The sequence below is a fragment of the Pyrus communis genome, chromosome 10 (genome assembly GCF_963583255.1).
Source record: "Pyrus communis chromosome 10, drPyrComm1.1, whole genome shotgun sequence".
Lineage (NCBI taxonomy): Eukaryota > Viridiplantae > Streptophyta > Magnoliopsida > Rosales > Rosaceae > Pyrus > Pyrus communis.
This window is the reverse complement of record NC_084812.1, coordinates 6,648,023-6,754,071: the sequence shown is the minus strand read 5'-3', so window position 1 is coordinate 6,754,071 and position 106,049 is coordinate 6,648,023. Positions and strand designations below refer to the sequence as shown.

At 37.1% G+C, this 106,049-nt stretch overlaps 15 protein-coding genes and 1 pseudogene across 16 annotated transcripts; 11 read left to right on the top strand and 5 right to left on the bottom strand.

The window, feature by feature from the left end:
* Positions 1–9,535: 9,535 nt before the first annotated feature.
* Positions 9,536–11,495, bottom strand: LOC137747760 (protein RKD5-like). The gene is made up of 5 exons (XM_068487912.1): positions 11,450–11,495; positions 11,159–11,195; positions 10,633–10,877; positions 10,057–10,271; positions 9,536–9,761 (listed from the first exon to the last, which is right to left on the bottom strand). The coding sequence occupies exons 1-5, from the start codon at positions 11,493–11,495 to the stop codon at positions 9,549–9,551; spliced, it is 756 nt and encodes a 251-aa protein (XP_068344013.1). The 3' UTR covers positions 9,536–9,548.
* Positions 11,496–14,048: 2,553 nt separating this feature from the next.
* Positions 14,049–18,695, bottom strand: LOC137748214 (rab escort protein 1-like). The gene is made up of 10 exons (XM_068488326.1): positions 18,623–18,695; positions 17,349–18,188; positions 16,787–16,909; positions 16,210–16,309; positions 15,676–15,714; positions 15,322–15,565; positions 15,149–15,233; positions 14,717–14,918; positions 14,526–14,606; positions 14,049–14,406 (listed from the first exon to the last, which is right to left on the bottom strand). Exons 2-10 carry the CDS (start codon positions 18,065–18,067, stop codon positions 14,299–14,301), a joined length of 1,701 nt encoding a protein of 566 aa, XP_068344427.1. The 5' UTR covers positions 18,068–18,188; positions 18,623–18,695; the 3' UTR covers positions 14,049–14,298.
* Positions 18,696–20,099: 1,404 nt separating this feature from the next.
* LOC137747759 (AUGMIN subunit 5-like) lies at positions 20,100–23,401 on the bottom strand. Its single transcript, XM_068487910.1, has 5 exons — positions 23,375–23,401; positions 21,255–21,451; positions 20,582–20,896; positions 20,174–20,177; positions 20,100–20,132 (listed from the first exon to the last, which is right to left on the bottom strand). The coding sequence occupies exons 1-5, from the start codon at positions 23,399–23,401 to the stop codon at positions 20,100–20,102; spliced, it is 576 nt and encodes a 191-aa protein (XP_068344011.1).
* LOC137747468 (uncharacterized) lies at positions 23,244–25,085 on the bottom strand. 2 transcript variants are annotated; one of them, XM_068487580.1, is made up of 2 exons: positions 24,942–25,085; positions 23,244–24,182 (listed from the first exon to the last, which is right to left on the bottom strand). In XM_068487580.1, exons 1-2 carry the CDS (start codon positions 24,956–24,958, stop codon positions 23,411–23,413), a joined length of 789 nt encoding a protein of 262 aa, XP_068343681.1. In that variant the 5' UTR covers positions 24,959–25,085; the 3' UTR covers positions 23,244–23,410. The 2 variants fall into 2 exon arrangements, with proteins under 2 accessions (XP_068343681.1, XP_068343682.1); XM_068487581.1 differs by having other exon boundaries at positions 23,244–24,099; positions 24,942–25,073.
* Positions 25,086–34,706: 9,621 nt separating this feature from the next.
* On the top strand, positions 34,707–38,039 carry LOC137746621 (protein ACCELERATED CELL DEATH 6-like). The gene is made up of 2 exons (XM_068486629.1): positions 34,707–35,240; positions 37,224–38,039. Exons 1-2 carry the CDS (start codon positions 34,707–34,709, stop codon positions 37,905–37,907), a joined length of 1,218 nt encoding a protein of 405 aa, XP_068342730.1. The 3' UTR covers positions 37,908–38,039.
* A 1,019-nt stretch (positions 38,040–39,058) lies between these two features.
* LOC137747758 (uncharacterized) lies at positions 39,059–41,421 on the top strand. The gene is made up of 3 exons (XM_068487909.1): positions 39,059–39,479; positions 39,870–40,150; positions 40,498–41,421. Exons 1-3 carry the CDS (start codon positions 39,059–39,061, stop codon positions 41,419–41,421), a joined length of 1,626 nt encoding a protein of 541 aa, XP_068344010.1.
* Positions 41,422–50,276: 8,855 nt separating this feature from the next.
* LOC137747757 (ankyrin repeat-containing protein NPR4-like) lies at positions 50,277–55,479 on the top strand. Its single transcript, XM_068487908.1, has 3 exons — positions 50,277–51,096; positions 52,316–52,851; positions 54,835–55,479. Exons 1-3 carry the CDS (start codon positions 50,319–50,321, stop codon positions 55,477–55,479), a joined length of 1,959 nt encoding a protein of 652 aa, XP_068344009.1. The 5' UTR covers positions 50,277–50,318.
* Positions 55,480–56,150: 671 nt separating this feature from the next.
* LOC137747756 (ankyrin repeat-containing protein At5g02620-like) lies at positions 56,151–58,546 on the top strand (annotated as a pseudogene).
* Positions 58,547–65,765: 7,219 nt separating this feature from the next.
* Positions 65,766–69,392, top strand: LOC137747755 (ankyrin repeat-containing protein At5g02620-like). Its single transcript, XM_068487907.1, has 4 exons — positions 65,766–65,973; positions 66,005–66,485; positions 67,739–68,260; positions 68,659–69,392. Exons 1-4 carry the CDS (start codon positions 65,830–65,832, stop codon positions 69,390–69,392), a joined length of 1,881 nt encoding a protein of 626 aa, XP_068344008.1. The 5' UTR covers positions 65,766–65,829.
* Positions 69,393–69,954: 562 nt separating this feature from the next.
* On the bottom strand, positions 69,955–72,219 carry LOC137748351 (protein GET1). Its single transcript, XM_068488497.1, has 7 exons — positions 72,001–72,219; positions 71,774–71,853; positions 71,520–71,590; positions 70,864–70,934; positions 70,676–70,757; positions 70,514–70,563; positions 69,955–70,166 (listed from the first exon to the last, which is right to left on the bottom strand). The coding sequence occupies exons 1-7, from the start codon at positions 72,115–72,117 to the stop codon at positions 70,095–70,097; spliced, it is 543 nt and encodes a 180-aa protein (XP_068344598.1). The 5' UTR covers positions 72,118–72,219; the 3' UTR covers positions 69,955–70,094.
* A 1,749-nt stretch (positions 72,220–73,968) lies between these two features.
* Positions 73,969–75,662, top strand: LOC137747211 (high mobility group B protein 3-like). The gene is made up of 8 exons (XM_068487278.1): positions 73,969–74,121; positions 74,323–74,378; positions 74,501–74,590; positions 74,711–74,768; positions 74,885–74,929; positions 75,033–75,113; positions 75,200–75,292; positions 75,392–75,662. Exons 2-8 carry the CDS (start codon positions 74,335–74,337, stop codon positions 75,410–75,412), a joined length of 432 nt encoding a protein of 143 aa, XP_068343379.1. The 5' UTR covers positions 73,969–74,121; positions 74,323–74,334; the 3' UTR covers positions 75,413–75,662.
* A 2,691-nt stretch (positions 75,663–78,353) lies between these two features.
* Positions 78,354–79,994, top strand: LOC137747036 (high mobility group B protein 3-like). The gene is made up of 8 exons (XM_068487035.1): positions 78,354–78,467; positions 78,579–78,626; positions 78,785–78,886; positions 79,007–79,064; positions 79,209–79,253; positions 79,347–79,427; positions 79,520–79,612; positions 79,716–79,994. The coding sequence occupies exons 2-8, from the start codon at positions 78,586–78,588 to the stop codon at positions 79,734–79,736; spliced, it is 441 nt and encodes a 146-aa protein (XP_068343136.1). The 5' UTR covers positions 78,354–78,467; positions 78,579–78,585; the 3' UTR covers positions 79,737–79,994.
* A 1,237-nt stretch (positions 79,995–81,231) lies between these two features.
* Positions 81,232–87,892, top strand: LOC137748412 (disease resistance protein RPV1-like). The gene is made up of 9 exons (XM_068488556.1): positions 81,232–81,402; positions 81,501–82,347; positions 82,567–83,674; positions 83,803–84,099; positions 84,213–85,070; positions 85,148–87,335; positions 87,524–87,581; positions 87,726–87,770; positions 87,863–87,892. Exons 2-6 carry the CDS (start codon positions 81,854–81,856, stop codon positions 85,682–85,684), a joined length of 3,294 nt encoding a protein of 1,097 aa, XP_068344657.1. The 5' UTR covers positions 81,232–81,402; positions 81,501–81,853; the 3' UTR covers positions 85,685–87,335; positions 87,524–87,581; positions 87,726–87,770; positions 87,863–87,892.
* On the top strand, positions 87,227–88,252 carry LOC137747754 (high mobility group B protein 3-like). Its single transcript, XM_068487906.1, has 6 exons — positions 87,227–87,354; positions 87,524–87,581; positions 87,726–87,770; positions 87,863–87,943; positions 88,036–88,128; positions 88,232–88,252. Exons 1-6 carry the CDS (start codon positions 87,227–87,229, stop codon positions 88,250–88,252), a joined length of 426 nt encoding a protein of 141 aa, XP_068344007.1.
* Positions 88,253–90,028: 1,776 nt separating this feature from the next.
* On the top strand, positions 90,029–94,845 carry LOC137748410 (TMV resistance protein N-like). The gene is made up of 6 exons (XM_068488554.1): positions 90,029–90,141; positions 90,237–91,081; positions 91,300–92,407; positions 92,545–92,841; positions 92,981–93,826; positions 93,942–94,845. Exons 2-6 carry the CDS (start codon positions 90,585–90,587, stop codon positions 94,332–94,334), a joined length of 3,141 nt encoding a protein of 1,046 aa, XP_068344655.1. The 5' UTR covers positions 90,029–90,141; positions 90,237–90,584; the 3' UTR covers positions 94,335–94,845.
* A 142-nt stretch (positions 94,846–94,987) lies between these two features.
* Positions 94,988–97,760, top strand: LOC137747753 (disease resistance protein RPV1-like). Its single transcript, XM_068487904.1, has 2 exons — positions 94,988–96,744; positions 96,962–97,760. Exons 1-2 carry the CDS (start codon positions 96,248–96,250, stop codon positions 97,758–97,760), a joined length of 1,296 nt encoding a protein of 431 aa, XP_068344005.1. The 5' UTR covers positions 94,988–96,247.
* The last annotated feature ends 8,289 nt before the right edge of the window (positions 97,761–106,049 follow it).

The following is a 106,049-nucleotide window of genomic DNA, read 5'->3' as shown; positions in this document are numbered from 1 at the left end:
TTTACAAATTTTATTTATAAATTTAGTCTTACTAGCATTACTCAATTCATAACTAGCATGTTTTCTTACTCAAAATGAAAAGTCGTGAATTCAGAAAGTCATGAATCTGGAAAAGGAGAATAATGAGATAAACTACTTCCCACAATTAATCTAAGGGTAACGCTAGGAATGCTAAATATGTAGACAAAATTTTGTAAACTATATGACATGAAAGTTGATTATTAAACTATTACTGAAGTATTGATTAACGTTCTTATTTCTTATCGGCGACACATAATTTAATTTACAAATCTAATCTATAAATTTAGCCTACTAGCATTAGTCTTAATTTAATTCCCGGTTTTTTAGGTATTGTAGATCAAACAATTAAAGGACGTATATTCATACATTGTGTGCGGTTCCTTCTCATCACCCAATTCGGCAGTAAAAGAAATCATAACTTTGAAATATTTATTTTTAAAGTTAAAATAATTTAAAAAAATTACAGAGAAGATCATCTACGAATTTTTATACCGTACATTTTAAAATTGACTTTAAAACTTTCGTAAAAATGTTCCCCCATAAAAAAATACAAACGAGTACCCCCGTTGCTATTTTTATTAGAATACAATGAATACCTTAAAATTTGAAACTTGGAATGCTAAAACCTACAAATACAACATAAGTTCTTAACAACGTATTTACTTATTTATATATTATCTCCTTGATTAGAGCAATGTCATGATCCCTCATTTCATGAAAGTAGTGCAACCCACACATTTATTTTTACTTCTCGCACACTTCTCTTAATTTTTGATCGTCAGATCGAATAAATTGAAGAAGACCAATTATAAAAAATTAACATCGATGTGTGAGAGATAAAAAAAATAGGTGTGTAAATAGCACTATCCTTTCGTAATTGTGCGTCTCTCATCATGGAGTCAAAGCAAAAATAAGAGAATAAAAAATAAACTTTGCACATATTTTGCCAAAACAAAATAATTGGAGAGTTGATTAAGCATCATTAGTCACTAAGCTTTATTAGGAAAGTATATAAATAGAGTTGTATTTTCCTTATTCATTAAGAAAGAAATAATACAAGGCTTATTCCTTATATGGTATCAGAGCCTCTCTGCTTCACCGCCTCTCGATCCTTCTTCTCTCTACGATTTCTTCGTCGATCAGTGTGATTTCTTCTCGATTTTTCTTCGATCTCTAATCTTCGATCATGGCATCTTCAACTTCGTCTCCGGTGCAGCCTGAAGTTGTTGCTCCAAATCCTGCAATTCCTTCCCCCAATTTTGCAGCGATAAACCCTAATTCCTCGATCTCGTCAATTTCTTCCATCACTGTTCAGAATATCAGTTGTATGGTTCCTACGAAGCTTAAGCGTGATAATTACCTCGTCTGGAAAGCTCTCTTCGCTCCAATTTTCCGACGATACAAACTTACCGGAATTATTGATGGCTCCGACGCTTGCCCGCCGCCTTATGTTCTTGATCAATCTGGTCAAAACTCTGGAATTCCAAATCCTGATTTCGACATTTGGTATGAAAAAGATCAGAATATACTGATTTGGTTGAATTCTACTCTGAGGAGATCATTCCGTTCACCGTTGGTGTTACATCGTCTCGCGAACTCTGGTTAAATCTCGAGCAACGATTTGGTGGCATCTCTGCTGCTCACATTCATCAGTTTCGCTCTCGTCTTCACTCAGTTCACAAAGGCGATCTTTCTATCTCAGATTACTTGCAAAGAATTAAAAGTATTTCTGATTCTCTCATGGCTGCTGGAGCTCTTGTCTCTGATCGTGATTTGATTGCTGTCACATTAAACGGCTTACCTGATGAGTATAAGTCGTTCATTGACTCCATCATGCTCAGGCTTTCCACCACAACACTAGATGAACTTCATGGTTTGTTGCTCAACAAGGAAATCTTCCTGAATCGCAAAAAGAAAAGTGTAGCCTCATCTGGTTCTAAGCCTTTTCAAGCTTTTGCTGCGTAGTCTCAACCTCCTCTTTTCCCTACACCGCCACAATACTATAGTTCTCCTTAAGCTTATGCCGCTCAATAGTTTAATTCCAATGCTCCACCAAAGTTTCACAAGAACAATCGTGGCCGAGGATCTTTTCAACGCAATAATCGTGGCTATTTTCCTGGGAACTTCAACAATCCTCGAGGTAACTTTCACAATTTTGGTGGCAATCATGGCAACTATAGAAATAATTCTGGCATTCCTCACAATTTTGGTGGAAATCGCTTTAATTCTGGTGGAAGAACTCCCTGTCAAATATGTCATTCCTTTGATCATGAAACTATTGACTGTTATGAGAGAATGAATCATGCTTTTGCTGGAAAAATCCCTCCTGCAAAACTTGATGCTATGTGTGCTCACACTAGCTCTCAGCAATCTCATCCCATATTACTAATGACATATCTGCCATTCAATCTCTATGTCCATACTCTGGAGAAGACAAAGTGTACATTGGTGTTGGACAAGGTATGGCTATCCATCACATTGGTACTTCTTTCATACCAACTCCACATGCTACTTTCCGATTGAATAATGTTCTTCATGTTCCACTGATGAAACTCAATTTACTCTATGCCTATCAATTCTTGAAAGATAATCATTGTTCTTTGACCCTTGATTCTGATGGTTCTGAAATCAAGGATCGTTCTTCGGGGAGGATGCTTTTTCGCGAACCAGTTAAAACAGGGTTCTATCCATTTCAAGGTTTCTCCAATGTACCTCCTTTACATTCTGCTATGTTCAACACTAAACCATTTTTGAAGACTTGGCATGACAGGCTCGGTCATCCTTCTTCTGCTATGTTTCGAAAAGTATTAAATAAGCACAGTCTTGTTCACAATGGTGCCAAGTTTGTATCTTTCTTTTGCACGGATTGTGCTATAGGCAAAAATCATAAGCTGCCTTTTTTCTTCCAGTACTAGTTATGTGTCCACTAGTTTAGAGTTACTACATTGTGATGTTTGGGGTCCATCTTCAGTCCCTTTTGTCAGTGGCTACAAGTTTTACTTGTTGATTGTGGATGAGTTCACCAAATATACTTGGTTGTTTCCCATGAAAACTAAATATGAAGTTTTCTCTATATTTGTATCTTTCAAGGCTTATTTAGAGAACATGATTGGCAATAAAATAAAAATCTTGAGATCTGATTCAGGGGGTGAGTTCACCAGCTCTATGTTTAACTCTTTTCTATCAAACAATGGCATTTCTAATCAATATAGATGTCCTCACACTCCAGAACAAAATGGATGTGTTGAGAGAAAGCATATGCATCTTACAGAGACTGCACGGATCCTATTGGTTTCTTCTCTAGTACCACACAAATTTGGGTTGAAGCCTTCTTGACTGCTCTTTATCTCATCAACAGACTACCAATTTCAAGGCTGGACAAATCGCCATGGGAACTCCTCTTTCAGAAACCCCCAGATTATTCCAAATTAAAGGTGTTTGGCTGTAGCTACTACCCGTGGCTCAAACCATATGTTTCCTCAAAACTAGAAGGCAAAAGCAAACATTGTGTCTTTCTTGGTTATAGTCTTCAGCACAAAGGATATCGGTGCTTAGATCTTCAATCTTAGAGACTCTACATTTCAAGATATGTTTTGTTCAATGAGGGGCATTTTCCCTTCCATGATCTCCAACAGTCTTCCATCTCATCAACACCACAGTCTCCAACAAATGCTTCTTCCATAGACTTTAATCTCTCATTTCCTATATCTACATATGTTTCACCAGCTTCCCCAGTCCTTGCATCCCAGTCTGCAGCTTATCCATCAATTGCCCCATCTCAGTCATCTCTACCTGTCTCATCAACCTCTCCCCTATCATCTCTGCAGCCAGATTCTTCATCCATTCCCAAATTACTTCCTACAAACTCTCACCCCATGATTGCAAGGTCCAAAACAGGTATCTTTAAACCAAACGCTCTCTTTGCCACCAAACACCCAATTGATATTGATACTTTTGTGCCTACTACTTATCTCCAAACATCTAAGCATGCTCACTGGACTCAAGCCATGCTCGAAGAGTTTCAAGCTCTTCAAAACACAGGTACTTGGACATTAATACCTCCCTCTTCACATCAAAACATTGTAGGCTATAAATGGGTGTTCCGGATTAAATGCAAACCTGATGGTACAGTTGACAAATACAAGGCTCATCTTGTAGCCAAAGGATTTCACCAACAAGTAGGCATTGACTTCAAAGACACCTTCAATCCAGTTGCCAAACCAGTGACCATTCACATTCTATTAACTCTTGTTGTTCAACATGATTGGTTTCTAAATCAGTTGGACATTAGTAATGTCTTTCTTCATGGTACACTCAAAGAAGATGTGTTTATGCAACAACCTCCTGGTTTTATTGATGCCTCTCAATCTTCATTTGTTTGCAAGCTCAATCGATCTAAGCAAACCTCTCAGGCCTGGTTTGATAAGCTTGGTCATACATTATTGTCTCTTGGTTTTACTCATTCTCAATCAGATTGATCCTTATTTATGCATACATGTCATTCTCTTGTGATTGTCTTGGTCTACGTTGATGACATCTTAGTCACTGGTCCAAATGTATCTGATTGTCAGGCTTTCATTCACAAGCTCAATTCTTTGTTTCCTGTCAAAGACTTGGGGCCTCTCCACTACTTCCTTGGCCTTGAAGTTCATAGATCCCCTGAATGTATTTTCTTATCCCAAGGCAAATAAATCATGGATCTTCTTGTCAAAACCAAAATGGAAGGTTGTAAACCTTGTGCCACTCATCTCGGCACTGATAAATTGGATCACATTGGAACCTTGTTGTCTGATCCAAAGGAGTATCGATCCATTGTTGGTGCTCTTCAATACCTAACATGGACACGGCCGGATATTTCTTTTGTTGTGAACTAAGTGTGTCAATTTCTTCATTGTCCTCGAGATACTCACTTTCAGGCAATGAAACGCATTCTTCGATTTCTCAAAGGTTCCGTTGACCAAGGACTCTGGTTTAAAAAGGGTTCTTTACAACTCATAGCTTTTTCGGATGCTGATTGGGCTGGTTGTGTGTTTGATAGAAGATTTACCTCTGGATATTGTGTCTACTTGGGTTCAAATCTTATCAGTTGGAGTGCAAAAAAGCAGCCAACTGTTGCACGATCGTCAACTGAAGCCGAGTATCGCTTTCTTGCTCTCACGGTTGCAGAACTTACATGGATTTGCAAGATTTTCAAGGACATCACCTTTCCACTTTCTCATGCTCCTACATTGTGGTGTGACAATGTTTCTGCCATATCTTTAGCTTCAAATCCTGTGTTCCATGCTCGTACAAAGCATGTCGAAGTTGATTATCATTACATCAGGGAGCTTGTTCTTGCAAATCTCATCAAAGTTTTGTATGTTCCCTCTGAACATCAGATTGCTGACATTCATACTAAGTCCTTGTCCAAGGCACAATTCAAGTATCTTCAATCCAAGCTTTCTTTGGCTTCCCCTCCGATTAGCTTGAGGGGGTGTAAAGGGATAACTCATAGTTAGCAGTTTTGTACAACTGTATTTTACAGTTATAGTTTCATTTGTAACAGTTTCTGTAACTATCTCTGTAATTAGAGAGTTGATTAAGCATCATTAGTCACTAAGCTTTATTAGGAAAGTATATAAATAGAGTTGTATTTTCCTTATTCATTAAGAAAGAAATAATACAAGGCTTATTTCTTATACAGTGGACCCTCAAACTTAACTCAATTGGAACTTTGGTTCGTGAACTATAAGTTCATGAGTATTAGTCCTTGAATTTGTAATAATGTGGAGCAATGATCTTTTTTACTAAATCTGTTAGAACTTTCATGCATTTTGTGCCCCCTTAAACCCTTATTTTGGACGGAATTACTAACGGAGTTGGTGTAAAAACTCATTGCTCCACATTATAACAAACTCGAAGGCCAATATTCATAAATTTTTAATTCAAGAACCAAAGCTCCAATTAAGCCAAAAATTCAAATACCATTGCATCAATTTTCAAAGACAAAAGTACCTTTGCTTCCATGGCCACTCAACTTATAAAGGTGGTTTACAAGACAACAGTCTTACTCCGCGGGGGACACACGGACCTCACTTTATACAATCGATTAATCATAGCTTTAGTGCTGATTGGGAACTCGAAGGCATTCGAGCTCGTAAGTCTTTGTGTTACAAGTGTTTTTATTGTAGAAATTTTTCTACCAAACATAGTTTAAACACTTTAAGTGATTAGAAAACACTTTTAGCCTATCGCAAAGCAATCTTAGCCATGCATTTAACATCAATGTGCGCATAGCACAATTTTTACGTGATTTGAGCGATGAAGGTAAAATTTGGTAGATTTAAACGAATTTAGATAAATGTTCCATGGGATTTGTAAGTTCACTCCGCCTAAGCAAAAATGAGTAGTAGTTCTCCTAGGGTCGAATGCTTGTTGAAATTATTATTTTGAGACAAATCAGAAGTTGCAAAATCTCACTCTTAATTTATTGTGTAAGTGTCTCTATTGACCCATTGTGGCAACTGTGCATTAATCGTTTGTGGTTGTAGTTAAAAAGAGACCTTATATTTTAGAAATTATCAATTGTAGATGTATTAGAGAATATCAACGATAACACAAAAGTTATTTCAACCTTTTTAACCATTTAAGTTATACAAAGAGGAAAGGATTGTAACATGCAATATGTCCATTTTTGGAAGAAAAATAACAGGTGATCATTGTCCTTTTGAGTTTTGAGTTTCCAAAAACGTATAAAATTGGGACTACTGGCCTTGGGACTCACTTTTGCACATCAAAAGAAAAGCGACAGAACCTCCTCCGCCCGAGTGAATCAAACCGAGTCGCCAATAAAGCAAAATCAGAAAAAAAAAACATAAGCTGCCGCCATTGGCACGTTTTACACAACTTAACGTAACAGGGCATGGCACGTGGGAAAACCACACGCTAGCACACAATGCCCGGCCAAAACCTTAGGCATCTCTAACCGAAATAGCTAAATATAACTCCGTCCAAAATTATAGCCCTTCAAAAAATTATTTTCAAATAAATAGTGTCAAGCCATATTCATTATCATCTTTAACCGAAAAGGCTAAACACAGAGCCGCTCAATGATTTATTAGTCTGAAGTCTAAACTTTAATTTGATTGATTAACTTAATTAAACTACTGTTTGATGTTTTCAAATCTAACCTTTGAATTTGAATAAATTATTACAAATAAAGAACTGAACCCTTAAAAGGGAGCTAAGAGATGGGCTGTATTTGAGATGGCCTTAGAGGCCCAAAATCAAATGTCTAAAGCACGAACTAAAACATGCATTTTCTATGGTGCTTCGGAATATAGAGTACTAAGAACTTTTTAACTTATAGATTAGGTAAAGAAAAATGAAGATCTAACGGTTATAAAAATCCGAAGTGTTTAAGTCAAGAAGTGTCCTATGTTCTGGAACACCAACCAAAACAGGACGATATGATTTCTTTGCAAGTTTGCAGGAAAGGTGTTGTGTAGGAAATGATTGAAGGAACTTGAAGTTCCACCATAAAATCATTTGGCAAGATTTCACCAATTATTTATAAGCAGATGCAACGTTTTCCCTCTTGTCAACGCTTGGAAGAGATTCTTAGCAAAAGTAAACCCACATGCTTGACCGGTTGGCCAGAAGTTGACTTACGTATAGGACAACAAAAGTTTCAGGTATGAATTCGTGTCGGCCGCCTTTTCCGTTTTGAAATTTAGGGCAAGAGACAAAGCAAAACGTGCACAGATGTTTAAGATGCCCAAGGGGGATGCAGGCATGTTTCCTGCTTGGGCCAGTTGGGTGACAGAAAGCTGAGATTTTATAGCGTTTACATGGAAGCATATATGGACAAGGATTGTCTGCCTTCCTAGTTTCGGTGCCCTCTCATACCCTTTTGTTTGTGTGATCACGGTTAACCCACATCAATATTTTATATTACTATTCATTTTTGTCTTATTATCTCTATAAAAAAAAAAAATATAAAATGTTGATGTGGCCGCTTAACCGTGACCACACAAAACAGAAGGGTACAGGAGGGCACCGAAACTAGGAGGGCAGACAATCCTTGTCCAGCATATATACATAAATCAGTCTGACTGGAAGTTGAATGGAAAGTCATAACTATCATGTTTACTTGCTCAAAATAAAAGGTCTTGAATTAGAAAAATCATGAATTTAGAAAGAAGAAAAATGAGACAAACTACATATCATAATTAATCTAATTTCTGGTTTTGGTATGGAATTATTATGAACTATCGTTAGGGGTGATGAAGGAAGGCTAAGTGTTCACATGGAAGCACGCTTGAAGCTATTGTGGAGCAAAAAATAATTTAAAAAATCATAAAGGCGATACATAGATTTTTGGGTTAAAAAGACAAGATTATCCTCTAGACACATCGAAATTCTCACACGCACGCAACGGGCAATAACAGCTCAATAAAAAAAGTGTCAAAGGTGATCAATATGGTATTTATTCAAATTTCTCTCATCACTCCTCATCAATCCCTTAGCGATTGATTTTGTTCAAAAGGTAACTTCCAAAACTTTATATTTAACTTAGGAATAAGTGGCATGTTAATTGCAAGATATGATTTCACATAATATATTACAATTATTCTCCAATTACTACCATATATGGCCAACCACTCTCCACCCAAAGGGCCGGCCACCCTCCTATAATAAATATCCATCTACTCCCACTAAATGCTAAGCCATTTGCTACCCACAAACTCCTAAATACATTCTTTTTAGAATTCTAACTTCGATATCGGAGATTCTTCGGCCAAAGCCCCCATTCATCATGACCGCGTGAGGCTTTTTGCCTTAATTTTAGGTGGTATTATTTTGCATATGCATTTTCGTCAAGGGAGAAGATGGCGGGAATTTGCATCCACAACTATGGCTTGTAAAGCAAGAAAAATTTGACTGGAAGATGTAAGGAGCTCCAACCTCAAATGGAAATCGACTAACTAACAAGTTTGTTTACATAGAAGAGAAGTCGTGAATCGGGAAAGCCAAAGTAGGTGAGAGCAAGATATTTCAGGGATTGGATTGCGGTTTATAATTTAGGATGTGCTATCCACACATCCCATTTTACTTCTCACACACCCTTGATAATTTATGTCCGTTGATCTTCTTTAATTCATCTGATCCGACGGTCAAAAATTAAAAAGGTGTGTGAGAAGTAAAATGAAATGTGTTAATATCACACCCTTATAATTTATGAGCCACATAGGAAGTCAGGAATCGATATTTCCAATACCCGTGTGCTACGAGAAGTTAAAAATTAGAATAACTCCAAGATTCATTCTATCTCGTTTCAACTTTAGTGAACATGTCATAAACTGTCATCGAACACCAAAAGCAATACCAGAACTAGGGATAAAATTTATTGATTTACCAAAAGTAATATCAGAAACTAAAGGGGGGAGCTTTGAGCCATGAACCCCAATGCAAGAAATGCAGAATTTCGAAGTTCTGATAATTTTGAAATGGGTTCAAAAGCTCTCCTAATACTTTATACAGATGCTTTAATTGGAAGAGGTTGATAGGCCCTGGCTTCTAAGAGCTCTAGCTCTGTGCCTTCTCTTGAAAACATCTTGCCGGAATCTTTTGGTCTCGGTCTTCATCTCCAAGAAGGGTCGCCTCTCTATACTTTCTCTTTCCCTCTCCAGCATCCTTTGCCTCTTTAAAACTGCCAAGGCTGCGGCTTTGTTCTCCTTTTGTTGGATCTCTGTCTCTTCCTGCACATTCATATATATATATATATAAACAGCTGAACATGTAATATACGTGCCAATATATGTGACTGTGTGCAAATACGTCGGTACATGCATACGTCATATTCAAGTCTTCATTCCTTACACTTATCTTTCATCTGCTTTACGTGAACTTATTGGTGCTCATTTTCTGCCCATTTCCAGTTAGCAAAGTAACAATATCTTTGAGTTTGGGAGATATTCCATTTAGTACAATCATGTCAATGTTCACTAAAATGGAAAGTGAGTGAACATATCAGGATGGGGAAATAGGACAGACCTGAAGATCACGAATGAGACTGTCAAGCGATTTAATCTTCCTATGTGGCCACCGTGGAATGCCAAATTCTCTGCATTTCTTTTTAAGTACGGTGAGTCCAACATTCAGATTTCTCGAAGCTTCCACAATTGGTAGATCAAAATACTTTGCCAGATCTGATAAAGCGATATTTGCTATGCGTCCACTTGTCGCCCTTTTCTTCTTCTCTGTAATACCTGCAACCTTGCACCTAACCTATGAGATATCAAATTCAAATAATGCAGAAGTATTTTAATTGGGGGACAAACATTGAAGAAAAAAGATTTTACTCCCGCATACATTAACAAATGATAGTCAGAATTACAAGATACGCGTCACTTTTACGTAGCAGCATTCTTAAGTAAGCTGCTGCTAAGAGAAACTCTAGCCTCAGTTCCATATACTCCAATGCCATTGATAAAAAAATAAAATAAAAACCCAAAGGATGCATACCGCATAGAAATTTGAACATTTCTACCCTGGCAACAACTACAAAAATGAATCTGAAGAACAGAAAGCAATGTGTGGCAACAATAATTGAAAGCCATGGCATCTAACCTGGTGAACTTCTTCCACCTTCTTGATCCTCGGATGATTCAGACATTGTGATGGGGCTAGGAAGAGAGTTCAGATCCAGATCAAGTATCGGCGACCTCCTTGATTTGTGGTGACTGTCATTACTCACTTGGCTTGTTTCCTGCCGTGACCTTTGCAATGATTTTTTGTCATCCGTTTTGCAGCTCAACTCAAAAATTATCTGAAGATCATTAGACAATCTTGGAATTGTCTTCAACTTCGGATTTCTGAAAGATTTGGAGAAAATATTGTTAGAATTAGGATTAGGATTGCATCTTCAGCAAAGATCAATTGTTTTGTTGGGAAACGTGAAAAAAAAAAGTGGAAAACGGAGATATTTACCAAATATGTTTTCATATCCTATGGTAACGGATAAGTTATTCTGTCAAAATCAGTTTTGACACACATATCAATCAATAGAGAAACGGAGGAAGAGATCACTCGATGAACTCTAAGACTCTCTTGGATAAATTTCAATTAGAGAATTTTCATATTGAACTGCTAATACCTCAGGGGATGCACATCAAATTCTACAGTAGACCCTCCTGATTAAGTTTGAAAGAGCATAGACGTTACAAGCATATTTCAACACTAATGAAGTTTCCCACTTGACTATCATTCAATCTCTTCAAGCCAAGCTGGACGAATTCTAACATAAAACAAGTAACATGACCAGTGCGTTACGCTTCTCATAATAACTGATCACGTGACCAACACGCGCAAATTTGAAAGGGGCGTTCCACGCACCCCTTCTAAAGCACGCAAGGGGCAAATGCGATAGGGGCGTTTCACACACTGCCTCCTGTAAGAATTTCTCGGGCACTAAAACCCGATAAGATGTACATCTTTACTCATTTGTCAGTACCTAGTTAACTAGGATTGGCAATGCCTGAAAAAGGAATATAAAGCTGCACAAAAACAAAGAGTTTCAACAAACCACCAACTCTTCCAACGGCGAAATGAGGAGACTACCACCATGAATTTCTTATCTAACCAATCTCCTCTACATTTACAGGCTTAAACATCAAGTTAATCATTCTAACGACATGTTAGAAATCCGTAATCGGTTAATACTGCAATTATTGCATCTCAAACACAAACACAAACAATGACAACCCCAACCAAAAGAACAAGAGCATGAAAAACATCAAAAACAGAGAAACAACGTAAGACTAAATTCAATAGACTGAAAGGGTACCTGGAGACTGAAAGTATAGAGGGAATGCATGTAAAATCAGGAGGTGAATTTTCATGAAATGCTAAAATGCAGGCCCAACAGCCATTGACATGCCCTTGGAGCACTTGGGAAGCTGGAAATTTCATCAATCTCAGAAGCGGCTCAGCTGGCACCTCCGCATACAACCCATTTTCCCCGAACACAAACTCCCTCTCCACCTCATTTCTCTTCCCCTCATCCAATCCGTACACATGCAAGCTCCTGATCAACTCTGCCAAACGAAAAAAAAAATTAAAAAAAAATGAAAAAACAAACAAAACCCAACAAGCAGAAGGCAGAAAGATTCAATCTACGGAAAGAAAAAGGAAAAACTAGAAAATGGGGATGGTGGGTTTTGATAAACTCACCGTGGTTGATTGTGTTCTTGAAGACGAGGAGCGATCTCAGCAAATGGGGGTCACAATCACAGTCACAGGAATCCATAACAAGGGAGAGAAGAAGATCATAGTGCTCTGGGGGTGGTAAAAGTAGGGAAGAAGGACTAGTGCATTGCTGCTAGAGTAGTGACAGCTCAAAGCGGTGAGCAAAGAGAGAGGGAATGGAATGAACGAATACAAAAACCCAGGCTTTGAATTTTGGAACAAGTTCTTAAATTTGTAATTTTCTTCTCCTACTTTCTTTTTTTGTTGCCTTTTTCTATAATTCCAGGTTTTTTTCTCCCTGAAATTTGTAATAAAATTAAAATGGCCTCGCTCAAACATGGTACGACTGACTGCAAAAGTTAATGTTCTCAAATCTAGAAACCTTATGAATTAAATACAAAGTTTTAAATTGCGTTAAATGTAATACTTGTCTTATCAATATTAGAAACGATCCAAAAGTTTCCTCATCCGCTAATTAAACAGCAAACTTATAATTTTTTTAATAGTTTTACGGTAATAATTATTAACGTAACTTAAGCATTTAAAAATTAATGCTTTTTAAAAAAAAAAAATTAATTATAATAACGTTTTTCCGATTTAATATTTTCTTCAAACATAATCCATACGCTTAATATTTGTACAAAATTTTTATTTAGCAAAATATATAATTTTTCATGTGAATGGTTTTTTTAGTTACAACAATATTTTCACATTAAAAGAGAGAAAAAATTAGGCTAAATTGTACAATAAATTGATTTATTTTTTATATAAAAAATTAGAGAATATAATGTTTTGTCATGTAGCTACTTAATACACGCGGACTGCCACGCCAACCTCTGTTCTCTTCTTCACCAAACCTCTGTTCTCTTCTTCACCAAACCTCTGTTCTCTTCTGACCTGGAAAATGTCAATAAATTGCATCATTCATCCCTCAAAGTACCTCTTTGTGCCATCAAAAGCTCGCACTTACCAATTAAAATATCGGCATCGGTTAAAATACATACATGTCGATATCGGTTTTTCTTGGACATTTAAAATGAAATTTTAGAACAAGCGGTTGTTAATCAGATGGAAAGAAGTTAAGTTCTTGTACGATGGTATGAGTTCGAATTTTGTTAGTGACTAATTTAATATTTAATTTAACAAAATTTATCGTTTAATAAAAAAAATGAAATTTAGAGAATGTTATATAAAGTTCGTCGATATTAAATCGTATGTCGAAAATATCAACCAAATTTGTAGATTATCTTAAAGTTAAGAATTTCTCTGATATCTTGTGAAGTTTAGACTTCATCTCCGTTTTCATATCTTTCTGATTTTTCCTATATTTTTACGAAAGAGAAATGCTAAGGGAACTTTCTATAAAGTGGGATTATTTATTAACTCTCTATATTTTTGATATAATATTTTATAATATTAACACGGTAATTGACGTTAAACTATAAAATGCTAAAAAATCCACGAAATATTTCACTTTTGTGAGAGTTCTCTTCCCTTTTCTTCCACGAAAGTGTATACCATATAGAAAAAACTTCAGACACTGGACATAATCAAATAGTTGGAAAAAGTGACAGGGACATCCTGGTCAAAGTAAAATAAAACTGGGTCACGAAATCCTTAGCAACTACTTCTGTGCTTCTTTTTTTGCAAGTCCTTTCCATTTCTCTAAATTGCAAATTCTACTTAGATCAGACCGCCTGATCAAATAACTGATCCGACCAATATATTTGTTGAAACTTACACATACCATATGAACAGCCAGCTTGACGAAAGATCTTTCCTGAGCCAGAAATTTCCTATATACGTTTTCATTTTCAATATCTTCTTGTCACCAAAATTGAAAGCCAAAATGTAATCTTGACAAACAATGTAAGTAGGGAATTGCAAGAATCTTGGAAGAAAAAAGGGGCATTATTTTCTTGCTTATAGAGTACAAGATGCTACAAGTCCTATTTCCACAGCTGCAAATTCATGTGGCAATGAGTTGAGGGGATGATTTACTGACCCCCAGTCTGCAGTATACACTGACTTGAGTCCGATAAACCGCCATTAGTCATCTAGATTAAGCTCGGTATCATCCTCCGGATTCTCAGGCTCCTCCGGCGAGGAGGGTGTCTCCGCAAAGAATGCCTCATCGGGATACATCTTCTGGAAAAGCTGTCGACAACCAGCATCAACACCAAGATTCACAAGGGTTAAAATTAGGTGTGAAAGGTAACGTGTAATTAAGCATAAAGAGCTATGAAGCAAAAATAGTCCGTTAAAAGAATATGTACCGCCACAGTTGAATCTACGAGATCATTGTAGTTAAGATTTCCATCTGGCACGGGAGTGAAGAAGATATTTTCATGTTCACCCTGAAATCAATGTAAACCATAGCTCGATAAGAAACAGCACCAAGAACAAAACAGCATCAAACAAGTGCAAGACAGAATTTAAGGTGAAATAAACTTTAGTCCATACGTACATTGTGCACCATTGTGAGCTCCTGAATGTATAACGTACTCCAAAGTAGTGTGGGTTTTACTTCTGCATCTTCACTTTGAACTGCGGAACCACTTTCGGGATTTGCAGAAATAGGAAGAGTGAGAAGTGCGTTCGTGGCCGCATGTAGTAACCTTTTCCCATGCTCAGCATCATCGCATAAACCAGAGAAATATAATACAAACCTGAAGTAGAGAAGGCAAACAAAGTCAAACTTAACGGATTCCTCAAAAGTTTGAGGGCGGGTTAAATTTTTTCGCCATTTAAATCTAATCCATACGATCACTAACAAAGAAAGAGTGATAACTGTTAATAACTCCTTTTAGCTCCCTAAATTCAGAAACATCTAGGCAGTAGAACCAAGTAATTAGACAGTTTCATATTGTAACTACAGGAAACCAGAGCATAAACATACATGCCTGACGGACAAACAGCCAATTTGTCCGAACCGCCACCTATCTGGATAACCCGGATTGAAGTATCCTGCTCAGGAAACAAAGCTGGGGGGGGGGGAATTGAGACAAGCAATTTTAGTTCTAGTACTCGTTTTCAAAGAAGTAAAATAACATAACCAGAGTTAAGTCTTACATCTAGGAGGATATACAAGCAATAAATTTGATACATCTGGCTTCAAGGAACAGGTCGTAATACATATTCCCCTGGCCACCTTTCGTTTATCATCCTTCAGATTTAAAACTTGAAGAGTTTCTTTCAAATCTGGTGAAGATGAAGCGGGGGGCAATCGGACCGTCAAGGTTGGATCCAAAACCAGCTGATGACTAAGCATTTCCTCGCCTGAAGCTAATCTAACACCCTTATATTGCTCATTTTCCTGCAAAAGCTCGAGTGATGATACAAATCAACTATTTGTAACTTTCTGGTAAAAATAGTTTATTTCAGTAAATATGTTATAGTATGAACAATCACTAGTACACCCATTACCATGTCCATAAGCAGGGCAGTCACTGGCATTCGCAGAACCTGGATGAAAGATGTTTCAGCTACAGATAAGAAATGCAGCGGTATAGATGTATGTTTGTGCATATATACTTCCAGTGAATGTCGTGCTTTGACTCATTTTAGCAGGAATTAATGCGCATGAACATAATAAGTCCATCCCATTTTAAAGTGAGTCAATAGAGCTATAACATCAAGCAACTTAATGTTCTTTCTAAAAGTAATATAATTTACAAATTTGCAAAATACAGTTAGTGACAAACCGAAAATTTTCAAGAAAGTAAAAATATATTGAAAAAAAGTTAATTAAGAGAGCACATGTAGGCGCAACAATAAATAAAGAATTAAGACAGATAGATACGAAGAAGTACGGACAGGGCAATAACAGTTTAGGATACTTTGAAATCTTTTTTACATAAACAAAAAAAAAAAAAAAAATTCTGATTATGGATTGTAAAGCAATATAAAGTATACAGATAAATCCTTGAAATTAGGTACAATACTTCAACTTGAACTTACTTGGATGCAACCTTTAACAGCAGCACGACGGGAAAAGCCTTGTGACATCTCACCATGACCATAAAGCGGATATAGCAAAGCCCCAGGCACATTTGGAAACCTAAGAAGAAAGAACGATAAAGAAACCACCTGTAGCATACAGATTTAAATATCTTCTTTGGTATATATTTGAAGCTCGTAATTTTGAGTCAAGGGATACACTGAAATCATTAGGTTCATATAAGAAAAACACTACCTTTGAGCAGTCCCTATTCTTACATATAAGTTTCGATGACATCATCAGGATACTACCCATTTCTACTCCTTGTTTCCCCTTCTACACAGATGGACTTATTTTCTATAATCATAAACCATGGCTGTCAAAGACTGTACTGTTTCTTCAATTTTTTTTTATTACTGAAAAACATAACTCTTAGCAATCTTCAAATTGTCGCTAGATAATAAACAAATCAAACACGTTTGGTACATAATATCAATACCATATAGGTACTAGGTCAAGCATCATTACAAAAGTACTTCATACAGAAACTAAAACATCATGGAGTAAATGTTTAAGAAACAAAATGAGACAACTAACCTTCCAACCGATTTTTGGTAGAGATCTAAACGATGCATCCCTTCTCTTGTCTTAAGTACAGTTTTACAAACTTCCAAGTTGTCCTGATCTTCATCTGCCAGGGAAATGGCATACAGAATAATCCTATATGGAAGAAAATGACACAAGTTATCAATATAATGAAAACAAGAACCATCCAAGGCAGTGAAGGAACAGTTTCCAGGATATGAAGAGCAATAATAGAAACAATTTTCAGGATAACAAAGAGCCAGCTGCTTTCTTGATGTAGTCTACTAAAAAGACTACTTGTGCTTAGTTTGTTGCGAAAACAACATATTAAAAAATAAAAACTCAATTATATTTTTCTTTTTTACATAAAAACAATATAACAAGTATACTAATGGGGTATCCTATAAATGGTTCAATAGCCAGTTACAGTAACAGCCTGCTGGAAGAGAGAGAAAGGCAATGTAGAGTAATCTGTACGATTACTCTATAAACACAGCAAAGTAGAGTAATCTCAACAAGGCAATGGAACAAAGTACTGTCACTAACAGAAAGAGAAAGGCAATGTGATCTGTACGATTTAATCTTGGGTGGCAATCGCATCCTCTTTAAGAAGTCAGCAAAGGGACTCTCCAAATCCTCCTCAGAAATCTTTGAACTTTCACTCCCTCCATCATTGCCAGCGGAAGCTGCCAAATGCTGCTGAACAAGCTTGAAGAATCTCATCAACTGGTTCTTCTCTATAAGACTCAGGCTCTTGTCTTTAAATATTGCTGATCGAGAGTCTGGCACATTGGATAATCCCCCACTCTCATCACAAATGAAGCTCACATCAATGCTCTTGAAGGTCAAATACGAGTCCACACCTGATTTAACTATAAGGTCAACGGCTTTGTCAGCACAAAACAAAACCCTAGGCCCGCCCAGGTCAATAAGGAACTTTGAGGACTGATCTGCAAGGATTTCTGGGGCATAGTTGGCAGTCTCAATGCTGGAGTATACTGATCGGAGGGTGACATCTAAGGCAGTGTAATCATGGCTACTACTTGTAGAGGTGGTATCGATGATGGTGGAGGGCGGAGTAGCATGGGAATTTATGAAGGAGGTGAGCTCATCAAGGTGAAGAGAGGCAAACTGGCTGCCATAAAAATGGTTCGCGTCAAGGTGGAGGACAGTTTTTCCGGCAGCACAGGCTGCAGCGGCAATTACTGTTGCAGGGAGGCCTGTCCCAACAACAATAAGGTCAAAGGTGGTGGTTTCGAGTTCAATTGGATCGTACAAAGATGAGTCACTCATGGCACTGGGTCGATATAGTTGCAAATATCAGTTAAAGACCCTGCCTTTGCAAGGTCAGAGCCTATAAATTTACTTAAAACTAACAGACCCGGCACGCCAATACGCACAATCCAAACCAAACCTATAAGATAACAAAGCAAGTAAACAAGAAACTCAATGTTAATACAATACTTATATAAAACTAAGCTCAGATATCTAACTTTCGAAGAAAAATAAGTTGTGGGTATTGAATATTATAGCAGATTATCCATTTCACTTCATGCCCAAAAGAGTAGAAGATCTCAAATTCTCAGTGAAACAAACATGGGTTTATTAAAAGCACGTCAACTGCTTAGCTACTTAAATTAAAGATTCGATCTTTATATTTTCTAAATTATCAAATGAGATTTGTAAGTGCAATGTAAGCAGTAACCAATCGGAAGATAAGAAATACAGATTACAAAGCAAATGGGCAGCTGAGATCAATGAAATTCGAGAAGCCGGAACCGAAAAATGGAAAAATAAAAGCAAATCGGTTTTAAGGAAGACGGCGGATTGAAGGTCGTTAAAACTTACTGGGGAATCCGGAAGGAGGACGAAGAGTCGCAGCGAAATAGCTCGCAGAATTCTAATGCGAGATTGCAGGTGATTTTTTAAAAAGAAAAGGGCTTGGAAATTTGGGTTTTAGCGAAAATGGTAAAAATAGGTTGTAGGGGGATAATATCAAAATTTGTTTTTTAAAAGAAAAATATGATTTTTCTTTAAAGTAAACAGTATCGGTTTCGTTAAAGTTCTTTTTAAAAAATGATAAGGTTTTTAGTCAAAATTATATGCGCAGCCAACATGCCGATCTGCATACCACTATTTAAAAAAGATAAGGTTTTAAAAAGGTTTACGAAAGTAGCATAATTTTTTATTTTGATTTCTGATATTTGAAATCAATACAAGTGATTTTTAATTTTTTTTCACCATCAATCATTTGGTCATTCCATGAATTTTTTTTGTTAATGACGGAGAAAATGACAAAACTTAATTTAGTAGACAATGAATCCAAATGATTTGACAAAATTAAGAATATTTTTGTCATTTTCTCCTTATGTAAGGAAGGTTTTTCATGAAATGATCAAAGTGATTGGTGCCACTAATTTGGTGGTGGACAAACTCAGGGATCAATTCTATCAATTTCAAATCATAGGGACCAAAGTTATGAGTTATTCAAATCTCACGAATCATTGTGGTTAAAAAGCTTAAATGTTGGGACTTTTGAAGTTGAATTTTGTATAAATTCTCTGTCACCTCATAATTTAAGGTTAATTCTCATTTCATTATTATAAAACATTGTGCCAAAATTTGAGGTGACAAAATTCTACTTTTGAGATAAGTCTCCTTAACATTTCTCTTGCCACTATTTATACAAGTGGGTGGGTCGAATACCAACGGAACTGAGGATTAATAAACCGAATGTCACCCCTTTTCACACGGGTGGGCGGATTATGACCAAATCAAATTTGAAACATAAAACCGAACACAACTAGTTTTGCGTGGGTTGGTCGGGTAACCCGTGAGAATGCCCACCCATAACTCCGGGTGAAGAAATAACTTGCTCGGCAACAAGTCGTTTCTCATTTTGGGTACCAGTGGGCTACAAATTGTGTGGTGTTGCATACAAAACAAAAACACCAATAAAAATACTAGCGCAAAGCTTAACATAGTCAAACAAAGTTTTGTTGGCTAAAACTAGGGCTGGGCACGGGCCGGGCCGGGCCCAATTTTGAAGGGACCGGACCGGACCTAGGTTCAAAGGGAACGGGGCGGGCCGGGCCGGGGATTACATTTTTTAATATAAGAACCGGACATTACCCGGCCCGGTTGAAACGGGCCGGTTCGGGCCGGGTCCACGGGTCCTTTTTTTTTTTTTTTTTTTTGGTTGTTAAAAAAAATTTGTACAGAATACAGATTGCAAACTGCACAGATTGCAATCTGCACAAAAAACTGCACAGATTGCAATCTGCACAAAACTGCACAGATTGCAAACTGCACATTATTTTTTAAATCAAGCAGCTGGATGTTGTAGACTTTTAAACACCTAAAAATAGAGATTCAAAAGACCCAAATTAAGTTACTCACAAGCCTGCAAATCAATAATAGTATAGATATGCAAGCATGAGACTGTATCCACAAGGATTACTTTAAAACCAATTTACCAGTTAATTACGCCACACTTAATTTAAGAACGAAAGTTGATTGATTTGAAAGAATAGATTAAAGAAAACTTCTTTTAATTGAATATCCTTGCAAAGACTAAGGATAAATGTTATAAAAACATGACAAATAATGGACCTATCACTGCAAGTATTAACAAAAAGAGGGGGGAGGGCAGGGAGATCATATTAACACCAATCTTTGGCTCAGTGACTATTAAAAAAATACAACGAAGGTATCTTGTAGTTGAACAGCCTTGTCTGTAGAAGCTAAGGCAAGGAGAAAAGTGAATAAATTCCTCATATCCAACAGGACTGACAAGGAAGTGTTTACCTTAAAGAACTGCGAATTTTTTCAATCATATGTGCTGCAAGAGATTCACAGGCCTTTCGGATGTTTCTTTCCCGAGTGGTTTCGATAAGAAGCACATCATCTGCTGCTTTACTGCCCTTAAGAGTTGAATAAACAACTTCCTTTTCACTGTTTGAACCAAAGCTGTTAACCAATTCAAGAGATGAATCAACACCTGACCTTTGAGCATCCCTTGCTTGATTAACATAATAACGAAGACGTTTATGATACTCTGCAAATATCTTTTCCGCTTCATCACACTGTTGATAGTAAGCCTCCAACATTACTTGCTTATGCCTGCATCAAGATCAAGGATATATCAACATAGCCCGCAATCCGCATTGAATAACTTGAAATACTATCCTGTGGCTGTGAATATCATTTGAATTTACACGGCCTTCCAAAAAAGGGGTTATTTTTTTTGTTGTGTGGATCAATGAACTAAACACAAATTTTCAAACAACAAGACTATTCTCAAATAAACCTTGCAAAGAGGAATAGCACCGTGTTTCCTCTCTAAATAATCTACATAGCTCATTTCATTCTTAAATATGATGATAATGACATACCATGATAAATTTAACGTTACAAAACAAGTTTTCAACCCAACCAAATCATGTACTGGAGTATGCAAATGTTTAAAAAAAGCTCAAACCTTTTTTTAGAGCGTTCATCAAGCATCCTCTTCCGTTCAGCCTCAGCCCCCGAAACCTCCAACATTCTGGCCTTCAAATCCTTCCTCTGTCTCTTCACAATGTTCCTCAATTTCTCCACCTCCTTTACCGCCAAGTCCCTCTCTTGCAGCGCGGCCTCCCTGGTCTCTGCCGCACTCGCAGCCTCAATTGGCTTTGACTTACATGCATTAAGATTTCAGCTTCAATTACCAATTTTAGTTCAAAAATTGTAACAATTCGAAAATTTTCTGCAAATTTAAATACCAAAGTATTTAACCAAACAACTTAAAATCTACAAACAACTTAAATTTCTGCAAATTTAACCAAACAACTTAAAATCTACAATCTATAAGCAGATCCATAAAATTCAAAACCAATAAACAAGTTTCTACTAGTAATCAAATCGCAGCAGTCCATATAATCAATCGAAAAGCTTATGCAATCATAGCCCCAAAAACCCTAAATTCCCAAATCAGAAACCCTAATTCATAAATTACCTAGGAATTTGCAGGATGATGGTTGTGTTCTCGACGGCGAGGTTGGTGTCGACCGTGTGGTGGTGGTCGGAACTCGCGATTGGGGAGGATTGATGTAATGTCGACAGACACAGTCGAGGTCGACAATCACTGACTCACTATGAGTCTCAAGGAGTCGAGTCGAGTCGAGTCAGTAGGGGTGGAGAATCGATGGAAAAAGATGGGAGCGATCGAGGTCTGACTCTGAGACGAGAGAGTAGAGAGGAGAGGAGATTTGGGGAGTGGGGGAAGGGAACTGTCGAGTGTCGACTGTGGGAGTCTCTGACTGTCTGAGACTGAGAGTCTGATCTGAGAGACTCTTGAGTGCGATCGTGCGATTGTGGTTTTAATCAACGGATCAGATTAAATCTTAAATTTTTGGAAGGTGGAAACGGTTCGGGTCGGGGACCCGTTTCCTTAGCAATTACGACCCGTCCCGCCCCGCAAATAACATGGATCCGCCCCGCCCCGCCCCGTTTCAGATTTTAAAAAATAGGACCCGCCCCGTACCCGCCCCGATCCACTTGGACCCGCCCCTAACCGCGGGTCCAGGGCCCGTTTGCCCAGCCCTAGCTAAAACATCTTCAAAACACGTTACAGTGTTCTAAACATATTACATGTATTTTAAGACGTTTATGATGTGGCATAAATTTCAGCAGAATATGTTATATGATGGTTATTGTAAAATTTGCATAACCAATTAAAACTCATAACTTCTTCTTTTTTTTCTTTTTTCTTTTTTTTTTATATGAAAAGGCGAGATTTGTGGAGTTTATGCGAAAGAATTATTTGCATGACAAGCATAATTTTATAAGTTATTTAGAAGCGGTCTTACAAATGACTGATTCACATATAATAGAAATTTTTTTTCAATGAATTTTTAAGCTTGAAAACAAAACATTAATAAGAATTATAGGGGGGCCTAGAACATTGCTAGAATGAAATTCTTTTTGTCCATTACATTTACATAATACTCTTCTTGATGTGCATGGTTAGTGAGTTCTGTGAAAAATGAGATTATTGAAATTTCAAAAGACTTTGCATGTGCGATTAGAAATATATTATCATTCAGAAGCAGTCTTTCAATTTATGAAGTAAAAAAAGAGTATCGCTTTTATCAAATTTAATTTTTGAGTTTGAAAACATACAAATTGTAACATTCCACATCGTCCAGGAAAGTGGATTATGTAAGCCTTATATGTGACCTACTGGAAAATTCTCGTGTGAGTTCTCAGAAACAAAACCGAAAAATTCTCGTGTGACACAAATTAATAACACCTTTGCAATATTCCATGAAAATAGATTTTATGACGGTTTATAGATTTTCGCAAGGCGAGTTCTTTCTGAAAAATGTGACTGCTGAGTTTTCGCGAAACCGACGGTTTGATAACCAAGCACAAAAACACTAAGTAGGGGAAAAAAAAAAAAACATAACCCAACAATTGTGGGAGGAGATGCTACGAAATAAAACGTCATCTTCCTTTTGTCCGCACAAGGACTTCAACTTAACCAACAATTATTGTTCGTTTATAAAACTAAAGAGAAAAATGTTTTAGCCCAAGCCACACAATGGAAATATCACATACAGATCTAAACCTTAAATCCGCGACCATAGCGCTTAATCACTGCCTTGATCGGGATTCAGCCCGTCTAGCTTCATCTGGTGTCGATGGAAAAAGCTCCACGTACCTCGAACCAATTGTCATCTTGTCCTTGCACATTGCCCTTTTCGCCTCTTCTGCAGAGACAAACTCCACATATGCCTCTCCGGTAGCTTTTCCATCCGGGCGGCAGGCAATATGCACCCTATCTTCTACAACCTTGAATTCTCCAAAAAACTCAAGAATTTCAGATTTTTCTGCTGAGAAGGGGAGGCCGCGCATCTTCAATATTTCAGTGTACTCCATTTTCTCCTTGTCGCTGAACCTCTTTGATTTGGTTGGAGGAGGGCTTGCTTGATAGTCATTATCATAAATTCCTTCATAGTTTACCTCCGCTGCAACAGCCTTGTAGTACTCCTGCCTCTTGCAAGTGAAAACTTCAACATACCTACGTCCCATGTTCTGCCGATCTCTCTGTAGAGCAAGCTCAACCTGCATTGGTCCAGCAAAAACAACAAAGGCCTCTCCTGAGAACCGTCCACCCTTGTTGACCAGCAACACATCAACAATATCCAGTCCAGCAAAGAACTTGAAGATGTCAATATCCGTGCAGTTGAATGGAAGTCCCCTGAGACGGGCCACTGGAAAAACCGGGGGCTGAAAATTCCCACCATAGCCATAAGGATGAAAGCCACTTACGCCGCTGCTCACTGCGAAGTAGGGATCCATCATTCTTGGTCTCTTTGAGCCGACCTCGTACCCGTCCGAAACCCCCCCGCCTCCCAACATTGCCCTTAAATACCCAAAAAAGAGATAATCCCCCACTCAACCTGTTAATAAAACCGAACCCAACCCACACACTTCCCTGTCACCTAATGTCTAAAACCCTAGATTTGATATTCCAACATAAATAATAATCATATCCACCAACCACATATCAAACATATATATCTAGAAATAAACCCCGATGCATGGTAAGGCAAAGAAAAAAGAAAACCCCTTTTTTCATATAAACAAGATATCAATCTACTTATGCTAACAGATGCAAGCAATCACATGGGATTTCACAAAGAGAAATATCGCACTCTCATTCACGCAATCAAATCTCTCATACATACTCTGCGGCTTTAATAATTCACGCCACCGCCTAATATATGAACTATTTGCACACGTCACATATTGCTCATGAAAATCATAAACTCAGCAACGTTTTCCCTAACCTACATTTCCAGTCCTCGAAAGACGGTTCAAGTTTCAAATTCGGCCTACTTATTCGATGAAGTACACATACAGGTCAATAACTAGCCAAGGTCTAGGTGTTCTACTTTGATTTCGAAAAAATCCCAATTATGTTACCTATTTGATTGAATTTTCTTGATCAATTTTATCTATTTGATTGAGTTTCCTAATCCAAAAATCATCAAAACCCTACTTAAAAACATTAATTATGTTCAAAGACAAACAGCCACAGATTTCACAGATACAAACGCAACAAAAAATCAATGCTATCGCAAGAAACATACAGATGCATACAAAATCGAACTATGCTTACCCTCTCGATCCGTACATGGTTGCAGCGGTTTGAATTCCAAGGCAGCTTCGAGTCTCTGAAGGAGAACGAAAGACTGAAACCTTGGGGATTTGAGTGTGATCCAGAAAACCCTAATTGCGATTGTTCGAAAGGGAAAACCAGATTATCTAGCTTTGATATATATGAGTCTCCGTTGACCCAGCCCGGTTATTGGGTCCGTGACTCACCAGTCTCTTGGGCTTTGAACCGACCCATTGATCTAATCTTTTAAATTTGAGGACGAGCTTAGGCTCAATGTTTTGGGCTTGAGGCTAAGCCCATTGGACTCGAGCCCGCTTTATATATCCGCTGAATCAACCCTTGGCTTTCTTTCTTGGCAATCAAGAAAGTAGAAACCATCTCACCTGCCACAAAGTTATATTAAGGTTAAAATAAGACCAAAATTGCTACGGCACCTATATTTGGAGTCAACACTCAACTGGATTTGGATAATACTTTGTTATGTATCGAAAATCTCACATCGAGAGTTTGACAATATAAATTATAAAATATGATAATTGTTCCACAGTCAGTGACCACAGTAAAGCTTTTTACGATTAAACTTCACTAATGTTGGGTTAGCAGATTATACGGTGGGAACAATATCAATTTTAGACTATTTACATGTCCTTATAGTATTTGATAAAATCCTCTTCTTCGGTACATACATGAAATCAAACGACTTGTTGATTTTCAACTTTTGATAGGACAGTAATTGTGGATTTTTTTAGATTTGCACATCCGTGCAAATTGGCACATCCAATAATGCTGGTAGGTAGCAATGACAACTAAACATCCGTGCAAATTGGCACATCCAATAATATTGAAGAAAAGTAAGGAAAAGGGACATCCGCGGCCCTACCTGCTGATTTTCCATCCTTCCACTGCTTTTTCCACCGCTTTTCTTCTCAATATGTGAATGACAACTAAAAAAGTAGTGTGAACGAAAGACTTCAAAATGACAACTAAAAAAGCAGTGTGAACCAAGATTTCGAAATTACAACTAAAAAACAATATGAACAAAGATTTCCAAAAATGATTAAAATTTATTACTTACTTTGGACTTTGGTTCTATTAATGTATTTAAAAGATACTTTTGAAATTAGAAGAACTACAACAAAACATTAAGATCGCGAATTTGATAAATTAAAATTACAATAAATCAATTACAATTTACTTATCTTTGGAATACGTAAGACGGATAACAAAGGAGTCTTCTACTTTTAACAAACGTAAGTGTTCTAACAACAATAGAGCTTGCTCATAATGGAACGTGTGTTTTGTGAAAGTAGGGACACCCTTAATATAGCTATTAGGGTTCCTCCAATCCCGCCTATTATAGTAATTAGAGTAATATACCAAATCACCATTTAATATTAATGTTGTCCCACCAAGCATTCTTGCTAACCAATATTGAATCACGTTAACAATCAAATATCTTGAAGATCAATTTATTTGCCTTTTAAGTAATTCGATTCATAATAAGTAACAACTCAACATGAGTCTTAAAGTATTAAAATAACCCTTATGATGGGTTTGTTATGTCCTAACTTTTGCCTGTAAGTACATTATTGTCAATTTATTTTAACAAACATAAAACAAAGACCTTCAATCCCTAAGGAATAATTACACATACATCCAAATTATAAGACTATATTTTGGTATAATTTGGAGAGTGACTAAATTTTTTATTTATTTTAAAGAATGACAAAACTTATCTATGTGGTATGTGATGTCATGGTTTATTATAATTACTTTTGCATTTACAATTTTACCGCTTCATGTTGAAAGGTGAGTCATCTCCTTACTATTCTTTATCTCTCTATTTTCTTCTTCATCATTTCCTCTCTTTCTCCTTGCTACCCCATGTCTCTCTCTTTCTCCATCTCCTCATCCATTTGTCGTCCTTCTCTCTCTTTCTCTCTCCTCCTCCTTATTCGCCATTTTTTATTTTAATTTTAAAAGTTTATAGTTCAATCTTACAGCTTATTCTGATTCAGATTGGGCTGTGGATATTAACAGTCGAAGGTCAGTTACTGGTTTTGTGATTTACTTGGGATGTAATCCTATCTCATGGCAATCTAAAAAGCAACCTACAGTTTCTAGAAGTTTCAGAGGTTTAGTATAAAGCCTTAGCACACTTTGCTGCTGATTTGTTCTAGATTAGATCTCTGTTTAAAGACATGAATCAGGTACTTCCAGTTCCTCCATTGTTACACTGACAATTTGAGTGCCTTAGCTTTAAGCTCCAATCCAGTTTTTCACTCTAAGATCAAACACCTTGATACTGACTATCATTTTGTCCGAGAGAAAGTGCAAAGAGATCTTGTTGTTCAATATATACCTACTGAAAATCAAATTGCAGATGTGTTTACAAAAGGGCTACATAGTTCGACATTCTTGAAGCATCGCAAACATCTTGGCCTTGTCATTTCGAACAACTTCAGAAGCGTGGTTGATTCAAACTTCACTTGGTTGCTCCAAGCTCAGTTTGAGGGGGGAGTAATAACTGATAAAACTATAATGACACTTGGCATTATTCTAGTGAAATAGTTTGTTAATATAGTTGTGGTTGTTAGAAGGGTATTGTAGTAATTGTGACATGTAAGGCTGTAATACGTTCAATTGAAAGAAACAGTTGCTCTCTCTTCCTTCTCTCATTTTTTTGCTCTCAAGCCTTATCTTCAACAGTCAATACCTCCACCAGATTGCTGCTTGAACTAGTCAACAGAACTGGCCTTGTTGTAATTTTGCCTTTCTCCCCCCCCTGCATCACTCTTCACCCCCTCAACATGGATACCTCCATTACGGCTGATCCGTCAGAGAGTCCTATTACTCCGTTAGCATCAACCGATGCCGGTGACCAGATCGAGCAAGCAGATCAGAGTCATCAGACCGACATTCAAGAAGCTACAAAATTAGAAGGCAACAATAGTACAGTTTTAATAAGTAGCATGGATCGTGATGTTTTCAATGCTGCAAAACGTGGCAATTTCAAGATCCTTAAGGAACATGGCGGGAATCTGAACAAAAAATTGACTGCAACCAAGAACACAATCCTTCATATCTATACAGCATGCTATAGTTACCCAACGAACAATGAATCTGAGGATGAGATACTCAAGTCAACAAACACTGTGAAAGGTATCCTTGGAATGTGTCCAGCACTACTATGGCTGCAAAACGAGAGTGGTGATACTGCCCTGCACATTGCGGCAAGATATGGGCGTGCTGGTATAGTTAGAGCTCTCCTCGCAGCTACAGAAACTTCCGACGTTGAGCAAGGCCGTGAGATCTCATCAGAAAATGCCGCCTTGTCGAAGCAAAAACTCATCAGGAAAACCAACAAGAAGAAGGACACAGCGCTGTTGGAAATTCAAATCAAGCTAGCTATTGTTGAAAATCAATGTCAAAGTTAGGCATGGAAAGTTAGGCAATGTTAGGTATGGTTGAATAAAAATTATTAGGTGCAATTAATGTGTTTTGTGTGGTAATAAATAATCTTAGTTTAATCATTTGGTTTGCTATAAATACCCAAGCTCTCAAGCATTGTAAATCATCCCATCCAAATCCCACTTCCAATTGTGAAGAAGCTTGTAAGCTTTCTTATTCCAATAGTTTGTAAACCTTTTCATATATCAAAGTCCAAGTGTTTTGCCAAAGCTTGTTGCTTCCCTCCTTTCTCTATTTCTTTCTTTGTCCAATTTTATTTGAGAGTGCAAAGTGCAAGAGGTGTGATAGAGTTTGTAAACTTATCACCCACATATTTTGGTATTGAGTTAGTAAACTGTCAAATACCAACAATTGGTATCAGAGCCAGAATACCACTCTGGCAGGTGCAGCAGTTATGGCGTCCAACTTAGTGCAACTCCAAGTTCCCACGTTGAAGAAAGAAAATTATGAAAGATGGTGCATCCAATTCAAAGCATTGTTTGGATCACAGGAGCTATGGGAAGTTGTCAGTAGTGGGTATGTTGTACCCACTGCCGAGCAAGAAGCCGTATATACTGCGGATCAAAGGAACACTCTCAAGGACTTACGAAAGAAGGACCAAAAGGCGTTGTATCTTCTATACCAGGGTTTGGAAGATTCAACGTTCGAGAAGGTTGCAGAAGCAACAACGAGCAAGCAAGTATGGGATACACTCAGTACAATCTACAAAGGAGTAGATCGAGTCAAGAAAGTGAGGTTACAATCACTTCGAGCAGATTTTGAAACTGCTCATATGAATGAAGGGGAGAGCATCTCCGACTATCACTCAAGGCTCATTGTGATAGTAAATCAGATGAGGAGAAATGGCGAGAGACTCGATGAAGTACGAGTTGTGGAGAAGATACTCCGGTCACTCACATCTAAGTTTGAGCATGTGGTGACTGCCATTGAGGAATCCAAGGATTTGGAGGTGATGAGCGCAGAAGAGCTACTAGGATCCCTCCTAGTTCACGAGCAACGCATTCAGAAGAATGCAAGCCCCACAACGCTAGAGCAAGCTTTGGAGTCAAAGTTGAATATTGACAAACCAAATAAAGGTCGTGGGCAGTGGAACTCACGTCGTGGGAGCTCATCCAACCGTAGCCGAGGACGAGCCCGAGGAAGAGGTCGAGGCTATGCACAAAATCAAGGTCAGTCTCAGGAGTGGAGATCTACTCGAGGAAAGGCGCATATCCAGTGTCACAACTGTAAGCAATATGGACATTATGCCAATGAATGTTCACATAAAAATGGTGAGCATGTCAACATGGCAGAATCAAGTGGAAATACTGATGAAGAACTTACAGTCTTACTAGCACACCATGATTCCAGTAGCCAACAAGATGTTTGGTATTTGGACTCTGGTGCAAGCAATCACATGTGTGGAAAGAAGGAGTTTTTTGCCGAACTCAAAAAAGGGGCCTATGGATCTGTAAGTCTTGGTGACTCCTCAAAGTTGCCAGTTGAAGGCAAAGGGAAGATCAAGATCATCCAGAAGGATGGAAGAGAAGAATACATCTCCGATACCTACTACATACCAGGTATGAAGAGCAACATTCTGAGCATTGGTCAACTGCTCCAGAAAGGGTACATTATACATATGGAGAACATGCTTCTCACTCTCAGGAATGCAAGGAGAAAGCTTATTGCACGTGTTCGAATGTCAAAGAACCGGATGTTTCCGTTGAATTTGAACACAAAGATTGGAAGCTGCAACATCGGTGTAATGGAAGATGAGTCATGGAAATGGCATCTTCGATTTGGCCATCTTAATTTCAATGGCCTAAAGTTGCTGTCAAGTGGAGGAATGGTTCGTGGTCTACCCCAGATTGAAGCCACACGCCAAGTATGTGAAGGTTGTGTGCTTGGCAAGCAAGCACGACTATCGTTCCCTGTTGGTGATACATGGAGAGCAAAGGCACCACTGCAGTTGGTGCACACAGATATATGTGGTCCATTGGATCCCATGTCTTATGGAGGTAATAGGTATTTTATTACCTTTATTGATGATTTCAGTAGAAAGACTTGGGTCTATTTTCTCAAGGAGAAGTCAGCTGCCCTAAAAATTTTCAAGGAGTTCAAGGCACTCACAGAGGCAGAAAGTAACCACAAGCTTGTGGCTGTGAGATCAGATAGAGGTGGAGAGTACACCTCCAATGCTTTCCAAGCATACTGCAAGGAGCAAGGAATTAGGCATCAACTTACTGCTGCCTATACCCCACAGCAAAATGGGATAGCCGAAAGAAAGAATCAAACCATCCTTGACATGACAAGGTTCATGCTTAAGGAGAAGAATTTGCCAAAAGAGTTATGGGCAGAAGCTGTAGCTTGTTCGATTTATTTGTTGAATCGATGTCCAACAAAGAGTGTCAAGAGGATGACACCACAAGAGGCTTGGAGTGGATACAAGCCGAATGTTACACACCTAAGAATTTTTGGGTGTGTTGCATATGCTCAAGTTCCAGAAGCCAAGAGGAGGAAACTTGATGATAGAGGTGAGAAGTGTGTGTTTGTGGGCTATAATGAAGAGTCCAAGGCATACAAGTTCTACAACCCACTAACTGGCAAACTAGTGGTTAGTAGAGATGTCATCTTCAGTGAGGAAGAGACATGGACGTGGAACAACAAAGAAGTCAGTAAAGAGAAGATCGTCTCCACTGATTTTGAAGAACCAGAAGTTGTACCACCGATTGAGCAACAGCCTGCTCAAACAATCACAACAACTCCAGTGCACCGAATTGCAAGGAGTGGTCCTACATCTAGTGAGGAAAGCAGCTCCTCAACTCCAGTGAGGTTAAGGAGTCTCACAGAGATTTATGGACAAGAAGAAGAAGAAGAAACCAACCTTTTCTGCTTGTATGCAGACCACGAGCCTTTCTCATTCAATGAAGCTGTGGAAGAAGATTGTTGGAAGAAAGCCATGGAAGAAGAGATCCATGCCATCGAGAAGAATGACACTTGGGAGCTGACAAAGCTCCCACCAAATCAGAAGGCTATTGGTGTCAAGTGGGTTTACAAGATCAAACGCACTGCAGATGGGAGTGTGGATCGATACAAATCAAGGCTTGTAGCAAAGGGCTACAAACAGAAGTATGGAGTGGACTATGATGAAGTCTATGCTCCAGTTGCGAGACTTGACACGGTAAGATTGCTAATCTCTCTTGCCGCACATCATAAATGGAAAATTTATCAACTAGATGTCAAGTCAGCCTTCCTTAATGGAGTACTTGAGGAAGAAGTGTACGTGGAACAACCGGAAGGCTTCCAAGTACAAGGAGAAGAAGATAAGGTGTATCGTTTGAAGAAGGCTTTGTACGGCCTCAAGCAAGCACCACGAGCTTGGAACTCAAGGATCGACAACTACCTTCACCAAAATGGATTTCAGAAATGTCCATACGAGCATTCAGTTTACATGAAGAATGGTGAAAAGGGGGAGTTCTTAATTATTTGTCTCTATGTAGATGATTTATTGTTTACAGGAAACAATGAGGCAATGTTCCATGAGTTCAAGCAATCCATGTTCAGTGAATTCGAGATGACTGACAATGGATTAATGTCATACTTTCTTGGCATAGAAGTGAAGCAAGAAAGTGATGGTATCTACATCTCTCAACAAAGGTACATGAGAGACATATTGAAGAAGTTCAATATGGACAAGTGCAACACTGTCAATACCCCAGTCGCAACTGGATTGAAGCTGTCCAAAGGAGGAGAGGGTGAGTTTGTAAACTCAACAGTGTACAAAAGCCTCGTTGGAAGCCTAAGGTACCTTACAATCACAAGACCTGATATAGTTTATGGTGTTGGACTCGTGAGTCGATACATGGAAACACCAAGGGAGTCTCATTGGCTGGCCGCCAAGAGAATTTTGAGGTACATAAGAGGTACTCTAAACTATGGTCTATTTTATAATTTTGGTGAAGATGCAAAATTATTTGGTTATTCAGATAGTGATTGGGGAGGTGACCAAGATGAAAGGAAAAGCACAACTGGCTATGTGTTTTTTCTAGGATCAACAGCTTTCTCATGGACTTCAAAGAAGCAATCAATTGTTGCTTTGTCATCATGTGAAGCCGAGTATGTTGCTGTAGCCTCAACCGTGTGTGAGGCAATTTGGTTAAGAAATCTGTTGAAGTCAGTGTGTCATCCACAAGTGGAATCGACTGTGATTCACGTAGATAACGTGTCTGCAATCAAACTTGCAAAGAATCCTGTTCAACATGGAAGGAGCAAGCACATTGATACCAGGTTCCATTTTCTAAGGGACCATGTGAAGCAAAAGACAATTGAACTTGTCTACTGTCACACCAAGGAACAAGTGGCAGACATCTTCACAAAGCCATTGCCAATTGAAACATTCCGACTACTGCGTGAAATGCTAGGAATGAAGGCGTTTTGATTTGAGGAGGTGTGTTGGAAATTCAAATCAAGCTAGCTATTGTTGAAAATCAATGTCAAAGTTAGGCATGGAAAGTTAGGCAATGTTAGGTATGGTTGAATAAAAATTATTAGGTGCAATTAATGTGTTTTGTGTGGTAATAAATAATCTTAGTTTAATCATTTGGTTTGCTATAAATACCCAAGCTCTCAAGCATTGTAAATCATCCCATCCAAATCCCACTTCCAATTGTGAAGAAGCTTGTAAGCTTTCTTATTCCAATAGTTTGTAAACCTTTTCATATATCAAAGTCCAAGTGTTTTGCCAAAGCTTGTTGCTTCCCTCCTTTCTCTATTTCTTTCTTTGTCCAATTTTATTTGAGAGTGCAAAGTGCAAGAGGTGTGATAGAGTTTGTAAACTTATCACCCACATATTTTGGTATTGAGTTAGTAAACTGTCAAATACCAACAAGCGCTGCACGAAGCTGCCCGTTTTGATTACTTTGAGGTGGGGAAGATATTAACTGAAGCAGACCCTAAGTTTTCCTACTCTGTTAATGATGCCGGCGAGGCTCCTCTTTACCTAGCTGTCGAGAGGGGAAACACTCATTATTGTCTTCAAATACTTGAAGGTTGCAAAAATCCAACTTACGAAGGCCCAAATGGTAGAACGGCGTTGCACGCTGCTGTTATCCGCAACGACGAAGGTAAATGTATACAGACAATAGTTATAAAAAAAATGAAAAATTAGTCATTGACTAATAACCAGACTAATTTTTTAGATTTCAATCGAAGTTAGTAGTATTAATGTAATAATAAATTTACATGTCTAGTTACATAATTTTTTAAAATAAAAATTAGTAATTGATTTACACCTTTATTAAACTCATAATTAATTTTTAATTCAAAACAATTCTAAGATTTAAAAAAAAAAAAAATAGAATAAGTTTGTACCTATTAGTTTTTTATAAAAAAATAAATTTGTTGTAGGCTTAATTTACTGAATAATATAAAGGGAAGAGAGGGGGTGCGGTGCAAAGAAAAAAAGAGAGGTGTAATTATGTGTGTTATTACACTTCATCGTGTCTTTATTTATAATAGTAGGAGGGTAAATTCCTTATCTCAATATGATTACAACTCTAATAGAATAATATCTAGTCTAAAGATATAATAGAATCTCACAGATATACCAGGTATGATACGATTTACATGATCAAATTCCTAATCTAATAGGACTGTAACGAATTTCAATTTAATTATAATTGTACTCATATAAGTTTTCAATTTTTAAATCTTAAATGGACTCATTCTTAAATATACCAATTTTTATATCTAAAATGTACTATTTTAATATAAGTACCCATTTTTCTTTATATATAATCCATTCAATTTTTTTTCTTATCCATTTTAAAACTTATATGGTTATGGATACATTTGTTTTTCGTTGATTTGAGAATGTATGTATCCATGTCTTGATAGAAGAAATTTATTAATGTTATTAAACCTAATATCTTTTTTTTTTTTTTTTTTTTTTTTGTGTTTTTAAGAATGTAACCATTTATATATACACAATATATCAAGAGTATAATTTATAGTTTAATATTATTAATCCCACAAATTATGGGTTTTATTTAAACTCTCATTAATATTAAACTACCAATTTCAAATGTTAATTTAAAAATATAGTAACTTACATAAAAATACATTACTACATTAATATGAAGGACTTCGATCTAAAACTGAAAACCAACGAGGTTTCAGTCAAAGAACATTAAAGATAGGGAGTGCATCCAAAGTCTCCCTTAGAAAATTCCTTTTATTTTTCATTTCATGATTCATTAATACATATGTTTCTTGCAGTATATATTTATGTTTTCTTTTTCTTTTTATGCTTAAGTAATGACGAGAGAATTACTAAATCCGGATAGAACTCTGGCAAAAGCAGCAGACGAACGAGGAATCATTCCGCTTCACATGGCTGCAAAATTTGGTTACCTTTCAATGGTTAAGCAACTATTGGAATGTGATAAATCTACCGCCTACGTTGCTGACAATGATGGGTGCACAGCTCTTCACTTTGCAGCGTCCAAAGGTCATCTAGATATAATGAAAGAGCTTCTTACTTGTTGCCCTGATTGTTGTGAACTGGTCAACAACGAATGTCAGAATGTGCTTCACTATGCCATAAAGAGAGATCAACATCACGTAGTTGATTTTGTGTTAACGGATCTGTGGCTTAGCAACATCCTCTTAAATGGCAAGGATGTTAATGGCAATGCACCTCTCCATTACCTTGCTAATTATGCCACCTTCGGGATGGCAGCTTTACCACTTGATGCTAAAGTTGATATAATGTCATTCAACAAGGAAAACTTAAACGCTATGGACATCATTCGAGCTAATGAGGACAACATAAACGACGCACTTGAGCTGGTACGTATCACTTCTAATTTTCTTTTGTGTTATTATCCAATTTTTCTTCAACGGTCTGAGACTACTTAGTAATCCTAAAATTAATGTTGAAGATTGACGTTAAGAAATCGAATGGTGAAAATTGTTTAAAAAGTTGAACTGCTCGATAGATTGGACAACATAAGAAAAACCTGTTATTATGTTACCCACTAAAAATACCTTTCCAGCTCCGTTCATGAAGAAAGTACTTGTGCTCAATCATTTGCCCTACACAGAGGAGGTTCTCATTAAGTCCAGGCACAAGCATTACCTCTATGATGTACCTCTTTTAATTTTTGGTGTCAATCACTAGTGTCTACCAACTGAATCAAGTAGGTTTCCATTTCCCATCTTCATTCTACCTCTGTAAGATGTATCTATGTCAATGAGTAGTGACTCATGTGCAGTCATGTGGTTACTGCAGCCACTATCAATGTACCAAATAATGCTATTCTTTTTCATTGTTGCCATTCTACACTGAGCAAAGAACACATTTGCTTCCTCAACTTGATTTGCAACTTGCTGATTTCCTTTTGGATTGCAGTCCTTCTACTAATGCCCAAATCTGTTGTATTATGAGCACTTGGGTTTTCCCTTAAACCAGCAAGCTCCAAAATGCAACTTATCACAGATTTTTTGCAGGGGTTTTTGAAGCCTCATTTCCTGCATTTGGTTTCTGCACAGCACTAGACTTTCCATCCCATTTCTTGTTTTTACCCTTCCATTTTTCTTGCCTCTAAAATTTTGGTTTCCATGGGCCTGTCCATTGGAATAGCTATTTCTGTTTCCAATTTTAAGACCTTGAAAAGCATTCGCAGTTGAATTCTCTGAGTGCCTATCAAGTCTTTGGTGACAAGCTTTAAGAGATGCTACAACCCCTTGAGTCCCTAAAGTGTCAGGATCTTTGGTTTCTTCAATAATATTCACAATGTTTTCATACTTCCTAGTTAGGCTAATAAGTATTTTCTGCACAACTCTAGCATTAGGAAGTTCTTCTCCATAGGTTTTCAACTGATTAACAAGCTCAAATAACCTACTAATCATTCAAGCATTCACTTTCTTTCATTCTAGCATACTCAAAATCATTCCTAAGAGTTTGGAGTTTGACCTTTCTAACCTTCATGTCACCTCTGAACTCATGCTGGAGTTTGTCCCAAGTTCCCTTTGATGTTTCTTCAAGAGCTATTCTGGGGAAGATTTGATCCGAGACTGAGTTTTGAATGATTCCCAAAGCCTTTGCATCTTTGGTCATGTTCTCCTTCTCCTTGATTTCCTTTTACTTGGTTTCCTCGTCACCTTCTCCTCCTGCCTTGGAAGACACACAATCTTCCTGCATCAAATCCCAAAGATCATGGGGTTTGAAGATGGTTTTCATCTTGATACTCCAAAAATCGTAGTTTTCTCCAGTAAAGACTGGCGCTTTAACTTCTCCATTGTTGTTCACAGACATTTTGAGAAGAGGGGTATGATTTTTGAATTATGAGAAGGTTTCAGTGTTTTGAACTTGAGCTTTCTGAGCTTTAAAGATTTCTGGGGTTTCGAACACTGAAATCTCCCCTTAAATCACAACTATGCCCAGCTAATGATAGTGAATTGGCTCTGAGGCCACGTTAGAATTTGGATATTTTTGAGAGAGGAATGATGCAAGAAAATATCAAGAAGTACTACAGTCTGCAAATCATTGCTGCAAGACTGCCATATTCATTCAACATTTCTTTCAACATTTTCTTACATTCTTATATGCAAGAATTGCAGATAGTACACGTCCTTGAATTGGACAGCTGGTTGTGTAAATCTCAGCCTTTCATTGTTCTTAATCCTAGCCCTACAACTACTCTTAGGAACTAGGATCCTATGCCTTTCTTCTTTCACAAACTAGCCGTTGGACTCTTGAGTCCTTTAGGTCCTGCCTTCAATTCTCCAAGTCTGCAACATGGCTTACATTTCAACATTCTCTGGCTGCAGGAACATTTAAAAAGCATATTGCATTCAAGGGGTGCTAGAAAAGGTCGTAGAATTAAAAACCCAAAAGGCAGTGGTGATAAGGTGGAGGACGATCAGAGAACCAAGAAAAATATTGGAGAAAGTTTACAGAAAGCAAAAGAAACTCATCTGCTAGTTGCTGCATTGATAGCAACTGTAACCTTTGCAGCAGGTTTTACCATGCCCGGTGGTTACCAAAGTGAGATAGGACCGGACCAGGGATCCGCAGTTTTGTCAAGAAGTGCAGCATTCAAAGCATTTGTTATAACAGATACACTAGCCTTGGCCATGTCTAGTTGTTCTGTCCTAGTGCTCCTTTATTCCTCAATTCACACAAAGTGGAATTACATGGACCAGAAATCTGAGACGTTTCACATGGTAGTGTCTTTGACAATGTGGGCTTTGATGGCAATGGTGGTTGCATTCATTACTGGCACATATGCGGTACTGGGTGGCCATTCTCCAGGACTTGCCGTTGCAGCTTGTGTGCTTGGCTGCATTATCTTCTTTGTCTTTGCACGTTCTCTTCTTTCTACTGAAAGAAAAATACTAAAGGCGCCACATATCCTGGAAGACATGGTTGGCGGCTATATTTTGATGATGGGTAACTTGTTAATTGCTATCATTAAGAGGTTGGGTAACATGTTTAGGAGGTTGGGTCTCTGAGAAATAAAAGGAGATGGTGAGTCTCTTTGTAAATAAGTTTGTACGCAGGATATAAGATATTTCACTTGCTTTTAATTTTGTGATGTTGCCCTTTAATTAAACTTGTTGGTTTTAAGTTAGTTAATAAAAATTTCGGAGATTCTAGAATTATAAATAATCAAATAAATGCAACATATATATACTGGCTATGAAGCATGATAGCATACTGATAATAGCGATACGATACCACACGGCAATTCGAAAGATCTCTAAAAATTAAGATACGGTACATTATAGATATGACAAATATTACAACACACAACTCAGTAAACAAATCACTAGCACTCAACTAGAATCGGTCAATGTCGATGATCAGCTCGAGCTAGCAGGCCATACCAACGAAGATTCTACAAACCAAGGCAATAATACTACAGTTTTTATAAGTGGCATGGATCTTGATGTGTTCAACGCTGCGAAAAAAGGTGACCTTGATGCCCTTAGGGAACATGCAGAACAACTTGACAGAAAGTGATTGCAACAAATAACACAGTCCATATTTATATAGCAAGCTCGAGCGGCCGGACATCGGAACAGAAGGAAGTGGAGTCAACCAGGATTGTGGAGGATATCCTTGAAATGTGTCCAACACTACTATTGCTGCAAAATAAGAGTGGCAAAACTGCGTCACACATTGCAACGAGACACAGGCGGGCAGGTATAGTCAGAGTTCTTACTGATCAGGCTGCAAAAGCTCATTATTGTGGCGACCTTGAGCAAGGCCTAGCCAGCTCACCAGAAGAAGAAATTAATCTGCTTGCAGAAGCATATTGGAAGAATAAGCCGTCAAGCCGTCCTACAGCCGTCCTACCTTGTCCTACCTACACACTAGCCGTCCTACAGCCGTCAAGCCGTCCTCCCTTGTCCTACCTACACACTAGGACGGCTACCTTGTCCCCTACAGCCGTCCTACCTTGTCCTACCTACACACTAGGACGGCTACCTTGTCCTACCTACACACTTGTATCATGTATATATATCCTTGTAATCTTGTAGAGAAACATAATGAGAAAAAGCATTCTCTTCCATATTTTCCACATGGTATCAGAGCCGGAACCTTAGCCGGCCTGACTCCATTGTTGTCCCTTCTCTTCTTCTGCACATTCGTTTCGATAATGGCAGAAGATAATCTTTTTGACTCAGAAGCTGAAAGCTTCACAGCTCCTCGCCCTAGTTTTCCAGAAGCTGAAGTCAACCCAAACCAACGTTTGTGTTCTGTGTTGTTAAATGAGTTTAACTATCTTCCATGGTCCAGATCAATATCTCTTGCCCTTGGAGGAAGATCCAAACTTGGATTCGTCAATGAAAGTATTGAAGCACCTGACGTCGCATCGCCGGAGTATGAAGCATGGCTGTGCAAAGACCAGCTGGTCATGTCGTGGCTCCTCAACTCCATGGATCCTAAGCTGTCTGAAATTTTCAGTTTTTCAGAATCCTCTAGTGCTCTTTGGAAGGCAGTCAAGGACATGTATGGAAATCAAAACAATGCTGCTCGAGTGTTCCAGCTTAAGAGGAATCTTGCAAGTCTTCAACAAGGTGATAAATCCTTTGTTCATCATCTCGGTTGCATGAAAAACATGTGGAACGAACTAGAAATGTATCGACCACACACTATCGATTTTGCCGTACTGTTAAAAAGGTCCGAGGAAGACAAAATCTTTCATTTGCTTGCAAGTTTGGGTTCTGAATATGAAGATCTTAGAAGCCATATTCTAATGAATCCCGAACTTCCATCATTTGCAAGTGTTTGCACTACTATCCAGTGAGAAGAAGTACGCAGAAAAGTCATGAATGTTGACGTAAAACCTAGTGTGTCTGAGGCTAGAGCTTTTGTGACAAATCACAAGTCATTTGGAGATAAAGTATACAAGGGAAAAAGGCCAGATCTGAAGTGTCTACATTGTAATAATGTTGGACATCTAATAGATCGATGCTGGATATTGCACCCTGAGTTGAAGCCAAGGTTTGAGAACAAGCCTTTAAGAGATCATAAGGGCTCACACGCCAGACCACATACAAACAAGTACCATGCTGCTGCTACATCCATCGGTGGGTCGATGAACTTTACAGCCAATCCGGCTGACTTGTTGAATGAGTTCTCAACCTACCTTCAAACCAGAAAAGGAAGCACAGGTGAAACGTCGACTGGGGAAAGTCAAACTGCTCTTCTTGGACAGTTTGCAGGGTTCTTAGCTGAATCTGGTCATGTACCTCAATGAGACATTCCAGGTATCATGTGTGCTCTTTCAACTGCTCTAAATGTTAGTCACTCTCATGATTTTTGGATTATAGACTCAGGTGCCACAGATCACATAACAAATCAATATTCTAAGCTATACGATTTTGAAAGCCACACTAAACCATCACTAGTTTCTGTAGCAAATGGTAGAGGTGTGCCAGTTCTAGGTAGAGGGAAAGTTAAACTGATCTCAGAAACTGTTGAGTCCACAGCGTTATATGTTCCATCTTTTCCTTTTCAATTATTGTCCGTAGGAATGATTACAAACTCTCTAAACTGTCGTGCAATTTTTCCCCCCACAATGTTGTTTTTCAGGATCTAGCCACCAAGAAGCTGATTGGTGAAGGTCATTACCTAAATGGGCTGTACTATTTTTCAGAGGACCTCAATGTTCCAAAGGGGTTCCAAGTCAGCTCAAACCTAGAACATTGGTTGTGGCATCAACGCCTAGCACATCCCTCAGAATCTGTGTTGTCTACGTTGTTCCCTAGTTTATGCAAATCCTCCCTTGTATGTGAAATTTGTCATTTGTCAAAATCTACTAGACTCTCATTCAATTCTTCCATGTCTAGGACTAGCAAGTTGTTTGAGATGGTGCACTCCGATGTTTGGGGACCTGCACCTCTAGAGTCTTTTGATGGTTATAGGTACTACGTTATCTTTGTTGATGATTTCTCAAGAGCCACTTGGTTGTACCTCCTAAAATTCAAAAGTGAAGTTATGGATGCTTTCAAGGACTTTCATAATCTTGTCATGAACCATTTTTCGTCCCAAATCCACATACTAAGGTCTGATAATGGCACTGAATATACATCCAAAAATATGACTAACTATTTGAGCACCCATGGAATTATACATCAAACAAGTTGTGTAGGTACTCCTCAGCAAAATGGAATTGCCGAAAGGAAGAATTGGGACCTACTTGAAAAAACCAGGGCGCTAATGTTGCAAATGAATGTGCCTAAGAGGTTTTGGTCTCAAGGAGTTCTTGCAGCCACCTATCTTATCAACAGACTGCCTAGTCGTGTTCTGGATACAAAATCACCATCTGAGGTTATGCAAAACAAAAAAGGTAATCTTTCCCATCTGAGAATCTTTGGATGTACCTGTTATGTTCATATTCAATCCCATCACCGAGACAAGCTTGATCCCAAAGCTGTCAAGTGTGTTTTCATGGGATACTCCTCCACCCAAAAAGGGTACAAATTAGACCTGGCAATTTCTGACACGACCCGATAACCCGACACGACACGACACGAAATTAACAGGTGTTTGGGTCGACACGATAACGAATCGGGTCTTATCGGGTAACCCGATAAGCACCTGTTAAGATAACGGGTTGGGTCGGGTATACACGTGGGTAAACACGATACACGATAAGCAGAATATTATTTTTATAATTTTATAACCCTCAAAAAATACTGTAATAATTATATACATTAATTTTACAATTTTATACCCCTAAAAATTATAATAAATATATATATATATATATATATATTAAATTAACTATAAAATTTATAATAATTATAATAATTATATATACTATAATAATTATACCCCCAAAATATTAAGTCTATCTATACTAATTATATATATATATATATTAAATTTTATAAAAACTATAATAATTATTAATTAATAATTTAATATGCATGATCATGCATTGCATATTTGCATGATTTTGCATCCATTGAAATTTGATGCGTCAGGACTCATATGTGATTTGTTTCCATTCTCAAATTTCAATAATCAATTTTTTGCCATTGCCATTTGCCAACTTGCCGCCCTTTTTGAAAAAAAAAATGGAGGGAAAATGAAAATGTTAAGAAAAGTTGAAAATAAAACAAAAAAGTGAGGGAATTCAATTAGGGAAAGATGTTGGAGGGAAAAGTGAAAATGATAAGAAAAAGTTGAAAAGGAAACAAAAAAGAGAGGGAAAAATGAAAATTAATAGAAGTGGTGAATCTAAGTATAAATAAACTCTAAGTGTTAGTCAATCTATCGTTTTACGAATTCTCCAAAACTAATTTCAACGATCCAAACCGTCAAAATTGTTTGTAAATGCTTGGAGATCACATCAGCAAAAAATCACAAAAAAAAAACATTCAGAGATCAAGTAACGGGACAAAGCTTTTCAACGGTTATAAACGAAAAATCACGATTTAACGGTTATTTTAACTCCGATTTTGATGATTTTTTATAACTACACTCCTTGACCCTATATGAATACAATGAATGAATTCGATCTTCAATTTAAAATATTTACACAAGTGGATACCACAAAATCTTATGTTATACTTAATAAAAGTATAAATAAACTCTAAGCGTTAGTCAATCTATCGTTTTACGAATTCTCCAAAACTAATTTCAACGATCCAAACCGTCAAAATTGTTTGTATATGCTTGGAGATCACATCAGCAAAAAATCACAAAAAAAAAACATTCAGAGATCAAGTAACGGGACAAAGCTTTTCAACGGTTATAAATGAAAAATCACGATTTAACGGTTATTTTAACTCCGATTTTGATGATTTTTTATAACTACACTCCTTGACCCTATATGAATACAATGAATGAATTCGATCTTCAATTTAAAATATTTACACAAGTGGATACCACAAAATCTTATGTTATACTTAATAAAAGTATAAATAAACTCTAAGTGTTAGTCAATCTATCGTTTTACGAATTCTCCAAAACTAATTTCAACGATCCAAACGGTCAAAATTGTTTGTATATGCTTGGAGATCACATCAGCAAAAAATCACAAAAAAAAAACATTCAGAGATCAAGTAACGGGACAAAGCTTTTCAACGGTTATAAACGAAAAATCACGATTTAACGGTTATTTTAACTCCGATTTTGATGATTTTTTATAACTACACTCCTTGACCCTATATGAATACAATGAATGAATTCGATCTTCAATTTAAAATATTTACACAAGTGGATACCACAAAATCTTATGTTATACTTAATAAAAGTATAAATAAACCCTAAGCGTTAGTCAATCTATCGTTTTACGAATTCTCCAAAACTAATTTCAACGATCCAAACCGTCAAAATTGTTTGTATATGCTTGGAGATCACATCAGCAAAAAATCACAAAAAAAAAACATTCAGAGATCAAGTAACGGGACAAAGCTTTTCAACGGTTATAAATGAAAAATCACGATTTAACGGTTATTTTAACTCCGATTTTGATGATTTTTTATAACTACACTCCTTGACCCTATATGAATACAATGAATGAATTCGATCTTCAATTTAAAATATTTACACAAGTGGATACCACAAAATCTTATGTTATACTTAATAAAAGTATAAATAAACTCTAAGTGTTAGTCAATCTATCGTTTTACGAATTCTCCAAAACTAATTTCAACGATCCAAACCGTCAAAATTGTTTGTATATACTTGGAGATCACATCAACAAAAAATCACAAAAAAAAAACATTCAGAGATCAAGTAACGAGACAAAGCTTTTCAACGGTTATAAACGAAAAATCACGATTTAACGGTTATTTTAACTCCGATTTTGATGATTTTTTATAACTACACTCCTTGACCCTATATGAATACAATGAATGAATTCGATCTTCAATTTAAAATATTTACACAAGTGGATACCACAAAATCTTATGTTATACTTAATAAAAGTATAAATAAACTCTAAGCGTTAGTCAATCTATCGTTTTACGAATTCTCCAAAACTAATTTCAACGATCCAAACCGTCAAAATTGTTTGTATATGCTTGGAGATCACATCAGCAAAAAAAAAAAAAAAAAAACATTCAGAGATCAAGTAACGGGACAAAGCTTTTCAACGGTTATAAATGAAAAATCACGATTTAACGGTTATTTTAACTCCGATTTTGATGATTTTTTATAACTACACTCCTTGACCCTATATGAATACAATGAATGAATTCGATCTTCAATTTAAAATATTTACACAAGTGGATACCACAAAATCTTATGTTATACTTAATAAAAGTATAAATAAACTCTAAGTGTTAGTCAATCTATCGTTTTACGAATTCTCCAAAACTAATTTCAACGATCCAAACGGTCAAAATTGTTTGTATATGCTTGGAGATCACATCAGCAAAAAATCACAAAAAAAAAAAAACATTCAGAGATCAAGTAACGGGACAAAGCTTTTCAACGGTTATAAACGAAAAATCACGATTTAACGGTTATTTTAACTCCGATTTTGATGATTTTTTATAACTACACTCCTTGACCCTATATGAATACAATGAATGAATTCGATCTTCAATTTAAAATATTTACACAAGTGGATACCACAAAATCTTATGTTATACTTAATAAAAGTATAAATAAATTCTAAGTGTTAGTCAATCTTAAAAACAAAAACTCTTTATCCTTGCACATTTAATATTTGTAATAGATTAGTAGTGTATGTATTATTTTTTTTATTAGGCTTTCATTTTCGAGTGTAGATATAGTACTTGAACAAGAAATGTTTTAATGTTTTCAAGTAATATTTATGTCGCAATGTGTGGTATGTGCAAATTTTTAAAAAAATATATTTTTTTCTTAACGGGTCATAACGGGTCGGGTCACTTTACCCGTTGGGTAAAGTGACACGACCTGTTAAGGACCCGTTAAGATAACGGGTGTGACACGACACGACCCGTTAAGATAACAGGTGTTACACGAAAACGACACGAACACGACAGACACGACCCGTTTGCCAGGTCTAGTACAAATGCTACAATCCGTGCTCCAGGAAGATGTTTGTCTCAAGAGATGTACGGTTTGATGAAAACCAACCATATTTCAACAAATCATCAAATCAAAATCGTCAGGGGGAGCATTTCCTAGATCTCTTCCCATTGCCAAATCCAGTCGAACCAAGTGACTGTGTCCATTCACTACCTCACAACCGGGACTCTCATGCAACTCTTAATGACAACCTGCTTATTGGAGACGACACTGAAGCCTCAAAAGCACAAGTAGTTCCCCATGACCATAACACAACATCTATACAAGAGAGTGGAGCTGAACCTATTGTGATCCCAGCTCAACCCCGCAGGAATCCGACTCGAGATCGACATCCACCATCAAGGCTGCAAGACTATGAAACTTACCATGCCAGGTACCCTATTCACAAGTTTGTAAATTACTCCAAAGTCTCTCACTCTCATGCAGTCTTCCTCAGTAAACTGTCCTATGAAAGTGAACCAAGGAACTTTCAAGAAGCCAATCGTCAAGTTGTGTGGAGGCTAGCCATGGAAGAAGAACTCAAAGCCTTGAATGAAAATAAAACCTGGAGTGTAGTTCAACTTCCCAAAGGCAAGAAGGTGGTAGGCAGTCGATGGGTCTATAAAATCAAGTTTAATTATGATGGCTCAATTGAACGACACAAGGCAAGATTGGTGGCTCGCGGTTTTACTCAAACTTTTGGAGTGGACTATAAGGAGACATTTGCTCCCGTGGCTAAGATGAGCACAATAAGGGTTTTGTTATCTGTTGCAGTGAACCATGAATGGCCATTGTACCAAATGGATGTAAAAAATGCTTTTTTACATGGAGACCTCGAAGAGAAAGTCTACATGCAACTACCCCCGGGTCATCCACAAGCACAGAATTCAGGTATGGCTAGCAAGCTTCATAAGTCAATCTATGGCTTGAAACAATCTCTTCGTGCCTGGTATGCCAAACTGAGCTCGGTACTTGAAAATTTTGGGTTCAAGAGTAGTCATGCTGATTCCTCCCTGTTTGTTCGAATAGGATCAATTGGCAAATTAGTTGTACTAATCTATGTTGATGATATCATCATCACAGGTGATAACATTGATGAGATTCACACTCTTAAACATTCTCTTCATCAACAATTTGCCATTAAAGACTTAGGAGTTTTAAAATACTTCCTTGGGATTGAACTGGCCACTTCCCCCAAGGGACTTTTTTTTAGTCAAAGGAAATATGTGATTGACTTACTTCAAGAAGTGAAGATGATGGATTGCAAACCAACTCGTACTCCTCTTGATAGCAAATTGAAGTTGGACTTGACAGGAGAACCTCTCAGTGATATCAGTTACTACCAACGATTGGTGGGTAAGCTTATATATCTCACCATCACCATACCGGATATAACTTACGCCGTCAGTCTTGTAAGCCAATTCATGCATGCACCCACTGAAGCTCATTTAAATGTTGTTAAAAGAATTCTCAGATACCTCAAAGGCTCCATTGGTCGGGGAATCGTCATGAAAAACAATGGTCATACTCAAATCATTGCCTACACCGATGCTGATTGGGCAGGGAATGCTATTGATAGAAAATCCACTACTGGCTACTGCACGTTGGTTGGAGGAAACCTCGTGACATGGAAGAGCAAAAAACAAAATGTAATTGCTCGCTCAAGTGCCGAAGCTGAGTATAGAGCCATGGCCTCCACTGCATGTGAACTCATTTGGCTCAAGGGCCTTCTCTCGGACTTGGGGTTCTCAATCAACACACCTATGTCTCTTTTCTGTGACAATCAAGCAGTTATGCATATTGCCTCCAATCCGGTGTTCCATGAACGCACCAAACACATTGAAGTTGACTGTCACTACGTTCGGGAACAAGTCCAGTCCAAGGTAATTCAAACCACATTCACTCGAAGCCAAGATCAACTTGCTGATATTTTCACGAAGTCTCTTGCTTCTCCTCAATTTCAAAGTCTGCTCTCCAAGCTTGGATCAATTAACCTTCTTGATCCAGCTTGAGGGGGAGTATTGGAAGAATAAGCCGTCCTACAGCCGTCCTACCTTGTCCTACCTACACACTAGCCGTCCTACAGCCGTCAAGCCGTCCTACAGCCGTCCTACCTTGTCCTACCTACACACTAGGACGGCTACCTTGTCCCCTACAGCTGTCCTACCTTGTCCTACCTACACACTAGGACGGCTACCTTGTCCTACCTACACACTTGTATCATGTATATATATCCTTGTAATCTTGTAGAGAAACATAATGAGAAAAAGCATTCTCTTCCATATTTTCCACAAAGCAGATACTCATCAGGAAACCAACAACAACAAGGACAAAACGTTGCACGAAGCAGTGCCCTTTAACCACCTTCTTGTGTTGGAGATGTTGACTAGAAAAGACCCCGAGTTTTTCTGCGCTGCTAAGAACCTGGCAAGATTCCACTTTACCTTGCTGTTGAGAGGGAATATCGTCACTTGGTATTTGGAATACTTAACACTTGCAAATATTCAGGTTAACAAGGCCCCAATGGTATAATCACTTTGCACGTTGCAGTGATCCGCAATGATGATGGTATGTATGTATTATGTATACAAGAGAACTACTAAAAACGGATAGTACTTTGACAGAAGTAGCAGACGAACAAGGATGTACTCCACTTCACCTTGCTGCACGTTTGGGAGAAATTTCAATCGCTAAGAAAGTACTGGAACACGATAGATCTACTGCATACGTAGCTGACATACATAGCAAGGCAGCTCCACCTTGCAGCCTTGAGATGCCATCTAGATGTAATGAAAGAGTTTATTTCTCAACGCCCTGATTGTTGTGAACTGGTCGACAATGAGCATCGGAATGCGCTTCACTATGCCTTTAGGAATCATCATTATCAGATAGCTAATTTTGTTTTAACAAATCTATGGCTTAGCAACACCTGTTAGATGGCAAGAATGTTATCAGGGACACGCCCCTCCATCAGCTTGCTTATTCTCCACCTTCGGGTTGAGGATAGTTTTGTAGGTGATGCTAAAGTTGATAGAATGGCGTTCAACAAGGAAAACTTCAACGTCTTTGATATCATTCTAGCTAATGAGGACAAGATAAGCATGTCATAAGAGCAGGTACATACTCGGATGAAGTCATCACCTTCTACTGCTTGTGTCCGAAAATTTTGAGTTATGTTTTCCGGCACATTGTCATACTTTTCTGTCTTGTAGGAAAATCATAAAGTGCAATAGCAAAAGCGGGGTGGTAGACCAGGTCACAGAATCAACAGCCACAAAGATGGTCTTATATATGTACTTCTAAAACCCCTAAGCTTATCACATAAGCTAACATAAAAGCTATGCTGATGTGGCAATTGCTGACAGGTCACCTATACTCAATAGCAATTAGGTGGAAGAAAATCAAGGTGTCAAGGAAATCGGAAAAAGTTGGAATAAAGCAAAAGAAACACATCTGCTAGCGGCTACCTTGATAGCACCTGTAACATTCGCAGCCGGTTTTACCATGCCTGGTGGTTACCAAAATGAGAAAGGACTTGACCAGGGTGCCATAGTTCTATCAAGAAGGGCAGCGTTCAAAGCATTCGTGATAATAGATACAATAGCCGTGGCCGTATCTAGTTGTTCCGTCCTGGTGCTCCTTTATTCCTCCGTTTACACAAATCCAAATTATGAGAATGAGATATCTGACACGTTTTTCATGGTAGTGTCTTTGATTTTGTGGGCTTTGATTGCGATGGTGGTTTCGTTCATTACCGGCACATATGCAGTACTTGATGGCCGGCCCTTCTCCCGGACTTGCCATAGCGGCTTTTGTGTTTGGCTGCTTTTTCTTCTTTGTCTTGGCAAATTCCCTTCTTTCTAATGAAAGAAAAGTACTCAAGGGGCCACATTTCCTGAATCATATGTTTAGTGGCCTTGTGATGCTGATAGCTAAGTTCATGTTTACAGCATGTAGCAAAATACGCCAGATAGCAAAGTTGTTTAAATCAAAGAGGTATGGGTCCAAAGAAAATTAGAAATGGAAACTCTTTTTGAGAGAAAATCAGTTAAGGTGGTTTGTACATGTGAACCAAGAGCCAACCGATGCTCCGGTTAGATGATGCAATTATGAGAGCAAGGCTCAGGGCAAATGGGTAGAGAAAGACCTAGGAAGACTTGGAAAGAGACTTTAAGAAAAGACATGGAATACTTGGAGCTAACGGAAGACTTGGTGCAAAACCAAGCGCAGGGGAGTTCTAGGATTCATACAGTTGACCTCTTAGTGGAATAAAGCCCTATTGTTGTTTTTGAAACTCTTTAGTTGAATGTAGTTTCTCTAATTATCTTTGATGCACTTGCTTTTTAATCTAAAGTCGTTCATTGTCAATGATCGTTTGGTGGCACCTTGTTGCTCCACTTTGATAGTAGAGGCCATGAGTTCAAATCGTACAGATGACATATCCAAGGTTCCTTCCATGCATACAAAATGAGAAGGCATCCACCCTATTTGAATCAACCAAGAGAAGTAATCAACCAAGACAAGAACCAAAAAAAGAAGCAAGCAAAGAAACAAAAAAATAAACAAGCAAAGAACCCAAAAAAGAAAAAAGGAAGGAGCAAAGCAAAGAACCAAAGAAAGAAGCAAGCAAAGAACCAAGAAGTGGGTTCCACTTTAAGAAGTAAGAGTTGTGTTGTTAGCGAGTAGTCTTTGTGAGGAGTGCGAGTGATCTAGAATTTGCTGTGTTATAGCTTCTAAAATTGTGTTTTTGAGAGTTGTGTGTTGTAATATTTGTGAGTATAATACAAGTAATTTGTTTAGTGATTTTGTCTCTCCAACATTTATATTAGAGTTATGTGAAAATAAGAGTACAAAAATTGCTTTCCCATTTACTAACCCTCGTAAATAATATCAACCAGCTGATCTCCAGTCTGCATCCCTCGTCAACTATAGATTAAGAAATGCCAACTTGCTTACCATTTAATAATACACACACTTTAGGCAATATACCATCTTTAACAAACAAATTTGCTAGCCCTTTAAAAGGTTAGTGCGTGTTTAGGGAATCCAAGAATTAAAATAACAAAAAAAAAAAAAAAGTAGAAATCATGCACCTAACCTCGCATGCTACGAAATTGTATAGGAACATATAATAGGGTAATGCTAGGGAGATCAAAATTTTAAATCAAATTTGTAAACCAAATGATGTGTCACAAATAAAAAATAAGCACGTTAATCAACGTTTAAGTGATAATTCAATAATCAACAACTACATCATTTGGTTTGCAAATAATTTAAAATTTTGGTCACAGAGACATAGTCACAAAACCTCCACCAGATTGCTGCTTGAACTAATCAACAAAAAAGGCCTTCTTGTAAGTTTGCCCTTCTCCCCCTCCTGCATCACTCTTCACCCCCTCAACATGGATACCTCCAATATGGCTGATCAGTCAGAGAGTCCTATTACTCCGTTAGAATCAACCGATGTCGGTGACCAGATCGAGCAAGCAGATCAGAGTCAGCAGACCGACATTCAAGAAGCTACAAATTTAGAAGGCAACAATAGTACAGTTTTGATAAGACGCATGGATCGTGATGTTTTCAATGCTGCAAAACAAGGCAATCTCGATATCCTTAAGGAACATGGCGAGAATCTGGACAAAATATTGACTGCAACCAAGAACACAATCCTTCATATCTATACAGCATGCTATAGTCGCCCAACGAACAATGAATCTGAGGATGAGATACTCAAGTCAACAAACACTGTGGAAGATATCCTTAAAATGTGTCCAGCACTACTATGGCTGCAAAACGAGAGTGGTGATACTGCCCTGCACATTGCGGCAAGATATGGGCGTGCTGGTATAGTTAGAGCTCTCCTCGCAGCTACAGAAACTTCCGACGTTGAGCAAGGCTCTGAGAAGCAAAAACTCATCAGGAAAACCAACAAGAAGAAGGACACAGCGCTGCACGAAGCTGCCCGTTTTAATTACTTTGGGGTGGGGAAGATATTAACTGAAGCAGACCCTGAGTTTTCCTACTCTGCTAATGATGCCGGCGAGGCTCCTCTTTACCTTGCTGTCGAGAGGGGAAACACTCATTATTGTCTTCAAATACTTGAAGGTTGCAAAAATCCAACTTACGAAGGCCCAAATGGTAGAACGGCGTTGCACGCTGCTGTTCTCCGCAACGATGAAGGTAAATGTATACAGACAATAGTTATAAAAAAAATGAAAAATTAGTCATTGACTAATAACCAGACTAATTTTTTAGATTTCAATCGAAGTTAGTAGTATTAATGTAATAATAAATTTACATGTCTAGTTACATAATTTTTTAAAATAAAAATTAGTAATTGATTTACTGTTTTAATACTCACACCTTTATTAAACTCATAATTAATTTTTAATTCAAAACAATTCTAAGATTAAAAAAAAAAAATAGAATAAGTTTGTACCTATTAGTTTTTTATAAAAATAAAAAAAAAAAAAATTTGTTGTAGGCTTAATTTACTGAATAATATAAAGGGAAGAGAGGGGGTGCGGTGCAAAGAAAAAAAGAGAGGTGTAATTATGTGTGTTATTACACTTCATCGTGTCTTTATTTATAATAGTAGGAAGGTAAATTCCTTATCTCAATATGATTACAACTCTAATAGGATAATATCTAGTCTAAAGATATGATAGAATCTCACGGATATACCAGGTATGATACGATTTACATGATCAAATTCCTAATCTAATAGGACTGTAACGAATTTCAATTTTTAATTATAATTGTACTCATATAATTTTTCAATTTTGTAAATCTTAAATGGACTCATTCTTAAATTACCAATTTTTATATCTAAAATGTACTATTTTAATATAAGTACCCATTTTTCTTTATATATAATCCATTCAATTTTTTTTCTTATCCATTTTAAAACTTATATGGTTATGGATACATTTGTTTTTCGTTGATTTGAGAATGTATGTATCCATGTCTTGATAGAAGAAATTTATTAATGTTATTAAGCCTAATATCATCTTTTTTTTTTTTCTTTTTTTTTTTTTGGTGTTTGTAAGAATGTAACCATTTATATATATACAATATATCAAGAGTATAATTTATAGTTTAATATTATTAATCCCACAAATTATGGGTTTTATTTAAACTCTCATTAATATTAAACTACCAATTTCAAATGTTAATTTAAAAATATAGTAACTTACATAAAAATACATTACTACATTAATATGAAGGACTTCGATCTAAAACTGAAAACCAACAAGGTTTCAGTCAAAGAACATTAAAGATACGGAGTGCATCCAAAGTCTCCCTTAGAAAATTCCTTTTATTTTTCATTTCATGATTCATTAATACATATGTTTCTTGAAGTATATATTTATGTTTTCTTTTTCTTTTTATGCTTAAGTAATGACGAGAGAATTACTAAAATCGGGTAGAACTCTGGCAAAAGCAGCAGACGAACGAGGAATCATTCCGCTTCACATGGCTGCAAAATTTGGTTACCTTTCAATGGTTAAGCAACTATGGGAATGTGATAAATCTACCGCCTACGTTGCTGACAATGATGGGTGCACAGCTCTTCACTTTGCAGCGTCCAAAGGTCATCTAGATATAATGAAAGAGCTTCTTACTTGTTGCCCTGATTGTTGTGAACTGGTCAACAACGAATGTCAGAATGTGCTTCACTATGCCATAAAGAGAGATCAAAATCACGTAGTTCATTTTGTGTTAACGGATCTGTGGCTTAGCAATATCCTCTTAAATGGCAAGGATGTTAATGGCAATGCACCTCTCCATTACCTTGCTAATTATCCCACCTACAAAATGGATGCTTTACTACTTGATCCTAAAGTTGATATAATGTCATTCAACAAGGAAAACTTAAACGCTTTGGACGTCATTCAAGCTAATGAGGACAAAATAAGCAAGGCACTTGAGCTGGTACGTATCACTTCTAATTTTCTTTTATGTTATTATCCAATTTTTCTTCAACGGTCTGAGACTACTTAGTAATCCTAAAATTAATGTTGAAGATTGACGTTAAGAAATCGAATGGTGAAAATTGTTTAAAAAGTTGAACTGCTTGATAGACTGGACTACGTAAGAAAAACCTGTTATTATGTTACCCACTAAAAATACCTTTCCAGCTCCGTCCATGAAGAAAGTACTTGTGCTCAATCATTTGCCCTACACAGAGGAGGTTCTCATTAAGTCCAGGCACAAGCATTACCTCAATGATGTACCGCTTTTCATTTTTGGTGTCAATCACTAGTGTCTACCAACTGAATCAAAGTAGGTTTCCATTTCCCATCTTCATTCTACCTCTGTAAGATGCATCTATGTCAATGAGTAGTGACTCATGCGCAGTCAGGTGGTTACTGCAGCCACTATCAATGCACCAAATAATGCTTTCCTTTTTCATTGTTGCCATTCTACACTGAGCAAAGAACACATTTGCTTCCTCAACTTGATTTGCAACTCGCTGATTTCCTTTTGGATTGCAGTCCTTCAACAAATGCCCAAATCTGTTGCATTATGAGCACTTGGGTTTCCCTTAAACCAGCAAGCTCCAAAATGCAACTTATCACAGATTTTTTGCGGGGGTTTTTGAAGCCTCATTTCCTGCATTTGGTTTCTGCACAGGACTAGACTTTCCATCCCATTTCTTGTTTTTACCCTTTTATTTTTCTTGCCTCTAAAATTTTGGTTTCCGTGGGCCTGTCCATTGGAATAGCTATTTCTGTTTCCAATTTTAAGACCTTGAAAAGCATTCGCAGTTGAATTCTCTGAATGCCTATCAAGTCTTTGCTGACAAGCTTTAAGAGATGCTACAACCCCTTGAGTCCCTAAAGTGTCAGGATCTTTGGTTTCTTCAATAATATTCACAATGTTTTCATACTTCCTAGTTAGGCTAATAAGTATTTTCTGCACAACTCTAGCATTAGGAAGTTCTTCTCCATAGGTTTTCAACTGATTAACAAGCTCAAATAACCTACTAATCATTCAAGCATTCACTTTCTTTCATTCTAGCATACTCAAAATCATTCCTAAGAGTTTGGAGTTTGACCTTTCTAACCTTCATGTCACCTCTGAACTCATGCTGGAGTTTGTCCCAAGCTCCCTTTGATGTTTCTTCGAGGGCTATTCTGGGGAAGATTTGATCCGAGACTGAGTTTTGAATGATTCCCAAAGCCTTTGCATCTTTGGTCAGGTTCTCCTTCTCCTTGATTTCCTTTTACTTGGTTTCCTTGTCACCTTCTCCTCCTGCCTTGGAAGACACACAATCTTCCTGCATCAAATCCCAAAGATCATGGGGTTTGAAGATGGTTTTCATCTTGAAACTCCAAAAATCGTAGTTTTCTCCAGTAAAGACTGGCGCTTTAATTTCTCCATTGTTGTTCACAGACATTTTGAGAAGAGGGGTATGATTTTTGAATTATGAGAAGGTTTGGGTGTTTTGAACTTGAGCTTTCTGAGCTTTAAAGATTTCTGGGGTTTCGAACACTGAAATCTCCCCTTAAATCAGAACTATGCCCAGCTAATGATCGTAAATTGGCTCTGAGGCCACGTTAGAATTTGGATATTTTTGAGAGAGGAATGATGCAAGAAAATATCAAGAAGTACTACAGTCTGAAATCATTTCTGCAAGACTGCCATATTCATTCAACATTTCTTTCAACATTTTCTTACATTCTTATATGCAAGAATTGCAGATAGTACATGTCCTTGAATTGGACAGCTGGTTGTGTAAATCTCAGCCTTTCATTGTTCTTAATCCTAGCCCTACAACTACTCTTAGGAACTAGGATCCTATGCCTTTCTTCTTTCACAAACTAGCCGTTGGACTCTTGAGTCCTTTAGGTCCTGCCTTCAATTCTCCAAGTCTGCAACATAGCTTACATTTCAACATTCTTTGGCTTGCAGGAAGAATTAAAAAGAATCTTGCATTCAAGGGGTGCTAGAAAAGGTCATAGAATTAAAAACCCGGTGGAGGAAGATCAGAGAACCAAGAAAAATATTGGAGAAAGTTTACAGAAAGCAAAAGAAACTCATCTGGTAGTTGCTGCATTGATAGCAACTGTAACCTTTGCAGCAGGTTTTACCATGCCCGGTGGTTACCAAAGTGAGATAGGACCGGACCAGGGATCCGCAGTTCTGTCAAGAAGTGCAGCATTCAAAGCATTTGTTATAACAGATACACTAGCCATGGCCATGTCTAGTTGTTCTGTCCTAGTGCTCCTTTATTCCTCAATTCACACAAAGTGGAATCACATGGACCAGGAATCTGTTACGTTTCACATGGTAGTATCTTTGACAATGTGGGCTTTGATGGCAATGGTGGTTGCATTCATTACTGGCACATATGCGGTACTGGGTGGCCATTCTCCAGGACTTGCCGTTGCAGCTTGTGTGCTTGGCTGCATTATCTTCTTTGTCTTTGCACATTCTCTTCTTTCTACTGAAAGAAAAATACTAAAGGCGCCACATTTCCTGATTGACATGGTTGGCGGCTATGGGTTGATGATGGTTAACTTGTTAATTGCTATCATTAAGAGGTTGGGACGCTGAGAAATAAAAGGAGATGGTGAGTCTCTTTGTAAATAAGTTTGTACGCAGGATATAAGATATTTCACTTGCTTTTAATTTTGTGATGTTGCCCTTTAAGTAAACTTGTTGGTTTTAAGTTGGTTAATAAAAATTTCGGAGATTCTAGAATTATAAATAATCAAATATATGCAACATATATATACTCGCTATGAAGCATGATAGGATACTGATAATAGCGATACGATACCACACGGCAATTCGAAAGATTTCTAATAATTAAGATACGGTACATTATAGATATGACAAATAAAATATATATAAAGCAATAAATATATACAATTTAAACATAATTGATCATTCAAATTCAAGTAAATTTGCGAAGTTGGAGAAGAAAAGTTGAAAATCCAATCCTCTTTAAATACAGTAGAAATGTGAGAGTAGTATTCGTGGTTTTAATTAGAGGAAAAGCTCTTTGTATTCATCAACTTTCAATTATAGATGCCTCCTATTAATTTTCTCCTCAATATCTTTTCTTGTAAAAATGTAAAATGTATCTTAAAAGCTGGATACGTTTATCCTAAATGTGAAAGATGCATATCCATTAAGTCAAAACCGTGTTCATTGACCATAGTACGTGTCCGACGAATATCTGAGAGGATCGGAGAAATATCGTACCCAATTAAGTATCAGATATGGAATACGCGACCAACCACAAGTATCCATGCATGAGTGCATCATAGTATACTGGACATTTAAATAAAGACGAATATTTAAGCCACTCAAATCTCATCCAGTTAGTGATCCTAAACTCATACATCCATACGGTTGTTCCTTCCGGGTAATATTCCCATCACATGATCCGCTCAAATCTCATCTGCCCATCTCTGTTCTTCGTCCATTCCTTTTTTTGTCCCTTCATATTGTAAATTTCTGATACCTGCATTGGCCAAAAGGCTCACTTTGGTTACCATAAACGGATAATAATTCGACTGAGATCACTAGCACTCAACTAGAATCGGTCAATGTCGATGATCAGCTCGAGCTAGCAGACCATACCAACGAAGATTCTACAAACCAAGGCAATAATACTACAGTTTTTATAAGTGGCATGGATCTTGATGTGTTCAACGCTGCGAAAAAAGGTGACCTTGATGCCCTTAGGGAACATGCAGAACAACTTGACAGAAAGTGACTGCAACAAATAACACAGTCCATATTTATATAGCATGCTCGAGCGGCCCGACATCGGAACAGAAGGAAGTGGAGTCAACCAGGATTGTGGAGGATATCCTTGAAATGTGTCCAACACTACTATTGCTGCAAAATAAGGGTGGCAAAACTGCGTCACACATTGCAGCGAGACACAGGCGGGCAGGTATAGTCAGAGTTCTTACTGATCAGGCTGCAAAAGCTCATTATCGTGGCGACCTTGAGCAAGGCCTAGCCAGCTCACCAGAAGAAGAAATTAATCTGCTTGCAGAAGCAGATACTCATCAGGGAACCAAGAGCAATAAGGACACAACGTTGCACGAAGCAGTGCGCTTTAACCACCTTCTTGTGTTGGAGATGTTGACTAGAAAAGACCCCGAGTTTTTCTGCGCTGCTAAGAACCTGGCAAGACTCCACTTTACCTTGCTGTCGAGAGGGAATATCGTCACTTGGTATTTGGAATACTTAACACTTGCAAATATTCAGGTTAACAAGGCCCCAATGGTATAATGACTTTGCACGTTGCAGTGATCCGCAATGATGATGGTATGTATGTATTATGTATACAAGAGAACTACTAAAAACGGATAGTACTTTGACAGAAGTAGCAGACGAACAAGGATGTACTCGACTTCACCTTGCTGCACGTTTGGGAGAAATTTCAATCACTAAGAAACTACTGGAACACGATAGATCTACTGCATACGTAGCTGACATACATGGAAGGACAGCTCTTCACCTTGCAGCCTCGAGATGCCGTCTAGATGTAATGAAAGAGCTTATTTCTCAATGCCCTGATTTTTGTGAACTGTCGACAATGAGTGTTGGAATGCGCTTCACTATGCCTTTAGGAATCATCATTATCAGGTAACTAATTTTGTTTTGACAAATCTATGGCTTAGCAACACCTGTTAGATGGCAAGGATGTTATCGGGGACACGCCCCTCCATCAGCTTGCTCATTCTCCACCTTGGGGTTGAGGATAGTTTTGTAGGTGATGCTAAAGTTGATAGAATGGCGTTCAACAAGGAAAACTTCAACGCCTTTGATATCATTCTAGCTAATGAGGACAAGATAAGCATGTCATCAGAGCAGGTACATACTCAGAAGTCATCACCTTCTACTGCTTGTGTCTGAAAATTTTGAGTTATGTTTTCCGACACATTGTCATACTTTTCTGTCTTGCAGGAAAATCATAAAGTGCAATTGCAAAAGCGGGGTGGTAGACGAGGTCACAGAATCAACAGCCACAAAGATGGTCGCGATAAAGTGGAAGAAAATCAAGGTTTCAAGGAAATCGGAAAAAGTTGGAATAAAGCAAAAGAAACACATCTGCTGGTGGCTACCTTGATAGCACCTGTAACATTCGCAGCCGGTTTTACCATGCCTGGTGGTTACCAAAATGAGAAAGGACTTGACCAGGGTGCCATAGTTCTATCAAGAAGGGCAGCGTTCAAAGCATTCGTGATAATAGATACAATAGCCGTGGCCGCATCTAGTTGTTCCGTCCTGGTGCTCCTTTATTCCTCCGTTTACACAAATCCAAATTATGAGAATGAGATATCTGACACGTTTTTCATGGTAGTGTCTTTGATTTTGTGGGCTTTGATTGCGATGGTGGTTTCGTTCATTACCGGCACATATGCAGTACTTGATGGCCGGCCCTTCTCCCGGACTTGCCATAGCGGCTTTCGTGTTTGGCTGCTTTTTCTTCTTTGTCTTGGCAAATTCCCTTCTTTCTAATGAAAGAAAAGTACTCAAGGGGCCACATTTCCTGAATCACATGTTTAGTGGCCTTGTGATGCTGATAGCTAAGTTCATGTTTACAGCATGTAGCAAAATACGCCAGATAGCAAAGTTGTTTACATCAAAGAGGTAAGGGTGTTGGAATTTAAGTAAATTAACAGAAACTCTAATCACAATTCACAATACATATATATTTATATATCCATCGTTAGTCTCAAATTTACAAATGATCGTTAGTCTCAAACCTAAAGAAGCCATGGATGCCAAGTAGTTTCTTCTACCCACTAAGAGACCTTATGTTCAGATGGTGATAGAGCCAAGAACGCTGAACCTATATCTCTGTGAGCAGGGAACTCTTGCACTTATAGAAGCAATGGCAGCCAACTCCCATCTATCATGGAGGGTTGGTTATTTTCCCTTTGCTTCAAATCCCGATCGTGTAGAGGTGGTTGTGATTAGTGCTTCCTTTCAAATGCACGATGAAAGTATACCCCTCAATTATATGATGTAGCTTTCCACGTATCCAAACTCTTATTAATTTGTATTACCAACATATTATTTCTCCTTTATCTATAAGTAGTTGAGTCCACATAGAATTCTTACATTCTCCCACATGGACGTTAACTAGTTATAGTTTGAAATAATATGTCCATGACAAATTATTCCTTAGTGATCACCTTTGAGTTTATCGCAGCTATCATCATATACACATCTATCAATATTCGTTTGAGACTTGAACCCTAGAAAGCAATGCATGTACTAATACTGCACGCACCCTAGAATCACAATCCTCAAAACCATATTATATGATGCAATTGATATACCTGTATATATACATTTCATACAAGTAATTTACTACTCATATCACAACCAAACCCTCCCACATTCTACCCAGTATACCTTCATAATTCCGGTTTCAAGGCTTCATTCTTAACCACTGGACATTAGCCTCTCATATTCCTGCATAACAAACTAAATCAATATGTTCTTTGGAAAAATGATCAGTTATTTAATTGCATGTAACAAATTAAACCCACATGACATTGTCAATTCTTAAGTTTGAAGGAAAATTAACTAAAGTCTTGTAAAGGAAGATACAATAAAACATGTAGTGGCTTCCTTTACTCCCACATTTCAGCATATTAGTAACCATTATGCACACCCATATTTGAAAAATGGTCTTTAAAACTCCCACAGCCAGTGGGTTTGTCAATGGGTCAGCTAGAATCAGTCTTGTGTCGATGTCATCTGTCGACACGTCTCATTTCCCCACATGAAAACACCATCAAAACATGATAAACAAGATGATTAATGCATTTTGTAATATGTTTCCAATGAAAACAATCATCTTTTGTCCATTATCAAACTCAGTGGAGTTTGCTTTAATGCTTCCAATGAAGCCTCGATTCGTCTTGCATATAAACTAATTATTCAATGAATAACCATGTCATGAAGTAGAAAATAAAGATGTACTTTATGTGTCTGCAAACATCTTCATTTTATGATCCTCTTCATCAGTTTCCAACGAAATTCTTCAATGCTTCAAATGAAGCTAACCCTAGCTGCAAGTACTGACCCTAGCTGCAAGTACTGCTAATAATCGTACATACATGAGCACTCTCAAAATGCAACTAAATAAAAGCTTTAGTCTCACAAAATTGTTTCAAGAATCAAACACTCATGAATAAATACGAATGATAAAATCACAACAGTATCACAATTAATCTTTCATGCATAATATTCCTTTAACACTCATTTAAACATGAATGATGGATACACAAAGCCAGACCAAAGAAAATCAAACGGTACAAATCAATTAGAAATTAGTCGAACCGATATTTAACAGTTGTTCTTAATGCCCTCAAACTCTTTATAATGACCAACATGTAACCATCCAATGAAACCATATGAATGAGACAAGGAAGATAGACAATGCACATATACATCATTTATACATTATATATATTCATGCAATTTAATCATGTTGTATCTTAAAAGATCGTGATTTAACTCCAAATCTTCAGCAACCAGTTTCAAAAATATTAAACATTTCATCAGAAAAGGAAAATTTAACTTTAGTTCATTCTTTCAACTTGATTGTGACAATACAAGAACAATTCCCATTTCCCACAATCTTTTAGAGCTCAATATCTGTAGAAAAGGTTAATGAGCATGAAGCCCAAAATTTCTTATACTTATTCTCCCACATGGGCAAAACAATCATTAATTTATTATTTCACGAAAACTACGAATGATAGTTGCTTAAAATTTTAAACACCATGATTAGAAGTCCAAAACTAGACTCCAGGAGTTGGTCCCAATTACGTTAGGATTTACTATAATTGATTTTACTTTTCCAAACAAACAAACAAGAATTCTTGTGCAATTCAGAGTGTGAATGGGAGAAAGGAATCAGCATCCTCATACAAAATACTTAAAAGAAATAGTCTTCAACTCTTTTCATAGGATAAGAAAAGAACCATCGAACCAAAGCCATATAAGAAAAGAACGGTCAAACCAAAGGCAAACAGGTTTCAAGGAAACTAAAACTGGTCATCAAGTTCCAATAACTGAAAAAAGCAACCAACACGGAGATAAATTTAACTTCTGGTGGAGATGGGCAAAGGAAAATGCAGTTTATTGAAACATATTATTCCAACAAGTTTCGGTTCACATACCAATTGAAAATTTTCAAATTAGTTTGACTAAGTATGAAAAGTATGCACAACATCACCCAATAGTTACTCAACCAAGAGTCCTGCCTATAAATATGGTTTCACACTTTGACCCACCAATCTCTGTATTATTCAAGGCCAATACTGAAGTAAAAGTCAAGATTTGTTCTACTTAAAACAATTATACTGCAGCGGATCTTTCAAAGACTAAATATTGCACACCCACGAGTACCCAATGTCATTGGAGTAAAACATAAAGTTGTCTCGGAATTTCATGAAATACCGTACACTCTACCACGGTTTGAACCATTCATTATGTCTTTCTTTGGAAAGATTAGTCTTATGTAATAAACTGTTGGTTACAATTTCATTTAAGAAACTCCTTGAACAAAATTTCCTAATAATTCCCACTTTGGTGGAAAATTATATAAACATTTGTTCAAGAATGATTTATCATTGTTGTTGCTCCTACAAAAACTATTAGCTTCACTAACCTTTGAGCTGAGTTATCTTTATCCTCATGCCTTTCAACCTGCATCCAAGGAACTTTACACACATGAATAGTGATCAATATTCAAGACTACAAATCCAGGATCAATTTAAGAAAACAACTTTACAAAGGGCACGATAATTCATTTAAGAGACAACAGACTATCAGTATCCAAAGAAATTCAAAGTTCATAAATGCATGTTCGTGCCAAACCTTTGGGCAAGAAAGACAAACTGCCATTTATTGTTTATGTATTTGTGTTTTCTTTCCTTACAACCAAAACTAATACTGAAAAGACAGAACCAAACTTTGAGGCAAACAGTAAAAAAATTTAAAACAAATTATGGCATAATTATCATATTGCAACATTTATATCGAGCTTAGTAGCATAAGCTTACAACCTAAGTAGGAGAATCTTAAGACATCACTTTGACTACATTCAGGGGACGAGTGCCTTCATATTAGTTGTGCCAATCCTGATTAGGGCCATCTAGACCATCTAGACTAGTTGATGCTTAGGCACTTAAAAGGAGAAACCAAGCTATTTTTGGAACCTCTACTACAAATCATTGATTACTATCCTTAACGAGTGCCATATGAATTATTAATTTCCCCATATAAATAAAAATAGACTTTTCAGACCAATGGAACATGAGGGCTTGCATTGTATAGCGGCATACCACTCAAACAATATTAGGAAGTTACCCAAGTCAAACCAGTGAAATCTTGCTCCTTGTGTCCATGTAACATGAAATTCGAATAAAGTAAGCATGTAAAGAGTTATCACAGGAGGCATTAAACTGATAAGAGAAACCCAATATTTCCCCTCACTCCAACTTATAAAGTTCCAGTGAAGTGGAAAGTGTGATGCTTACGGATGGATGAGCGAAACTAAAGTTTCAATCATCACATGTGATGGTACCTGCCTTTGCACCCAAAACACAAATTTTATTCTCAAAAAATTGGACAACAGCCGGACGAGATAAAACAGAATGAATAAAGAACAAAATACCCCGAGAATAAAGAACAAAATAAAAATATCCCGAGAATAAAGAACAAAATACCCCAAGATCAACTCTCAGATCATTGATATTGAAGGGATCAAAATTCAAAACAGCCAGTGCTCAATTCATTTTGGGCAAAGCCAAAACCTACTTTCGACCTAATCGAGCTAGTTATACCCAGAAGCATAAACATTTCATTCCAGCTAAAAACAGACTTTGGTAATTGAAACAGAAAACCAGAAAGCCTCATATTGCCTCAGGCATGTTTGATGAAACCTTAATCTTTAGCATGAACCTTAGATAACAATGATACAAATAGAGCTAGAAGACATACCTGACGAAGACAAGCTAACATTGTCAGTGGTTGTAAATGCATGTTTATATCACACCTTTGAGCAAGAGATATAAACTGCCATTGCCCTTTATTGTACAGCCATCACTACATGATCTTATCATGCAATTATATCATGTCTTTGGGCAAGAATGTAGCCTGATCAATATGATGCTATACACTGATTAAAAACACCTGACAACTTATACATTCTCCTCTTTGGAAAAGAATGTGAACATTTCATGGGTTTTGAATCACAATGAAAGTAAATAGGAAATTAGTTATTCCTTTTGAGTAAACCTTCATCTTTCTGAAGAAGTAGCGATTAGTACAGATAAACAAAAAACCCAACTTTCAATTTTCGAGAAGCAATAAATATAGAACCAGTTCTAACTGACTTGTTTCAATTCCAGGTGCAAAAGAGTCAGGGTTTTTAAAATAATGTTCGAAGGATTAGAGCCTGTTAATTTGGCTCTGATACCAAATGTTGGAATTTAAGTAAATTAACAGAAACTCTAATCACAATTCACAATACATATATATTTATATATCCATCGTTAGTCTCAAATTTACAAATGATCGTTAGTCTCAAACCTAAAGAAGCCATGGATGCCAAGTAGTTTCTTCTACCCACTAAGAGACCTTATGTTCAGATGGTGATAGAGCCAAGAACGCTGAACCTATATCTCTGTGAGCAGGGAACTCTTGCACTTATAGAAGCAATGGCAGCCAACTCCCATCTATCATGGAGGGTTGGTTATTTTCCCTTTGCTTCAAATCCCGATCGTGTAGAGGTGGTTGTGATTAGTGCTTCCTTTCAAATGCACGATGAAAGTATACCCCTCAATTATATGATGTAGCTTTCCACGTATCCAAACTCTTATTAATTTGTATTACCAACATATTATTTCTCCTTTATCTATAAGTAGTTGAGTCCACATAGAATTCTTACAAAGGGTCCAAAGAAAATTAGAAATGGAAACTCTTTTGATGAGAGAAAATCAGTTAAGGTGGTTGTACATGTGAACCAAGAGCCAACCGATGCTCTGGTTAGAAAATGCAATTATAAGAGTAAGGCTCAGGGCAAATGGGTAGAGAAAGACTTAGGAAGACTTAGAAATAAACTTTAAGAAAAGACATGGAATACTTGGAGCTAACGGAAGACTTGGTGCAAAACCAAGTGCAGTGAAATTCTAGGATTCATACAATTGACCTCACTTAATGGAATAAAGCTCCATTGTTGTTGTTGTTGAAACTCTTTAATTGAATGTAGTTTCTCTAATTATCTTTGATGCACTTGATTTTTAATCTAAAGTCGTTCATTGTCAGTGATCGTACGATGGCACCTTGTTGCTCCACTTTGATAGGAGAGGCCATGAATTCAAATTGTACATATGACATATCCAAGATTCCATCCATGCCTACAAAAGAAGAAGGTATCCACCACATTTGAATCAACGAAGAGAAGCAATCAACCAAGACAAGAAACAAAAAAAAAAAAAAAAAAAAAAAGAAGGGTGCATTTTTGCTCACCCACATTAACTTTGGTGTATGCTCACCATACAACTTATTAGCTGCTATGTGTCCATTCTTCTAACCCTAGTTACTTGTTAATTAAATGTATGATTTTCAATTTTTAAAACTAATTATAAACATTAAACTATAAATAAATAACTCAAACCCTGCCCAAGCCCAGCAGTGTTTCGTTCCCCACCCACGCCAACCATTCAATTGATTCTTCAAAGTTCCACCACGAAGGCTACGCCTTTGCAGCCATGAAATTCGATAGCAACCTCACCTAAAGAATCAACCCTTTCTGTTTCTTGCGAGGATATTTCTATGCATGTACAGATTTGATTTTCCAATTTAGGATTATTTTCTTGGCGAGGACAATTGTTGGGTTTCTTTATAAACTAAAATCAAATTAGAGTGTGTAAGAAGGAGAACGGAGACATGGTGATTCACCATGGCACGAAGAAGATTGGCTGGGTGGGGGTAGACTTTGAAGAATCAATTGAAGGGGTGGCGTGGGTGGGTAGTTGTTTCTGGTGTTTGGCTGGGTGGGGAACTTGAAGGGTTTGAGTTTTAATTTTTAATTTTTAATTTTAATGTTTAAAATTAGTTTTAAAAATTGAAAATGATATATTTAATTAGCAAGTAGCTAAGGTTAGAAGGATGGACACATGGCACCTAATAAGGTGTAAGGTGAGCATACCCTAAAGTTAATGTGGGTGAGCAAAAATGCACCCCAAACAAAAAAAGAAACAACCAAAAAAAGAAGCAAGCAAAGAACAAAAAAAAAAGAAAAAAAAAAAAGAAAAAGGAAAGCAAAGCAAAGCAAAGCAAAGCAAAGAACCAAGAAGTGGGTACCCCTTAAGTAAGAGTGGTGTTGTTAGCGAGTAGTTTTTGTGAGGAGTGTGAGTGATTAGAGTTTGCCTCTGAAAAATAAAAGTGTCATAACTTCTAAAATTGTGTATTTAAGAATTGTATGTTGTAGTATTTATAAGTGTAATACAAGTAATTTGTTTACTGATTTTGTCTCTCCAACATTTATATTAGAGTTGTGTTCTCTAATTTTCTCAACACAACCTCCAACAGGTTGCAGCTTGAACTAGTCAACAGAACTGGCCGTCTTGTAATTTTACCTTCCCTCCAGCATCACTCTTCACACCACCCACACCACCCACGCCCACCACACCACACACCCCACCCAACACCAACCCCCACCCCCCCCCCCCCCCCCCCCCCCAACCAACCCAGCATGGATGCCTCCAATATGGCTAATCAGCCAGAGAGTCCTATTACTCCGTTAGCATCAACCGATGTCGGTGACCAGATCGAGAGCTAGCAGATCAGACCAACGTCCAAGAAGCTGCAAAATTAGAAGGCAACAATAGTACAGTTTTGATAAGTAGCATGGATCCTGACGTTTTCAACGCTGCAAAACAAGGCAATCTCGATGTCCTTAAGGAACAAGGCAAGAATCTGGACAAAATATTGACTGCAACCAAGAACACAGTCCTTCATATCTATACAGCATGCTATAGGCACCCAACGCGCGTACATAGAATCTAAGGATGAGATACTCAAGTCAACGAACACTGTGGACGGTATCCTTAAAACGTGTCCAGCACTACTATGGCAGCAGAACGAGAGTGGTGATACTGCCCTGCACATTGCGGCAAGATATGGGCGTGCTGATATAGTTAAAGCTCTCCTCCTAGCTACACAAACTTATTATCAAGGCGACCTTGAGCAAGGTTGTGCGATCTCATCAGAAGATGCCCTCTTGCAGGAGCAAAAGCTCATAAAAAAAACCAACAAGAAGAAGGACACAGCACTGCACGAAGCTGTCCGCTTTAATTACTTTAGGGTGGTGGGGATATTAATCAAAGCAGACCCTGAGTTTTCTTACTCTGCTAACGATGCCGGCGAGACTCCTCTTTACCTAGCTGTCGAGAGGGGATGCAGTGCTTGTTGTGTTGCAATACTTGAAGGTTGCAAAAATCCAACTTATGAAGGCCCAAATGGTAGAACGGCTTTGCACGCTGCTGTTATCCGCAATGATGAAGGTAAAGGTACATAGAAAAAAGTTTTTTTTTTTTTTTAAATTAAAAAAAAAGGTTAGTATCCAGTTTATAGTTATTAATATTCATTGATTAATATCTTGTTAGTTTTCAGATTTCAATCGAAGTCTAGTATTAATGTAATAATATATTTACATGTCTAGTTACATAATTTTTTTAAATAAAAATCAGTAATTGATTTAGTGTTTTAATACTCACACCTTTATTAAACTCATAATTAAGTTTTAATTTAAAACAATTACAAGATAAAAAAAATTAGAATAAGTTTGTACCTATTAGTTTTTTATAAAAAGATTTTTGTTGTAGGCCTAATTTACTGAATAATATAAAGGGAAGAGAGGGGTGCAGTGGCACAAAGAGAAAAAGAGAGATGTGTAATTATGAGGTGTGTGTTATTTCACCTCATTATGAATTTATTTATAATAATAGGGAAGATAAATTCCTTACCCAAATAGAATTACAACTCTAATATAATATATAGTCTAAGAGATACGATAGAATCTCATGGATATCATAGGTATGAAGGGATTAACACGATCAAATTCCTAATCTAATAGAACTGCAACGAATTTTATTTTTAATCATAAATGTACTCATTCATATAATTTTTCAATTTTCTAAATCTTAAATTGACTCATTCTTAAATATACCAATTTTTATATGTAAAATATACTATTTTTAATATAAAATGTACCTATTTTTCTTTATATAAAATCCATTCAATTACTTTCTAATCCATTTTAAAACTTATATGGGTACATTTTTTTTCGTTGATTTGAGATGTATGTATCCTTGTCAAGTTCAATTGAAGAAATTTGTTAATGTTATTAAGCCTAATATCTTTTTTTTTTTTTCTTTTTTTTTTTTTTTTTTGTGTTTTTAAGAATGTAACCAGGTTTATATATACAATATATCAAGAGTACAACTTCTATTTTAATATTATTAATCCCATAAATTTTGGGTTTTATTTAAAATCTCATTAATATAAACAACTACTAATTTCAAATATTAATTTAAAAAAATATAGTAACCTACATAAAAATACATTACTACATTAATATCAGGATTTCGATTTAAAACTGAAAACCAACAAAGTTTCAGTCAAAGAACATTAAAATATAGGGAACGCATCCAAAGTCTCCCTTAGAAAATTCCTTTTATCTTTCATTTCATGATTCATTAATAAATATGTTTCTTGAAGTTAATATTTATGTTTTCTTTTTCTTTTTATACTTAAGTAATGACGAGGGCATTACTAAAATCGGATAGAACTCTGGCAAAAGCAGCAGACGAACCAGGATGTATTCCGCTTCACATGGCTGCACATTTTGGTCACTTTACAATGGTTAGGCAATTATTGGAATGTGATAATTCTACGGCCTACGTTGCTGACAATAATGGGCGCACAGCTCTTCACTTTGCTGCGTCCGGAGGCCATCTAGATATAATGAAAAAGCTTCTTACTCATTGCCCTGATTGTTGTGAACTGGTCGACAACAAATGTCAGAATGTGCTTCACTATGCCATAAAGAGCGGTCAATATCACGTAGTTGATTTTGTGTCAAAAGATCTGTGGCTTAGCAACATCCTCTTAAATGCCAAGGATGGAAATGGCAATGCACCTATCCATTACGTTGCTCTTAATCCCAGGCTCATGATGACTAATCTTGCACTTGATGATAAAGTTGATATAATGTCGTTCAACAGGGAAAATTTAAACGCTTTCGACATCATTCGAGCTAATAAGGACAACATAAGCAGTGCACTTCCGCTGGTATGTATCATCTCTAATTTTTCTTTATATTATTTTTTAATTTTTCTTCAACCGTTTAGGATTACTGAGTACTCCTAAATTAACCATTCAGCTGGTATGTATCATTTCTAATTTTCTTTTATGTTCTTCTCCAATTTTTCTTCAACCGTTTAGGATTACTGAGTACTCCTACATTAAACGATAAAGATTGACATTAAGAAATTGTTTAAAAAGTCGATTATTCGATAGACTGAACTACAAAAAACAAACCTTTTATTATGTTACCAACTAAAAATACCTTTCCGGCTCCGTCCATAAAGAAAATCCAAAGCTGTCTAAATAAGGATCACTTATTCGTACAATTACATGACCAATAATAAGGATGTTACTAAACTTCATCCTTAGATTTGTCCTTAAAGATAACATTAATCTTCTATGTCCTGCAGGAAAATATAAAAAAAATTTTGCGAGGCAGGTATGGTAGACCAGGTCACAGAGTCAAAAGCCACAACGATGATGGCAATGAAGTGGAGGAGGAAAACCAAGGTAGCAGAGACACTGGAGAAAGCTTAATGAAGGCAAAAGAAACCCAACTGGTGGTGGCTACACTTATAGCAACGGTAACCTTCGCCGCGGGTTTTACCATGCCCGGTGGTTACCATAGCGAAAGCGGATTGGACCAGGGTTCCCCGATTCTATCAAGAAACACAGCGTTCAAAGCATTTGTTATAACAAATACACTAGCCATGGCCATGTCTAGTTGTTCTGTCCTGGTGCTCTTGTATTCCTCCATTTACACAAAACGAAAGTACATGATCCAAACCTCTGTTACGTTTTACATGGTAGTAACTTTGACAATGTTGGCTTTGATTGCAATGGTGATTGCATTCGTTGCTGGCACATACGCAGTACTTGGCGGTCATTCTCCAGGATTAGCCCTTGCAGCTCTTGTGCTTGGCTGCTTTTTCTTCTATTTCTTTGCACATTCCATTCTTTCTTTAGAAGGCAAAATACTTAAGGCCCCGCATTTCCTGCACCATTTGTATATAGGCATGGCATTGCTGATAAGTTACTCACTTTTTGCGCTGCTTAGATCGATACGCTTGAAGCTACATAACAGGCTCCAGCCGACCAAGTAGCTGTTTGAGCCCAAATCGTTTCTAGTGCAGATGCAGCAAGAAGTTTACTTTTGTTTGGTTTTTATTTTTATTATTTTTAATAAATTTAACGGCTTTCTAGTTTTAAAGCTGTGGTAATCAAGTGACAAATGTACTGTCCAGATTAAATTTGCAAATGGAGTCGGTTAATTGTTTGTCTTCTAGCTCCATTGTAGATAAGTTTGTGAGTTGGTAATGTACCAAAATTTGTAACATTTATATAATATATAAATACATATGTATTGTGATGTATGAGCTGCTGCATATGCACAACTTTTAGCCGTCACCGTTCTGACAATTCCTTGTTCCATCCCTTGTAATTCACAGCTCCAAGAACAAGAATCATTTAAACACAAAATTCATAAACATTATCATGACCTCCGAGCCCAGAACTGATCATTGAGACATTTTTCCACGATCTGAACCCGTTCGTATTTACTGGAATTTCCTTATGCTGCATAAATTCAAAGAATCGTATCTTCACAAGAGGTAAGCTTTCTGCATACTACAACGATAAACTCGATTTCACGGACAACAGAAAGAGTAATGCACACTACGGGTTCAAATTAAATGAGTAGGTAACAATCTTAAGTTCATGACTAGACATTGTGGAGTAAATGTCAGAACAAAATCATGTTTCCGTTGGTACAATAAAAACTTGACAGAACACGAATAATTTAAACTCTAGAACTTGGCAAGTTGACATACGAACTTGCTAACCCTGGTAGATAATATCAACCAAGGAATAATTCCTACCTGCAAAAACAAATCAAGAAGAATCAGAAGCAATACTCAAAACCGTGCTTAAGAATTCGCTATATCGCATACTAAGCAATGCACATCTCTTTTCTTTCTGACCCGAGATACGTAATATGCAAGCATTGGCAGTCTAAACACGAAAGTGACAGTACATAGTATTGACGAGACATTAGAGTGCCAGCAAATATAGATACTCTTACAGAAGTGATAAGAGACTGGCATTTTTTAGATCATTTATTTAACGCACCTTTAATATATGACACATAACGATCAAAAGTAATTCCAACTTTATTTACCATAATATATGACAAGTAACGATCAAAAGTAATTCCAACTTTATTTACCATAACATTTTCGTTTACAATTCCTCCGGCCCTCCATGATATCAGCTTCCCTGCAGGGCAACAAGAGATAGTAATCAGTAACTTCTATCAATTGTTATAGATGTACCGTCTCAATAGGAAAGAGAGGGCTTGAAAAGTAAATTTGGATCGAGAAAACGCTACCAAAGGGTTGCACAAGTTGTTGCGATATGGAGGCAACAGGAACACTCCAAAACCAGCAAACCAGCACAATATATGTCAAGACCTAAATGGACAACCAAGTGTATCTATTAAGAACCCTAGCTCAGGCAATTCCCTGTTATCGAAGAAAGCTAATAAATATTTCAAAAGTCCAAAATACTGAGAACTACCTTTAAGATGAACAAAATTCTCAGATACAAATCATATGAAAGTTTTATCTCCTTGCCGTGTAATTCTTGATCTGGAAGGCACGTAATATGTTAGAATCAACTCATAATAACTATACAAAATTGTAATGATCGAAATAAATTAAAATGTTTGAGACAAAGTGATTATAGTACATACATTAAGGAAAGAGAATTGCAAGTACCTACGGAAAATTTGAAAGGTAAAGTGGGGAAAAAGAGGGTGTAGAAACATTAAGGCATATGTGGTACAACAGAAGGGAGGGACGTGACAGAGGACTGAAGAAAGATGGGAAATTAAATTTCAAAGTCATTGATTCACCTTATCGGCAGTGAAACAAGACTAAACTTATACTAAACTCATCTCTCAGTATGAAATTTTTGTATCGGGACGCCTAGATGCTAACGATATTGAACAACAACCTAAACTGTATTAGCCATTCAATACTTTGCTTAACAACATCATACTCATAAAATGCGTGGACGCTATATACAAACACAACTTTGAGCACAAGGATGTCATATATAGTTACTCTCTGCAATCATATATACGTAGCATACGTGTTTTAGGAATGCCTGTATATAATTATACATATGATCAACATAAACCAATAATCCAAGGGCTGGAGTTGCAAACTAACAATTTGCAAGTTCTTTCTCCTTAGCAGCTGCCATCCTCCGAAGTTTCGCAGCTTGCGCAAATGTCGACGGCCTGGATTCAGGCAAAAACAAAGATCATGCAACTGCAAATAATCCAAACTAACGCCTGATACTATAAAGCTAAGAAATTTGAAGCTGCAATCATCAAAACAATGCTGAAAATCCAAAAAAATAACAAAATCCATTTGATAAATTGGAGAACATATATGATTAAATAATAAAAAAAATCACTCACTGGGACATGGAGCTTGCCTCCTTCAAGAGGTCTTTAATTTCTCCACGCAATCGGCTTGCCGTGGCATTCTTAACTCCTCCCTGCCAACAAAACGAATCACCCAAATTCAAATTTTAATTTCAGAATAAATGCAATTAAAGCATAAATAAAAGATTAAGAGCTTAATTTCGTACAGAAATTAGGATTAAATTGTTTGAATGCAAGTGAAAAATGGTCGAGGAAATTACCTTCTTTAACTGTTCCAGCCACCTAGAGAGGAATTGGAAAGCGACGACGACGATGAATACAATTGGAGCTGCGAAGGAGCTACGGTGCGCCGGTAGGGTTTCTATTACCTCTCCCATGTCTGATTGCTTCCTTGCTCGATCCGTACGAGACACCACCTCCTTCGTTTCGGATTTTCTATGCTTCTCTGCAACAGGGTCAGTTCCTATAGACCGAAGTCTAAAACTCCACTGGGCAACCCCGATTTAATTGGGCCTAAGTTGTTTGACAATGGTCCAATTGAACAAGCCCAAGTTAGCCCAAATCTCATAAATAACGAGTTTTTAGTTATTGTATATTCTCAAAGAGATTTGTGATATGCACATTTGCACGCCCCTAAGACGAGGTAGAATTCCCTTCTCCTGAACTTTTTTCACAAAAAGCCATTCAAAAAAATTCTCTACAGTTCAAGATATATTTTGTCGTGAATTGATTTTAAAGATTTTAAAACAATTTAGTACGATGGTCTACTGATTTTTTATTTTATTTATAAGTAAGAGATTTTAAATTCGTATATCAAAAATGATGAATTCTTAACTATTTTATTTTCTCATCCATTAGTCTAAATATATGATTACTGAAAAAATGGATTTCAAAGGAATTAGAAATATTTTATTATTAGATTTTAAGCTTCCACAATCTCACAACTCAAGTATAGAGGGATTTTAATCACACTTAACATAAAATATCCAGAAACGAATACAAACTTCATCAAATTACATAAAGTCATAAATCTATCAAAATTCCTAAAATTGAATACGCTTCCATATCAAGTTTGATGTAATAGAAAATACACGACATAAAAATAAAATAAAATAAAGGAATGAAAATGTAACGATGTAATGATTTTACCGAGAAATATTTTAGTTCGTCGATAAAATGACCCGATACACCAAGTATCCTAATACAATTGATTAAAATTTAATTTTGAAATTCCTACAAAATTGTATTATTACAATTGTTGTTTAGTGCCTTAATTCTGAAGCATTGAGGGCTAGCTTGAGACTGTGGTGCTTAAAAAAAAAGAGCTAAAATATAATCTGGAACATCAAATGTGTTTAGTATACAAAAAAGAAAAAAAAAAAAACTTTAAAAAAAACTACTGTTTATTTTTTTCAAAGCATAATAATCATGCTCTTTTAATGAAATTTTCAAATGATAGGTATACCCTCACATATTTCACAAAATTACAATCATTGCCCTCATATTTCTTTTTGACAATTATTATATTACATTAAATTCTATATTTCTTTTTGACAATTATTATATTACATTAAATTCTATACATTTTTTTAGTCATTTAATATATTCACAATAATTTATACAAAAGTTTACTAAATATTCATACACTATTTTTTTTGTTAAAAGCCAAAAAAAAAAAAAAAAAAAAAAAAAACCAAACACTCATTTTACAGCTATTTATTCGTACGTCAAAACATAATCAATTTTTTTTAAAAACATAACAATACCAAACTAGTCATGAAACTGTCTAGTTTCTAAAAAAAATATCAAGCAAACCAATTGACATATTTACCCACAAAGCAATAATATCCCGTAAATAAATACAGGAGTTGCGTGCTCCAAATTTAATTTGGTGAATCGATCACCCTCCCACAAACATCTAGAAGCACCCTAACCCCAAACTTGTAATTTCACCAAGAACTACGCACGTGCCTTCCATGTCCCACGCACACATCGTCCACGTGTCCCCCTATTTCCACCGATTTCCAGTGTCCCGGCAGCGGAAATAGAACAAAGAAACACAAGGAAGCACAAACGGGATCCCAAGCGAACTTCCCAACCAATCGACCCCCATCACCCGGATCGCCATCGTGGCACCAATATTTTGAAATCCCGCCCAAACCCGGACTTCAATCCTTTCAATAAATCAAAATTTAATTGTCCGCCATTTTTATTTTTTATTTTTGCGCCACGGCCTTCCCTTCTTGTCCCTTCACACAACCAAGGGCAAATTTTACACACGCACACCGCACCAAAACAAAGCAAACGACCCAAAGGCATATCTCTCTCATTATTCTCCATCTGTCTCTGCGTCGTCGCCTTATCCTCTCCCTTCACCAAAGGTAAACTCGCCCGCCGACTCGGGCCGAGTCGCTTCGTTTTCCGCCGTTTCCGAACGATTCTCGTCGTTTTTCGCCGTGTCCGAGCGATTCTCGCTCGTTTTGGAGGCGTTCTCGTCGTTTTCCGCCGTTTCCGAATGGTTTTTATTGATATTGTGCCGTTTCTGAACGATTCTCATCGTTTAATCACTGTTCTCTGTGCAGGTTTAGCTGAATATGGGGAAATCAAGAGCTGCTGCTCCCAAAAAAGCCGATGCGAAGTGAGCTTCCGGTTTTGTTTTCCGTTTTGCTGTGAATTTTCTTCGATTTTATCGTTTCTATTCGAGATCTATATATGAAACGGTGATTTTGAATTTATGTTTAATTTTTTGAATTTTGATAGATTGAAGACCAAAAGCGCTGGCGCGAGCAAGAAAGCTGCGAAGGATCCGAACAAGCCTAAGAGGCCTGCAAGCGCCTTCTTCGTTTTCATGTACGGTCAACGCTCTCTTTCTCTTTTTCTCTCTCTCCTTTTTGTGCAGATCGAACGATTTTATTATCGTCTGTTTTGTAATTATATTTTTGTATGAATTTTTGGTTCAATTTTATACAGGGAGGATTTCAGAGTGAAATACAAGAAGGATCATCCTAATAACAAATCCGTCGCCGCTGTAAGTGAATCTCATATTCTCAGATCTGCGCTTTTAATTTTATTTTATTGAATATTTTATGTTTAATTTTGCAAAATTAAATTGTATTTATTCTTATTTTCGAATAATTTGAATAGGTCGGTAAAGCTGGTGGTGATAAATGGAAATCGCTTTCAGAGGCTGTGAGTATTTAGGCCAATCAATTTTGTTAATCGATTTGTTAATTACATGAATATTCTGTAACCTTTTTATTAATTTGTTGGTTAATTTAATTAAATTATTCAGGAGAAAGCTCCCTACATTGCCAAAGCAGAGAAAAGGAAGACCGAGTACACCAAGACCATGAATGCGTACAACAAACGCATAGTGAGTGCTCTCTTTTTTATTTACGTTTTTTCGGTTGAATTGATTTGTGTGGTGTTGTGATAATTGTTGCATCATTGCAAAATTAGGCTGAGGGAGGCAATGGAGCGGAGGACGAAGAGTCCGATAAGTCCAAGTCCGAGGTGCAAAACGAAGATGAAGATGATGACGAGAGCGGAGAGGTTTTTTCGAATTGGCTCTTGTTATTGTGTTGATCATGTTTTCTCTGCGTAGTTCTGTGATTGGTGTGATTGAACTGTGTTGGTTTTGTTTAATTGTAGGAAGAAGATGATGACGAGTAGAGAAGGAAAGCCGGAAATCGAATGAAGGAGAGGAGCAATTCGTGGTTAGGGTTATTGGTTAGAACATATCGAATGACCTGCATTTTCTGATTAAAGCTCTGTCTGATGATAAGATAGCTACATTTTTAGGATTAGGTAAGGAAAAGGAAAAACACAAGGGGTTATGTTTCGGGACTCATCCACCTGATTCCCCATATCGTTTCTGTACTTAATGATCGTTTTTATGCTCAAATGACTTCTGTTTTGCTCTGATTTGTATCCCTTTTATTATATGCTTGGGATTGATTTGCTTTGTGCATTTTCTTATGGTTGTGGCATTTGACTTCGTATAACATTGGTGTCATGGTGTCGGTATTCCAAATGAATTGCAATGCGCATTGCAACGTATGATAACTTTTTTTACAAGAGTTTGTGATTCGCTTGGAATACCGGCAACTAGCCATCTTCAAGTGAGGATGTGTTTTGTCTGCAGTTCGGTTTGAGATTTTGCATCATTGTTCTCTATTCACCATCTTGTTTTATGTGATGGTGGTTGTTTGGCTTCAAGCTGCGTCTCTCTCTTTTGACTTTCTGCCATTGGTTCCTTTGGATTGCTTTGGGGATTCTTCGTTGGTTAACAACACCAATTGGATGACAACCTGTGAAGTGTTTTTTTAGCATGGCATGAATGTCAACTCTTCCAGTATGCTCGAGTATTTTAGGGATTGTTTGAAAAGTGCTTTTAAATTATCCAAAGTGTTTTTAAAAAAAAAAAATTTTGGATTTCAAAAGTATTTGAAATGCCTCATGCTAAAAGCACTTGTTATGTGCTTCATACTAGAAGCATTTTAAGTGTTTTTTTAGAATCAATTTGCATTTTTATTAGTTTTGATTTCAAAATTTTTATTTAAAAGGGCTTTCAGTTGTTTAAAAGCAACGTTTGCATGAGCACTTATATATGAGACTTTCGATTCCTAAATTCTAGGTTAAGGAGTCGAGATCTAACGGCCAAATTTCTCAAGTGCATAGGCGCCCCGGGGGGGGTGGGGGTGTAGTATAATTTTCGTTTTTTAAGATTTAACTAGATTTTGCTTCATTTTTGGGACCTGGTGTTGAATACCTGCCGGTACTTTTGATTTGGCGGCCTTGCTTCAGTATTTGTGATGTTATCAGAAGTTTTCAATAAAAAATAGGTGTGCTATTTATATATATTTTTTTACTTTTCACACTTTTTTAATTTGTGACTGTCGGATCGAATGAATCAAACAAAATCAATGGATGAAAATTAACAAATGATGTGTGAGAAGTAAAAAAAAGGTGTAGATAACACTCTCTTTATTATTCAACTAGTTAATTGAAGCCTCCAAATCACGTTTAACCTACAACGACAAGAATATTGTCTCCATTGCGGGTTTCTACTACCCCTCCCTCCATATCGAAAGATTTTTAGGGCAGCGCGTGCAAAGCGATGAAATACAAAGGCCTGTTCGAATTGCTTTTGGAAGAGCTAAAAGCATAATTCGTATTTTGTAAGGTGTTCCCACTATCAAGTGATACAACAAGTATTAAGGGCGTGTTCTAGACTGATTATAAAAGGGCCGAAAGGTATTGTCAGAGAGATTAAATTAGACAAAATTTGTAAATTAAATGATGTGTCATCAATAACATTATGCACGTTTATGAATGCTTATGTAATAATCCAATCATTAACTTTCATGTCATTTAATTAACAAAATTTTATCTATAAATTTAATCTTCCTAGCATTATTTATTAGAAAAATACATATAAAAAATTATTTCTTAGTTTTGTGTTTTGTTTCAAGTTATCACTATGCTAATCTATACTAAATCCAGGGGGTGACGTTATTAGGAATGTAGTGGGTTGAATATTAATGCTTATCTATAGAGATAAAGAGGAGCGACAAAGGTAAAAAAAAAAGAGAGAACGGGGAAATCACTTCCCATTGTACATTATCTAAAACTACATTAATGAAATTTTCCTTGTCAATCAAAAGAAGATAAAAAAACATATTTATCTTCCATCACAACAAAAAAATTCAAGGATAATAACATAATTTCACAAGGCAAAAATTTGCTATTTTTTTAAATCTCACCAACATGTCGTTTCTAGCTAAAAAAAAAAAAAATGAAGAAACAACCTCTCTCCCTCTCTCCTTGCTTCCATGTTCTCTCTCACTCCCTTCCCCTCTCCTTCAATTTGAACAACAAAAGTAAAAAAATTCACAGAATTTTTGTGTGGGTATATACTAGATTGTTTTTGAACATACTCCACTTGTTGTGAGGTTCTTGTGTAAGGTCACTGGATATTGTGCGAGGGGTAGTGGTACACAAATTGGGTCGGGTGAACCGAATCCTGAACCGTAGGGATACGTGGTTCGGTCCGAACAGGGAAGAATTCTCCCTACCTGTGACCTTTTCTATCCGTACCAAGTGCAACGGGGTTCAGTAACTTCAGTTTAACCAAGTTTTTGCTTCTCTACAACCCAACAGCCCACTTAAAAATATCTCCAACGTTTCCGCTCCGTCAAAACCCTAACTCAAAAAATAATCCGAAAATCCCGAAAAATCAAGCCACCACATTTACTTATTTACCCCCGCTTCAATAATATCCCACGCCAATACAGCTGTTGCGTACTACACCTTTTATTCTATCGATTCGATCGCTCTCAACCACCAGACCCCCACCCACAAAATCAAACCCCAAATCCGTCATTTCACCCCTACCCCCTATCACGTGCATCCCCACGTGCCCTCCTCGCTAGCGAAGAAGCACACAAGGAAGCACATAAGGGAGAGCCCAGCAGCAAATGAAGGCGTAGCGCACGGATAGCTGACGCGGCAAAACATTTTCGAAATCCCGCCGAAAACCCAAAACTTCAATTTTTTGGGTTAGTCGAAATTCGGTTTTGCCCCTTCTTAATTCCTTCTTATTCCCCCCTTCGGCCCTTTCGCCAATTTCACACCCACGCATCGCAACAACAAAAACAAGGGCGTAGTTTACTCTCTCTCTCTCTCTCTCTCTCTCGCGTCTTCGTCTTGTTCTCGAAAACCCTAGGTAACCTCGCGCCTCCGCCGCTATGACTCGGTCCGAATCGAGCAGTTTGACCGTTTCCGAACGATTCTCGCCGATTCTCACAGAATTTTGACTTTTTTTGTGTGTTCGCAGGTTCGCCATGGGTAAAGCCAGAGCTGCTGCTCCCAAACGCGATACGAAGTGAGTTTTGTGCTCTATTTTGCTTTGATTACAATCCGATTGCATCGGTTCGATCGGAGAACTGTGATTTGTTCTCTCGTGCTTTGATTTCTGCCGTGCTTTGTGTGTTTGAATTTTTGCTGAATTTTTTTTTTTTTTTTTTTTTTGAATTTTGAAAGGTTGAAGAGCAAGAGTGCCGGAGCGAGCAAGAAGCCGGCGAAGAAAGCCGGAAAGGATCCGAACAAGCCGAAGAGGCCTGCGAGTGCCTTCTTCGTTTTCATGTACGGTCAACTCTCTTTCTCTCTCTCCGGTTCCAGTTTTAGATCTGACTTTTCTGCATCTTTTTATTTTTTAGATATTTTTCCTTTACCGAATTGAAGTTTGCTTTCGTCGTTTTACAGGGAGGACTTCAGAGAGAAGTACAAGAAGGAGCATCCAAACAACAAGTCGGTTGCTGCCGTAAGTCAAAATCTCATCCTCTCGGATCTACCAACTTGTTCTTCGATTTTACTCTCTAATTAGTTGTTTTGGTTAATTAATTAATTAGTTAGATCAAACATTAATGCAAATTAATCTTGATTTTGTTCAATTGTAATCAAACAGGTCGGTAAAGCTGGTGGCGATAAATGGAAATCGTTGTCAGATGCCGTGAGTGTTCAATTATCGTTTTAATTTCGTTGATTAGTGAATAATGTGAAATTATTTTGCTGAATTTTGATGGCTTGTGCTTGAATTAATCAGGAGAAAGCTCCCTATCAAGCCAAGGCAGACAAGAGGAAGGTAGAATATAACAAGAACATTCAGGCATACAACAAGCAATTAGTAAGCGCTCTTGCTCCGGCTTTCATGTAATTCGCTTAGTTATCAGGTTGAGGATATTTGTGAGATTTTGTTGGTTTATTTACGTGAATTAGGCTGAAGGAAATAACGAAGCTGATGAAGAAGAGTCTGATAAGTCCAAGTCTGAGGTAAATGATGATGATGAAGACGAGGATGAGAGCGGTGAGGTCAGTTGTAATTAATCAAGCTCACATTGTGTTTGTTTCCGCTGTTTCGCATGTTCAATTAGTTGAGTTGGTTACTTAATTGTTTGTTTTGGTTGTGTTGTAGGAGGAAGACGATGACGAGTAGAGAGTAGGGGAATCGAAATGGAGGGGGAGAGGCAATATGTGTAGGGTTGCTTAGAGGACAATTGAAAGGCCTGCCTGCACTTTGTCTTCACTATGGATAAGTTGCTGGCTCTCTACTTTTGTTTTTAGGGATTAGATTTAGGAGAAACACAAACAAAAATCGGATTAAGTTTGAAGATTGTCTGCTCCCCTTGATTCCCATATCGTTGTTTTTGTGCTTAATGATCCTCCTTATGTTCAATGAATTTCAGTTTGCTTTCGGTAGTTTCTTATTATGCAAGTTAGTGTTGTCATATGTGATGTGATGATATTGGTGTTCGACAACACTCTGGTACTAGTATTCGACCTTACCCTGGGGATGGTGATTGATTTTACCTCTGGACGTTAGAATAATTTGCGTTGAGAGATTCTCCCAGGATTAAGTCTTAGGACGAGAATCTGGGAAGTTAATGTGGCGGTATTTTGCTTAATTTAAACTATTCAAGCAACGTATTGGCATGGGATTATATGTAGTGTACTCATGCCATAGAACGAGAGAGCGACTTATGTTGGGGAATCGGAAATTGATAGTTGTAGATAAAACCTGGCAGTGAAATAGTTGACACTACCTTTGCTTGAGTAAGAATGAGCATGTTTATCAATGTTAAAAACGCTTTTAAATGAGTTAAAATAACTTTGGACAATGCTTAATTCAATGATGCACGTGACGATACAAGTCCTGGTTTCAGGTAGGGGGTTTGCCTGATTCACTAGTCTTACCTTACCTCCAGACTCATTGCTTGGGTGATGCTAAACTATCTTCCAAGGGTCAATACTAGTACATGGGCTTGAGTTTCCTATGCTTTTGAACGGGTATTTTTCGATGGTTAACTCAACTATTTCAACCATTTTCAAACACCTCATAGCATCTTCAGGACATTCGAGGGTGGACAAAAAGTTGGAAAAGTGCTTCTATTGAAAGTGCTTAGAAACACAAGTGTGGTTAAAGTACGCACTGGCGCTTGAAATTTGGATGTGAGGTATTTCATATAAGTACTTTTTCGTTAAGGTTAATTGCATAGAGAGTTGCAAAATAACTTAATTTTCTTAGACAAAGATCTAATTTTTAACCAACGGAAGAGAAGTAGTATTATAGGAAAATAGATAAACATTTATAATTACGATCTGTTGCAAATCATCCGCGACTGACAAAAATATGTTTAGATTCTTTGTTTTCGTTTTTTTTTAATTACTGAGAATTTTCTATTTTATAATGACGATTTTCAAAAGTGTTTTTGAAACATAAATAACAGATCTCGTGCCTTGCTAACAAAATTAAAGAGCATAAAAGAAATGAAATGCTTTAATCCTCCAGATTATTGACAGTGTTGGCCTTGTTTTAATATCAAATTATTACAGTTACTATGGGATTAAAAATTAAAATTACCACACAGAAGGTCAAGTTTTTTGGGCTGATATGGGCGGGTCGGGCCTAATATCCAACATGCCCAGCCCAAAGCAGTGAAGATAACAACCGCGTGCCATCTCTTCCACAATGATTTGTGGATTCTGTTAGTCGTGTTGGCTGATCGAGCGGGGGTAAAAACGAACGACAGTGGAAGAGGGAGGCGGAGGAGAAGCGAGAAATGGCCGGTCCCGGAAAGTGCTTGCTGGTGACTGGACCTCCGGTAAGCTATTCAACTTCCAGTCACTCTTAACTCTTGATTTCACATTTGTAGTTATTCAATGCTTTTCTAAAAAGTACTTTTGGTTGATGCTGCTGCAGCTGATTTCGGGTGCAGGGTGTCGGCAAAGGCACTGCTGCTGAAATCAAGTTTCCGCGAAAGTTCTTGTCCAGATTGAAAGATAGTAGGTAGGAAAATGCTTGGTAGAAATCACTTTTGGAAAAAAATTGCCACGAAACTTCCTGTCAACATTGAAAGGTAGTAGGTAGGAAAATGCTTGGTAGAAATCACTTTTGGAAGGAAGTAGCCACGAAACTTCAACTTGACCAGATTAGGTAGGAAGAAAATTAGGAGGACTGATACAACAAGAGAGAGTCCGTTGTCCATACCGTACTGCATATTCCAATTCTTTTGAGAGGCTCCTTTCTTTAGTTTATCTGGCTTTAGTTCTCCTATGGCCAATCAACTTGTCTCTTCTTCTTCCTTCAGCAGTACTCCTTCATGGAAATACGATATCTTTTTGAGCTTTAGAGGGGAGGATACATGCACCAGTTTTACAGATCACTTATACAAGGGTTTGGTCGATAAAGGATTCCACACCTTCATCGATCGCCAACTTCCAAGAGGAGAAGAAATATCTCCGGCTCTTTTCAAAGCAATTGAAGAGTCGAGAATTTCTCTTGTCATATTCTCTAAAAGCTATGCATCCTCAAGGTGGTGCATGGACGAGCTCGTCAAGATCCTTCAATGTAGAGAATCAAAGAAACAAATAGTTTTGCCAGTTTTTTACAAGGTGGATCCGTCCCATGTGCGAAATCAGAAGAGGAGTTTCGGTGACGCATTTACAGACCACGAGAGCAAATTCAGAGACAAGAAGGAGGTCTTGATGTGGAGGAGAGCTCTTAGAGAAGTAGCAAATTTGTCAGGATATCCTTTCCTAAAGGGAGAGTACGTATATTTCTTCCCCTTACAGTGTTTTATTTATACAGTTAATTCTCTATAATAATGTCGATTTTGTGTTTCATTTTTACTCTTTAGATTTCTAGCAAGCGACACATGCTGGACTTTAGTAATCACTAGTGCAATTTGAAACCCTTTTTCATTTGGATAGAAATATAGAAAAAAAAAGTTCACTGATTAAATGTGTTATTTGTTTTGAACTGCTAGCTCTGAAGCTACATTTATCAGCAACGTTGTTGAGGATATCTTAGTCAAAGTACGTGGTGACACATGTTTGAATGTGGCCAAACACCCAGTTGGAATACAATCGTGCGTACAAGAGGTGAAAGAGCTTTTAGGTGTTGGTGGAAATGATCGTTGTGTGGTTGGGATTTGGGGGATATCTGGAATAGGCAAGACAACAATTGCAAAAGCTGTTTACAATGCGATTGCTCATAAGTTTGAAGGTAGATGTTTCTTAGCAGATGTTAGAGAAACATCGACATCAAGTCAAGGAGTAATCCAACTACAGAACACTCTTCTTTCTAAAGTTCTATGCGGTACAGAGTTGAAAGTTGTCAATGTTCATGAAGGAATCAGCCTGATAAAGAAACTGTTGAGGGGAAAGAAGATTCTCTTAATTCTTGATGATGTGGATCGATTGGAGCAGTTAAACAACTTGGTTGAAGTTGATTGGTTCGGTGAGGGTAGCAGAGTGATCATAACCTCAAAAAATAGAGGATTGCTGGAATCTTATGGAGTTGAGTTGATATACGAGGTCCAAAAGCTAATGGATGACAAGGCTCTTGAGCTTTTAAGTTTGAACGCCTTCGGAATAAATGAACCTCCGGATGATTATTTAATACTCGCACATCGTGCAATAGCTTATGCGCAAGGCCTTCCGTTAGCTCTTAATTTGGTAGGTTCTCATCTGCGTAAGAAAAGTATAGATCGTTGGAAAGCTATATTGGATAGTTACGATTCTTACGTAGGAGAACCTTATACAGATATTCAAGGAATACTTCGAAAAAGTTATGATGCCTGGGATTATGTCGTGCAACAAGTTTTCCTAGACATTGCATGTTTCTTTAAGGGTGAACATAAAGACTACGTGTTACAAATATTAAAAAGTTCGAAGCTCAATGTACCTCAAGATTGTATTGAAGTACTCGTTGAGAATGCCATCATAACTATTGAAGATAATAGGATTTTGATGCATGACTTGCTAGAAAAAATGGGTAAGCGTATAGTTTACGAAGAATCTCCCACTGAACCAGGGAAGCGTAGCAGGTTGTGGTTTCATGAAGACGTGTACCATGTTCTAACTAAAAATCAGGTAAGTTCAATATATTTTCTTACATTTAATTTGGCATGATGTAGAAAAAAAAAGGATTTTAAAACAGCCTTTGTAAATTCTTTGTTATATGACTTGTTTGCTAACATTATTTCTTTTTTTCATCTTAGGGAACAAAGAAAATTAGAGGCATTGTGGTGGAGCTGCCCGAACCAGATGTGATAACCTTGAATGCAGAAAGCTTCCTGCGGATGGTAAATCTTGAAATTTTTATAAACCGTAATGCACGCTTTTTTGGGCGCGTTGATTATCTGCCCAACGATTTGAGGTGGATTGAATTGGGTGGACAATCCAATTTTCAGCAAAGGCACAGACTTGTGTTCAATTTACCATCCAATTATCATCCAAGACATCTCGCTGGGTTTGATGTGCCATATAGTGGCATCAGACCATTGAAGGAATTTAAGGTACATATTTTAAATTATTTAAACAATTATTTATTTGAACATATATTTTATTTCCACCCCCCCCCCCCCCTCCCCCAAAAAAAAAAAAAAACTGAAGTGTTTTGGTTTCACAGAATTTGGCAAAGCTTACAAATATGAATTTAAGTGGTTGCGAATTCTTGGAAAAAATCCCCAACTTATCTGGAAGCCCAAATCTAAAGCACTTGGTTCTAAGTGATTGTAAAAGTTTGGTTGAGGTTGATGATTCTGTTGGATTCCTTGATAAACTTGTTGAATTGAATCTTTATGGGTGCTCTAAGCTCACGAGGTTTGTAACAAGACTTGGATCGAGATTCCTTAAAACGCTTTCTCTTCGTAGTTGCGCAAGCCTCGAGAGTTTCCCAGAAATAGAAGAGCGCAAGATGGAATCTCTGACGGATTTGGATATAGGAGAAAGTGGCATAAGAGAATTGCCTTCATCAATTGCATATCTTACTGGGCTTGCCTATTTGTTTGCAGATAAATGTGAGAACCTTATAGGTACATCATTACATCATCTTTCTGGGTTGCAATCTCTCTCTGAGGTTTCTTTGCGTCAATGCCCAAAACTGGTGACATATGGGAAGAACAAGAGGACGTTTGATGAAGTTTCATCCAGCAGTACCGAATCTCAACTGCCTTCAACTGACTTAGAGACTTCACAGGACAACTGTAGCACATGGCTTGATCTCTCGAGAAACAATTTTGTTAGTCTTCCGGATTGCATTAGCAAATTTGTCAACTTGGAAACACTTTATTTGACTGGTTGCAAGAGGCTTCGGGAAATTCCACAACTCCTCCCACCAAACCTAAAGTTTTTATATCTCAATGATTGCACATCATTGGAGAAAACTCCAAAACTACCCCCGACGCTTAACTATCTGGACTTGACTAATTGCTATAAACTAAGTGGCGATGAGGTGACAAAGCTGGAAAACAATTTGTTGAATGAGGTTCCTCTCTCTTCTTAACTTCTCTTGAAATGAAAATTAACTTTGCAGGTTAACTATATACGTACCTACTATTGCAGGAATCTCTTTGGTGCCCTGGATTGGAAGTTATTTATCCGGGCAATGAAGTTCCAAATTGGTTCAGCTATACCTCTAACCATCCCACAACCATTGAACATCTACAAGAGGATGATGAGACAGAAGAATTTGTTGGAGGCAGTGAATTTTGTTTTGAGATTCCTCTAAATTTACAAGGGGAGACGTTGTTAGGATTGGCTGTATCTGTGGTTCTTGATGCACCGGGTACTAATCTTTATAATTCTTATATTCTCATCAACAGATCTCCATGGTTGGGACCATATTTTTCACGTTACAAGCACATCGAGGCAACTCATGTGTGGCTCAAGGTACTGGATTTAGACGAGAACGTGCAACGGAGAGATATTTGTCAAGTTATATTTCGTTTCAGCGAAGGCGCACGCATTAAAAGATGCGGGGTGCACCTCCTACGCGCAACCAAGACGAACGGCTTGCCCAACGAGTACTATTGGGAAGAGACCTCCTACTCGGAGGGCTCAGATATCTTCTATGATGCATATGATCACCAAGAGCAATGACTTTCCTTGTCTTCGGAGCTAGAGGATGATCATTCTAAGCGGACACATATTGATGTCTAGTGGAGGAGCCAGAATTTTCAAATAATGAAGCTATAATTATGAAAAGAAAAAAAAAAAAAAATTCATTGGACCATTTCGTCGAGCACATGTTGGGCACTTCCCAATTCCTGCCGATATTTGTCAAAAGCTTATGCCAAGGTATGTCAACAATTACTGTGATCAATAGAGGCTTGTGTTAGTGTAAAATTGGCAATTCCTTGTAAAACGATCAAGTTTGTAATGTCTGAGATTAGTGCATGTTTCGATTGTAATTATTTTAGTCTAAGTATATGTCCCAAACCTAAACACAACATTGCAAAATAATTATTAAAATGCAGTAGATAAACCAACCCAAAACCTAAGTTCGATCATTCGTTCATCGAACGTCGGAAAATAAATCAGAGGAAAACATAGTGCAGAAACTTGCCTCAATGTGTTTCTTGGTATTTACATTTAGAAGCATGCCTTGGTTATCCATAACTGAACACAAACATCACAATTTACATCAGACTATCAAATCAGCCTACGAACCAACTAATATACTTTTGAAGACGAACAAAAGGGTCTCAACATTTCATTTGTTAACATGAAAACCGAAACAAAACAGTTAGAGATCGAAGAAAGCAACAAGTAATACTTGTACAAAATCTGTGTAAAAACTTGCTTGGAACTGCATTGACAGACTCATGTAGAGCTTGGGTGTTATCTTTGCCAAATAATTTGATTCTGCCAGTGCCATCCCTGTTAATGTGAAGAAATCATCATGCATGTTCAAGTGAACGAAAATGAAGGCAAAAGATGAACGTCCTGCACAGACAATTTCTCAAAGGCAATAATAAGGCTAAATTTGGTAGAAGAAATGGACTCACTTGGTTGAATTAATTGCAAGTAATTTTTGATGGAGTCATAAGCCAACAAGTTACAGCCTGATGGTATATTCCATGATGGAATAATACACGTGGATCTATATCAGTGCCTCTAAGATTATCAGAGTTTCCTCCAGGCCACAAAATAGATAACAAATAAGTATTGTTAATTCTTGAACTGCCTTTAGAATCAAATGGATAAATCTCAGTTTTAATTTAATATTATCTTCAACTGTTCTTTGCCACAGAAGCAACAACATAAACACTGAGGACCAACAAACAAGATGAAGTTTGAGTACTCCGACTTCTAAGTAACTTTTAGTTAGTATTTAAAATATCAGTATTTGAATCATATTATTATAAGTGAAAGGTTTTAGGTTTGATTCTTGCCAAAAGCAAATTTGAATCATATTATTGTTAACATATTGTGAGGCTAAGTCCATCCCCTCTTCTTAGCGTAGACAATATTTGTTCTAAAAAAAAAAATTAAAATTACCGCGCAGGAGGTCAAATTTTTTGGGCTTATATGGGCTGGCCGGGCCTTATTCTCCAAACATACCCAGCCCAAAGCAGTGACGATGTCGAATTATCAACAGCGTACCCTCTCTTTCACAACGAATTGTCGTTCCTGTTAGTCATGTTGGCTGATCGAGCGGGGGTGAAAACGAACAACAGTGGAAGAGGGAGGAGGAGGAGAAGCGAGAGATGGCCTTCCCGGAAAGTGCTTGCTGGTGACTGGACCTCCGGTAAGCTATTCAACTTCCAGTCACTCTTTAACTTTTGATTTCACATTTCTACTTATTCAATGCTTTTCTCAAAAGTACTTTTGGTTGATGCTGCTGCAGCTGATTTAGATTTTGAGATATTTTTTGCTTCTTTTTTTTTGAGATGTTTTTTCTTTTCCGAATTTAAGTTTGCTTTCGTCGTTTTACAGGGAGGACTTCAGGGAAAAGTACAAGGAGGAGCATCCAAACAACAAGTCGGTTGCTGCCGTAAGTCAAAATCTTATCCTCTCAGATCTACCAACTTGTTCTTCGATTTTACTCTCTGATTAGTTGTGTTGATTAATTAATTAATTAGTTAGATCAAACATTAATGCAAATTAATCTTGATTTTGTTCAATTGTAATCAAACAGGTCGGTAAAGCTGGTGGCGATAAATGGAAATCGTTGTCAGATGCCGTGAGTGTTCAATTATCGTTTTAATTTCGTTGATTAGTGAATAATGTGAAATTATTTGCTGAATTTTGATGTTCTGCGCTTGAATTAATCAGGAGAAAGCTTCCTATCAAGCCGAGGCAGACAAGAGGAAGGTAGAATATAACATGAGCATTCAGGCGTACAACAAGCAATTAGTAAGCGCTCTTGCTCCGGCTTTCATGTAATTCGTTTAGTTATCAGGTTGAGGATATTTGTGAGACTTTGTTGGTTTATTTACGTGAATTAGGCTGAAGGAAATAACGAAGCCGATGAAGAAGAGTCTGACAAGTCCAAGTCTGAGGTAAATGATGATGATGAAGACGAGGACGAGAGCGGTGTGGTCAGTTGTGATTAATCGAGCTCACATTGTGTTTGTTTCCGCTGTTTCGCATGTTCAATTAGTTGAATTGATTACTTAATTGTTTGTTTTGGTTGTGTTGTAGGAGGAAGACGACGATGAGTAGAGAGTAGGGGAATCGAAATGGAGGGGGAGAGGCAATATGCGTAGGGTTGCTTAGAGGATAATTGAAAGGCCTGCCTGCACTTTGTCTTCACTATGGATAAGTTGCTGGCTCTCTAGTTTTTGCTTTTAGGGATTAGATTTAGGAAAAACACAAACGAAAATTGGATTAAGTTTGAAGATTGTCTGCTCCCCTTGATTCCCATATGTTGTTTTTGCACTTATGATCCTTAAGTTCAACGAATTTCAGTTTGCTTTCGTTACATAACGCTTTCGTTAGTTTCTTATTATGCAAGTTAGTGTGTTTTTCAATTAGCATTTAATCATTGCGTAGTCTACATTTGAGGTTTTGGTTTATGATGTTAATTAATATTGTTCAATGTCGTCGTATGTGACGGGATGATATTGGTGTTCGACAATACTCTGGTGCTAGTGTTCGACTTTACCCTGGGGGTGGTGATTGATTTTACCTCTGGACGTTGGAATAATTTGTGCTGAGAGATTCTCCCGGGATTACTGTGTGGGATTATGGGACAAAAGTCTTAAGACGAGATTCTGGGAGGTTAATGTGGCGGTATTTTGCTTAATTTATACTATTCAAGCGATGTATTGGCACATGATTATGATGTAGTGTACTCGTGCCATAGAAAGAGAGAGCGACTTACGTTGGCAGGGGATGCCACTATTCCGTTAATACCCAGGGCTACCATGAGTTTTAACTTGGCACTGTTCGGATCTGTTTTTGTCCGAGTTGCTCTGTTGGGGAATCGTAAATTGATAGTTGTAGACAAAACATGGCAGTGAAATAGTTGACACTACCTTTACGTGTGTAAGAATGAGCATGTTTATGAATGTGTTAAAAATGCTTTTAAATGAGTTAAAACGACTTTGGACAACAGTTAATTCAATAATGCATGTGACGATACAAGTCCTGGTTCCAGGTAGAGGGTTTGTTTGATTCAGTAGTCTTACCTCCGGACTCATTGCTCGGGTGATGCTAAACTATCTTCTAAGGGTTAATACTAGTACGTGGGCTTGAGTTTCCCATGCTTTTCAACGGGTATTTTTCGATGGTTAGCTCAACTATTTCAACCATTTTCAAACACCTCATAGCATCTTCTGGACATTTGAGGGCGGACAAAAAGTTGGAAAGTGCTTGTATCGAAAGTGCTTAGAAACACACGTGTGGTAAAGTATGCACTTGCGCTTGAAATTTGTGTGAGGCATTTCAGATAAGTACTTTTCATTAAGGTTAGAGTTGCAAAATAACTTATTTATCTTAGACAAAGATCTAATTTTTAACCAACGGAAGAGAAGTAGTATTAGAGGAAAACAGATAAACATTTATAATTACGATTTGTTGTAAATCATAAGAAGATAAAATATTTAAAACAAAAAAAATCCTCTGCAACCGGCAAAAATATATTTAAATTCTCTGTTTTCGTCTTTTTTAATTACAGAGAATTTTCTATTTTATAATGAGGACTTTCGAAAATGTTTTTGAAACATAAATAACAGATCTCGTGCCTTGGTGACAAAATTAAAGCACCTAAAAGAAATGAAATGCTTTAATCGTCCAGATTATTGACGGTGTCGGTCTGCTTTAATATCAAATTATTATGGTTACTGTGGGGTTAAAAATTAAAATTAACACACAAGAAGGTCAAGTTTTTTGGGCTGATATGGGCGGGTCGGGTCTTATATCCAACATGCCCAGCCCAAAGAAGTGAAGATGTCAACGGCGTATCCTCTCTTCCACAACGACTTGTGGATACTGTTAGTCGTGTTGGCTGATTGAGCGGGGGTAAAAACGAACGACAGTGGAAGGGGGAGGCGGAGGAGAAGCGAGAGATGGCCGGTCCCGGAAAGTACTTGCTGGTGACTGGACCTCCGGTAAGTTATTCAACTTCCAGTAACTCTCAACTTTTGATTTCATATTTCTACTTGGTCAATGCTTTTCTCAAAAGTGCTTTTGGTTGCCGCTGCAGCAGCTGATTTCGGGTGCAGGGTGTCGGCAGGGCACTGTTGCTGAAATCAAGTTTCCACGAAAGTTCTTGTCCAGATTGAAAGATTTGGTTGGTAGAAATCACTTTTGGAAAGAGATTGCCACGAAAGTCCTGTCCACATTGAAAAGTAGTAGGTAGGAAAATGCTTGGTGGAAATTGCTTTTGAAAGGAAGTTGCCACGAAAGTTCATTTGTTCAACTTTACCAAATAAGGTAGGAAGAAAAATGAGGACTGATATAACAATTGAGAGTCCATTATCTCTACCATAGTGTATATTCCAATCCTTTGAGAGAGGCTCTCTTTTTAAGTTTATCTGGCTTTAGTTCTCCTATGGCAGGTCAACTTGTCTCTTCTTCTTCCTTTACCAGGAATCCTTCATGGAAATACGATGTCTTTTTGAGCTTTAGAGGAGAGGATACACGCACCAATTTTACCGATCATTTATACAAGGGTTTGGTCGATAAAGGAATCCACACCTTCATTGATCGCCAGCTTCCAAGAGGAGAAGAAATATCTCCGGCTCTTCTCAAAACAATTGAAGAGTCGAAAATTTCTCTCGTCATATTCTCTAAAAGCTATGCATCCTCAAGGTGGTGCTTGGACGAGCTCGTCAAGATCCTTCAATGTAGAGAATCAGAGAAACAAATAGTTATGCCAGTTTTTTACAAGGTGGATCCGTCCCATGTGCGAAATCAAAAGAGTAGTTTCGGTGACGCATTTACAGACCACAAGAGCAAATTCAAAGACAAGAAGGAGAAGGTCTTGATGTGGCGGAGAGCTCTTAGAGAAGTAGCAAATTTGTCAGGATATCCTTTCCGAAAGGGAGAGTACGTATATTTCTTCCCCTTACAGTGTTTTATTTATATAGTTTGTTCTCTATAATAATGTCGATTTTGTGTTTCATTTTCACTCTTTAGATTTCTAGCAAGCGACACATGCTGGACTTTAGTAATCACTAGTGCAATTTGAAACCCTTTTTCATTTGGATAGAAATATAGAAAAAAAAGGTTACTGATTAAATGTGTTATTTGTTTTGAACTGCTAGATCTGAAGCTACATTTATCGGCAACATTGTTGAGGATATCTTAGTCAAAGTACGTGGTGACACATGTTTGAATGTGGCCAAACACCCAGTTGGAATACAATCGTGCGTACAAGAGGTGAAAGAGCTTTTAGATGTTGGTGGAAATGATCGTTGTGCGGTTGGGATTTGGGGGATATCTGGAATAGGCAAGACAACAATTGCAAAAGCTGTTTATAATGCAATTGCTCATAAGTTTGAAGGTAGATGTTTCTTAGCAGATGTTAGAGAAACATCGACATCAAGTCAAGGCGTAATCCAACTACAGAACACTCTTCTTTTTAAAGTTCTATGCGGTACAGAGTTGAAAGTTGTCAATGTTCATGAAGGAATCAGCCTTATAAAGAAACTGTTGAGGGGAAGGAAGATTCTCTTAATTCTTGATGATGTGGATCGATTGGAGCAGTTAAACAACTTGGTTGAAGTTGATTGGTTCGCTGAGGGTAGCAGGGTGATCATAACCTCAAAAAATAGAGGATTGCTGGAATCTTACGGAGTTGAGTTGATATACGAGGTTCAAAAGCTGATGGATGACAAGGCTCTTGAGCTTTTAAGTTTGAACGCCTTCGGAATAAATGAACCTCCAGATGATTGTTTAATATTCGCACGTCGTGCAATAGCTTATGCTCAAGGACTTCCGTTAGCTCTTAATTTTATAGGTTCTCATCTGCGTAAGAAAAGTACAGATCGTTGGAAAGCTATATTGGATAGTTATGATTCTTACGTAGGAGAACCTTATACAGGTATTCAAAGAATACTTCGAAAAAGTTATGATGCATGGGATGGTGTCGTGCAACAAGTTTTCTTAGACATTGCATGCTTCTTTAAGGGTAGAGATAAAGACTATGTGTTACAAATACTAAGAAGTTCGAAACTCAATGTACCTCAAGACTGTATTGAAGTACTCGTTGAGAATGCCATCATAACTATTGAAGGTAACAGGATTTTGATGCATGACTTGCTAGAAAAAATGGGTAAGAGTATAGTTTACGAAGAATCTCCCACTGAACCAGGGAAGCGTAGCAGGTTGTGGTTTCATGAAGACGTGTACCATGTTCTAACTGAAAATCGAGTAAGTGCAATATATTATCTCACATTTAATTTGGCATGATATTGAAAAAAAGAAAAAGAAAAAGGATTTTAAAACAGCCTTTGCAAATTGTTTGTTATGTGACTTGTTTGCTAACATTATTTCTTTTTTCATCTTAGGGAACAAAGAAAGTTAAAGGCATTGTCGTGGAGCTGCCCGAACCAAATGTGATAACCTTGAATGCAGAAAGCTTCTCGCAGATGGTAAATCTTGAAATTTTTATAAACCGTAATGCATGCTTTTTTGGACACATTGATTATCTGCCCAATGATTTGAGGTGGATTGATTTGAGTGGACGATCCAATATTCATCGAGAGCATACGGTTGTGTTCAATTTGCCATCTAATTATAATCCAAGGCATCTTGTTATGTTTGATATATCATATAGTGGCATCAGACAACTAAAGGGATTTAAGGTACATACTTCAAATTATTTTGAATCATTTTTATTTAAACATATATTTTATTTCCCAAAAAAAAGATAGTCCAAGTGTTTCATAGTTTTCTTTTTAAAACCAGTGAATTTTTGTTTTGTCTTTGTTTTTGGTTTCACAGAATTCGGCAAAACTTACATCTATGAATTTAAGTGGTTGCGAATTCTTGGAAAAAATCCCCGACTTCTCTGGAATCCCAAACCTAAAGCACTTGGATTTAAGTGAATGTAAAAGTTTGGTTGAGGTTGATGATTCTGTTGGATTCCTTGATAAACTTGTCGAAATGGATCTTAGTGGGTGCTCTAGGCTTACGAGGTTTGTAACAAGACTTGGATTGAGATCCCTTAAAAAGCTCTCTCTTTGTGGTTGCACGAGGCTTGAGACTTTCCCGGTAATAGAGAACAAGATGAAATCCCTATGGCGTTTGGACATAAAAAGAAGTGGCATAAGAGAATTGCCTTCATCAATTGTTTATCTTACTGGGCTTGAAAGCTTGGAAGCACGTGGTTGTGAGAACCTTACAAATATGTATTTATACGGATGTCCAAATCTGACCACAGCTGATTTGGATATTTTAGATGACAAGTGTATCACAATAGCCCTTTCCAACCTATACTATCTTGATTTTAGAGGATGCAATCTTTCAGAAAGTAATTTTCTTGTGCCTCTTGATTGCTATTCCAGATTAAAATTTCTTGACCTGTCGAGAAACAATTTTGTTAGTCTTCCGGATTGCATTAGCCAATTTTCCATCTTGGAGGAACTTTCTTTGAGTGGTTGCAAGAGGCTTCGGGAAATTCCACAAGTCCTTCCACCAATACTAAGGTACTTATATCTCGATGATTGCACATCTTTGCAGAAAATGTCAAAATTGCCCCCGATGCTTATGCGTCTGGACTTGAGCAATTGCTTTGGACTAAGTGGCGATGAGGTTGCAAAGTTGGAAAACAATTTGTTATTGAATCAGGTTTTTCTTCCTTTCTTAATTTCTCTTGAAATTTAAATATATTTTGTTGATGCTTGAGAGAGAGGTCAGATCATGACTAATTGTAATTAGTTATCTACATTATTTACTATTGCAGGAATCTCTTCGGTGCTCTAAATTGGCAATTATTCTTCCAGGCAATGAAATTCCAAAGTGGTTCAGATATTTTTCCTTTGAAGAGCCAACAACATTTGAATTTTGTTTTGAAATTCCTCTAAATTTACAAGGGGATATGTTGTCAGGATTGGCTCTATCTTTTGTTCTCGAACCACCATTTGATCAACCTCATTATATTTCCATCAGCGGAATGCCAGAGGTTCGGTATTTCTGGTATGGCAGGGACATGAAGGCAGCTCATGTGTGGCTCATGTTAGTGGATTTAGACGAGCACAAGCAGCAGGGAGATTTTTGTCAAGTTATATTTTGTTTCCAGAAAGGCACATGCGTTAAAAGCTGCGGGGTGCACCCCTTACGAGACGAGTGGTTTTAATATAATTGATTAGAAACTTGGAATTTTTCCTATTAGACAACCAAGACGAACAGCTTCCCTTGTCTTTGGGACCAACGAGTAGTCTTGTGAAGAGGCCTCGTCCATATGGATCCTTAGATATCGTCGATGATGAATATGATCAGCAACAATAACGGCTTTCCTTATCTTCGAAGCCAGCGGATGATCATCCGAAGCGCAGGCAGATTGATCTCAATGTTCCTATTCGTATTGAGGAGGAGGAGCAAGGGCAACCGTCCATTTCAGATGATCCACAATTTCTGATATAGTAGGAGTTTGGGTACGCACATATATATAAATTAATGTGTGAGTTCGTTTGCACTTTTCTAATCTTTAAAACTAAGAGGCCGTTTAATGACCATTTCAGGTTCTAGTTTCCATTTTTTAAAACTAGTAACCGAGAACTCGTTTGGTAACTTCTCCTTGTTCTACTATCTTTTGCCCTTCTGTTTTCTTGATCTATATAAATATACATGTTAGTGTTTTAGAGTTTTCTGGGTTGATTTTAGTGAGGATTTTGTATGAAATTCAACAAGAAATTGAAGTGCTCAATGAACTGGGATTGTAGAGAATACTCAAGAACAAATATGGAGTTTGTTGCTCCTGGAAATCACGTTGGATTTGAATGCTAGATTCTCAGCATCAAAGCCGAACATTATAGCCGCTGCCTTCATAAGCAACGTGACGGTGATCACGTGGAAGGCACACGGTTTCACTTAAAACATAACAAACTAGACGCATACCAAGCTATACACCGTTAAGATGTTATAATCTTGACCGTTCATTGCAAAGTAAGAACACTAATAAAACTAAGAACAAATCCTTCAATTCTTCAAACTTGAACTTCACCAATTCTGGACTTTGATCCAGCAACCATGCGTACATATCAACACTTCCTTCTAAGCTTGTTACTGGTTTAACATCAAACATTTCTCTGAATGTACAAAACCTGTCCCTTGGCAATGCCTTTGTGAAAATGTCAGCTAATTGTTCCTCAGATTTGCAATAAATCAAATTGATTATATTTAACTGCAGTGCCTCTCTTATATAGTGATATCTGCTCGCAATGTTCTTTGATCTTTGATGGAACATTGGATTCCTTGTCATTGCAATTGCTGTGGTATTGTCACAACAAGGGGGAGTTGCTTCAGAATTTCCTCCAAGCGACACAATAGATAACAAATAAGTGATGTTATCAACTGTTCCTTGCCACAAAAGCAACAACATAAACACTGAGGATCAACAAAAAGACAAAGTTTGAGTCTATTCCGGCTTCTGGGTGACTTGTAGCTCAAATAGTTTCGAACTTTTACTCATGTTTTTGAAGTTTTTGTTCGAAAGTGTCTTTTTCACTAGAGAATCAGGTCTATTAAGTGCATTCGAATATGGATGTAAGAAGGCCGGTCCCGGAATGTGCATGCTGGTGTCTAGACCTCTGGTAAGCTATTCAACTTCCAGTCAATCTTAACTTTTGATTTCATATTTCTACTGAGTCAATGATTTTCTCAAAAATGCTTTTGGTTGATGCTGCTGCAGCTGATTTCAGGTGCAGGGTGTCGGCAAAAGCACTGTTGCTGATATCAAGTTTCCACAAAAGTTCCTGTCCATATTACAAGATAGTAGGTAGGAAAATGTTTGGTAGAAATCACTTTTGAAAGGAAATTGACACGAAAGTTCCTGTCCACGTTGAAAGGTAGTAGGTTGGAAAATGCTTGGTAGAAATTGCTTTTGGAAGGAAGTTGCCACGAAAGTTCCTTGTCCAACTTGACTTGATAAGGTAGGAAGAAAAGTATGAGGACTGATATATCAAGAGAGAGTCCGTTGTCCGTACTATACTGCATATTCCAATCCTTTGAGAGGCTCTTTTTTTAAGTTTATCTGGCTCTAGTTCTCCTATGGCAGGTCAACATGTCTCTTCTTCTTCCTTCACCAGTAATGCTTCATGGAAATACGATGTCTTTTTGAGCTTTAGAGGAGAGGATACACGCACCAATTTTACCAATCATTTATACAAGGGTTTGGTCGATAAAGGAATCCACACCTTCATCGATCGCCAACTTCCAAGAGGAGAAGAAATATCTCCGGCTCTTCTCAAAGCAATTGAAGAGTCAAGAATTTCTCTTGTCATATCCTCTAAACGCTATGCATCCTCAAGGTGGTGCTTGGACGAGCTCGTCAAGATCCTTCAATGTAGAGAATCAAAGAAACAAATAGTTTTGCCAGTTTTTTACAAGGTGGATCCGTCCCATGTACGAAATCAAAAGAGTAGTTTCGGTGACGCATTTACAGACCACGAGAGCAAATTCAAAGACAAGAAGGAGAAGATCTTGATGTGGAGGAGAGCTCTGAGAGAAGTAGCAAATTTGTCAGGATATCTTTTCCGAAAGGGAGAGTACGTATATTTCTTCCCCTTACAGTGTTTTATTTATATAGTTAATTCTCTATAATAATGTCGATTTTGTGTTTCATTTTGATTCTTTAGATTTCTAGCAAGCGACACATGCTGGACTTTAGTAATCACTAGTGCAATTTGAAACCCTTTTTCATTTGGATAGAACTACAGAAAAAAAATTCACTGATTAAACGTGTTATTTGTTTTGAACTGCTAGCTCTGAAGCTACATTTATCAGCAACGTTGTTGAGGATATCTTAGTCAAAGTACATGGTGACACATATTTGAATGTGGCCAAACACCCAGTTGGAATACAATCGTGCGTACAAGAGGTGAAAGAACTTTTAGGTGTTGGTGGAAATGATGGTTGCGTGGTTGGGATTTGGGGGATATCTGGAATAGGCAAGACAACAATTGCAAAAGCTGTTTATAATGTGAGTGCTCATAAGTTTGAAGGTAGATGTTTCTTGGCAGATGTTAGAGAAACATTGACATCACGTCAAGGTGTAATCCAACTACAAAACACTCTTCTTTCTAAAGTTCTATGCGGTACAGGGTTGAAAGTTGTCGATGTTCATGAAGGAATCAGCCTTATAAAGAAACTGTTGAGGGGAAGGAAGATTCTCTTAATTCTTGATGATGTGGATCGATTGGAGCAGTTAGACAACTTGGTTGAGGTTGATTGGTTCGGTGAGGGTAACAGAGTGATCATAACCTCAAAAAATAGAGGATTGCTGGAATCTTATGGAGTTGAGTTGATATACGAGGTCCAAAAGCTAATGGATGACAAGGCTCTTGAGCTTTTAAGTTTAAACGCCTTCGGAATGAATGAACCTCCAGATGATTATTTAATACTTGCACGTCGTGCAATAGCTTATGCTCAAGGCCTTCCGTTAGCTCTTAATTTTATAGGTTCTCATCTACGTAAGAAAAGTATAGATCGCTGGAAGGTTATATTGGATAGTTACGATTCTTACGTAGGAGAACCTTATACAGATATTCAAAGAATTCTATGAAAAAGTTATGATGCCTGAGATTGTCGTGCAACAAGTTTTCCTAGACATTGCATGTTTCTTTAAGGGTGAACATAAAGACTATGTATTACAAATATTAAAAAGTTTAAAGCTCAATGTACCTCAAGATTGTATTGAAGTACTCGTTGAGAATGCCATTATAACTATTGAAGATGATATGATTTTGATGCATGACTTGCTAGAAAAAATGGGTAAGCGTATAGTTTACGAAGGATCTCCCATTGAACCAGGAAAGCGTAGCAGGTTGTGGTTTCATGAAGACGTGTACCATGTTCTAACTGAAAATCAGGTAAATACTATTTTCTTACATTTAATTTGGCATGATGTTGAAAAAAAAAAAAAAAAAAAAGGACTGTAAAACAGCCTTTGTGAATTCTTTGTTATATGACTTGTTTTCTAACATTATTTCTTTTTTCATCTTAGTGAACAAAGAAAATTAAAGGCATTGTGGTGGAGTTGCCCGAACCAGATGTGATAACCTTGAATGCAGAAAGCTTGATAACCTTGAATGCAGAAAGCTTCTTGCAGATGGTAAATCTTGAAATTTTTATAAACCGTAATGCACGCTTTTTTGGACGCGTTGATTATCTGCCCAACGACTTGAAGTGAATTGAATTGGATGGACAATCCAATTTTCAGCGAATGCACAGAGTTGTGTTCAATTTACTGTCCAATTATCATCCAAGACATCTCGCTACGTTTGATGTGCCATATAGTGGCATCAGACCATTGAAGGAATTTAAGGTACATACTTTAAATTATTTAAACCATTATTCATTTAAACATATATTTTATTTCCCAAAAAAAAAAAAGACTGAAGTGTTTCATTATATCTTTCTAAAGCATGTGAACTTTTGTTTTGATTTTGGTTTCACAAAATTTGGCAAAGCTTACATTTATGAATTTAAGTGGTTGCAATTTCTTGGAAAAAATCTCGACTTATCTGGAAGCCCAAATCTAGAGCACTTGGTTCTAAGAGATTATGAAAGTTTGGTTGAGATTGATGATTCTGTTGGATTTCTTGATAAGCTTGTTGAATTGAATCTTGATGGGTGCTCTAAGCTTACGAGGTTTGTAACAAGACTTGGATCAAGATCCCTTCATACGCTTTCTCTTTGCCGTTGCGCAAGGCTCGAGAGTTTCCCAGAAATAGAGGAGTACAAGATGGAATCCCTATATTATTTGTATATACAACAAAGTGGCATAAGAGAATTGTAAGACATATATAAACATATGTATGTCCTAATACCACAAATCATAAGTTAACCAATTGAATTATCAGAAGCTAAGAACAAGATATATATCTAGACCAAACATGCTCATGAGAAACACTGAAAATTTGCATAACAACTGACCTACAGAACCCGAGATTGAAGATGACGCCATTGCAGCTCTTCGAATAGGTTTAACCTTCTCCTCTTTAACAAAGCACAAGTACTCACCGAAGAATAGGTATTCGGAACAAATATAAAAATGAGCAGATCTTTGCAAGAGGAGTGGTTAAACATATATATAGCAGTGTTCCAAGTATTCTCCTATTAGAATTCGTATGGAACTCAAACAGCTAAACCATATCACAATATGAATTAACTAGACCCCTGATACTAAGTCAAATCCCATATAGAATTGGTATACCACACTCTCTCATAATTCTATAACAAATAGGATTTACCAAAAGCTTATCAACAGGACTTTTCCAAACAAAGATTTATACAATCCGGTTCTAAATGTTTGTCTCATACTCATACTCTTACATTCTCCCACTTGAGTATGAAATATGGCTAACAACCTTTATAAATTATGGAAGTGATCACTGAGTCCAAGTTAACCAAAAGCTCATTATCACATACAACCTTACCTAAGCATTTTAAAGCATGGAACTGCCGAGTTTCTTTGTCCATTACAAAATTAACCCAGCAATCATTACACACCCAATCTGCAATTTGTAAACATGTGAACTAAACTTTACAGTAATGTTAAAACACATTTCTCCCACTCATATAAGCCAATCTTGACACAATAAGGCCATGATCACAGTCGATAACTAAAATTTGTCAATGCTAACATTATGATCAATAGTCTCGAAAGTATGCTTCAACAAAATCACAAAATGATTTTCTAGCAAACCAAACTATCTCATATATAAAATTTGTTTTCTAGTACAAGTTAATCCCATATGGAAAAACTGAAAACCCTTTATTGAAAATAACTAACAATAATAGCTAACAATAAACTACCCGAGAAGATTAAACTCAACCAAAATAAAACTAACTCAGCTTGTAGAACTGCAACTTCAATATCAATGCACATCGATGAAACATCAAACAACAACCTTCTTGATTCATTCCCACTTGTCAAAAGACTCTAACACTCCCATTCGAACAACATGTCCTTTAAAAACATTATTAGGGAGTGCTTTAGTCAGAGGATCTGCAATCATCAAGTTGGTTGACAAAAACTGAAATTTCGATTTCCCCCTTCTTTACCATTTCTCTAACTTTAAGAAACTTCACATGCATCAATCTTGAAGCTGAAGTTCTTTTGTTATTCTTTGAGAAAAACACTGCTGCAGAATTGTCACAGAACATTTTAAAGGCCTCTTCACAGAATCAACAATCTTCATATCAGCAACAAAATTTCTAAGCCAAACTACTTGTTTCATTCCCTCAAAACATGCTATGAACTCAGCTTCCATTGTAGAAGTTGATACAATTGTCTGTTTGGCACTTTTCCATGAAACAGCACCCCCTTTCATCATGAAAATATAACCTCCAGTTGACTTCCGTTCATCCAAATCTCCAGCAAGATCTGAATCAATATAGCCAATGATCTCCAAATAATCATGTCTACCATACATCAGCATGAATTTTTTTTTGTTCTCTGCAAATATCTCATAACTTTCTTTGCAACTATCCAATGAGATTCACCTGGATTTGATTGAAATCTTCCCAACAAACCAACTATGAACGCCAAGTTAGCCCTAGTACATATGTTTGCATACATAAGACTTCCAACCAATGAAGCATAAGGCCTCATCTTCATCAATTCAATCTCATGCTCAGATTTAGGACATTGATCTCAAGAGAACTTATCACCTTTGTTTACTGGGACATCAGCCTTATTACAGCTTTCCATATTAAACCTGCTAAGGACCCTTTCAATGTAACCCTTCTGAGACAAGCCAAGCAATTTCTTCTGTCTATCCCTCACTATTTTGATTCCAAGCACATAATGAGCTTCTCCCAAATCTTTCATCTCAAAATTTGTGCTCAGAATTTTCTTGGTTTCCACAACTAACTGCAAATCTGAGCTTGCAAGCAAAATGTCATCAACATATAGATTTAAGAAGATAAAGTTTGATCCTTTAAACTTAAGATAGATGCCGTCATCCATCTTATTTTCAGTAAAGCCATGAGATGTGATTACTTGATCAAACTTAAGAAACCATTGTCTTGAAGCCTGCTTAAGTCCATAGATTGACTTATTAAGCTTGCAGACCATCTTTTCTTTCCCCCTTTCAACAAATCCAAGAGGTTGAATCATGTGAATATCTTCTTGCAAGTCTCCATTTAAGAAAGCAGTTTTTTACGTCCATCTGGTGTAATTCCAGATCAAAATGTGATGTCAAAGCCATAATAACCCTCATCGAGTCTTTGGGAGAAACTGGTGAGAATGTGTCATTATAATCTACACTCTTTCTTTGATTGAACCCCCTTTGTTACTAGACGTGCCTTATATCTTTCAACTCTGCTAGTAGCATCTCTTTTTGTCTTGTATACCCATTTATACCCAATAGGCTTGATATTAATTGAGAAATTCACCAGTGTCCACACATTATTCTTGGTCATTGATTCTGACTCCTCTTCCATAGCTTTCTGCCATAGGGTGACTTGAGAACTTTGAACAGCTTGTTGATAAGTCATAGGATCATCAATATCCCCAATATCAAACTCAGATTCTTGGAGATAGACAAAATCTGCAGAAATGGTCGGTTTTTTAATTCTGGTAGATTTCCTTAACGGCTGTTGATCAATTGATCTATGCTTTGAACATTTGATGGGTCTAACAATGTTGGAGAAATGTTTATAGATTGATCCAAAACTTGATCTTCAGTAGCAACTTCAACAGTTTCAGTTCCATGCATTTCTTCATCTAAATAAGTGATTGATGCAGGAGTTCTTGATAACACAGAAACATGATTATAATCCATAGAAGATGAACTATTATTCTGTTGTTCCAATTCTTCAAACTTGAAATTGTCTAGGACAAAATTTGATACATCTTCATCTTCTAGAAAAATTGCATTGTGAGTCTCTTGTATGCTAGTATGTGATTGAGGGCAATAAAATTTAAACCCGTTTGATTTCTCAGGGTATCCAATAAAATAACATGAACTGGTTCTTGGATCGAGTTTTCTTTCATGAGGGTTATAGAACCTTGCTTCTGCTTTACACCCCCACACATGAAAGTGATTAAAGGTTGGTGCTCTACTAGTCCACAATTCAAATGGTGTCTTTGATACTGACTTTGTAGGTACCCTATTTAAGATGTAATTGGCAGTCTTCAAAGCTTCTCCCTAGAGAAAACCAGTAAGCTTAGATCTTGAAATTAAACTTCTGACCATGCCCATCAATGTCCTGTTTCTTCTCTCTGCAACCCCATTCTGTTGAGGTGTTCCTGGAGTGGTATAATGAACCACAATCCCTTGTTGCTCAAGATAGTAAGCAAAAGGGCCCTTCTGTTGCCCAGCTTCTGTATGCCTACCAAAATATTCCCTTCCCCTTAACAATTTTAATTACTAAGTTCAACTGTTTTTCCACTTCACTTTTAAAGATTTTGAAACATTCAAGGACTGCAGACTTTTCTTTTATACGGAAGATGTAACTGTGTCTGGAAAAGTCATCAATAAAGCTCACAAAATATGAATTCCCACAAATAGTTTTAACTGAAAAAGGTCCAGAAACATCTGTATGTATGAGTTCAAGTAAAGCTTGGCTCCTCTTAGCATCTAACTTTCTTACATTGGTTGTTTTACCCTTCATGCAATCAATACAATCAGATGTATTTATGAAATCAATGACTGGTATAAAATTTAACTTTGACAGCTGCAAAACTCTTTCTTTTGAAATATGTCCTAACCTTTTATGCCACAACATGTAAGTGTCATCAATATGCATTCTTTTGGTCGTAGTGTTCAAAACATGCTGATTATTATTAACTATTGAACACTACAACTTCCACAAATTGGCATACAATAAAGCTTTTCAATCAATGACCCTCTTTTGAAAAATTTTGTGCATTCAACATCCCCAATGAAAACGATGCCTTGCTGGACTAATTTTGATGCAGAAAGTAAGCTTCTCCTCATTAAAGGAGCATAGAGGACATTTTCTAATTGTAACACAAAACCAGTCTCAAACTTGAGTTTAACAATGCCAACAGCTTCAACTAAAACTTTGGTTCCTTCACCAACAAAGACATTATAAGAATTTGATTGTTTTTGTTGTTTAAAACCTTGTAACGAGTTAGTTATGTGAATAGACGCACCAGTATCAAACCACCAAGAGTTTGCAGGAATTTCAATGAGATTTGACTCTTCACAGACATAAATATCAGTTCTACCTTTTGCCCTAAGCCAATCCTTGAATATTTCACAATCTTTTCTATAGTGACCTTTTGTTTTACAATGATGGCATCTGATTTTCTCAATATTCTTAGCTTTCTTTTTAAAATTGTTAGATTTAGAGGAATTGGATATTTTAGCAGATAAAGCAAATTTATCAGAGTAATTGGATTTAGAAGTTTTACCAGCATTCGAACTTCCTTAATTGGCATTGAACTCCTTCCCTTTGGATGTTTGTACAAAGTTGACAATCTCCACTTCCTTTCCTTTGTCATGCTTCTGTCTATTTTCTTCTTGCACACATTGTGCAATCAATTCATCCATTGTCCAGGTTTTGTCTTGAGTGTTATAAGAAACCTTTAGTTGACTGAACTTCAAAGGCAAGGCTTGCAGAATCATGAAAACAGGTTGCTTTTCACATATATTCATGTCTAATGAATTCAACTTCTCAGCTGCATCAATCATCTTCATGATATGGTCTTTAATTGAGCCGCCTCCCTCAAACTTGTAGGTTGTGAGAAGTGTCATATACTGAGTGATTTTAGCCTTCTGAGACTCTTTAAACTTGTTCTCAATAGCAATGAGATAGTCTTTTGCCAGATAACATTTCTTTATTCATCCTCGCACAGTATCTGTCATACCACTTTCCAATATGGACAATGCAACCTTATTTGCTCTTGTCCATCTTTCAAATTCCACTTTTTCATATTTAGTACTCTTATCATTAAGAGCTGCAGGTTATGGCATGTCAAGTGCTATGTCATACTCATTTAGTGTCAAGAGCAATTCAATTTCTCTTCTCCACTTTCTATAATTGCTTCCACCAATGAGTATAGGCACATCATCCAAATTTATAGTTTTGAGTGAAGCTGCAGAATGACAACAATGAAATCAACTCTTTGAATCCAATAAGACTCCTGATTTCCATCAATTCTTTCACCTTAATCCAAATATGAATCAATTTAATCATATATATATTCTTAATCTCCCAAGAGAAAACACACATAGAATAAACAATTCACAAGGAATTTCAATACAGATTCATGTTCAAGAGAGTGAATTTCAAATATCACTCTGCAGAAGTATATAGCAATTTCAATGTTGGTAAAACAATTGCAGTTATTAATTTCTATAGCAACGGAAGCAATTTAAACATACTGCAATATATACTTACGGAATTACTAACAAGAAGATGAGAAATTATTTCATCTATATTCAAACACATTCAATTGATCAGTAAGAACGTAGACGAGAAGGATATCAATCATTCACACCTTCCAAGATTCATATATGAATGTATGAATGAACAAAATCAAGTTGGCAAAGATGAAGAAAGAAAGGAAACAATACTCCTTTGTCATCGCAATCCTTTGAAAGAAAGAAAATCCGAAAACCCAGAAGGGATAACGCAGAAAAGAAGAATCCGAAAACCCAGGAAACAATACAGTGGAATACGTTGTCGTTTAAGTGTGTGTGTTTCTATAACGACGACGTATTGAAGGATCTTGACGAGCTCGTATTTCTATAACAAATACGAGCTCGTTAGAAAGGGATTTACCAAAAGCTTATCAACAGGACTTTTCCAAACAAAGATTTATACAATCCGGCTCTAAATGTAGTCTCCTCTTAATCCTTTTTTTTTGGGGGGTTGGTCAAACTCTTCTGCTGCAATAGTTGATTGAAATTTAATGGTCAGGTTTGAAAATATCCAACGGTAGTTTAATTAAATTAACCAATAAATTTAAAGTATAATTTTTTTTAATACATATGATATTATCTATACTAAGGAGAGGGGGAGTGGACTAAGTCTCACAGGAGGCTAGTCATAAAAATATGGTTCGAATTCGCCTTTGATGAGAATTGAACCTAAAACCTCTCACTTACAAGTTTATATTAAAAATAATAAATTGTTGAGGGGGCTATGTTTAGCCGCTTCAGTTAGAGATGATATATGAGTATAGTCTAATATTGTTTATTTAAAAATTATTTCTTGCATGGCTATAATTATGAATGAGACTATTTTTAGCCTTTTCTGTTGGAGATAACTTTAAAATAACATTTAGCTATACAGACAGTTTAGAAATACTCCTTTGTCATCGCAATCCTTTGAAAGAAAGAAAATCCGAAAACCCAGAAGGGATAACGCAGAAAAGAAGAATCCGAAAACCCAGGAAACAATACAGTGGAATACGTTGTCGTTTAAGTGTGTGTGTTTCTATAACGACGACGTATTGAAGGATCTTGACGAGCTCGTATTTCTATAACAAATACGAGCTCGTTAGAAAGGGATTTACCAAAAGCTTATCAACAGGACTTTTCCAAACAAAGATTTATACAATCCGGCTCTAAATGTAGTCTCCTCTTAATCCTTTTTTTTGGGGGGGTTGGTCAAACTCTTCTGCTGCAATAGTTGATTGAAATTTAATGGTCAGGTTTGAAAATATCCAACGGTAGTTTAATTAAATTAACCAATAAATTTAAAGTATAATTTTTTTTAATACATATGATATTATCTATACTAAGGAGAGGGGGAGTGGACTAAGTCTCACAGGAGGCTAGTCATAAAAATATGGTTCGAATTCGCCTTTGATGAGAATTGAACCTAAAACCTCTCACTTACAAGTTTATATTAAAAATAATAAATTGTT

Excerpts from the sequence above, each read along its gene's own strand:
- LOC137747760 (XM_068487912.1), bottom strand. The coding sequence starts at position 11,495 with ATGTACATCTTATCGGGTTTTAGTGCCCGAGAAATTCTTACAGGAG. Across the intron at positions 10,272-10,632 it reads AGGTGGAAGAAGTTCACCAG|GTATTACAGAGAAGAAGAAA; the intron begins GTTAGATGCCAT and ends GCAAGGTTGCAG. Across the intron at positions 9,762-10,056 it reads GTCTCATTCGTGATCTTCAG|GAAGAGACAGAGATCCAACA; the intron begins GTCTGTCCTATT and ends ATGAATGTGCAG.
- LOC137748214 (XM_068488326.1), bottom strand. The coding sequence starts at position 18,067 with ATGAGTGACTCATCTTTGTACGATCCAATTGAACTCGAAACCACCACC. Across the intron at positions 15,715-16,209 it reads CTGTTAAAGGTTGCATCCAA|GTTCTGCGAATGCCAGTGAC; the intron begins GTAAGTTCAAGT and ends TCTTTCATCCAG. Across the intron at positions 14,407-14,525 it reads TCGTAGATTCAACTGTGGCG|CTTTTCCAGAAGATGTATCC; the intron begins GTACATATTCTT and ends GGTTGTCGACAG.
- LOC137747759 (XM_068487910.1), bottom strand. The coding sequence starts at position 23,401 with ATGGTCGCGGATTTAAGGTTTAGATCT. Across the intron at positions 21,452-23,374 it reads CGGATTTAAGGTTTAGATCT|TCAAAGCCAATTGAGGCTGC; the intron begins GTATGTGATATT and ends AATGCATGTAAG. Across the intron at positions 20,897-21,254 it reads GATGAACGCTCTAAAAAAAG|GCATAAGCAAGTAATGTTGG; the intron begins GTTTGAGCTTTT and ends ATCTTGATGCAG.
- LOC137746621 (XM_068486629.1), top strand. The coding sequence starts at position 34,707 with ATGACGAGAGAATTACTAAATCCGGATAGAACTCTGGCAAAAGCAGCA. Across the intron at positions 35,241-37,223 it reads TAAACGACGCACTTGAGCTG|GAACATTTAAAAAGCATATT; the intron begins GTACGTATCACT and ends CTCTGGCTGCAG.
- LOC137747758 (XM_068487909.1), top strand. The coding sequence starts at position 39,059 with ATGGCAGAAGATAATCTTTTTGACTCAGAAGCTGAAAGCTTCACAGCT. Across the intron at positions 39,480-39,869 it reads TCTTGCAAGTCTTCAACAAG|ATCGATGCTGGATATTGCAC; the intron begins GTGATAAATCCT and ends GACATCTAATAG. Across the intron at positions 40,151-40,497 it reads TCTTAGCTGAATCTGGTCAT|GATCTAGCCACCAAGAAGCT; the intron begins GTACCTCAATGA and ends GTTGTTTTTCAG.
- LOC137747757 (XM_068487908.1), top strand. The coding sequence starts at position 50,319 with ATGGATACCTCCAATATGGCTGATCAGTCAGAGAGTCCTATTACTCCG. Across the intron at positions 51,097-52,315 it reads TGTTCTCCGCAACGATGAAG|TAATGACGAGAGAATTACTA; the intron begins GTAAATGTATAC and ends TTTATGCTTAAG. Across the intron at positions 52,852-54,834 it reads TAAGCAAGGCACTTGAGCTG|GAAGAATTAAAAAGAATCTT; the intron begins GTACGTATCACT and ends TTTGGCTTGCAG.
- LOC137747755 (XM_068487907.1), top strand. The coding sequence starts at position 65,830 with ATGGATCCTGACGTTTTCAACGCTGCAAAACAAGGCAATCTCGATGTC. Across the intron at positions 65,974-66,004 it reads GCTATAGGCACCCAACGCGC|TCAACGAACACTGTGGACGG; the intron begins GTACATAGAATC and ends GAGATACTCAAG. Across the intron at positions 68,261-68,658 it reads TAATAAGGACAACATAAGCA|ATTTGTCCTTAAAGATAACA; the intron begins GTGCACTTCCGC and ends CTTCATCCTTAG.
- LOC137748351 (XM_068488497.1), bottom strand. The coding sequence starts at position 72,117 with ATGGGAGAGGTAATAGAAACCCTACCGGCGCACCGTAGCTCCTTCGCA. Across the intron at positions 71,854-72,000 it reads GGCTGGAACAGTTAAAGAAG|GGAGGAGTTAAGAATGCCAC; the intron begins GTAATTTCCTCG and ends TTTTGTTGGCAG. Across the intron at positions 71,591-71,773 it reads GAGGCAAGCTCCATGTCCCA|GCCGTCGACATTTGCGCAAG; the intron begins GTGAGTGATTTT and ends GCCTGAATCCAG.
- LOC137747211 (XM_068487278.1), top strand. The coding sequence starts at position 74,335 with ATGGGGAAATCAAGAGCTGCTGCTCCCAAAAAAGCCGATGCGAA. Across the intron at positions 74,930-75,032 it reads GGAAATCGCTTTCAGAGGCT|GAGAAAGCTCCCTACATTGC; the intron begins GTGAGTATTTAG and ends TAAATTATTCAG. Across the intron at positions 75,114-75,199 it reads ATGCGTACAACAAACGCATA|GCTGAGGGAGGCAATGGAGC; the intron begins GTGAGTGCTCTC and ends TTGCAAAATTAG.
- LOC137747036 (XM_068487035.1), top strand. The coding sequence starts at position 78,586 with ATGGGTAAAGCCAGAGCTGCTGCTCCCAAACGCGATACGAA. Across the intron at positions 78,887-79,006 it reads AGTGCCTTCTTCGTTTTCAT|GGAGGACTTCAGAGAGAAGT; the intron begins GTACGGTCAACT and ends GTCGTTTTACAG. Across the intron at positions 79,254-79,346 it reads GGAAATCGTTGTCAGATGCC|GAGAAAGCTCCCTATCAAGC; the intron begins GTGAGTGTTCAA and ends TGAATTAATCAG.
- LOC137748412 (XM_068488556.1), top strand. The coding sequence starts at position 81,854 with ATGGCCAATCAACTTGTCTCTTCTTCTTCCTTCAGCAGTACTCCTTCA. Across the intron at positions 82,348-82,566 it reads TATCCTTTCCTAAAGGGAGA|CTCTGAAGCTACATTTATCA; the intron begins GTACGTATATTT and ends TTGAACTGCTAG. Across the intron at positions 85,071-85,147 it reads AAAACAATTTGTTGAATGAG|GAATCTCTTTGGTGCCCTGG; the intron begins GTTCCTCTCTCT and ends CTACTATTGCAG.
- LOC137747754 (XM_068487906.1), top strand. The coding sequence starts at position 87,227 with ATGTTGGCTGATCGAGCGGGGGTGAAAACGAACAACAGTGGAAGAGGG. Across the intron at positions 87,771-87,862 it reads GGAAATCGTTGTCAGATGCC|GAGAAAGCTTCCTATCAAGC; the intron begins GTGAGTGTTCAA and ends TGAATTAATCAG. Across the intron at positions 87,944-88,035 it reads AGGCGTACAACAAGCAATTA|GCTGAAGGAAATAACGAAGC; the intron begins GTAAGCGCTCTT and ends TACGTGAATTAG.
- LOC137748410 (XM_068488554.1), top strand. The coding sequence starts at position 90,585 with ATGGCAGGTCAACTTGTCTCTTCTTCTTCCTTTACCAGGAATCCTTCA. Across the intron at positions 91,082-91,299 it reads TATCCTTTCCGAAAGGGAGA|ATCTGAAGCTACATTTATCG; the intron begins GTACGTATATTT and ends TTGAACTGCTAG. Across the intron at positions 93,827-93,941 it reads ACAATTTGTTATTGAATCAG|GAATCTCTTCGGTGCTCTAA; the intron begins GTTTTTCTTCCT and ends TTACTATTGCAG.
- LOC137747753 (XM_068487904.1), top strand. The coding sequence starts at position 96,248 with ATGGCAGGTCAACATGTCTCTTCTTCTTCCTTCACCAGTAATGCTTCA. Across the intron at positions 96,745-96,961 it reads TATCTTTTCCGAAAGGGAGA|CTCTGAAGCTACATTTATCA; the intron begins GTACGTATATTT and ends TTGAACTGCTAG.